At 35.6% G+C, this 129,567-nt stretch overlaps 11 protein-coding genes and 1 pseudogene across 23 annotated transcripts; 7 read left to right on the forward strand and 5 right to left on the reverse strand.

The window, feature by feature from the left end:
* Nucleotides 1–1,991: 1,991 nt before the first annotated feature.
* Nucleotides 1,992–10,171, forward strand: LOC109081115 (syntaxin-16-like). Of its 3 annotated transcripts, none has more exons than XM_042726498.1 (9): nucleotides 1,992–2,452; nucleotides 4,810–4,821; nucleotides 5,033–5,140; nucleotides 5,819–5,959; nucleotides 6,117–6,279; nucleotides 6,390–6,478; nucleotides 7,277–7,420; nucleotides 7,807–7,887; nucleotides 8,072–10,171. In XM_042726498.1, the coding sequence occupies exons 1-9, from the start codon at nucleotides 2,321–2,323 to the stop codon at nucleotides 8,174–8,176; spliced, it is 975 nt and encodes a 324-aa protein (XP_042582432.1). In that variant the 5' UTR covers nucleotides 1,992–2,320; the 3' UTR covers nucleotides 8,177–10,171. The 3 variants fall into 3 exon arrangements, with proteins under 3 accessions (XP_042582432.1, XP_042582434.1, XP_042582433.1); XM_042726499.1 differs by having other exon boundaries at nucleotides 1,993–2,401; XM_042726500.1 differs by lacking the exon at nucleotides 4,810–4,821 and having other exon boundaries at nucleotides 1,992–2,401.
* Nucleotides 10,172–10,983: 812 nt separating this feature from the next.
* Nucleotides 10,984–21,057, forward strand: LOC109058527 (probable aminopeptidase NPEPL1). The gene is made up of 12 exons (XM_042726503.1): nucleotides 10,984–11,173; nucleotides 13,707–13,892; nucleotides 15,000–15,170; nucleotides 15,281–15,370; nucleotides 16,372–16,453; nucleotides 16,730–16,872; nucleotides 17,123–17,200; nucleotides 18,221–18,321; nucleotides 18,416–18,539; nucleotides 19,348–19,524; nucleotides 20,170–20,280; nucleotides 20,364–21,057. Exons 1-12 carry the CDS (start codon nucleotides 11,024–11,026, stop codon nucleotides 20,526–20,528), a joined length of 1,578 nt encoding a protein of 525 aa, XP_042582437.1. The 5' UTR covers nucleotides 10,984–11,023; the 3' UTR covers nucleotides 20,529–21,057.
* LOC109058537 lies at nucleotides 21,041–24,741 on the reverse strand. 7 transcript variants are annotated; one of them, XM_042726508.1, is made up of 6 exons: nucleotides 24,438–24,566; nucleotides 23,737–24,117; nucleotides 23,527–23,560; nucleotides 23,380–23,454; nucleotides 23,003–23,198; nucleotides 21,041–22,336 (listed from the first exon to the last, which is right to left on the reverse strand). In XM_042726508.1, exons 3-6 carry the CDS (start codon nucleotides 23,556–23,558, stop codon nucleotides 21,590–21,592), a joined length of 1,050 nt encoding a protein of 349 aa, XP_042582442.1. In that variant the 5' UTR covers nucleotides 23,559–23,560; nucleotides 23,737–24,117; nucleotides 24,438–24,566; the 3' UTR covers nucleotides 21,041–21,589. The 7 variants fall into 7 exon arrangements, with proteins under 7 accessions (XP_042582442.1, XP_042582443.1, XP_042582444.1 ...); XM_042726509.1 differs by having other exon boundaries at nucleotides 23,527–23,591; XM_042726510.1 differs by having other exon boundaries at nucleotides 23,527–23,605.
* Nucleotides 24,742–25,533: 792 nt separating this feature from the next.
* LOC109058538 (cathepsin Z-like) lies at nucleotides 25,534–29,333 on the forward strand. Its single transcript, XM_019075739.2, has 6 exons — nucleotides 25,534–25,886; nucleotides 26,971–27,134; nucleotides 28,028–28,207; nucleotides 28,293–28,443; nucleotides 28,520–28,685; nucleotides 28,768–29,333. The coding sequence occupies exons 1-6, from the start codon at nucleotides 25,768–25,770 to the stop codon at nucleotides 28,891–28,893; spliced, it is 906 nt and encodes a 301-aa protein (XP_018931284.1). The 5' UTR covers nucleotides 25,534–25,767; the 3' UTR covers nucleotides 28,894–29,333.
* A 391-nt stretch (nucleotides 29,334–29,724) lies between these two features.
* LOC109058528 (negative elongation factor D) lies at nucleotides 29,725–35,992 on the reverse strand. 2 transcript variants are annotated; one of them, XM_042726501.1, is made up of 15 exons: nucleotides 35,824–35,992; nucleotides 35,272–35,384; nucleotides 35,029–35,138; nucleotides 34,192–34,301; nucleotides 33,340–33,447; nucleotides 33,086–33,238; nucleotides 32,872–33,002; nucleotides 32,616–32,781; nucleotides 31,462–31,596; nucleotides 31,209–31,348; nucleotides 30,868–30,982; nucleotides 30,665–30,760; nucleotides 30,433–30,573; nucleotides 30,176–30,305; nucleotides 29,725–29,997 (listed from the first exon to the last, which is right to left on the reverse strand). In XM_042726501.1, exons 1-15 carry the CDS (start codon nucleotides 35,878–35,880, stop codon nucleotides 29,963–29,965), a joined length of 1,740 nt encoding a protein of 579 aa, XP_042582435.1. In that variant the 5' UTR covers nucleotides 35,881–35,992; the 3' UTR covers nucleotides 29,725–29,962. The 2 variants fall into 2 exon arrangements, with proteins under 2 accessions (XP_042582435.1, XP_042582436.1); XM_042726502.1 differs by having other exon boundaries at nucleotides 35,729–35,876.
* Nucleotides 34,502–85,277, forward strand: LOC122134086 (tubulin beta chain-like). Of its 2 annotated transcripts, none has more exons than XM_042726504.1 (4): nucleotides 34,502–34,638; nucleotides 81,988–82,096; nucleotides 82,648–82,758; nucleotides 83,735–85,277. In XM_042726504.1, the coding sequence occupies exons 2-4, from the start codon at nucleotides 82,048–82,050 to the stop codon at nucleotides 84,865–84,867; spliced, it is 1,293 nt and encodes a 430-aa protein (XP_042582438.1). In that variant the 5' UTR covers nucleotides 34,502–34,638; nucleotides 81,988–82,047; the 3' UTR covers nucleotides 84,868–85,277. The 2 variants fall into 2 exon arrangements, with proteins under 2 accessions (XP_042582438.1, XP_018952750.2); XM_019097205.2 differs by lacking the exon at nucleotides 34,502–34,638 and adding an exon at nucleotides 81,080–81,262.
* Nucleotides 37,955–78,865, reverse strand: LOC109082323 (annotated as a pseudogene).
* A 1,126-nt stretch (nucleotides 85,278–86,403) lies between the features above and the next one.
* LOC109082415 (ATP synthase subunit epsilon-like protein, mitochondrial) lies at nucleotides 86,404–87,159 on the reverse strand. Its single transcript, XM_019097301.1, has 3 exons — nucleotides 87,003–87,159; nucleotides 86,662–86,786; nucleotides 86,404–86,534 (listed from the first exon to the last, which is right to left on the reverse strand). Exons 1-2 carry the CDS (start codon nucleotides 87,032–87,034, stop codon nucleotides 86,663–86,665), a joined length of 156 nt encoding a protein of 51 aa, XP_018952846.1. The 5' UTR covers nucleotides 87,035–87,159; the 3' UTR covers nucleotides 86,404–86,534; nucleotide 86,662.
* Nucleotides 87,160–87,310: 151 nt separating this feature from the next.
* LOC109082306 (charged multivesicular body protein 4b) lies at nucleotides 87,311–94,387 on the forward strand. Its single transcript, XM_042725171.1, has 5 exons — nucleotides 87,311–88,195; nucleotides 90,646–90,823; nucleotides 90,986–91,100; nucleotides 91,798–91,898; nucleotides 92,686–94,387. Exons 1-5 carry the CDS (start codon nucleotides 87,877–87,879, stop codon nucleotides 92,780–92,782), a joined length of 810 nt encoding a protein of 269 aa, XP_042581105.1. The 5' UTR covers nucleotides 87,311–87,876; the 3' UTR covers nucleotides 92,783–94,387.
* Nucleotides 94,388–95,881: 1,494 nt separating this feature from the next.
* On the forward strand, nucleotides 95,882–109,582 carry LOC109082446 (adenosylhomocysteinase B-like). The gene is given in 10 exon segments (XM_042726511.1): nucleotides 95,882–96,040; nucleotides 97,771–97,961; nucleotides 99,195–99,270; nucleotides 101,299–101,451; nucleotides 103,684–103,796; nucleotides 103,976–104,183; nucleotides 105,334–105,421; nucleotides 107,494–107,621; nucleotides 108,747–108,931; nucleotides 109,154–109,582. Coding segments are annotated over 10 exon segments (1,302 nt in total). The 5' UTR covers nucleotides 95,882–96,012; the 3' UTR covers nucleotides 109,286–109,582.
* Nucleotides 109,583–111,874: 2,292 nt separating this feature from the next.
* LOC109082435 (agouti-signaling protein) lies at nucleotides 111,875–114,932 on the reverse strand. Of its 2 annotated transcripts, none has more exons than XM_042726514.1 (4): nucleotides 114,747–114,932; nucleotides 113,871–114,044; nucleotides 113,584–113,636; nucleotides 111,875–112,836 (listed from the first exon to the last, which is right to left on the reverse strand). In XM_042726514.1, exons 2-4 carry the CDS (start codon nucleotides 114,028–114,030, stop codon nucleotides 112,672–112,674), a joined length of 378 nt encoding a protein of 125 aa, XP_042582448.1. In that variant the 5' UTR covers nucleotides 114,031–114,044; nucleotides 114,747–114,932; the 3' UTR covers nucleotides 111,875–112,671. The 2 variants fall into 2 exon arrangements, with proteins under 2 accessions (XP_042582448.1, XP_042582447.1); XM_042726513.1 differs by having other exon boundaries at nucleotides 114,636–114,932.
* On the forward strand, nucleotides 112,973–129,143 carry LOC109091667 (eukaryotic translation initiation factor 2 subunit 2-like). Of its 2 annotated transcripts, XM_042726512.1 has the most exons (10): nucleotides 112,973–113,040; nucleotides 114,679–114,754; nucleotides 123,750–123,924; nucleotides 125,503–125,609; nucleotides 125,847–125,976; nucleotides 126,054–126,154; nucleotides 126,790–126,938; nucleotides 127,174–127,230; nucleotides 128,141–128,226; nucleotides 128,650–129,143. In XM_042726512.1, the coding sequence occupies exons 3-10, from the start codon at nucleotides 123,750–123,752 to the stop codon at nucleotides 128,823–128,825; spliced, it is 981 nt and encodes a 326-aa protein (XP_042582446.1). In that variant the 5' UTR covers nucleotides 112,973–113,040; nucleotides 114,679–114,754; the 3' UTR covers nucleotides 128,826–129,143. The 2 variants fall into 2 exon arrangements, with proteins under 2 accessions (XP_042582446.1, XP_018960995.2); XM_019105450.2 differs by lacking the exons at nucleotides 112,973–113,040; nucleotides 114,679–114,754 and adding an exon at nucleotides 122,882–123,040.
* Nucleotides 129,144–129,567: the final 424 nt, after the last annotated feature.

Consider the following 129,567-nt stretch of genomic DNA (forward strand, 5'->3'; position numbering starts at 1 on the left):
GATAGATAGATAGATAGATAGATAGATAGGAGCTGGAGACTAGCCATGTTTACAGTTTTCACAGATGGGTTCAGACAGTGTCAGGTTGAGTGAGATAAATGACTCAGTTCCTCTGCTGCTCCACACGGGAAAGCAGCAGCAATGTAGAAATGCTCAAAGTATGTCACTTCCCACCCAGCCGCTGGAGAAAGCTATTTTATCATAGTTATCCCTTCAAGATCCAAACGTTTTCTACATCTGGAGTAAAACGTTTTCTGAAAGCGTTCACACAGACGTTTTCCCTGTTAACGTCCACCCTTGTGCGCGTGATCTTTCAGGTAGGAAACACTGCCGCCGCGTGGTGAAACTTCAAATGATACTATTTCTTATGTAAATTGTGGAAATGCCAAATGGTCCTTCTGAGTCGCCGTAACAGTACAGAAGAGAGAACTTATGCTAATTAAAAATGAGTGTGCTAATAGTTTAAAATTACATTCTTCAGCTTTTTTTTTTCTTTTCAGACAGACCCAACACTATGACCCAAGTCTGAATACAACAGCAAACAACCCCAAATCCTCACACAACGCCACACTTAAAATTGATTTGAAACAAAATGATTTCTATGCTCCAGTTTGAAGGATAAAGTTGTTTACAATTTACGAATATAGCCTATATTTATTTATTTTTGGTTTTTGGCTAATAAATAGGTAGGTTTTATGTTTACAAATCTACCCTCTTCCTACTTTTCATTCACATTCATTATTGATGAAAAACAACATACAAACAAAAACCATAGTACAAAGATTAATAATTTAAGATATCTCATTATGTTCGTTATTATAGTTTAAAAATACTGAAATAAAATATACCAATAAATGACAACACTTTAGTTAAATTCAACTTTTTATCAAATAAGATACTCGATTTTTTTATTTTTAATATACTTAAAAGTTTAAATAATCAAAGTTTCGCAAAAAAAAAAAAAAAATTTGCTTTTCTATATTATTTACTAAATACCATCAAGGTTTGAATAAAAAAAAAATATGTAGGTCTAGGCTAAAAATCATCTGTGATTTTGCATTTTTTTATTATTTATCAAGAACAAAATACAAACTAGACAATGATAATACATAAAATGTATATTTTTAAATATAATGAGTCATTTTATTATTATATTTTTCGATACAGTATAAAAATAAGAGAAATATAAAATAAATTTTCGTATTATTAATATATAGGACCCAGTAAACAAATCCAAATCAGTTATCAAATTGTTAAAGTATTACAAAATGTATTTCATGATATGCAATTTAATAAGTAAAACGATCATGTTCAAAATAAAAGTCGAAATAAATAATAACGTCACTGATTTTTGCAAATGCATTTGCCCAAAGCGGAAGTTTCATTTTTTTTTTTTTTTTTTTTTTGAACACAGAACAAATAACATAGGCTACAGATCACAGCATAAGACAGTCAGTGTAATATAAACTTTGTGACATTAATTAGTAACAGGGGATCTAAAAATAATATCATAATATTTTAAACATGGTAATTTTGTTTTTTATCAATTCCAATGAAGATATAAAACAATCAAATTCAACTAAAAATACTTTAAATATTGGGGATGAGTTTAAACATTTTTGTTTATGTATATAAAATTTTGCCAGCAATATGAATAAATTAACAATGTATTCAAGACCTTTTTTAACATTATTTTCATAGTACACAATAATATCCTTTAAAGAAAAACAGTATTTGTCCTTTACAAGAGAAAAAATTAAACCTGCCAATTCTTTCCAAAACTTTTGGGTAATTTTACAATCAAAAAACAAATGTGTTAACACATCAGTGGTTAACACCTCTTTCTCCTTTTTACAAAAAGAACATAAATCATCAATATCAGAGTATCTTGAAATTATTGATTTAACAGGGTAGATGGTATGCAAAATTTTAAAATGTATTTCTTTAGTTTTGTTATTGATACAATATTTAAAGGGGATTAACCAACCAGTCTTCCAAAGCGGAAGTTTCATTGTGAAGTCACGTCTACGTATTCCACGTCACGGTAACGGAAGTGGAGATGGTGATCCATTATCTGAAGCCGAGCTGAGAACTTGGGTTATCGGTCTTGTAATGTCGCAGTACTTTACAGGATACAGACTCAGGACAGTCTCGGTCTAAAAGAGAGCCGAAACCTCTCGGAAGAGGAGGCGCTGAGTTGCTCGCTAGTTTAGCAGCCAGCTGCCTTGGCGACGAGCTGAGTAACGTTAACTAATCTCAAGACAGCCATCGAGGCAGCTCGCAGTTATTTCATTTTACTGTCGCCTTGTATTGCGTAGCCATGGCAACTCGGCGACTGACCGATGCCTTCTTATTAATGCGGAACAATGCAATCCAAAACCGGCAGATTTTGGCTGAGCAAGTGAGTACATACGACCCCCGTCGTACTCTGAATACACGTAGCAATGCTGCGGTGAGTCTAACGTCCGTTGTCTGAATTGCTTGTTTTCGCGTGTGTGTGATTCTGAGCTAGCTAGACTACAGCCCTAGCTAGTGGTGTTTGTTGATGTCAGTCGGCCCAGTCGGTTGTCCAACAGACCTCTAACGTTACTGTTTTGTTTGCCGTGTGAGGAGTTGGCAGGTCTGTGCAAACCGGCTAGCTGTCCATCAAACACTTCTCATTCAGTCGCATTTTGATTTCTCTCAACACACGAGAATGGCAACGAAATTAGTTAGGTTGATGTTCGTGCCAGTTTTGCGAACGTTTAGATCATTAATTTATCAGTGCGGGACGTTTTGATGCCAGGGACCCTAAAATATGATGGGCCCCTTCCTGAAATATGAAGGCAGCTGTATATTTTCGTTTATGGAGATCCAATTGTACTGTGTGTGGAACAAAATCAAGGAGGCCTATTATATTATAAAAGAAGTTCATGTTAATGTGGCCAAAATATGTGATGAAAATATAAGGTATAATAATATTAGCTATGAAAATGATAGCTGTTAGATGTATGAACTTAGAGAAACATTTACACATTTTTGTAATTGTGTTTTATTTCTATAATGAATGTACAAAGATGATAAATCAAGTAGTGATTAATCCAGGATTAATAACTTTAGAATAATAAATTTAGGTCTTTAGAAAACAAAATGAAACCGTAATGTCAAAATCAGTAAACACTACTGTTCAAGAGTTTGGGGTTGTTTTTATTATTATTATTATTATTATTATTTAAGTGTCTTATGTTCACCAAGGCTGCATTTATTTCATACAAACAGGAATATTGTGAAATACTATTTCTATTTAAAATAACTGCTTTATTACTTCAGTGTCATATGATCCTCCAGAAACTATAAATTTTTTTGGTTTTTAATTTTTTTTAAAACATTTTCATTTGCTGCTCAAGAAACATTTCTTAATATTACCTGAATGTTTTGTGGAAACACTGATTTTGCAGGATTCTTTGATGAATGCAGCGTTCAAAAGAACAACATTTATTTGAAATGGAAATATTTTGTAAGCCTTTACTGTCGCATTTGATCAATTAAATGTATCCTTGCTTGATAAAATTAATCATTTATTATTCAGAAATTGGTCTTACCCCAGACCTCGAAAAGTAGTGTAGGTTAGCTTTTTTCCTGAAATTTGATCATACAAAAATAATTTAAATTAAATATTTAGAATTTTAGGATGTTTTTTTAATTGGTTAACCAGGTTTATGGAAGTTGCAAAATATGCAGTTTTAAAATCATAATTTATGCCTATATGTATCACTTTTCATTAAATGCCTCTAAGCTGTTGTAATACCTTATTTTTATTAATTTACAAACATAATAACTGTAGTGTAGTGTTTTATCGCTACATTTCTAAAATATTTGTGTGAGACTCTTTGATTCTCTACATACTTTTGCTCTAGTTATGTTTTTACATTTTAAAATGAGACTCCAGACAAAGGCAGTATGTTTTGTCTCCCGATCTTCCATAGATCTTTCCTACAGATAAGCTATGCATCACATTTTTCTTTCTCTTTGATGCTGGTGGGCTGCCTGCTATCCAGCATGCTTTTAAATATTCCAGTATCTTTATAGGCTCCTGATTGGCTCCTGACAGACAGGTTTTGTATGTCTGTCAATGCAGTATTTGACACTGTTACTAGCACGGACGTCATTCTGATCCTATATCAATCATATATCATGCCTGCTTGTGTTTTGTGTGGTGTAGTGTCTCCATTCTTTACCATCTGCTTGCATGTTTCTTTTTTTCCCTGTCTGTACTTGTGGTCTAGCTAAGCACTTCTTGCAAAATCCTGACAGAATCTTCTGCTGTGCATTGCTCAGGTCTAAAGTAATCATGCCAGTGTGCTGCTGTGGGTTAAAAATAGAATTTATCTTCCAGCTTAATCTTTTATTGCATTTTATAAATTCAGTAATTTGTTTTTCCAAACCTAGTATCTTATTTAGTGCATTTATGAATCAGTAGCACAGTTATGCAGTAGGATTAAGATGTTGGAGTTATTGGGCTGGAATGGACAAATCTTAGGTACCTTGCATCATGATGCCAAAAAACATATGCACATATATTTTTTGTATCTATGTATTTCTGTCTTCTACATTAGCCTATATTAGAATTAATCTTCAGTTAAGAACACTTTGCATTTATTGGTTTTTGTTCCTGATTTGTCCAGTTCTGTCCAAGTCCTGCTGTCAGTCTTTTTGATGCTGATCTCTGCTTTTTGTCTTGGACTCCTCTCACTCCTCTTCTTCCTCCCCTTCTCTTCTATCTCTCCTCTACTTGGATGGGACATCGCTGGGCTCTTCCTATCACATTAGGAGTTTGATGAGGTAATCTTGATGTTTTAGCATTCCTTTGCTATGCTCCGCCCATGTTTTTTTACACTGATTGCTCAGTTTTCATTAAATATTTTGTCCAATAATTCTTTCAGCTACTAATAATAATCTCTCATACAGCTACATTTACTGTATTTGAATTAATTACACAGATTTTATCAACAAAAATGTGATGTTTGCCCTCGTTTCTTTCTCTGTCTGTTAGTTGGCTGATGACCGTATGGCCCTGGTGTCAGGCATCAGTTTGGATCCAGAGGCTGCTATCGGTGTCACAAAGAGACTCCCGCCTAAATGGGTGGAGGGAGTGGATGAGGTAATTATTAGATGTTTGTTTTAAGTGATCAATGACATTTAAAGGCATGTTCCAGTTTCAAAACAGGTTAAGCTCTACTGGCAGCATCTGTGGCATGCTATGAATTACCAGAGTATTCATTAGACCCACCCCTTAGTTTGTTAAAAATAAAAATAAAAGTGTACAGTAAAACAATTTACAATATATACAATATAATTTACAATATTTAAAAGAAATAATTCAAAAGTGACATTTAATGAACTGGGCAAGACATTTATTATATTATCAAAGAATCCTGAAAAAATGTGTAGTAAAATGTTTCTTGAGAACAAATCAGCATATTAGTATAATTTCTGAAGCAGCGGTTCCCAATCCCAGTCATGGCCCCCTTATCAGTCATTTAAAATGGTCATTTATTTTTTTCACAATATTTTCATTTTTACTGTAAATGCAGACTTACTGAACATAAAAGACTTTTTCCCAAAACACTAAAAATTCTTACCAACTTTTAAATGTTATTGTATATTAATTCTTGCTTGCATAAAAAGTGGTCTTAAACAATTTAATGTTTAATGTTAATCAACAGTATTTATTTTAAACCTAGATATAGATATTTGACATTGGCATACATAGTCTTCGCTCAAATAAGACTTCTATCCATAGTCAACAGAGTGAACAGTGAAGTCCTTGTTCCCGCAGATTCAGTATGAAATCACACGTATTCGTCAGAAGATGAAGGAACTGGCCAGTCTGCACGACAAACACATGAACCGGCCCACGCTGGATGACAGCAGTGAAGAGGAGCACGCCATCGAGATCACTACACAGGAAATTACACAGGTATAATAACACACGCAGAAATCCTGTTTTATTACAGCGCCATCTGTTATAACTAAAGAGGTTGAAGTGGACAGACAGAAAAACTACAGCAATTAATCAAAGCACACATCATAAACGATTTTCAGCAGTTGTACTGAGTCTGCATATGTGTGTGTAGATGTTTCACAGGTGCCAGCGGGCCGTGACGGGGCTCCAGACTCAGAGCCGTCATTGTACAGAGCAAGAAAACAGGCTGTTGACCAATGTGGTCTCCTCACTGGCTCAGAGCCTTCAAGAACTGTCTCTCAACTTCAGACACACACAGTCAAGCTACCTGAAACGTAAGTGTATGCAAACACAAAAATAATGTTAATCAATATAAGAACATTAGCTTTTACATCATGCTGTGTATTTTTGATTAATCTTTGATACATCTTACTTGCGTTTATAGGTATGAAAAACCGTGAAGAAAGATCCAAGCACTTTTTTGACTCTGGTCCTCTTGTGGAGGAAGATGAAGATATTGCACTATATGACAGAGTGAGACTGTTTTACAAATACTCATGTTTTTAGTATATACGCTACATACATGTGTCCATACTGGTGACTATATTGGTGTCAACCAGTCGCTGTTGCTTTAAATTACTGACATTTTTGGAAGCACATTTATAATTAATTTGTCATATTTTGATGCTTAATGTCCCTTGAAGCATGTAAATTCTAAATTCCAGACCTTAAGAGTGAACGCTCTATACATTAATTTAAATATGGGCCATAATAGAAAATTAATAATCTTTTTTTTTTTTTTTTTTTTTTTTTTAGCAAACATTTAGATATTGGTGTGCAGTGGTCGACCGATATATCGGCCGATATTTGGCATTTTTAAGTTAGTGGCATTGACCGATAAATTTTGGCTTGGCTTTTATTTTGACAGAGAATAAACTATGCTGTGTTATATCCAGTTTGCTGCTGTCATATTCATATTCAAATTAGCTTTACCTGGTCTTTATGTAAGAAAATATAATTTCCAGTGCTAACATACTTACTGGGTCCACTGTTGGTTAATGTTTACTTACTTTTTATAAATGTTGTTAACTATTTTTTATTTGTGAAAAATACTATAATAGGATTACAGAATCAAGAAGTTGCTAAAGTGTCATTTTACAGATTTTTTTCTTAAAATCAAGGTTTCAAATTTTTTTTGTGTGTTGATTAATTTTTTGATTATTTCAAACTTAGTAAATATAAAAAGTAATCTACATTTCATTGCAACTTTTGTTATGTAATAGCATTTTATTTTCAGTACATGGTTGACATCTGTCTGTATCACTCTTTCAGGGGTTTACAGCTGACCAACTAGTGCTGGTTCAGGAAAACACAGTGCTGGTAGAAGAGCGAGAGAGAGAAATTCGACAAATTGTTCAGTCCATCTCTGACCTTAATGAGATATTTAGAGATCTTGCCGGAATGGTTGTTGAACAGGTCAGTGTGCTTCTTAATGGAATGAATATATATATATATATATATATATTATATATATATATATATATATATATATATATATATATATATATATATATATATATATATATATATATATATATATATTTAACAGAGCAGGTCCTGTCATAAAACTTGTATCATTTTAGATTCTTTACATGTAATTGTATATTTTAATTTATTTATATATTTAAACCGATTTAATATAAATTATATAGGAATTAATAAAAATGAATAATAAAAATAAGGATTATAAATAATTTAGGTTCCTACACAAAATGAATATTATGGTTTGAGCCAGTTGCGTAAATATGCAAATTATGTTTTTAAAATATGCATTGTTAATGTCATTGTAAATTGAAATGCAGGGCACAGTCCTCGACAGAATTGACTTCAATGTGGAGCAAGCTTGTGTCAAAACAGAGGAGGGGCTGGAGCAGTTGCAGAAGGTGAGGCTCTTATCAAGCCTGATGATGTGTTAAGCAACATGTCAAGGGTTGTAATTGATTACACTTAATTTTTCAGTCATTTGTTGTGTAATATTAATATACACACAATATCCACGATACCTTAAAAATAATATCACATAATAGAGGTGGAACGCACACTCAACTTTTCTCTTTCCTTTCTTAGGCTGAACAGTACCAGAAGAAAAACCGCAAGATGCTGGTCATTTTAATTCTCTTTGTCATAGTTGTTGTTCTAATACTTGTTCTGTTCGGGACAAAGTTTAGGTGAATCATTCCATGGCCTCTAGGAGGGATCTACCTGTATGTATGAGAGAAACTGTTGTGTGCGTGACTGGGTATGCATGCTAACTTTCAACACCATTGTTTGGGTGTGGAAAATTTGGCGAAATTTGGAAAGCGCTTACGTTTTAAAATACTACACAACAAAGTAAAGCAAATAAGGACGCCCCCTTCTGGTCACCAAGTGCAGTGTCTGGAGATGTTCATGTTTAATTCTGTAGTGAGAGGCAGTTTTAGTACTCGGGTTTCTTTCAGAGGGCCATTTGTCTTCATTTTTCCCGCATAAGCACAGTAATTAGGAGCGTGGATGCAATATGGCAGCATGCTCATCTCAACTGCCCTCGTCATCTCATTTGAAGAGTAAACAAGAGGATAATGGGAAAAGATGAGTTATCCTCGGAAGATAATCATATCAGCTTGGGGGAATTCAAAAAAGAAAAGAATTCCAAAAAAGAATTTCAAAAGAATTTCCAGGTCCTATTTCATCCCAAAATTTTGCTTAAGTTATCCTAAAAGCCTTGTTAATGTTTTTCTTCTTATTTTGTTGGACATTTCCCTCTCAACTCTCATTATTGTAATGCAGAATTAAATTATTTTAAATCAGAAAGTACAGTTGCAGTATTACAGTATTTTATTTTACTGTATAACAGTGGTACAAATCTAATGGGAATCACCATTGATAATAATGGAAGGTAAATTAGAATACATTAAAATAACTGAGACTTTAGGGGCTTAATGGTTGTAAAAATAATTTCATGATGCATATTCTTTTGAATATTGGGTTCAATGTCACCTGAACGTGTTTTTAAAGATTCGCCCACTTTCTTGGGTTCAATCAACATCAGTTGTCATCATCTTCAGTGAAACCTGTCATAAGCTGCTTTTGAATCAGACTTTGCTTGCCGGTTAGGATGTGTTTGTTAGATGAGAACCCAAGATGACATCATAAACTGTTTTCCTGTAATTTAATCTGAAATTTTTCCACTGTGTGTGTGTGTGTGTGTGTGTGTGTGTGTGTGTGTGTGTGAGAGAGAGAGAGAGAGAAGCACTGACATTCCAGTCAGCCGTGGAGGAAATTGCTGACTGAGGAATGAGCAACGTGTACTCAAAGCATTTACCATGTTCAGTTTTTAATTTTCTTTAATGTTGTAAAATGTATATCATTGGGATTATGACATTAGTTCCTCTGCCCACGTCAGCGGAGGTGTTTTATGCACCATCATGTGTTTGTCTATGTTTTAATGGCAGTGTTGTTGTCATTACATCAGTATCATTTCAGTGATTTATTCAGTGAAAAGCAGGAGTGATTCATCAAGATTTTTTGCTTCACTCTGTTCCTTGCCTTAAAGAGTGAACATTTGTGCGCTGAACTTGGATGTTTTTAAAGCTTTCCTTGTCCATGTTTCATTGGCTTGTGTTGTCACTACCAACCATATCATTCAGTCTGACCTTTGAACTTAAACTGAACTTTGACCTTCCGTCTCAGACTGAAGTTCAGTTGGGTCTGCTGACTGTTAAACTACTGTTCCCTGTACAAGATGAAATTATTTATTTAAGATGCAAATATGTGTACAGCATTTATGGAGTTCTATTGTTGTCTATTGGCAGTCCAGAGTCTTTTTTTTTTCTTTGTATATTGTAATGATTTACTTTTTTCTGTCCTTTCAAAAATCAATTCCTGTTGGCTTTTGTGAAGGGTTATTGCACCACTACTGTATGATGGGGTTAAATCATGAAGTTGACCATGTTATTTTATAAATACAGAGACCGTTTGTTCTTATGTAATTTTAGAAGGTTTGAAAAAAATATATAACTGCACATTCAAGGCTTAAATCCATTTAATGTGATTTACTCCATGGTTTTGGCGTGAAACCCCGTGTGAATATAATATTTTTCTGCCATTATGGTACTATTGTATGCTATCTGAACCTTCTGTAAACGCTGAATAGGTTTTTAATGAAATTAAAACAAAAATATATATAAAGATGAATGGTGTGTATTATTTTATAAAGGCTTTGATATATATATATATATATATATATATATATATATATATATATATATATATTTCAGTTATTAAAAAAGTACAGTAGTACTGTATCAGGACTTTTCAGTCAACTGAAACAATAACTCAAAAATAAATCTCACTATTTTCAGCTTAACCCTATAAGCTGGCTGTATAACATTTTATATATGAATTTCTAAAGCCTCTAAATTACCTGCATGATCAAAACTTTGCTGTAAATCCTGTTGTACACTATCTCCAACATGCCTGTGTAATCAGTCAACTCTCACTGATTTACATTACAAGCTATTGTAATTTCATCTTACATTTTGGACATGTAAATAACATCAGCTGCACACAGTTGCATACTGTATTTTTGCTTGTTTTTTTTTTGTTTGTTTGTTTGTTTTTTTTTTGCTTTTGCAAAAACACAAACATATTTCGTCTAAACGTTCAATAAACATGTGATTTTTTCAGACTTTCATACGTAATGCGTTACAGGGTTAAACTGTATTTGGTCATAATTCAAAAGATGTTAATGCCACATGCTATGTGATAACACCATAGACTGTATAAAACATGATGTGATACTTTGTTACTGAATTATTACCATATTCAAACGCCACCGGTACTCCAATATACTTCAAGTAATGTTATTACAGTAAGACGTTCTGCCGTTTTATAAGCACTCCCTTGTTCGATAACCTGAAATAAATATCTAGATTTAAATAGATTAATAGCGCGGTCAGCTCATGGGCTCGCGAGACGGGCAGGAGAAGCGTAAGGTCAAAGTGCATCTTCCCTCTGAAGAGACTCTCATTCTGGCGGAAGATGGCGAACGTTCTGCTGGAGTTCAAGGCTTCTGCCGCGGACTCAGAGCCGCAGAACCGCCCGGTCCTCATCGTCGGCCAACTCGCTAACCTGCAGCAGATCAACTGGACCCAGGTGAAAGGAAAACTGCAGCCGGTGGTCACCAAAGAGGTGCGTAATGTTAAATAAAAAGTAAATGAGATTGGAAACACATTGGCGTTAGCTTACCAGCTAAAGTTAGAGAGAAATCTGCCTGGTGTTGTGTAACAGACCGCTAATCTGCATTTACTGATGGAAACGTCAAGATAACTAAATCAGTTTAACTAGACAAGTTATTATTATTCTAGACGAACCGTTACAAATTTAAATAAAATGCCACTTTTTCTTTCCTCTAACAAACAATGCAATGGTATTCTTTTAAGTATCATAGTAATATCATGGTATTTTGGACATAAATTACCTGTTTTATTTTTTAACATGTGCTGTGGTGATATTCACTAACATATATTTTGGAGAACTGTATAAATCTGTTAACGTTACTGCCATACAGCCACAGCCTTTATTTTTATTTCTTAGTTTTTCTTAAGTCAGCCACATCATGTTATCAAGTAAACATTTCCTAATAGACTTGGTATAAGATTTAAGATTTGTATTTGTCACATACATGGTTATTTGGAGAGCATATGACCAGCAGGGAAATGTAAGTCAGGTCCGCTCCATGGACAGTGCAATTATTAAAGAATACAAACACAAGAAAATTATATATAAATATGGTATGGAAAAAGTAAGATTAAAAATAATAATATAAAATGCTTATAAAATAAAATGTGCAGGACAGTAGGCTATACTGTAGACTTAATAAATATTAAGATGAACAGGAATGTACAAGAGAAGAATGTGCAAACAGGTTGTACAGGGTATTTACATAGCAGCAATAGAGGTGTGTGCTAGTGACAGTGTCAGTATATTAAGTATCTTACTGATAATTAAGTGAAGTCATGTAGAAGTTAAGAGACTGAGTTTGAGTTTAGGAGACTGATGGCCTGGGGGAAGAAGCTCCTCCTAAGTCTCTCAGTTTTTGCCATCAGGCTACAGAAGCGCTTACCAGATGGCAGCAAAGTGAAAAGACATTTACTAGGGTGGTTAGAGTCCTTGATGATTTTAACAGCTCAGATATTGCAGAGCATAACCTAAAATTCTCTCAGATAAGCGAAAAAATACCCTCTAGACTCGCTCAGCTAAGCGCACAACTCTCTGCTGGGCTTTGCAGTCTTGACTGGAGCTGTTCCCATATCACACTAATACCACCATATACACTTTCTATGGCCCCTGAATAGAAAGTTTTCAGGATTGCTGGTGAGACCCTTCTCAGCGGTCGCAGATGGTACAGTCTTTGCCTGGCTTTATTAACCTGTGTTTGAATGTCTGAAGTCCAAGTCAGGTCCTCGGAGATGTTTACACCAAGGTACTTGAAGCTGCTCACCCTCTCCACAGGGGTCCCGCTGATCATAAGAGGGGTATAGGGCCAATGCTGTCTCTTCCTGAAGTCAACAATCAGCTCTTTAGTTCTGCTCACATTCAGAGAGAGACAATTGTCCTGGCACCATGATGTGAGTTTCTTTGCCTCGTCCAGGTATGCGGTCTCATTATTGTTGGAAATGAGGCCCAGAACCACAGTATCATCAGCAAATTGGATAATAGATGTGGAGCTGTGGGAAGACACGCAGTCATGTGTATTGAGAGCGTAGAGCAGGGGACTCAGGACACAGCCCTGTGGGGCTCCTACGTTCAGGGTGATGGAGCTGGAGATGAACTGGCCAACTTTCACCGGTCTGCCGGTGAGGAAGTCTTGAATCCAAGACTTCCAAGCTAGCTTGATGGGGACTATAGTATTGAAAGCTGAGCTATAGTTGATGAATAGCAGCCTTACATAGTTCCCATTGCTGCTGTCAATGTGCGTGAGAGAAGAGAGATGGCAACTTCAGTAGATCTGTTGGGGCGAAAGGCAAACTGAAGAGGGTTCAAAGTATCAGGGATGGAGGAGCAAATGTTGTTTTTTATAAGTTCCTCAAAGACCTTCATGACTGTTGACATGAGGGCAACCGGACGATAGTCATTCAGACAAGAGGGTTTATTGTTCTTAGGCACAGGGATGATGAAAGATTTTTTAAAGGAGATAGGAACCACCGAGGTAGCAAGAGACTCATTAAAGATGGATGTAAACAAACCAGCGAGCTGATCAGCACAGGACCTCAGAACACGGCCAGAAATCCCATCAGGACCTGCTGCTTTCCTGACGTTCACTCGCTTTAGAGCCCTCCAAACCTCGTCCCCTGACACGGTGATCACATGATTATCGCTGCTCTGACTGCTGCTTCCTGACGCGCTGATCAGCAGACTCGCTCTGCCTCGGTTGCATTCAAAGCGGCCGTAGAAAGAGTTTAACTCGTCAGCCAGCGACGGGTCTGCTCTCACAGCTGCAGAGGATTTGTTTCCTAAGGTTCTAAGTCCTTGCCACATGCGTCGGGAGTCATGCTGTGGATTGTTTAGTTTGCCTGCTGTTACTGCATTTATGATCAGCATGTTATTTAACCTAATAATGTATATTAGGTTTCAGGTACACTGGTAAACAATAGAGCATGGTACTATCATTTTTCGCTGCATATTTTCGTTTATGTGTGCTGTGTCTGTTTTTGCTTTTTAGATATGGCAGGCGGCTTTGGCCTCTCTGAATCCCAACCCTACGGATAGTTGCCCGCTGTATTTGAGTTTTGCAGCCGTGGCGGCCCTTCCTTCACGAGTCAGTCGTCACAACAGCCCATCATCTGCACACTTCCTCACCCGCCTCGTCCGAACCTGCCTGCCCACCGGCAACAACCGATGCATTGTGGTCAGTCTCATTTCACACTATTAATATTAATATGCTTAAAACTCTTATTTTATTCAAATGGACCTGGACAATATTTCAGCAGTTTCAGACTGCATTGGTCTTGAAAGCATGTGTCGTTAGTCTTCATTTCTTTTTTCTGTTGCTCATAATTTCCATGTGACACATACAATCTCTGGATCTCCTTCACTCTATGTTAACACTTTCATTTAAAATCCTGGTTTAAAATCAGTTTCTAATTTTTTTTTTTAAAACAGTATCCGCCATGATTTATTTATTTATTTTTTGGTAAAAGACAGATTTGTAACTGTAATTCATATGTAATTATGTATTTAAATGATTTCTGAAGGAACAGGATGGGCTGCTGAAAATTCAGCATTGCCATCAAATGAATAAATTACTTGTTAAAAGATTTTCGAATAGAAAACGGTTATTTAAAATTTTAATAATATTTCACAATATTACTGTTTTTCTGCATTTTTTTTTTATAAAATAAATGTAGCCTTGCTGAAAGACTTATTTTAAAAACATTTTATTTATCCAAATTTATATGCAAATTATGTATAATTTAAGAAAAACATTTTTGTGTGTGTGTGTGTGTGTGTGTGTGTGTGTGAATGTGTGTGTGTGTTTGTGAGTGTGTGTTTATGTGTGTGTGTGTGTGTGTGTGTGTGTGTGTGTGTGTAATTTCATGAGTTACAGATCTGTCTTCTAAGTTTGATACCACAAAAGTTGTTCAAAGTTGAGCTTCATCAAATAGAATAGAATAGAAAATATCTGCACATTTATCTCATTTTAACATTTAAAGTGTTGTGGCTGTATTTTAATGTTCACCATTTCATTCCATTGTAATCAGACGATTAGAGAAATTAATTTCATGGCTCAGTTAAAAAAAAAAAAAAAAGAGGTAAAAACCATGTTTATAGTAATGCTATTTACAATGGAATGAAATGGTGAACATTAAAATACAGCCACAACACTTTAAATGTTAAAATGAGATAAATGTGCAGATATTTTCTATTCTATTCTATTTCTATTTATTTGATGAAGCTCAACTTTGAACATTTCTTCAGATTTGACATTAGCTAAATTAGTGGGTTTGTTTTTCAGATGGTGTGTGAGCGCTCTGATGTGTTTGCATCAGCGTGTGCCATTGCCCGAGCTTTCCCGCTCTTCACCCGCCGTTCAGCATCTTCTCGCAGGACAGAGAAGAAGCACGTCACTGTGGAGTTTGTGACTGTGGGTCAGGACAACGGCCCGCTGGAGGTCTCCACACTAGAGGTTAAGCATTGAAGTGTTTCCTGTGCCTCAGATTAAGTTGGTTACTAGATAATTTATGATTATCCATCATTATATTACATCCATTTGAATGTGCAAGTGGTTTTTTCCAGTGTCTTGCCAGTGCGGCGGATGGAGTTCGTCTGGCTGCTCGAATTGTGGACACTCCATGCAGTGAAATGAATACTGATGACTTCCTGGAGGCAAGCTTTTCTACTCGCAGTTTCTGTGAAACCGTATTATTATATATTATTATAGTATTTATCAATATTTTGACTTCAGTTTTCATTTCATTTCATTTCAAGTTTTAGTCGTTTTTTTTTCTTCTATGTGCTTTTGTCACTTTTATTATATTTTTTGAACACAGTTAAGCTTAATAGAAATGTTTTTCAGTTTTAGTACTCAAATTTTTTTTTAATTTTAGTTTGCACTGCAGGTTTTAAGATTCAGATTGAGATGCCTTTATTTGTCATACACACATCCCCCACTCAGTAATTCAGTGCAAAAACTATAAAATAAATGGCTAATAAGAATACTAATAAAGCTAAAGTAGAATAAAAAAGGGCTGTGTCTTGAGTGCAAATTTTAATTTCTTTTTTAGAAAAGAACACAGTAATGACACGATGGAGCTGGGCAGTGCGATGTAATTGAAAGAATGTTAATATGAGCCTGAAAGGAGATAGATAAATTGAAAATAAGTCAGAGAAATAAGAAAACTAAGAAAGAGAAGCACCAGAAATGCCCGCATCTGAGAGGCGGGAAATAAGTCTTAAAAGTCTTAAATCAAAGCAGAAAATCTTACATTCATAAAGTTATGGCAATAAATTTTGCATGAATCTCAAAAAATGAATATCTTTCTCAGTGCTTTTCAGTACAAATACCTAAACATCCTTAAATCAAGATGCATTTACTTGAGATGCGGGTTGTATAATAGTCCCCATAGTCTTGAAAAATTGAACAAATTTTAGTTTTTATGCTTAAAACAAGAAGAAAAAATCTGTCAGTGGAGAATGAAAAAGTGTTTTCTTTTTTTCTTTTTATTTAAGTCTATGTTTTTCATCTAGTATTTATATTTTATTTATTTTGTTTCAGAGTTATTTCAGTTAACAAAAACTTAATTTTAGTGAATTCTAACAACACTGCTGTGAGAAACGCATGCTGCAATTGCTTTTCTGCTCATAATACATTATGCAACCTTCTGCAGGAAATCAAGGCAGTGGGGAATGAATTAAGCATCACTCCAACTATAATTCGAGGAGAAGAACTGAAACAAAAGGGCTTTGGAGGTAATCCTAAGTTTCTTTAAAACGTCAGCAGTTTGCAACATTCTCTGATCCATGATGAAAAAGATGGGCTTGCATTTTCATCACAAGATGAGTGAATGTATGTGTTATTTCAGAACTGCTTGGTGGTGCTTCTTTCAGATCAAGTTTTTCTGGCATGTAAAGAAAAATCGTGCATGCTATTTTAAGCTTGAGATGAATGTGTTTTTCTTTGCATGACCCCAGATGACCGTTATCTCTGTGCATATGTTCATGTGTGCAAAATCACTCTCTCTTTAGGTATCTATGGAGTTGGTAAAGCTGCCCAGCATCCTCCTGCACTGGCTGTGCTCAGCCACACTCCCTCAGGAGCCACACAGACCATTGCCTGGGTGGGCAAAGGCATTGTGTATGACACCGGCGGTCTCAGCATCAAGGGCAAAGTAAATACTGCACTTTACTGTCTGCCTAGTGTATTAAAATATGGGCAGAATTCTCAGTAATAGTGTGGTTTTTTTCTTCAAGGTTAAGTTTGTATGTTTTTTTCTGGTATTAATATTAAATTAAATATTTTGCAATGTTGTTTGCTGCTGCTAGAGGCACAGAAATGACACCCTTTACATTGAAACACCACATTTGACTCCTTTTAGGCTTATTTGTTATTTGTACAATTTATTTTTCTCCCCTTTATAGACCACAATGCCAGGAATGAAGAGAGACTGTGGAGGAGCCGCAGCCATTTTAGGAGCTTTTAAAGCTGCTGTTAAACAGGTACTGGTTATTTTGATAGCTCACAGATCGCTGGCTGCTAAACTTATCTTCATTAAAGGTCCTAACCCTGGTCTCTGGTGATCTGATCACAAGTGGGCAGCCAAGACGGCTTGCACTTTACACCTGGTATTATTAATACATGTCTGGAGTCACCATTTAATATTTTGTTTATGGGAGGGTGTCTCATTTCACGTGTAAGTGTCGCTGATGTAAGTATACCAAATGTGTTCAGTGAAGACTTGTAAACACTAGTACTCAAAAGTTTGGGGTTGGTAAGATTTTGTTTTTCAATGAAATATGTTTCAGTGCTAACCAAGGCTGCATTTATTTGATTAAAAAATAGTTCAAAACATTTAAACAGTTTACAATTTAAAATGTCTTTTCTATTCTTTTTTTTTTAAATATAACTTACCTTTGATCAAAGCTGAATTTTCAGCATCACTACTCCAGCGTTCAGTGTCACATGATCCTTCAGAAATCATATGCTAATTTGCTTGTTATCAGTGTTGAAACAGTTGTGCTGCTTAATATTTCTCTGGAAAGCATTGTATATATTTTTTTTCCAGATTGTTTGATGAATAGAAAGTTCAAAACAACAGCATTTATTTGAAATAGATATCTTTTGTAACATTATAAATTCACTTTTGCTCAATTAATTGCATCTTTGCTGAATAATAGTCCCTAAAAAAAATCATACAGACCCCCAAACGTTTAAGTATAACGTGTAGTTTGTTTTTTGCATTTTTCTAGGTTATTGTTTTGGTGCAGTGATTACATGTTGCATGAATGATGCATTAGTGTTTACATTACATATATGACATAGCCGTATTTATCCATGACCTCATGAATGTGGTGTAAGCAAACCTGTTTACATCTGCATTTGTGATCACATTGCACAAAACGGATGTTAATATCAATTGTAACCTTAATTTATTTTTATTCTGCTAGCTAACAGCTTAGTTTATTTTTATTTTAATGCATGTTGGAAGTTCAGACATTGACTTCTGTTGCATGTCTCAGGGCTTTAAGGACAATCTTCATGCAGTTTTCTGCCTAGCTGAGAACTCAGTGGGACCTACAGCCACTCGACCAGATGATATACACACTCTCTACTCTGGAAAGTAAGTTTGGGCGTCCCAGTGAAAACATCTTCCATGTGTCCTAACCAGCGATGCAGTTTGCCTATAACTGAGGTGTGCTTCTGTTGTTTTTCAGAACAGTGGAGATAAACAACACGGATGCTGAAGGGAGGCTGGTGCTCTCTGATGGTGTTGTATATGCAAACAAAGATCTCTCTGCAGACATCATACTGGACATGGCCACGCTGACCGGTGCTCAGGTGCGTTGGTGTTGACACATTAGTGTGTGAGGATCTTCTGAATGCACTTGCTTGCATCTCTTATTAGTAAAACGGTGATAATTCTAGATTCCGTTTCAGTGTAATCATTCCATCTTCTTTGTGTACAAGTCATTACAGGTATTGACTGAGAACAAGATCTTGTATACTGATATGTTTGAGGCAGGATTTCTGGGCCAGATTTCTTTTCAAGCTAAGTGTAAAAAGAGAAATCCGTGTCACATGATATCAGGAGCAATTGGAGGAATTCCAGAACCCAAACCAGTTCCCTGTGTATCAGCAAACATGTATTGCTGTTTTTAACTGCTTAATGGCTGTTGCACTTTGAATTTTGGCAAAGTTATATTTCTATCCTGAGTGGCCACTGAATCCCTTCGTTTTTTTTTAGTCATGCATTTTAGTCAGTAGTGCTACCAAAATTCACTTTGATCAGACAGCAACGTAAAAAAAAACCCTATTCATCAAAGAATCCTAACAAAAGAATTATTACAGGTTTTCACAAACCTTTTAAGCAGCACAGTTGTTTTCATCAATAATAATAAGGAATGTTTATTGAGCAGTAAATCTGCATATTAGAATGGTTTCTGAAGGATCATGTGACACTGAAGACTGGAGTAATGATGCTGAAAATTCAGCTTTGTCATCACAAGGATAAATTATGTTTTCAAATAGAAAACAGTTGTTTTAAATCTTAATAATATAATTGTTTTTAAATCCAGTTCCCAGTCAATAAAAGTATGTCCCATACTTCTCAAACCTCCTATCTCTTGTGTTTTGTTTCCCGCTGCAGGGAATCTCCACGGGGAAGTATCACGCTGCTGTGATGACCAACAGTGAGCAGTGGGAAGCTGCTTGTGTGAGAGCGGGCCGCAGCAGCGGAGACCTGGCACATCCTCTGGTCTACTGCCCCGAGCTTCACTTTAGTGAATTCACCTCCGCTGTGGCTGACATGAAGAACTCTGTGGCGGTGAGGAAACGGGGAAGAGATGGGTGTGAAGTGAAAGGGGATAAAGAGAGTGTTTGTTTTTTTTCACACAAATGTTCACTATAGTGTTGCAAGTTACTGGAATTGTGCAGCATAATTGTTAACCGTTAGGACATGAGGGACTTTTTAGCTTTTTTTTTTTTTGCTTAAATTTTATACATTTTTTAACTTTTAATTTTTTTGTACTTTTATTCTCTTTTCTTTAAACCTTTTTTATCTTATTCATTTTTTTACTGTTTTTTACTTATTTATATTTTACTTGTTTAACTTTTTATACAGTTTTGTTGACTTTGTTTACATTTTTATTTTACTTGTTTTATATTTATTGCTTTATTTCACTTTTTTCTTTTATTTTACCATTTTATTTTATTTGGTATTACTAAGTTTTATTTTATCCTTTCTTTTACTTTTACATTTTTTTTGTTTGTTTTATTTTACTTTTTATACATTTTTTACTTTTTCTTTATTTAATATTTGATTTGATTTATTTTACTTTATCATAACTTTTATTTATTTTATTTTATTGCTGTCTGAATTGGAATTTTCTATTCTTCACAACCTAAGACAAATTTCAATTCATTTGAATAGTAATCTGATGCATTTGGTGCATATTTTGTGTGTCTGCAGGACCGTGAGAATGCGCAGAGCTCCTGTGCTGGCCTCTTCATTGGCTCTCATCTGGGTTTTGATTGGCCAGGTATTTGGGTACATGTGGACATCGCTTCACCAGTCCATGCTGTGAGTATAGACGGAGCATGAACTGAAATAATGCATATTTCTCCAAGAACAGTTAATAATTGATCAGTGTGGATTGTGGACAGGGGGAGCGAGCCACTGGTTTCGGTGTGGCCATGCTCTTGTCTCTGTTCGGCCAGGCATCTGAGGACCCCTTGCTCAACTCTGTGTCCCCTTTGGGTGCCGCCACAGCCAAAACTGCCCCTGAAGACCAGATGGAGAGGGACTGCAAGAGGAGAAGACTTGTCTAAGATGATTTCAAACTGTTCTTAATCTTCAAAACAATTAAATATCGGTCACGCCTTGTACATGTTCTTTCACAAAAGTTGTATCAATTAGACACACACACACACACACACCTTGCTCTACACCATCCTGTACTGACCACCTCAGGTAACCTCCCTCAGTAAAGCTTATACACATAGTTATGAATTTAATTAAAAGTGCAATGTTGTCTCAGTGTTTCGTAATGTACATGTGAATATCTTTCACACTTTGCCACAAGGAATGTCGCAGAAACAGCAAGGGGCTTGAAGTATCTGTCAGCAAATACTGTATTGAGGTCTTCAACATCTTTCCTTTTGCAGTCAGAAAGTGTTTAAAATGCAATCATTTGATTTTCATTCCGAACGTAAATGATGACACGATCACAATGTCAGTGATGTTTTTGACTAAATGTGTGCTGACGATATTCACATTTGATGACAATTTTGTAAGTGTGGCAAATGAAGAAAATGGAATGTGAATGACAAAAAAACGAGTAAATGGTCCAAAAAGAAACAACATTTGTTCACATTTATTTTCTCTGCAGTTACTCAGAAAATCTACAGATTGTGACATCACCAACATTTTAATGCAAAGGGAAATAACATCACAATCAATATCTCACCACCAATTAACTTAGACTTTAAAACTAACATTTTAAATAAACTAGTTCTATGGCATGTAATAATAAAAGTAGCTTACCTTTTGTGTAATCATTAAATAGAAATTATTTGGAAATAATATTTAATCCATTCATTTTCCCCAATAAACATTCATCTAAGGTTTCATCTAAAGACAAAATATAAAATTAACATTAAATGATATATATAGATATAATATATATGTATGTATGTGTATGTATAATGACAATTATAGATAGGTGTGTGTGTGTGTACATATGTATTGACTTCTTTAAAGAAAAAAGGTATTTAAATGTTAAAAGTATTTACACATCCTGGGAGTCTTTGTTAGACTGTCTTTATTCTGATTTTGTCTAAAGTTTATGAATCATACAGTACTGGGAAGTAACGATTTTCTATTATCAGAGTCAGTCAGTAAATGTTCTTTTTCTGGCTTGTGAATTGAATAGTGAATAAAACTTGGATTCTTTCACAGGTTCCACTTTAATAGGAGGCTCATCTTCAGACTTGATATCAGTCTTCTGAGGAACATCTTCCATCTTTACAATGACGTTCTCGCGAATTGTAATCTGCATGGCTGGCAGAGCAATCAAGCTCTTAATAATGTCCTTTGGGGATGCAGTGGGATTGACCGTGAGCGCTGACCTTATGACCTCGTCTTCAATCTTTGCCTTCACAACATTTCCTGTTTCTGGTTTAAGATCCAGGTGACCACTAAAGTTCATTATGATGGCAGTGCTTTTATAATGTGTGTTGCATGAGATACAATATAGAGTTGGGCTTGACAGTGTCACATTCTTCAGTTTGTGTTTCCGAGGACAAATTAAGAGATTTTTAATGTTTGCACCAATGATGTCACATCTTATAGTTTCTGTCGGCACTTGAACAGCAGCTGCTGTACCTAGAGATGGGATGCTGACGATCTGTGTGTCTTTGGTAGTTGATAGGGATGTCTTGCCGCTGATTTCTCTCACAGAGACGTCTGTGATGTTGTACCATTCACCGACAGTAATGCTGTGCTCACACCAGACCGTTAGACTCATGCAGCCTGTGGTATCTGCTACAGTATATTCAGTTCTGGGAAGATTCTGTCTGTCCCATATAACACTGTTTCCCCTGCGCACCTCCTGGATAATCTTTGCATTGATGTTGACCTGTGCAATATACAGAGAACAAACAGACACATATCTCACAGACTTAACACTTGGCTCTTTTATAAAAAAAAAAAACAAACAAACAAACAAAAAAACATTAAAATGACAACTAAAATTACTTGAATACACATCTCCATTTTGTTTTTTAATTTCTTAATTAAATTTCATTTATTATTTTATGTATGTATGTGTTTTTATTATTTATTGAATTTTATTTGAGTGGGAGAGTTAAAAATATCCGGATATTGTAATACAGAGTATAAAAAAAATAAAATAAAATAATGGCAAATACAGAAAAAGGTATTTACCTTTAGTAGTTTTACAATCTTTTATAATTGTGTCTTTAAATAATCAGTATAGCAGTTTTGAATTTATTATTAATAAATGGAAAACATGTCTGCCAACTCAAAAGTAATATAAAATGCAGGAAGCTATTATTTATTAAGTTATTGTTTATTTGTTAGTGATAAAAATAGGAAATTATATCCTATGGATAGTTTTATTTTATTTTATACTAACTTAGTGAAATATGCATTGATTTTAATTCTTTAAATACAGGCAGTATAACAACATAATGTGAGATGTAGGTTTCATCGTCAAGGAATTTGTTTAATTTGTAAAACTGCACAATAGCATTTTGTGATAGTTATATTTTAAACGACCTACCCTCTTTGGTTTTGTATGCAGTTTAAGGAGTTCCGACAACTGCACAGCTTGTGGTCCAGCAGAAAAGCAGTTGTTAAATGCTTCTCCGAGGTTGCGAACGCAGGACATTTTAGAGCTGTGAGTGTAGAAGATGTCCATTCTTCTGCTGGACTCAATAGACGACTGTAAAACCACATCCTCAAGTGTAACTAAACTCCTGCACGAAGGATTTGATAGTTTAGACACACATTTACAATAAATCTGATAACAGAGATTAACAGGATAGGTGTTTGAATAATTCTACTGTATTACGTAGTATAAAATTTAGCTTAATAAACCATTTTAGAAACTTCAGAAGAATAAGATGCCTTTATATTTGTGAGAGAAGGAAGACTTACCGGGTCTTTTCAGCATTGTGGAAGTGCATGTGATCTTCTGGTCTGAAGACCACAACTTTGCTATTTCCACCTTCATGTTGAAGAACGGCATCAAAATATGTGTCTTTTATGGGGCTCACATTGCAAAGAAACCCCTTGACCTGTTTCCTTAATTTTTTGGCTGGACTTTGTTCTGCCATGTCTGATCACATGGATAGCAGCTGTTAACTTCCCTTTTCAAGTTAAACTGGAGCAGTTGACACATGAATACACAGCAAACAATATCTCAGCTGACCAGACATCATCATATAATGATCATCAAGCAAAACTCCTGGAAAATAAATCTCTTTTCTACTGTTTTTTCCCCCTAGTCCTTACCATTATAAACTGCTGCCTTTGAATGGTGTTTATTTAAGAGGTACAGTCAAGCTCTTTATCACTGTCCCTGGATCCACAAACACGCCTGCAAACACACTGATAACAACTGACTCCAAAAAACTCTGCATTTAGAAAAATATTTTTCAAATTTAGCTAATGAAAACATGAACATCTAAACAATACATTATCATGCACACTGAGCTACTTTTATCACTTACAGACAACTATTGTGATGTTGAAACAGTTATGGCAATGGACAGCAATACTATGTTTTTGTTTGTTTGTTTTTTAAATACCATGACAGTAATAATTACCATACTGATTTGGTATACCTATTGTATTGTTTGTTTGTGCTGTACTGCATTATGCAACCCATGAAACCTCTTATTCATATTACTCTTTTAAAAATGTAAAACAGATAAAATAAATTAAGTAGTGGTTCTTTTTTCTTCTGGGTTTGTAAGTTTGTAAGCAAAAATATGTTTTAATGTCATGCTGAGAAATAAATAGATAATATTTTGAAGTTATTTCCTGTACTGTTCTGTATGCTAATATATTTCCTGTTATTCTCTTGTAAACCTTATTTATAGTTAGTTCATGTAATAGATATTAGCTAAGCTGAGCTTTGGTATGTTCTAATGATATTTTATTTGTTATTATTATTATTCTGGTTCGAATAACACTATGTTTACCCATGAAACCTCTTATTCAGGTGAGAGCAAACCACTTCTCAGATCAATGCATTTGTTTACTGAAACAGCGTTGCTTCAGCTGGTGAAACAGATGTCAAGTACTTCTGATCAAGTTATATATAAAAGTATGTAAAAGAATAACAGAGAATATGCTTACCTGTACTCACTTATCCTACGCAGTAAAAATTAAGACTGGACTTCGCCCAGCACATGAAACGCAAACATGTATTACGTAACGTTGTGATCTGTAAATATTGTTGGAAGCACAAGTATATACAGCCCTAATAATGATTCTTTATTGGACTTTTTATTTCAATATTTTTGGACCAGTGTTGTTACTGTTAACTAAAACTAAAACTTGTTTTTCGTAAATTGAAATAAAGCTGAAATTAAATAAAATATTAATATAAATATTACATTAAAATAAAAAAATTATGAAATTAGAAATGTTGCCATGGCAACTATCTAAAATAAAGTATGTTGAAGCTGAAGTATTAAAATTACTAAAACTAAAATAAAAATAAAGCTTACAAAAACTAATAAAAATGTTACAAATCAAAATATTAATAAATACTATAACCATAAATAAATAAAATAACATTATTTTAGGGCAAAAACATAATCTAGATTTTAGACCCATATATATATATATATATATATATATATTCATATATATATATATATATATATATATATATATATATATATATATATATATATATATATATATATATATTATATATATATCTATTTTGCCTATATATATCCATTGAGACCAATATCCTTTTTGCACACACACACACACACATTTTCACACACACACACAGTGGGGCACACACACACTCACACACACACACGTAGTGGGGCTAATTTTCACACTGCCACACTCTAGTGTATATTTTATATATTTAAGTTTTGGCTACAAAAAAAATCATAAATAAAGATTCATTTTAACACTGACCTTTTGTGACAAAACATCCTTTGCTGTCACACTCTATAGTGTAAGCTGTCACAATGGGAAATTACTGTTTATTCCGTTTACTGTTTACTGACACTGAAGTAGGTTATGAAAACGAGAAGTTATGCACTTGGGCTTTCCTTAGATACGTTTGTGACAACTTCCGTGTGTGACAACTAGCCCCGGTCTCGCTTAGTACTGGCAATTATTGGGTATTTTGTGGCCAGAAAGCGTCTGACAAACACAGCATAGTTTTAAATGTTAGAAGTTGCCCAATAAGAGAGTTAGTTTCGATGTTTTCTCCACGCCTCCATGCAGACACGAAGAATAAGACCGCAGTGTAGACTGGTGTGATGATCATATGACCGCCTGAGATTCAACATGGCTCGCGTGCTGCTCTTTTATCTGTTCACTCTGTCCGGTGTTTTCGCCGGACGGTATTTTAATGAGAATGAGCCCTGCTACAGACCCCAGCCGAGGAGAAACCTACAAGGAGTCAAGTATGTCAAACTATCATTTTTTCTAAACTTCATGAAACTCAAATTATAGATAAACATGTGTATGTTCAAGTTACCTGAGTAGTGCATGGAATGTGTCTCTAGGGCCGTGTCTCAAATCTCAATGTCTCAGACAGCAGTTTTGAGTATCAGACGTTTGTTCCAAAGTCACGCGAGTAATAAACACTGTTGAGGCTAAAAAAAATGTCTAGGTAGCTACATTTGGGTTTTAATAGGTTACCATTTAACTTTCTTCTTACTCTTTGAAAAACGTAAAAGAGATAAAATAAATTTAGTAGTGGTCTTTTTTCTTCTGGGTTTGTAAGTTTGTAAGCAAAAATATGTGTTAATGTCATGCTGAGAAATATACAGAAAATATTTTGAAGTTATTTCCTGTACTGTTCTGTATGCTAATATATTTCCTGTTATTCTCTTGTAAACCTTTATTTATAGTTAGTTCATGTAATCGATATTAGCTAAGCTGAGCTTTGGTATGTTCTAATGATATTTTATTTGTTATTAATATTATTCTGGCTCGAATAACACTATGTTTACTATTTTTGGTGTATAAAATATGTGAATTTTCTGCTTTGAACTGATTTGCCAAAATGCGCAGTATTGAGCACAGTATACTGTAGCCCACAATGCAATGCACTCAAATTGACTTTCAATTTCCAGTGTAATGCATGAATCAATTTTCCCATTAATTGGTCATCTCATTTTAATTGTTTGGCTCCATTGTCGCCCAGTGTATTGCAGGCGACTCACGTCATGGCAATTCGGCACATGAAATTATTAAGAGAAAAACACAGCAGAGTGGTGAAAAGGTAGCCGTCATGAGACCGTTTGACACCTGCTTTATTTATGATTATAAATGTCATGCCCTCAAGGTTCATTTCCCATTTTTGGTTGTTAACTGAAGAACAGATGGGCTGTGCATGGGTTATTTGCTGGAGTTTCCTTCATGGCCTCTTGCTGCTTGCTGTGAATGCCTTTTCAGTGTTATTGTGGTTGGTGAAGAGAGAGCTGGATTTGTAGCTTAATGGTATATATAGATGGTTGAACAACTTTTTCTCGTGTTCTTCAGGACTGGACCACGTCCTTATGAATATATGAATTTAAAAGAGCTCCCCAAAGCATGGGACTGGAGAAACATCGACGGCGTCAACTACGTCAGCACCACACGCAACCAACACATACCACAATACTGTGGCTCCTGCTGGGCGCATGGAAGTACTAGTGCTATGGCAGGTGAAGGAAAATATTGTTAAAAATGTAGAGCAGTTCAACCAGTTTCTTTTCTTTTTTCCTTTTTTTTTTTTTTTTGGTGTGTACGTGTGAATCACAAAAGGAAATATTAAGCAAAATGTCCTGGCTGGTTTTTCCCATAAGTTTCTGGTAAATATCTCCATGTTCTGTGGGGAAAAGTAATCAAAAGATTCACATGAGGATGAGTAATTGAAGACACATTTTTGTGAAGCTTGCGTTTTCAAGAGGAACCACAGAACATCACCAGCCCAGTTATAGCCTCTTATGACCTACAGGGTTGTTTAATTATTAAAATTGCAATGATGTGCATGTGTATGCCATTTTACACTTCCGTACCACCTGACTATCATCTGATGTGCAGTTAAGGTGTTTTCCTGATCTCTACATGTTTATACATGTTTGAGATCAGCCACCTTAACACATCAATGAACGTGCCACTTCCTCTTTACCAACATTTTCCACAAATAGTGTGAAAAAATGTCTATGTTAGATGATCTATAACAGTTTTATTACATATTAATCTACAGTGCCATAAATAGTAGGTAGTTTTAAATGCATCTCATTGTTGATAGTATCATTTAACAGTGTCATAATTGAGAAACTCATAATTTTTCATTTGACCACTTGATCTAAAGGTGAAGCACCACGTTTTTGCTAATGCTTAATAAAAAAAAAAAAAAAAGTATTTTGATGTCAATTGCAATAAAGTAAAAATAAAACCACTCTTATTTTTTTTTTGACTGCATGACCTTTTTATTCAATATTTTCTAATAGTGAAGCATATCTTTTTTACTGTCCCTTTGTTGTAAAAGAAAAAAAAGTGCTAAAGTTCCTCTTTTCTTGTCAGCCTATGTAACTTATTTTTTTACTTGTAGATCGTATAAACATCAAGCGGAAAGCAGCATGGCCATCTGCCTATCTCTCTGTCCAAAACGTGATTGACTGTGGTGACGCAGGCTCCTGCCATGGCGGAGATCATTCTGGTGTGTGGGAATATGCAAACAGTAAAGGCATTCCTGATGAAACCTGCAACAACTATCAAGCCAAAGATCAGGGTAAGAAAGTTGTTTGGTTGGGCTCCTGATAGTTTGCTTTCCTGGAGATTTGTTTGGCATTAGTTTGTATATCTGTTTTTTTCAGACTGTAACACCTTTAATCAGTGTGGAACCTGCACAACCTTTGGCGTGTGTAATGTAGTAAAGAACTTCACTCTCTGGAAAGTCGGAGACTATGGCTCAGTCAGCGGGCTGGACAAGATGAAAGCTGAGATCTATTCTGGAGGACCCATCAGGTATACAACATGTAGTGGTATGCAAATGGTTGTGAATAACCAGTATTTGTTGATTTTTGACACTTTGCCTTTGTAGTTGTGGGATCATGGCAACAGAAAAGCTGGATGCGTACACAGGTGGTGTGTACACTGAATACGTACAGGATCCCTATATAAACCACATTGTATCTGTAGCCGGTTGGGGTGTTGATGAGAATGGAGTGGAGTATTGGGTCGTCCGTAATTCTTGGGGAGAGCCATGGGTAAGCAGAACCTGACAGTTGGGCTAGAGTGACCCTATGAACAAATGATGTTGAATGTATTTTCTGCTCTTTTGTTATACAGGGAGAGAAAGGCTGGCTCAGAATAGTCACCAGCGCATACAAGGGCGGCAGTGGGAGCCAGTACAACCTCGCCATCGAAGAGGACTGCATGTATGGAGACCCCATCCTACCCAAAAACTACCTGTAGATGGCTGTGATGTTCTTCACAGAGAAAAGAGCCTTAGATTTGCCAAACATGATTTTTTTGATGCTGCCCAAGATCAGTTGCAGAGGTTTTGTTTGAATCGTTTTTAATCTCAGGAATGTTTTAGAGAAATTTGTACAGATTTGTTTCTGTAATTCTGCATTTGTAGGCCTCCTTTTTATTGGTTTTCTACAAACCCTAGCAAAAAGGGAAACATTTTTTATCCACATTTTTAGGATGTTTTAAATGGACCGAACTCAGGCCAAACGGTCATCTAATGACCTTGTGTGCTGAAAAGGTTTTAGGGTTTGCCATATGTATTAAAAGCAAAATTACATAGTTTGCTATTTTTGAATTTGCTTTTCATGCATCTGTCAAACTTTTTCAATGGGAAGCCTTGAAGTTTTCAATCACACTCTTTAATAAAAGTCTTATCAAGTTCTGCTTCTTGTCATTTTATTGTGGCCATTTTTGGTAAAATGCTTTAATTTAGTTTAAACTTAAGTGGAACTGTCTAAACTGTGTCTTTGTGATCAGTTGTATTCAGTTCTAGCAGCCAAGCAATAATTTTAACAAATGCTTTGAATCTTTGATATAAAGACTACATCAAGTGAGAAACTCAAGTTGCAATGTGGTCACTTTTTTAGTTAAGTTAGTTTGAAAAGATTTCGAAGAATCATATACAGCATTAAGCTGCCTCTTAATGCAACATATTCATTTGCATTAAATGAAACTGGCATCTACTTTTATTGAAGACTAAAACCTCCAAAGAAACATGTCAACAATATACCTGACCAAATATACTGTGACCTTAGAAAGGATGAGACTATAGGCTTAGTACAACCTTGTTTAATAAAAATGATTACAATATACAAAAAGGAAAACCAACGTCATACATGTAGATAATTTCAAAGCAAAATGACTCTGAAATGACCTCAAAAACACACTTTCAAAATGTCAGTATTTTCTGTGGAAGGTCAACACGACAGTATTTACACTGAAATTGGCTGTCAGTCCATGAAGAGTGCTCCGTTCTTATGATCCTTCTGAAACGTCCTACTAATTTCGATGGTTAGTTCATCATAATGAAGTTGGATTTGCAGTGAGCTATAATATAAAATTGGAGATTAATAACCAAGTGTTACATAATTCTGAGTTGCATTTGTATGCCCCACAAGTCATGGTTCCTCTAGATAAAATTATACCCCTTTTAGCGATACTATGAGAAAAAACATCATCCATGATCCATATAGTCAAGCATATTTTCATTTAAAAAACAACTCACCAATGAACTCAGCTACAGGGTCGTGTTCTCCCTCAGTGCGGATTGTTCCCGCTATGCTGTCGTTTTCTAGGATGGGCAAAAACAGCTGAACAAAGTCTGAGGTGTATGGAGGCGTTATCACATCTAGAACCTGTCCGAAATTAAACAGGGACGAGAAAACCAACCTCAGACTCAATAATGATACTGATGCCAGTCATCTATGAAGAAACTGTGCCACTCAAATCAATCAAAGCTCAAAACCAAGACCGAAGCCTCACCTCTGTAACAAAGTATCTGATGAGTGAAATATCTGTGTTGAGCTTCTCAAGACATTTGCGGATGTAGCCGACCACTGGAAGAACATAACCTCGACTCAATAGGTGAACCATACGATCCAGTAATGTCTTCTTGAGCTCCAGCTGAAAAAAACAGAATAGTCAGAATTTAACTTGAGCAATGGAGGAGCAAATAAAAATGCACTGATTCTGCCATTTTTGCAGTCTTACAAACCTGCTCCATGACATCAAGCTGCGAGTGCTCGGTCTCGAACAGTTTGATGAGCAACTGTAAGACCTGCGGATGGAGAAGCTGATGGCATGTGCTGATCTGAGAAATAAAGACAAATGTTAATGCTTATCGATGGTGAATCAGAATCTTCATAATTATGGTTTGGGAAGTGACCAGTTCATACTCTGTTAGTATATTTCATTTACCTCATCCAGTAGTGCTAGATGGACAGGAGTGTGGTCTGTCTGTAGCTGGAAGTAACGAGGCTCAGACACTGTCCAGTCGACCCACTTCAGCACTCCCATCGCTACCACTGGAAACCTGCCATGCAAATCCAGAAATACCAAATGTATAATCTTACAACACATCACCATTCAAAAAGTCAGTAAGGTTTTTAAAAACAAATGAATACTTGTATTCAGCAAGGATGCATTAAATTGATCAAAAGCCATTTATAATTAAAAGATTTAAAATAAATGTTATTCTTTTGAACTTTCTACTCAATATAAAGATTCCTTAAAAAATATAGACATCTGTTTGTTTATACCTTATGCACTGGTATAACGTGCTGAGCTCTGCTACTAGCTCAGTAGCTCCCTTGTTCTCATTGCAGCAGAGATTATGAACCGTCTCAATGGCCTTTGAGGTCGACTTCAGCTCATCTTTATTTATATTCACACGCTTGTTCTGGAAATAAGTCATATTTTATGTAATTCTCTACAAGATTTCTTGTCAGAATAATGAACTGAGAAATATGCTTTTTTTTTTTTTATACATAATGTGTTAAGTGTGTATTTAACCTTTTTCCATGTTTCCACAACACTAGCAGCATACGCTAAAATGTGGATGTATTTGTGCTTGTGGTCCTGGTTGATTTTAGCTCCGGGTTTAAATAGTGACTGCATGAACAGATCCAAAAAGGCAGGAACTCGGATCTACATGGAGAAAGAAGCAGTTTAGGTAACATCAGTTTAGTAGATACAGTTTTCTGTAGGTATTTGTTAAAGGAATATTTCACCCAAAAATTAAACTTTAAACACTCTCAGGTCATCCAAGATGTAGATGGGTTTGATTCTTCATCAGAACAGATTTGGTGAAATGTAACATTACATCACTTGCTCATCAATGGATCCTCTGCGGTGAATGGGTGCCGTCAGAATGAGAGTCCAAACAGTTCTTAAAAACCATCACAATAATCCACACAACTACATCATTTAACATCTGAAGCAAAAAGCTGCTTCTGCAATATTGCGTTCTCCAGTGAAAAAGTAATCTTTTCTGAATCAGGAGTGAAATATGCCCAGCAAAAACAGTCCAAACCAGTTCTAAACAAACATGTCAGTGGATTTTGATGTGAGAGGACAACAGAGACAGCTTTTTTCACTGCAGGAAACATAATAAATAATGGACAGTTCAAAGTTAAAATGCCTTAATGATAGACTTTTTTCTTACAAACATCTTACATATATTCATTGATGGTCTGGAGACGTGTGGACTACTTGTGGATTATTGTGATGTTTTTATCAACTGTTTGGACTCTCATTCTGACGGGACCCATTCACTGCAGAGGATCAATTGATGAGCAAGTGATGTGATGCTACATTTCTCCAAATCTGTTCCAATGAAGAAATAAACTCTGTATATTGGACAGCCTGAAGGTGATTTTTGTGTGAACTATTTCTTTAAGCTAAAAACAAAACTTTAGAAATATAGTAGATTTATGTGCATTTTCATAACTTAAACATAAATACACAATGGGTTTGGAGTATTAAGCATTTCTTCTATTCATTTCACTTTTGAATTAGCTTGTTTCCTGATCTAGCTCTCTAAAAAAAAACTGCAGTTGTATACTTCAAATATTATTATTTTTTGACAAATTGCTTATGCTTTTTTGTTATAAGTAGCTTTGGATTAAATTGTTGGCTAAATGCATAAACGTAAAGTAGATTCTGACCAGTTCTACAGGAGGTGGATCCATGCTACTGAACATCTTGAACAGGACTGTGATATCTGCTGGGTTCAGAGCCCCTTTGGACAGCATGGCACCAAGAGCCTGGCATGCACGCGGATACGCAGCAGCTGTGCCCAGCGCTAATGTGATCTGACTGGCATCATGTCCCCTAAACACAGCAAACAAATCAATAACATAGTTATTATTAATTATCAGATCAATAAGGCAGATGAAACAACTCCATGTTACACAAAAGCACCTCTCATGGGCATATTTCTGTACTTCCTGTCCAATTCGCCGCATTGCTGAGCCGCCCTGCTCCTCTTGAGCGAGGATGGACATCATGGCTTGAGCGAACAAGTATGTGTGCTCTCCGTGACAAACCATCTTCTGCTCAAAACACACACAAGAATGAGATCGGATTATAAAAACACAATCATAAACAAATATAGCGACTTCAAAAAGATGCTCACAGCAAATTCAGGCAGATTTTTCTCCAGGTTCTGTTCCCCTCCATCCAGCAGTGTGGCGAGAGAGGTTCGCAGGACTCTGGAGAAAACCTCCAACTGTTGACAGGCTGTGGACACGCTTGTGATCTCTCCTTGATATCCTGCATCTGAAATCAACTAAAGACAACATATACGATCAAGAAACATGTTTTACCACTACATAAACTCATTTCAGCAATATGAACAGCTTTGACTCACTTCAGCCCAATTTTTGTTACCTTGACAGTGAAGTTGAGCATCAGGCAGTCTGGATGAGCCTCAGCTAGTTTGTAGAACAGATCTCTCCATGTTGTGTGTGCTATCATCTGCTCCAGCCATGCTGGTGTCTGAACAGAGATGAACATTAAGCTCATTAGCCTGATAAACAAAGTCAGACTGTAAGCAGCAAAACAATTCTTCTGTATTGTGGAGGTTATTATGAAGATTCCAAGTGTAATGGATTGTCGAAAAACAGAAAACGTAAAGCGGGGTTTTACACTCAGACATGTCAAGACCTAAAACATGCATTTACACAATAGATAAGGTGACTTTTAACTTCATGTTCATTGTGAAAATCAATACTTCTGACTATTGTTTCTGGAAATAACTAATAAGTACAGTCTCTACAATATTTATGCAACAAATTAAGTCTTTATAAATACCATACAAATAAATAATTCTTAAAAAGATGAAAAGGGAAAAAAAAAACTTGTAACTTTTTGCAGCTATTTAGCAAATCTTAAAAGGGAAAACAAAAAAATGCTAATCCCTAAAATGAAGGAAAGATTTAGTATTACAACGAATTATGAAAAAGGAAAAAGTGTACTTAACTTCATAGAAACTTTATCATTTATTGAAAAAAAAATATATATACATATATTAGTGCTGTCAAACGATTAATCGTGATTAATCACATCCAAAGTAAAAGTTTTTGTTTACATAATATATATTATGTATATATAAATACACACACATGCATGTATATATTTCTTAAAAATATATTATGTTTATATATAAAATATATTTATTTATAATATAAATATTGAAATGTAAATATATATATATATTTTTATATAATAAAAAAAACTTACCTCTCCCTCAACAGTGAAAATAGAATCTGCTTTCTGAGGGTCAAAGTGTTTGATTAAGAGACTCTTTAAATGATTCTCCACACGCTCCTGCACCTGCGCGGGCTCCACACCTGCAAAAGAGAAACACACGAAATTCAGTTTTTTTTTTTAATCACAGGTGTGACTCTCAAACTGTCCCGTTCATCTTTTTTATATACTGTTTTACATACACTTGTAGGTTTTTTTTTCACGCGCCGTAAATATCTCACCTGTAACCATGGTGACACGCGTCCAATGGGAGCGTGAGTTCGTCCGTTAATTAATCCACAACAGCTTTTATTTCTGTAACGTTATGTCGTGTTGAGTATTTGACTCGTGTGAAGACTACAAAACTGACCAGAGCAGGTCCGTTTACAAAAATGACTGGATTTAAAACCTTCAGATGACAAAGCTGATATCGATGTCTCTGTAAGTTACCGAAACCACACACACACACACACGAAACACCGGAGAGACGAGCGACTCTTTCACACTGTAACGTTACGACTTGACAGACAACTAACGTTAGTTCAACTCGCTCTGGTTTAACTAACGTTACTAATTTATACAAGTTGTCCAGTAAGTTACGTTCCTATTAACGAAAATTTTCTGCTAGTCCTTAAAATTGACGGCCATCGAATGCGGCTGTCACTCTCGTTAATAACCGAAATGTGTTTGAACGTAACCGTTATTACAAACTCAAATAACGTTAGTAGACGGACAACCGTATTCTGCTAATGTGATATAGGGAGTCGTGAAGTGTGCAGAAATTCAAATATAACGCCATTTATTCAGGATATTTGTGTAACGTTCACTGACCCATCTGAATGAGCCACTCCGCCAGAAGATTGACCGTCTGTGCTACAGCAGAGTAGTTCTCTGACAGCAGCTGGATGACATGCTCAGGTGACCCACCTGCCTGGAAATACCTGCGGAGACACGGACACGAATTCACCTGCACTCACCGATGAGATGTCTGCCTAAGTTCAAAGTTGCTCTGAATCATCTTCCCCTTTTTATCTATACAAATCAAATCACCCTCTCTCCATTCGGTCGACTTACGTTTTCAGGGTGTTAAACACGGTGGGCTCCATGATATAGTCTCTGCTGGAGAATTTCTGCAGACACTCCTCTTGAACTTTCCCATCAGCCTCAGCATCCGCGTATCCATCCTCCTGGAGCGACAGAAAGAGGGGAAACAAGCAATATGTAGTGGCGAATAACGAGAGTCCAGTAGTTCTTCGATCAAGATATTATTTGTGCATACAATCTAACATATTAACTCTCGATATTAAATTATAATAATTAATAACACGGAAAATTACGTATATGGACATATATGACAGCACTAGCGAAGTTATTATTATAATTATTTTTAAAGATGGCACGATGGTTTTTGTATATGTACCATGTTTCATCACGGTGCAATCATGGATTTTGCACATGTTCCACGTTATTATATTAACTACCCTGGAGAGTTTCATATAAATACGAGTATGGTACCACGATAGTAACTTACTTTTTGTAAGGGTGAATGAAAAGCAAAGCAACTCCTGAGTTCAAAATTGTAGATAGTAAATCAGAATATAATTGCATGGTTTTGGTGTCCGTTACCGTGTTGCCGTCTTGTCCCTCCCATTCTCCAACATTGCCGTAGTATTCTTCGTCCATTGAGAGAAATAAACGGATTTCTTTAATACAGAAAAGCGACTGTTTACTAAACACATACGAGAACACCGAACGGCGCGTGTATAATACGTCACCTGATAACGGAATAGAGCGCTCCCGTCTGGACTGGAGACTACAGAAATCCTTGAAAAGGACTTTGATTGCACACTGAGATAATGTGTAGTTGACTGTGACTGGAATGACCGTAAATATAAATAGTAACGATCTTGTTTTATTCTTTAATACAGTGTCAAACAATATGTAATGTAATCAGTCAAATCCGCTGTTGAAAGCGTAGACCAGGGTTTGTCACATGATATCTGATACTTTTTTCAGCGCTGTTCGATCTGTACCAAATACACTTTGTTTGTAACATAGACTGTAAAAAAAGAGTCTGTACCAATCAAGAACCAATTTCATTACTTATTAAAAACAAAAACAAAAATAAAAATATATAGAGTGAGAAAGATTGCTGGAGCAGATTTCAACTGGGTTAAACTGATTATACTTACCTATTAAAATAGATTCTGGTTACCGGGCAGTCAAGTCAAGCGCCCTCTGGAGGAAAACAGGTTGTGTCCCATAAGAAAAAGTTGTTTGCTAGAAAAATGTGCCGCCCAATGAGAGTGCTGTATACTCCTAATCTGTCAGAAGAGCCATTTTGAGCAGCGCTGTTTGAAATCATCTGGTCAAACAAACCAATGGCAACTTTATCCAAAAGTCAGGTTTAGATCCAGATGTTGTACACACTGTATATTTGATATTGAAAAAAACTGGATAGATCATCTATATACCATTTTTAAAAGTACTAAAAACTTTCTATGAAATGGTCGTAGCTCAGCCTAAGGTATTAATTAAATTAGATTTGAAAGGTTTATATAATATTTATTATTAAATGTTTTTGACATTTTAAAGAAAAAGGTAGAGTATTAGGAAATAATCTATTAACTGCCAGCAGATGGCGCTGAATGTGAGTGTACTGAGAAATACATCCAGTCCAGTAGGTGTCCCTGCAGTTCATGGGAAGTTGAGAGTGACCAACACTGAATAAAAGCTTCCAGCAAAAAGGAATTTGCTTTTAAATGACAAAACTTATTAATAATATATACACAATACATAAATGTCCAGTGACTTAGAGCTAATATACCCTGAGAAACAAAAACAAACTTCTGTCATGATACCTTCTAGAAATGTATTGAACTCAAGATATGTGTAGGTCATTATGAAGTTCTAATGATAATAAATTATTGTTATTGTGGCTAAGACTTGTAGAAACAATAGACCTTGTTGTTAGATATCCCCATTTGAATGAAACTAATTTAGGATTTAAATACTGTGAAATGTAATTCTATATTTACAAGACGAGATGAAAATCTAAGTAACATGGGTTGTATTTGCAAGTACACTCAATACTGTGTTTGGCTTGGTGTTGAGACTCCCTGGAACATCAGCAGATTTCCTTAGGAAGTGGGAAACTAAAATATATTCAGCCTCTTACGTTATATTATATAAGCTAATGGTTTAAATCGTAACTCCAAATTAATTGTGTACTGCATAACATTTTTCTGATGTCTGTTTCCTGAACTGCTGTTGCTGACAGCAGCTAATACATTAAAAAATAGCTTCTTTTGTTTTGTTTTTTTAAGATCATAAACATGGTGTAATGACTTCTGATATCAAGAATATAGCAGAATATATACAATAAGCAGAATCTGTAAACTGAGTGTGTGATGATGCAAACCATCAAGGTGATAGATTCAAAACAAGTTCATTAAGTTTGTTTTAAACACTACAATTAATATTTTTCCAGTATAGTGGCCATTTTCAAAGTGAACCTCTTTTATGGGACCCTACTATGGGAAACATACACTAATGTAGGCTTCTTATTTCAGTTTAAAGGTGATAATGTAAGATGTTGCAAATGTGCTTGAAAAATGCATCAAAGTTTGTCATGATTATCCATGTGCCTGCCTGCGAAACATATGAGCAACCAGATGATTTCCAAAATCATATTAGGATGTGCAATGCATAGTGCCATTGAAACTGTCAGTTTAAGCAGCAAATAATAACATTTCGCTTCTTTGGAAACATGTAGCAAATGGTATATTAGACCTTTAAGAACCACCATCACTGTAAGAGCAACTACATTATCCTTTATAGTTTGATTTGGGCCATAAAACAGAGTTAGCCTTGTGAAAAGAGTGTGTGCATGTGTGTGTCACTCAGACAGTGTTACACTCTTCTTTTACTGCTGTAATTTGAATCTTTGTACAAAATGTACAGTAAGTGTGAGAGACATGGAAAAAAAGCAACATATACACTGAAAACACTTCTTATAGAGACAGTCAGGCAAGGGGGCGTTTGGTACTCGAATCTCACTCACTTATTGCTGCAGCGAGTCTGAACTAGAAAATAAAATAAAAAAAGTAAACATAATAAAATGTCATAGCTTAACATCTCCCCCCACCCCATCCCATAACAAATAATAATAATAATAATAATAATTTTATATCTATATATACCTGTACCACATTTTGCAGAAAACACAACCGGATCAGACCGGTTAAACGTTAGAGTTTTTGATTCAAATTTTGGCATTTTGGGGAAAAAAAAAAAAAGGTATAAAATGACAAATAAATAAAACAAAAATAAATACTTTGTTTGTATAACAAAGTGGACCATTAAAGCACCAAAAGCTGGCCCCTGCTTTCATGTGATTGAGTAGCAGGACAGGAAGTGTGGTACAGAGAGGGTAACGATTGGTCATTGTCCGGTGATGGGTGGCCTCTTTTTGTTAGTATGTCAGTTTGTAGAGCAGCCATTTCTTTTTTTCTTTTTCTTTTTTTTATATAAAGAAATAAACATGAATACCATGGGAGGGGGGATATGAACCCAAAATCTGACTGTGCAGCTATGAAAACAATTTGTACACTTAATACATCGACAGATTTGCTGTCTTTTTAACTCATTTTTAGCAAAGGAATTTGGTTTTTTACGAAGAGACAAGCAATATTTTTGCATTTGGATAATTTTCTCCTTCAACAGAGTTAAAGCTAAAAAAAAAAAAAAAAAAAAAAAAAAAAAGCCCCACGCCCTGCCTCCAAAAATGTTGACTGTTGTCACGGATCAAAAAAGGCAATTAAAACCTGTAAAAAGCAAACACATATATATATAAATAATATATTTACACATATAAATATATATATTTATATATACTGTATATAATGTTTCTTGCTTTGTACTACACAGCATCAGGCGTTTCATCTTGATCCTAAAACAAACCAGAGGCAGGTTAAATGAATAAAAATAAAAACGGGGGGAGGGGGACGTGACAGACAGCAGCTCCCCCCAAACTCCACTGATAAGAAGTGTCAGTAAAAGTTGCGCTCTGTCGCCGATCTGGTGTCACGCGTTCTTCGTTCTCAAGTTGTACGGGAGGCCGGTTCGTGATCGGCACAAGGAGGGGTGGGGAGGGGCAACTTCCACCCAGAGTCTGATGAGCAAACAGGCAATCAGGGAGGGGGTCGGGGGGTCAGAGTTCAAGGGAATCGACAGAGGCAGGGCAGAGCCAAACAGCGCAATGAAACATATCTTACTTACATCTTAGCTCATTTTACACGTACAGTCGTGATCAAGGCACAGGGAGCTTCTACAAGTTACTTTTTTCTTCAATAAAGTTGTACAAAATAATACATTTTACAGTCTGTACAAGAATAATGATCCAGCAGAGAAATCAAAAGACAGACCAAAAGCCAGGCTAAAGGGGAGGAGAGGAAGTCGGAGGGGAGGAAGGGGGTGGGGTTGAGCGACTAGGCCATCCATTAGACGTCCTTCTCATGTCTCGCGTCATTACACGGTCTTACCCTCGGTCTGATGAAGTCCCCACATGTCAGTGTACAAGATTTTTGCAGCAGGGAGGAGACAGACAGAGAGAAAGATAAGGGGAGGAGAAAGAACGAGAGAGAGAGAGAGAGAGAGAGAGAGGAATGACACTCGGAAAACAGGAGGTTTAAAATGGTGCATATTTGCACACGCCAACACAAACTGGGGAAACTAACAAACAGAAAGAGATTGTATTATTATAGGAATATCTCTCATATATATATATATATATATATATATATATATATATATATATATATATATATATATATATATATATAGGATTTTTTGCACTGCATTTAGTTCACTGTTCTGCATGAATCTAGCATTGCATGCGCTCGCCTCTCCTGCGATGTATCTCGATAAGGGAGTCATGTGATGGGTCTTGTGTTCAAGTCATTCTCTGCTCCACACGCAAAGTAACCCAGGGCAGTAAATGCTCCAAACCCTCCATTTTTGTTTGGGGGGAAAAAAGAAGACATTTTGCTCTACTTTCTGTTTTGTTTTGTTTTAACATACGGTCCGTCGTTTGCTCTCCTCCGGTGGGGTCTGTCCACCTTTGGGGGTGGGATGTGGTTTTGGGAAAAGGGAAATGGGGAAAAGGTGAGGGGGACGTGCCAGACTCGCACAGGCACTAAACGTTCAACAGGACCAAAACAGTGTAGGATAAGAATAGCGTGTGTATGTCTTGTGCGTGCGCATCAATACAAGTATGGTGTTTAGGCATATGACTGGAAAAAGACAAGTTTGACGTGTAACATACATAGGACTGTGGGTCAGGAGTTTAGCTGGACGCATTATGTGTCTGTATGTGTACGAAATGGCTTCCTTGTCCTGAGCAGTTCTGGACAGTTTTCTTTCTTCCCTCTTTTCTCCCCCCTCCCTCTCACATGTTTTGTTTTCCTCTCTCTCTTTTTATTAACATCGGTAGTCCTTGGCTGTGTTAACAAGTCTTTTTGCCAGATATCACAGCCACGCTTTCATCAGTAACACAGTGCGTCCCCTTGCCCCAGCCCCTAGTCACTCAGGATGGAGAAAGGCCCTGTGTGTGTCTGTATGTATGTATGTGTGTGTGTGTGTGTGTGTGTGTATATATGCATGTGTGTAAGTGTAAGAGGTGGGGACTCATCAGTTTGAAGGTTTGTGGTTTGATACTGGGGCGTGATGTAGGGCAGGGGGGCCTAAAGAAAGTTCAGGTGGTGAGTTTGCGTCCCGTCATCCCTGCTGCGATCACAAGAGTTCGTACTGTCGTAGGTGCATGCGCTGGATGATGTCTCTGCAGTCGTTAAACACTCGGCTGATGTTTTCCGTGTCCACGGCGCAGGTGAAGTGGGGGTAGCAGTAGTGCCGGCCATCTCCACTCGCTGTACTGATCCTCTAAATAGACAAAACAACAACAAAAAATTGAACTCATGGTAATTTTATTAGGACTGGCAACATGACATGGTTTAAATTGCAATGCAAGTCATTCTCTCACAAAAACATATACTTAAATATCCCTTTATATATGAGCATATATATTTGTATATATAAAGTAATGTTTAGGATTAGTAAGATTAGTAATGTGTTTTTAGATATTAAAAAAAAGATTTTACAAAAAAAAAACAACAACAAATGCCATAGTTTAGGACATAAGGTGATGGGTTGCTATGATGATTTTGATGCCACAGAAGAACCAGACTCACCAAGAACTCATCTCGGATGAAATATTTTGCTCTCGTAACTCGTGGATCTTCCCCTTGCTCTGGTGTTGCTGACAGAAAGAAAGAATCTTGTTAATAACACTGATGGTGTGATATCCAAAGTTTCTACTGTGCTTAAGATTAATATATGAATATGCATTCAATTCAACTATACGGACTGAAAATCATTTTTCTTCACTGACCATCATCTGGTGTAGTGTAGCGTGCAAACTCGGGGAAGTAATCCTCAATTTTTGATTTTCCTGCCAAAACCTTCTCAGCCAGCAAGTCCTGCTTGTTTAGGAACAGAATGACAGAAATAGTTCGAAGCCACCTGGAAAGCAAGGAGAGAAAAAGATTAAGAGTTTTTTACATTTTCTGACGAAAATGTGAGTGGTGCGGAAGTATACACTCATTCAGCCCTCTTTTTACATGTGTAATCATGTTTTAGGTGTCTCAAGGGTACCTGTTATTCCAGATGTTCTTGAACAGGTTAAGTGCCTCCTGGAGTCTGTTGGTCTGATTGTCCTCTCTGAGCACCATGTTATAACTGCTGCTGGCTACCACGAAAATGATGGCTGTCACATCTGTAACAAGAGAGAAAATATGTTTGACTGTACACTTTGAACAAGCAATGCAAACCAACCATCATAAAACTCTTCCTTAATTACAAAAAATTTATAATGATTAATAAACCAATATATTGGCCAGACTAATAACCTTTGTGTCAGTGAATAGCCAAAATGACAGTCCTTTCATTATTATTGATTATATTATTTAAGTAATAAAAACAGCATTTACCATTAAAACACTGGATCCATTTCCTGCGTTCATCTCTCTGTCCGCCAACATCAAACATACTGCAGAAAAAAAAAAAAAAAAAAAAAAAAAAAAAAAAGAGGAAACATCAGTTAGCCAGCCACAGATAGACATGGACCTGTTCACATCAAGGACTCATTACTACTATTAATTTTACTGCAGTTATGAAAATGCATGCAAACTTCTCTTGTAGCACTGTGAATCTGTGAAAAGTTTCATGAAGGCCTCCTAGTCAAACTCACTGAAAATTAACTTTGTCCACTTGGAATCTTGTCTCAAAGATCCCGGAAGTCAGAACTCAGAACCCTACAAATTACCAAGACAAGAGATAACAAATTAAAAATTAAAATAAAAAACAAAATACAATCATACAAAACAAACAAAATAAGAGAATGATGCCTCTTAAGAAGAGGATATAAGCCAAAGATATACGCTACAGTATCAATGTCTGAATCTCATCATATGGATATTTACACACCTGATCAGTGGGAGTATAGTCGCTCTGTTTCACAGTATCAATCCTGTCCAGGAAACTAAAATAAAAGAAAGAAAAATAACATTAACAACTGCCCAGTATATCTCAACACTTTCTTTTAATTAATAGGGCAAGACTGATTTAAGAGATATGAATAAACACTGAGTAATGCGATGACAGACAGCTGGATTTATTCCAAACAAGTCAAGACGAGGATTTAAAGAATGTCGTTATGCACAGCCCAAAGTTTAGTCATTGCCAGGCCATCACCTTACATCTGGAAAGCATCACTAAAAAGGCATTACCACATGACTACTTTATTTATAAACCGTATTGCGCTATACAGTGATCTAAATTATTTGCACTGTGAGATGATGTCATATGGTCAATCCCTAATAATCATTTGAAAAATTCTGTTGAAAAACCCATGTTTAAAAAATTCAAATAAAATATTCCTGCATTTATACAGCCCCAGTGAGCATTGGCAAAACTTTCACATGCACACTTTTCAAATCACCGCATGACACAGGTCAGCCATGGAGGAAACAAAAAAAAAAGGCAGCTGACACAATCTGCAGCTGCGGAATCAACCAGCAGGTGGCGCATGTTTGTGCTGGAGATCAAAGCAGGCAGGGTTCTGAGTCATAGTGATCAGAGAGCTCTCAGTCAGACGCTGCTCTAGTCAATGGATCGGCTCTAGTGGGAGGAAACAGAGAGGGGAAGAGAGGGCAAAACGGAGGGAGGGGGGTCAAAAAAACGCTGTCTTAGTCAAGCTGCTATCCGGCGAAAAACGGCTGCAAGATGGTGGGACGGGTAGAACTCGCCCCCTGGTCCATGATGCTGAGATCTTAAAGAAACTCATCAGAATCAAATGTTTGCAGAAAGAGTGGCCGGTAACAGTCGATGTACCCAACAATGTTTCTCATTCAGAATCGGCTCCATTTTTAATAGATCATCATAGAAATATGATTTTTAATAATGTCCATGCTTTCATTATAAATCAGAGGACAATCTAATACAATCTAATATAATATTCTTTCTATAATACAATACTTTCAACTAGTTAACCCTCAACTTGCATTTTATTTTAAAGTTTGTTTTAAATGGGTCATATGAGGTTACTAAAAAGAACATTATTTTGTGTATTTGGTGTAATGCAATGTGTTTATGCGGTTTAAGGTCCAAAAACACATTATTTTCCACATAATGTACGTCACTGTTTTTCCTCTATGCCCCGCCTTTCTGAAACGCGGCGATTTTTACAAAGCTCATGGGTCTGAAAAGCGAGGTGTGCTCTGATTGGCCAGCTATCCACTGCGTTGTGATAGGCCGAATACCTCAAGCATGTGACAAAAATGTTACGCCCCTTACCATACTGTGATGCAGTCTCCCCACACGACGAGACAAAACCAGTTAAAACCCATTATAAATGAGGCATTTGCTGCATCCAGTGGGGACATAATTATTGATTATAATGATTTATACCGTCTTTTTATGCATTGCGTTGCATATCGCGATGCGTTAACATAAAACCATGTCTGCATTTGTGATTGAAGAAATGACAAATCACAAGCGCTACTCTTCACTGCTCAAAACTTGCGTTTGAATCATCAGTGGCAAATTCTTTAAATATGAAAATGTACTTACAGACTTTGAACCACAACAAACAGACTGTCCTTGCAAAGTTATTGCCCCACTTTATAGAAACAGATACCGGCATTGTAGGCTACTCTCACAGGAAACAGTTCTCTTCCTCCATAAAATACGCAGCACACATCTGAATATTTGGGTTGAACTGTTCCAGAACATTATTGTAAATACAACTTAACCACTGATTTCTAGTTGTGTTCTCTTTTGGAAGGCCAAACAATGTAGTTTCGCTTTCACAACGAAACACACAGCATCTCCACAATATGGCAGCAGCAACAATAATACAGCGAGAATCAAAGTCATGCCTTCTTTCTTTACATTTGGGCAGTGTTATGCAAATCTTCCCACATCGTGATGTGGCTGTTTTAGGGGGGTGTGGTTGACCCTTAACATTTATAAAGAATATCTCTTTGGGTTTGAGACTTTAGTCTTTGCGACTTTACAGATCTTCTTTATGCACCAAGAGCTTGTAACACTTCAAAGAGAAAGGAAAAAATGAAATTGCATCATATGACCCCTTTAATAGTAAAATTTTTTAATATACATTAATAATATTAATAAATATGCATATATATTAATTAGGAATGCACAATATTTATTGGACAGATAAAATATTGTGCTATATGGGTGAAAAAGACATCATTTTTATTGCTCAGATAAATAAATGAAATCCAATAACTAAATCCGATAAAGTACTCTTGCTGGTAAATTAATCAATCAGTCTGATTTATCCGAGATTCATCTGCATTCTAAGTGAAAGTGACTGCAGCTTTAAAATTGCGTCACACTCATTACATCACCCATGTACATGTCTTTTTCTCAGTGGCAGCGGAGGACAGTACCATTGCTATTTACAAAGCATGTTCAGCAAGGATTTCGAAAGGAAAAAATGCGTCAAGTTTTAATACAACAAATCTTATATCCCACTTGAAAGGTCGTCATCGCGGCAAAGCTGTACTAAAAGAATATGAACCAGCCGCGGCAGCAGCTACTAGCGCAAAGCCTAAGTCAAATAAATCCCAGTTCCCAGACCTTGCCTCACTTGCACGGAAATACCTGTCAGCCCCTTGCCCCAGCATAGACAGTAAACGTTTATTTCCTGCTGCTACAAATGTTATGGATGAAGAAAAAAAAAAAAAAAAACATAATTGGGTGTGAGAAGTCAGAGATGCTTCTGTTTATCAAGAATCTCCCACTAATGCTCTCACATAACAAATAGAAAAGACAAATAGGCATTAAACAGAGACAAGTGAAAAGATATATACTTAGAGGAGGGTAAGACATGTTAAGAAATCATTTTAAATGTATTATTTATTTATGTTAAACTATATAATTTCAGAGAAATTTCTATGCCCCATGTACTTTTGAGGATACTCTTTTGTTTTTCCTTTTTTCAAGGTTGACAAATGTCAATGCATTTTATTTATTATGTATTTGAAAAACATGACTTAGTCAATATACCTTCCTCATCCTCATGCACTAAAGGTTAAATAGATGCATTTCTTTGATATGCATGAAATACTTGAATATAAATTTGCTTTTAATAAGCTGTTAATTGCAGGTAAACCATAGTTCTGTCAAGCTCTTTCTGTTACGAGTATTGTGGTGCCTTATACAAAAAATAAACACATTTAAAGTCAGGACTGATGTTTGCCATTATAGTTAGGCCAGAGCTACTAAAATATCAGTTTAATCCTTTTTTAATTTTTTTATTTTTTATTCTCCTGGGTGCAAAAACTGTAGATTATATGAAAGTTATAATATAAAATATGAACTTATTGGTTATCGGTATCAGCCATGAGAAGGACTTGATTATTGGTTATCGGTTCATTTTTCATATCGTGCTTCCCTAATATTAATATTTATCATCTGAAGACATCAAAATGTTTCTCATTCAGAACTGGCTCCATGTTTACAAATATCATTGGCATATGATTTATAATAATGTCAGTGCTGACATTATAAATCAGAAGACCATATAATACACTATAATATTCATACAACACTCTCAACAACTCCCACAATTTTTATTTTATTGTTTTAGTTTTACATTTTTGCTTTTTAATTCTAAAATATTAATATTCATAAATATAAATACATATATATAAATACATATAATACATATATATATATATATATAATATATATATATATATATATATATATATATATATATATATATACATACATATATATATATATATATACATACATATATATATATATATATACATATACATATATATACATATACATATAATATATATATATATATATTACACATATACATATACATATATAGATATATATATATAATATATATATATATATATACATATATATATACATACACTATATATTATATACATATTAACTACTCTACACTACATACATCGAAACGCTTCTCATTCAGAACTGACACCATAATACAATATTCTCAACTAGTTGATCCTCAACTTCATAGTTATAGTTATTAATGATCACATATGTGCATTGTATTCATTAGTCTTTTAGTTAGTTTTTATATTCTCAACTAGTTGACCCTCAATGTTTATTTTTTGTTTGTTTTTTTAAATGGGGTAAACATACCTATTACGGTCATGTACCCATTAAGCACACTTCCATTTTTGAGCTCAGATTATAAAAAGAAAAAATAATGTGTATCATACTAGATGTCTTAACCAGTTGATGTGCTTGTTACTACATACCTCCTGTAATTTTAAGTCAATCAGACCATGACACACTGAGATATGGGTCTCTATGTGTTCACACTGTCTGGCGGACATTCTGAAAGCTGTCTGAAAACATTCACCAAAAAAGAAGCCCCTTAAATGTTAATTTTTTAGATTTTTAAGCCTTTATTTTGGGTAAGTTTCACTACTTTCTGTAAAATCAAGAGATTAATGTTAAGACTTTTGCATATTATAACCTGGAGCTTTGATGTGGGAACTAATTACAGTTAGATCCAAAGATAGTTTTAGCATCATAGCTCAGACACTACAGAACATAGACTAGCTGTATTAAATTGTGTGCTACACTGATATATTACTAATGACACTTCACTATGAACATATAACTGATCAAATTGAATGCCCTGTTGCTTGATTTTAGTGTTCTGTTTTTGTTTTTTTGTGATGGACTTTATACCTTCAAATAAAACATTTTTCAATTATTCTTTAAAAAGGTTGTTTAAAATAAACAAGAAATTTTAATAAAACATGATGTGAGCTTAATGGGAACAGGGGTGTGCTTAAAGGGTACAAAAATTACCGATTAAGCACAGTCAGACCTTTTGCATTTAATGATGTACATCTTAATTGAAATGATTTTGTCATTTAAAATAAAATTAAATATTTTTGTGTGAAACCGATATCTTGTGCACTAAAGATGTCTCAATGTAGATTTTGGTGAGCTTAGTTGGTACGTTTACCCCTAAATTAAATATAAATCACATATAAAAAATATACATCACACATTAAAACCAATCACAAATACATAAATCCTACTTAATAAAAATAATTTGTTCTGAATAACATTTTAACAATATTAATTGTATCATTTTATCTTTCTAATATATACACATATACATATATATACACATATACATTAGAGCCCGACCGATATATCGGCCGGCCGATATTATCGGCCGATATGAGCTAATTGCATTTAAATCGGCATCGGCGTTTATAACGGCCGATGAAACATGAGAAACAGAGTCTCATGCTTCACTCATGTTATGAGTGTTGCATAGTTTGCCCACCAGAGGGAGCTCTGCAGCTCCCCAGTTGACAACAGCGCCAGAAATCCACTACAGAAGAAAGCTATCAGCCGAGCCACTGAGATGTACTCTTTTGACGGTGAGTCTGTTGTTCGTCATGTGACATGATTGTAGATTATTAGTTCATACACTGTATATAAAAACAGTGTGGTAGTTCTAGCTAACGGTCCTATCATTATCACTTCTAAATATTCTGTAACATCACTTACAGCCGCTAATGCATTGCTATATTAGATTAGCCACAAAGCTAATACCATGTTTATCAGTGGAAGAGCGCGAACGTTAATAAGAGGTCAAACTATAACGTTAGGGTTTAACTTATTCTAAATATATCTGCAGTGTTTCCCACATAATGACCGCGTAACTGTGGCAGGGGGGGCACGTGTAGTCAATGACTAGAAGTTATGTACAGCGTGCCTCGAAAAACAACAACTGTTACGTTATTTCTAACGCAAACATAGCTTCCTTTTTAGCAGGGCCCTTAAATGCTTGCTGTTAACTTGTTTGAAGGTGGTTCTCTCTCAAAAATTGACAGCGGTGTGTTCATGACACTAACGTTAACCATTCAACTTCGAATTGATTCCGTAATCTTCCGGTAACAGTAGGCTAACTTTACGTTCGCCAGCGCATGACGATGTTTTGATTCAGACTGCACAAAGAGAAGAGGAGAAGATATACGGGTCCGTTGTGAATGTGTCTGTGAGAGCAACATAGTGTAGTTACAGTAACTACGGTAGGTGCGTCAGAAATGATTAAACTAGAGGGGACATGTAAATAAATGTGAGCTGAACAAGCGCTTTTTTTCTTCTTTTTTTACAGATTGTTTCAAAGCAGCTTCACAGACATAACAGGAAAATGTTGTAATAATATAGTTAAATATAAGTAGGTAATAGGTAATACCTATTGCTTGACAAATAAAAAAAATATATATATTTCTCTATATTTCTCATTTTTGCCTATGTAGGAGATCCCTGTTTATTATTATTATAATTCTAATGATGACATGAGTAATGATACATGGTGATATTATTAATACACATGCTTAATCTTTCTCTGTCTCTCTTTCTGCCCTACAGATGGCTGAAAAAGGTGAACGCAGTAGCAGCAAAGTGTGGGACTACTTCTGCAAAGATTCCTCTAATGCAGTGTTCTTTTGATCATTAAAAAATATATACTTTTGATGTGCAATTGTTTAGTCATTGAGACTTTAATCTAAGACTTTTTTTAACATAATCCCTTCTGGAAAATGGTTTATACAGCCCACATACATAGAACAGGCAGATATTTTACTATTGAATGGTTGTGTAAGTGTAGTTTATAGGAAATGGGTCTAATATCCAGTTTATTTTCAAAATCAAAATATCGGCTTATAAATCGGCTCTTTTCGAGTTAATATCGGCAACACAAACACACACAAAAAAACAAAAACACACACACTCTAATATAAATTAATATATATACACACACACACACACACACACACACACACACAGGTGCATCTCAATAAATTAGAATGTCGTGGAAAAGTTAATTTCAGTAATTCAACTAAAATTGCGAAACTGGTGTATTAATTAAAATCAACACACAGACTGAAGTAGTTTAAGTCTTTGGTTCTTTTAAATGTGATTTGGCTCACATTTAACAAAAACCCACTAAATCAGCGTAGCGCCATTTTGACAAATCTGACTAGTATGCCAGCGGCTTACACTCTTCTTTTATCAGCTGCGCCACAAGGATGCATTTATTACATGTATTTACGCTTTGGTTTGAAAGCAAACAGCGCATCGGCGCCGCGCAGCTGACACAGAAGAGCGTACGCCGCCTGCGTACTAGTCAGATTTGCCAAAATGGCGCTACGCTGATTTGGAGAGACAGAGAGGAGAGGAATTGTTGAATAAAGTCGTTATTTTTGTTTTCTTCGTGTACAGAAAGTATTCTCGTCGCTTCATAACATTACGGTTGAATCACTGATGGCAGATGGACTATTCTGACGATGCTTTTCATACTTTCCTGGACCTTGACACTTTTATTTACTTGTCAGTCTATGGGACAGTCTCGAGCCTCCCTGTTTTCATCCAAAATAACTTAAACTGTGTTCTGAAGACGAACAAAGCTTTTACGGCTTTAGAACAACATGGGGGTAAGTGAATAATGACAAAATTTTCATTTTGGGATGGAGTAACCCTTTAAATGTAAGCCAAAATCATCACAATTAAAAGAACCAAAGACTTAAACTACTTCAGCAAGATTCAACTGAATTTAGATGAGATTCATTCAGAACGAATCTGCTGCATGGTTTGGAGGTTAGATGACTTTACCTCGACATTCTAATTTATTGAGATGCACCTGTATATATATATATATATATATATATATATATATATATATTATAATATATATATATATATATATATGTATATATATATATATATATATATGTATGTATATGTATATATATGTATATATATATGTATATGTATATGTAGTATGATGTATATATATATATATATATATATATATATGTATATGTATATATATATATATATATATATATATATATATATATATATGTATATATATATATAATATATATATATATATATATAAAAACACACTGAAAACTACTAAAATACATATTAATATTTAACATTACAATATGATATAAAATGCGTACAATTAATATTGTTTAATTAAATGTTATTCACAACAAATTACTTTTATGAACAAGTTTATTTAAAAAGACCAATGAATCTCCAAAAGTACTAAAAGAATCATTAAGGAGTTATAATTAGAACCATTAAAATTCTTCAGAAATGCCAGCAAAAGAGTGACGCCTAAATCAAAGCATGAGGAAATCAGAGAGAAAGTGAGAGAAATCCGCAAGCCGGACACGCATGTGCATCCCCCCTGTCCAAGTGCAAAAGGAATGTGACACAGAGGGTTGAAATGTGACAGCAAGGCTGTAGGTCCCACACACAGAGGCATGGACTGCACTAGTGTGTGTATGTGCATGCATGTAACACACCCAGCAGGCCGCACAAATGAAAGTGTGGCACATCACGTGGAAGAGGGGGCATAAACAGAAATAAAACGAAGCAAACAAAGAAAGACAGACAGGATAAAATGCAGACAGACAGACAGATGGGGGAGGCTCGCACAGACAGTTGTGTTGTGACCACAGCCGTTGTCTAACACCATATCTCAATTATTGCCTTTCTTCCTATTAATAGAACGAATCCAACAATAGCCCAGCCCGCTGGTCAGACATAATACAACTCATGCCCCTCTGGGTACAATAGTTGAGAACGCATACAGCCTCCACTGTCGTAATGCCAAGCAGAAGAGACAGCTATAGCTGCGACCGAGTATTTTTAGGCCTGCATTCCAAATCCAGCCTCAACTCAAGTGGAATTCTAGAAATCAAATGGCCACACGGCAGGAAGTTCGTGAAATTCTAGTTGCATGTCGACGTCTGCCAACAGTTGCGGAGGTTCTAGATTGGAACAGTGTGTAGCAGACTTTGAAAATGCACTTGAAAGTATGTGTGATAGATGTCAGAAGTCTTAAAAACACAACAAGATGGGTATTAGCGCGTATGCATATGCAATTTATTTTGAGTTGTTCTAAGCATGCAGTGCAGATATGATTAGGCAGCAACTTCAATAAAAAAAATAAAAAAAATTATGTAAAAACACTTGAAGCAGTAAATGGATGGTCTGGTCACACACACACAACGTATCACATGAGTCATATGACTTGGCCCACACAGAATTTCTGTTCAGCTCCCTTTATTTATTATATAAAAAAAAAGTATGCAGCTCACTCACGCTTAAAGCAAATCACTGCAGTAAAAATGCAAGTAAAGCAAGTAAAAGAGCAGGAACGTTATGAAAAAAAAAAAAAAGTATAATAAAATTAAATTTTTTATATATCATCTGTCCCATCACCTAACTTATTATAAAATATACAATACAAATTATAGCCCTGAAATGTTGCCCATTAAGAAATAGTATAAAAAGCACAACATAAAAATCTTAAAGGTTTTGGATGGATCTAAATTGCTTTATTATTACCTACAATACTGCACCTTCCTAAACACCACCCAAAGCAACTGTATTCATACTTTGACGCCTAACAATATAGTAAGTGCATAGTAAAAAACAGAATCACCAAAAATGAATCCTTAATCAAAACCAATTACTACTTTATCGTTAAAATATTTAAATGATTAAGATGTATAAATATAGCAGCAAATTATGGTTGGATGTAACTGCTTAATTACAATTAATAGCCTACATCAAATATTACTTCTTACTAAACTGCAGTGTTTATACTTTCTTTATTTAAATGGAACAGTTCACTGGAAATGCAGTTTCTGAATTACATATCCACTGATGTTGTTCGTCAAAATCAAGAAATTAGTTTTATGAACATTCCAAACTTGCCAAAACAAATTCATATTGTCTCTGTTGCTCTCTTAAAAAAAAAAAAAAAAAAAAAAAAAAAAAAAAAATTTGTAGTAGTCATAAAAATGAAGTAAACCAAGTTACAAAAAGTGACTGCCTACCACTGTGGAGATATTTGTTTGATCCTCAGCACCTTTTCAGTTTCAAATGTGCTCTTGACCGAACAGAAGTCTAAGAGTTTGAGCCAAACAGCTGTTCCGAGGAAGATGACGATGGCACCATCTAGTCATTTATCCGGAGAAAATCTCCAAAATATGATATTTTTGGTGTGTTGCTGTGTTGAGTTTTAATAAAGTATTAACAACTTTTACAGTTGCTAAAAGATGGCAAACAGTATCCCAAACAAACAAAAGCTTGACTGATAATTAGCACTTCATTTTTAGACTCAATTATGAAATATGTATTAATCTTTTTAGCAAATACATATAAGGTTGAAGTGATTTGCTAGTCAACAAATGCAATTTAAACAAATGTATTTATACTATGTTTTATATAAAAAAAACAAATTATAAGTACGCAGCTGACTGTCCAAAAAAGAAAACCATTATAATGTTTTGCCACCTAAGCAAATAAATAATATTTCTAATTAAAAATATTTACATTCACAACAGGCCACAGCATGGAACATTTAAAACTGAATAGAAATAAATTCAAATACTAAAAAAATAATAGCTTAGATTTAACAGTTTTTTTTTAAACATAAAAATCTAAAAATATAATTATTTCTCTTTATATAGAAACAAGAAAGGCAAGAAAAAACATGCAAAGAGAATAAACAATTCACAGAAAGAAGAGTGAGGTGTTTTGCCGATGGTGTATTAGCATGGAAAAGCTGATAATATCCTCATCGCTTACTAATCTGGTTAATGTTACAGCTCATCTAGTTAACAGTAGAGTATTAAGAGTGTGGATTAGGAAGCTTCCAGGCCAATACGGCAAACACGGTTTAGGCTCCGAGTGAACCGCTCGTGTGTGTGTGCGTGGCATGATACGGTATAGAGGATATCTAACGGCAAGCCTTTCAGAATAAAGTGGCGTTCAACAACAAAAGTTTCTTGTAAAAAAAAAAAAAATGCATTGCATTGGTTGCACCAGTTTAAAAAAAAAAGAAAGAAAATGTGACTTCCAAAGAATCGGTCAGATTTAAAGTTCAGCATTTTATGAAATGCAACTTACGTAAAAAGCTAGCTATATTTATCACTCCGAATATGTTAAATCGTGAATTTATCGATAGCCTCCACCGGATGTTCCCTCTCTTAGATGCGAACGCACACACACTTCTGTAACTTTGCAACGCAAAAGTAAGGAAGCAGCAGAAACCGGGAGAGAGGGAGCGGTGGAAGAAAAAGAAAAGAGAGAAGGCTGTGTCTGACATTACAGCGGCGCTCCAAAAATAGCTCCCTGGCGCCCTGGCCTCCAGCTCGGTTGTCATAGCGACAGAACCACAGGCGCTATAAATAGACTATCAGCTCCAAATCTTGTGTGACTGGAGAGGGGCCAGAGAGAGGGAGAGACAGACAGAAAGAGAAAGAGTGAAGAGAAATAGAAAGACAGAGGGAGTGGAGAGAGAGAGAGAGAGAGAGAGGGAGAGAGAGAGAGAGAGAGGGAGAGGGAGAGAGGGAGGGAGGGAGGGAGGGAGGGAGGAGAAGGGCCAGTCAGAAAAAGAGGGGAAAGCTAAAAGAGAGAACGAGAGAAAAAACAGGTCTGGTTTCGCAAAAGAGGGATGGGGAAAGAAAAGAGGGAGAGAGAGAGAGAGACGCTCAGAAAGACAGAAAGAAACATGGCGGATGGTTTAGGAATTTTCTCTCTCCATGCGCTGGCCTTATGTTTAAGCACTGCGGGACAAGGAAGAATGCTACGTTTATCTGCTTTACAAAAAACAGAACGTTTGTAGAAAATTATTTTTGTGTTTCTTTGAAACAGACAACATTATTGAAACAATTTACCTTCAATCTCATACAATTTATCTTCAAGGAATACAACATTTATTGGTTTAGGAAAAATAGAAATGCAAATAATAGAAACACTACACACACACACACAAATGGATAATTAAAACTTTTTATATATCTGTCCCATCAACTAACTATAGCCTTGAGATGTTGCCCATTGAGAATTGGTATAAAACGGTTTTGGATCTAACTGCTTTATTATTACCTACAATATTGCACCTTCCTAAACACCACCCAAAGCAACTGTATTCATACTTTGACTACTAACAATATAGTTAGTGGATAATAAAAATATAATCACCAAAATTCATCATTAAAACTTATTCCTTTAGTGTAAAAATATTGCAGTTAAATTTAAGATGGTATCAATAAATATTGTAGCAAAGAGAATGGTTGGATATAGCTGCTTAATTATGATTAATACTGTACATAAAATATTGCTTTTTACTAAATTGCAGTATTTATACTTTCTTATAGATTTATACTTTCTTATATACAGAAATCTTATAGAAAGTGGTAAATCTTTTGCTCTCCCAAGGGTTTTTCACACTGCACTTAACCCAGAGTTATTTTTGTTCTTAACATCATTTTTAAGCCTGGGTAAAAGAATGTTTCTTTCACACATGTAATCTAGCAGTGGAGTTAGCGCTGTTTTTTCCTCTGGGTTATGAAACCCTGCTCTGAAGCAGGGTTAGCACCTCTTTTGGGGTGTTAACCCCTGCACTGGGGTGCCAACCTTGTACAGTGTGAAACGGAGCAGTGTTAGCACGTTACTGCTGAATGCTTAGCAACAGACAACCAATCAGAAATTGAACAGCGTGGCTCATGTCATGTCAATAAGAGGAAGTGTGCGTTGTGTAAACAGTACAGCATTTGAGGGAAAAATTAGAATTGACCCTTCGCAGGGAGCGTGATTGAAAGGCAGTCTGACCAATCATAACACTGGATCGGTGGACTTAACTTGAAAAACTGTGTGTACTGACATCTTTCCGTGGTTGAAATAAAATACCTTCTGATGTCCTTTCACGTTTATTTGGCACTTTAAGTAAATATGAAAAGACGATCGGTTCATGTGCTGTTTGAACTGAGGCGCTACAGTGATCTGTCACAACATATTAATGAGCCACAAAATGGTATTTATTGCTTAAATATCTTTAATAAAGAAACAATTTGAAAGCTGACACTTTGATTCATACCAGAAGTAACCTGCTCTCTCTTGTCTGTCGTCGTTTTGTCAGTTTCCTCTTTGCTAGGCAATATATTTTTCACTGCGTGTGTGTGAGAATATGTGTGGCCTGAGAGCAGCATGGCTTGTCGGACATAGCAACAGTAACTAAGGGGGAAGGGTCAATTGGAGTGAGGAAGAGACTGTTATCCTTACAGTTAGTTGTTTGTTGTTAGGTGCCACAATGCAATTGTGATTCCGCATCAAAAGCATCTAATTGACTTTCATAATGTGGTCTTTAAAAGTGTTTACTTTAACAGCTCTAGCCCAAGCTGTGATATAAACGAAACACTATTGGCTATTTAAAAAAGGGGGCAGGGCTGCTTTATATGTCCTGCCCTGTCTTCCTGTTTCAGTTGAAATGATGTCAAGACATTGAATAACGCTGCGTTTCAAAGCACTTCCGTGGACCTTTAAAATAAGACGTCTGTTGGACCATTTAAGAAATTGTATTCGCACTCATGCTCCTAAATACATTTTACATTTACCACATCTATTTTTAAGCTGCTGTCACATTACACTTTTCGTTCCATTGACTGCCATTCATACGCATGCGAATGCGTCGGACTGGAAACGCAAACCCGTGCGAAACATTTTCGCATTTCGTTGCATTCCAAAGTTCAAACTTGGTGAACTCTGGCCTGTGAATTCGCAGCTTGTGACACCGTGTGACCAACGGCAGATAGATACGTCACACCATGACCTCCTATCTGAATTAAAATAATATACATTTAAAACTGCAGCGCTGCAGTAAAGTGGAGTAGATTGTATGTTTTTACATTTTAGGTGTATTATTATCGTTTATGTGTTGAATTTAAGTTTTTAAAAAAAGACAAATTTCCAAACAAATTTTGCATGCTCAAAGTGTAGTGTGACCGTGGCTTTAGTCGAAATGCTTGCACTGTCGAGCCCTGTTGTTCGTGTCATTTGAAAGTGCTGTATCTAGTCACTGTCAGTAAATGTGCGTTAGCAATGAAACCTGCCAAGGAGGACCTACATGGCAACATTTTTTAGACAGGATAACTGATGCGAGAAAAGCCATGTAAATGGGTTGCCTACTGCGTTTGTCCAAACAGTGACACTGACACCGCAAATATGAAAATAAGGACTTAAACCCGGGGTTTAGGAATGTGCAGTGTGAAACGGCAACTTATGAATACCCAGTATTAACTTTTAACCCTGGGTGAAGTATAAGAAGTGTGAAACGTTAAGCAAGATATCCCAGGACTCTGTTTACCCGGGGTTTCGAATGACCCAGGGTTAACAATTTCAAGTGTTTAAAGTGGTTCTGAAAAAAGACAGTCATAAAAAAAACCTCTCTTTACATTTACAGAATGCACAACAGGAATGAAAAAAGTCTCTGGATTACAAAAAAACCAAGCACATACAAGGTTTCTCTTTACAAAATTACAGACCGCTCCAAAAAATATTTATTTGGTACTACACATGATTTAACTGAAAATAAAGAATAAGTAAAAAAAAAAAAAAAAAAAGAATACAGTACTTCTCTGATTTATAAAAACACGATAAGCTTGTAGAAAATATTCTCAATTTTTTTGGATTTTATACAAATGATTTTTCTTTAACAGCATAACCCTAATGATTTTTTGAGATATGCCACAAAATAACGCTTCTCTGGTTTACAAATTTACAAAGCCCTGTGGTTTCTTTTTCTTTTTTCTTTTACTTTTTCTGAAAACCCTAAACCCTTCTTTCCTGATGCGAACGAAATGCAAACAAGCAAGAACGTTCCTCTGGTTTACAAAAATATAGAAAGCTCAAAGAAATTACTGTCCAAATTAAACACATGCTTTCTGTAATAACAGCACCCTAAAGAAAAATCTTTTTGTTTTCTCTATTCAAACACCTCTTGCACACCTGAATGGTTGCAGGCAGGTGCGCTGGATACAGGAAATAATGTAAAAGAAAAAAATCCTGCATACTGCTGTAGCATACAGGTGGCAACATTTCGGTCATGAGACCTTTGTCAGGAATTAAAGAAAATGATTTGCATTTACAAAATAGAAACATTTCTGTTTTATGGAAATATACGGAATTGGAAATGTTATGGAAATATAGGAAGCACATTAAAACACTGAATTTACGCAAATAGAATGCAAAAGAGGAGGAATACAAACATTTCAGTCTTGAGGCATTTGTCAGGAATTAAAAAAAAAAATCATGCACTTAATTTGCATTTACAAAATGTTAAAAGACAGAAATGCATCATTTATCGATTTCATGGAAATATAATTGGAAAGTTTATGGAAATATAAAAAAAAAAAAATGTAAATAACATTAAAGAAACATTTCTTCTTTTCTAAATACACTTATTGAATTTATGCAAACAAAATGCAAAAAAGGAGAAATACAACATTTCTTTAGTATATGAGAACATCATAACAGAAAATATTGCTTTTTACGCACGTTTGCCCTGAAAACACTTTAACCCCAAGTAAACGTTTCTTATTCTCTAGCTTACAAAAATAAAGAAAGCTTGTACAAACATGGTTAACTTGCTTCAGTAATACACACACATGCTTCTTCTAAAAACAGCATAACCCTAATGAAACTATTCTCATTGCTTTTGTTTTTTTCTATCTCAGCCATTTTCTGTCACTGCAGTGACGCTACTAGCAGATGCAGTAAGAGGGAAAAAAAAGTTAAAATTGCGGGATGAACAAAAACAAACTGCAATACTCCAGTATTCTTTTCACATTATTGAGCCCACGTTACTGCTGTGGCTCGACCGTACAAAGAAACAGAGGTGAATGAAAACACGAACTCATGCACGCACACGTTCAATATGGACACCTGGCCATGTGACAGGAAGAGCCTTGAAAACGCTCAGACAAAAATGAGCTCATAACAGGACGAGTGCTTGACGAAGCTGGTTTCTTGCTGAATGCGTGTACATGCGTGAGCGCGCTCGAAACAGCACTGTCATTCTCCTCTGTCCCTCTTTGCAGTCTGGGAGGTTGGGAGTTGCCCTCCAAACAGTCGCAAGTAGCCACCGTTATCACTTCAAGCTAATTTTTCTCCTTCAAAAGAAGAGATGCATTATTCGCGATACTTGCAGATTGCCTCTCAAACCGTCTCCTTCTGCTGCAAGTGAGTGAACCAGCGAGATAAAAATAGCTCTCTCTATTTCTCCGCTCTACGTTTACATAAGTGTGCAGCGGGGAGCGATGGGAGGGGGGGCACTTCCGGTCTAAACGGCTCAGGCCAGCGTCTGATCCACAACAACCACCAGTGGCTGTGGGAGAGGACAGGACACACACACACATACGCATATGCGCCACAATGCAGGAAACCTTTCAATGTATACCCAACATTCATACCTCCGTGTCCTCTGAAAGCACCTATCTGTCTAGCACTCATCAGTGTCTCTTTTTCACGTTCTGTCATTTCTGCACTCATCGCATTTCTATTTCCCTCCCTCTTGAATGCATATATCAGTCCGATACATGCATCGTGCTACGAAAGTCACACAAACAAGTCAAGCGAGTCGAGTGCATTCGACCTGACTAACAATTCCAAGAATATTCCAAAGCTTATGTTCAAATAATAATAATTCTACACAAATAAAAAGCGCTTCAAACCCAGCATTTAAAAGAAATCAAATACTCACTACTGTGCGCAGTCGATCAGTTGATATTCGTTGGATCTTTCGAAGCAAGATCTCACCCCTTCATCCTGCCACAAGGTCTTTGTGTGTTCATAAAATTCCTGTTGGAAAGACAAGTGGAAGGCAAACCCATAAACTAGCTGTCGGAATCCAGGCAAATCTTGTACACCTCCGTCATTTGGCTGCATATCATTTTTAAACATGTTTGTGTTAGTTTTGCACAGACTCTTTACTGCATGCTAACCTGTATAAAAATAAAAAAACACCACCACTGATTGGTCCATTACAGATTCTGGACAACCAATCTGGATTTGGGATTTTTGCATTCAATGATACCAGATTTAAATTCCGTACCAATACAATGATTTTCATTCCTTAAAGGGTTACTCCATCCCAAAATGGAAATTTTGGCATTAATCACTTACCCCCATGTTGTTCCAAACCTTTATTAAAAGCTTTGTTCGTCTTCGGAACACAATTTAAGATATTTTGAATGAAAACAGGGAGGCTTGAGCCTGTCCCATAGACTATAAATAAATAAATAACCATGTCAATGTTATCAAGCCACGAGAATACTTTTTTACACGAAGAAAACAAAGGTTACGAATTTATTCAACAATTCCTTTCCTCTGTGTCTCTCTGAATCAGCGTAGCGCCATTTTGGCAATTCTGAGCAGTTACGCAGATGGCGTAAAAATTTAATTGTATAGAATTACTGGCAACAAAAAAAACTGTTTTTCAAACAAGCAATGTCGTGTGATTGTGTGCATGCGAATACATCGCAAGAAGGTGTATAACTCTTAAAAAAAAAAAATATCGATTTCCAACCCCAAGGAGGAATTCTGTGTCCGATTTAGGATTTCACTGACTCTTGATGAACCATGAAAAAAGGAAAAAAAGATATAAAGCCAAGTTATGTTGTAGATATTAACATTATACGCATTGACTCAGCTCTTCCGCTGTCTCCTTTTGGATGACCTACATTAACACCAAAAAACGTGCGCAGTTCATGTATAACAAAAGCCACATTTATGGAGTTCAAGACAGAACTAAACTATTCTGACCGCCCACTGCAATCCAGACATGGTGGTGAAGCATGAATGAGCGCTCAAAATGAAAAACTTCCAATCTGAGCCAATACAACATGAAGCGGGACACACCTTGTAAAGCGGTTTATATGTGGTGGCATGAACCTGTACAGCAAACGGGTCGGTGCACACCGCACGGGACAAAGGAGGACCGGCACCATGGTCCCGACAGGGAACGGGGCTTCATCTCACTTGATCTTTGTTTATGTGTTTGGAAATGGTAGCGTTCACTCTGGCACAGCTCCTTTAAAACGGAGTGCTACTTCGCTTTTAAATGTGTAGGACAAGAGCCACACACTTGAGAATCATGCCACCCACCAGCTCTCACTGCTCTTACCTTAAATATTTATTTTGTGGGTATCTGAATTTTTGTATCATAACAGTATATTGTGATATAGGACACTGTCTTGTATATGATATTATGTAAGTAAATAATTTATTGTTAAAAATAAATTCATTCTTTACGCGAACCATGAAATGATTTACAAAAAATAAGGCTTATACATTTAGACCTTAGTTATATTTTACACAAAACATTGATATTTCAAAGTTGATCATCAATTACAAGCAACCCAACATCGAGCTAAAAAAAAGATTAAAACGTACTATTTTAAATATAAGCAATATAAATATTTTAAACAAACTAAATTACAGAATGTAAAATGTACAGCTGAAGTTGCTGTAAAATAATGATTGGAATTTAAGGAATGTTCACTGTACAGAATCTTTACCACATGCGTCAGTGACAAACGTATGTGCAATACATAAAACAATAGTTTTCAGTGGATAAACATGATTATCAGGGTTTGGAACTATAGAAAAAATTAAGTTTTTTTTTTTCTACAACATGCTTAAGGTAGGGCTGGGCAATATAATGAATATTTAAGAGATTTCATAATTATATAAATAAAAATGACTAATATGAATAGTATGGAAAACAATGGCTTGCTTTTACTTTTGTCTTACATGCACACTGAGGGAAAAAAAAATCAGAACAAATTATACATTTTTATGTTATATTTATATAAATCAATCAATTATATTGAAATGTATGATGAAAAAGTAAAAAAAAAAAAGAGCCCTGGCGTACACCATTTCAGGTGAAGGGTTATGTTTAAACATGTTTAACATGTGTTTATTTTTTTTATTCAACTTGTCTACGTCTGTCTTTCTCTACATTTAAAAATTGTCATGCTAATACGCTTCACCAGTTTCCTCCTAGCTCGATAGCTTCACAGATATAGAAGGGTTTTTTTTTTTTTTTTGAATGGAAATATTACAACTCAGCCATGTAACAGAGCTGAAATAGCAGTCGTCAATAAACTTCAATGGGTCTTTATATCCTAAAGTGGCATGACTGAGTTATAAATGTCAATAATTGCTTTTGATTTTTATTTTTGTCTCTCGCTTGCAACACAATCAACCAGTCAGACTGGTTCCCAGCGGGCCCTTGGGCCACCGAGAGAGAGAGAGAGAGAGAGAGAGAGAGAGAGAGAGGGAGGGTGGGGCAGTATCTTCTTTGTAGTAATGCTAAAACTACAACCACTTCCTGCACTCAATTCTGAAGTTTACAGTTAACAGTTACAGTTAACGATCAACTCCGAATCACACAGCCATCCTGGAAATCCTGCAGCTTACAGAAAAACCAGCATCCCACGTTACAGTCATTGTACGTCTATCCAATTTTCAGCTGTCTTAAATCCCAACTCATTGTATCCATAATCTAATAATTCTAGAAATGTTTATGTAATGATACAGGTTTCTATTTAAAACCTTGTCTAAACCAGCAGGTGAGCTGTTCGTGTTCCCTATTTTTAAGTCCATAGGGCCACCAAGTTTGAATCACCTGTAATTAAATCTTAAACGGCCCATTGGCTCAGGTCAGGGTGGCTCTCCACTCCTCTTTCCCTAGACACTGAGCACCTGTCTAGGTGATGAGGGAGCAGGGAGGTCCTGGGTGACGAGGTGTGTGGCTCAGGTAAGGCTCTCTTAAGGGAGAGTTTAGAGGTTATTACAAGTAATCAGTCGTAATGAACGCCTCACCATTATACCTGAGAGTCACACGTTCACACACCCACATTTCCCTGAGGTGGGGCGCTTTTTCAATTCACCTATGTGTTGTCCCCAAGCAAAGAATAGCTGATAATTATAATTGCATAAACCACACAAGGCCCTACGACTGAGGAGAACCATCAAAACACACACGGGCCTGACACAAACATCCATGACCAGGGTTCGTACACATTTTTACCAATAAATTTCCATGACTTTTAAGACAATATTCATGACCTAATGTTCCATTATTTTACAATAAGAATAAAAATCTGTTCAAATTATCATAGCATATGTTAACTAAAATGAATGACTATTAATGCTAATTAATTGCTTTCTTGTTTTAGTAATAAGTACGTCATTTTGTGTGTATTTTTGCCGCTTAAACGCAACAAGCTGCGCTAATTAAACCACTGCATTTCAGCTCGAGCCCAATGGGCCCCGACTTATTTATGGCTTCGGGTCATAGCTCATGCATTGGGCTTGTTTTAGGCTTCCTTATTTTTATATTTTAGACAGGGCTCCAAACAAAAAAAATCAAGTAAGGAGCCATTGGCTCCTACAAGAAAAAACTATTATTTAAATTATTTTTTTAGGTGCTACAGAATAAATGCATTTTATTTTTTATTATTTAAAAAAAAAAAAAAAAAAAATGTACATTTTAACATTTCAGTCATACAAAAAAAAACTATTTCTTGTTTGAATATCGTTATGAATTTTGAATAATTTTAAAGCTGATACTTTATTAAAAAGTAACAAAGCTTTTTGCAATTATTGGACGGCAAGTGCACTTCAAATAATGAAGTCCACACATTAACAGACACAGCATAGACCTAAGATCTTAAAAAACCATATAATTAATGATTATAAATGATAATTGTTAACAATATTGCCAATATCCACACAGCTGACAGCTTTACCTGTTGTAGTTTAAGTTGTGCACAAAATAGACGCTGCTTTTCCTCACTTTAATTTGCATGTCTCCGTCATTTCGATCTCTCTCGCGCTGCACAACTGAGCTGCGTTTACAGGTGTGTGTCAGCGCTGCTGCATGGGAGAGACAATCAGGACTGAGGACTGTTTGAAACTCTTTTTTCCACTAAAACTTTGATGCGCATCGTCTCAGTTTAAAACGTGAACATAGCAAATGATGCGATCGAAAACAATCAGGAGAAAAGGCATAACATGCTATTTTTAAGTTATAAAATGTAAATACATAGGCCTAGTCACCAGAGGCGACCTCAGCAAAAACTTCACTCGCAATTTAATATTTTTGGTCGCAAATGCGACCGTTTTAGTCGCAGTTTGGAGCCCTGTTAGATATCCATCAATTATTATGGTGATGAAAAGGATTTGGTGGAAACAACATGAGACGGTGCTACCATGACTGTCAAGAGCGTCTTGGACGGTGTTTAGTGTCCCGCCAGCAGCAGAGAGTGCCGGAAGTGTTTCACGTAAAAGCACATCCAATAAAGCTTGCTGCAAAACCCCAGCAAATTGTAACCATGATGATTGGGTAACGGCCAGGGGAAACAGAAAATATTCGGTGAGTTTTGGTTAATTTTTATGAAGCGCTTCTGCTCAAAACCAAGACAGCAGAAAGCACATCATGTTTGTTTTCTAAAAAAAAAAAAAAAAAAACACTCACACTCACACAATGTATGCTGATATTGTGAGTGCAAACAAATAAAAGTAGACCCTTTACAGTCCCGAATGATGGATTACTCTTACCTTTACAAGCACAAATGATGGTTGTTTCCACAAAAAAAAAATGCAAATGATCGCGCTGGCGACTTCATGTCCTGCAAAGCACGCTTTAGCTTTCACTCTCCGCACAACATTTATCTAGGTTAACCGTTTAAACTAACGTATGATATGCTTTAAGTACTTTTTATATAGACTTTATTTTAGTCAAGTGGTGATGACTTGAGAAGGCTAAATTGATCAAAGATAGGCTATTATTTAACTCGCTGTCCGCTGCTGGCCGCTTGATCGTTACTTTAAAAAACAAAAACAATTTAACAAGCAAAAAAATTATCCAAACATATTTCTAAATTAACTTAATAAAGAAATAAAAATAACCACTTTGCCATTAAAAACTAAACTGAACTATTTTAATGGCTGCAACAGCAGCTGCGTAATTGGGGAAGAGAGAAAAAGGAAAAAAAACATGGGCTCCAGTCGGACTCGGGCCGGTAATTCTGATACTCTGTCGGACAGGGGCCAGACTAGGAGATATGTTTGAGGTCCGTGCAGGGTTCTACTGAGCTTGTTTGGTACCAAACTCAATTTGGTACTCGTAAGGTGGCTTTATATACGCACAAGCGCGCTTTTGATGTGACTGCGCACCGCCTCTGGAGTGTCCGAGTACAGAATGGCTAAAAAGACGTGCAAATAAATAATACATTTTTGTGACGATGCAACAATGACCCGATTAGGCAAGTGACAATTCAATCAAATGTACCGTAACGCGAGCGAAAGTCTTGTATCACAGCGTGCAGCGGCTCTTGTAGTGCAGATGAGATGCACCGATGTGAAGCGCAATCCTGCACCAAAATTCAGGACCTGATTAAACCATGACTTTTCCAAAACTTTCTGGGTTTATTTATTTTTCCAAAACTTTTCCAGGTTTTTCATTACCGTACGAACCCTGCAGGACACTCAGCCCAAAAATTAGGTGCACAATTTTTTTTTTGATGTACATACTACGCTCACACACTTAATTGCCATTTTTACCTTTAAACATGATCGGCCTTTTTAAAATGTCATGTTTTTCATAACTAAATAAGTCTTGTGCATGTCCAGCTAAAAATATTGAGATTGTGCACACTCTCTCATGGAAACAAAAACAGGGGTGATGGGTTGACACAATAACTTTATACTCACCGGTGTGAATTCAAAGTCCTTCTGATTGGCTAAATTGAGGATGTAATCAATTCGAAACTTATTTGCGGGACAGGCTAATTGGACTGGAGGTACCAACACGGACATTGCTGTCACAATAGTCTGTAAAGGAAAAAAGACAATCAGAGTTTCAGTGCGTTTATGTTTTTACACTTTTGATTACTAGCTCAACTCAAGAAGCTTTAACACTTACCTCTATAGCTTCTTTTATATTATTCTTGATGTCTTGAATTTTCTGTTTTTTCTCTCTGTAAAACATTGATGCTAGGTTACTTCAGATCACTTAATGCTACTTAGAGGCGGACGGTAAACCAATCACAGTATGAATCAATTTACAGTATATCATGGTAATACATTACAACAAGTTATTTTTGCTGAAAATTTAACAGATTTTGGATTTTATACATTTTGGTTTTATATTATTTTATAAGGTTATTTATAATAATTAAATAACTGTGTTTCCATAATCCTGTGAGGTAAATACCCTTCAAATTAAAAGTGTATCATCACAATTAACTACTTTGTCATTCTATTTTCTTTTTTCTATAAAGGATGCAAAATGATTAAGTTTCATATTACGTAAGACTGGAGTTAAAAACAAAATATTATAAAACTAACAGTTCGAACTCTAAATTCTGATTGGATGAGCTGTATTTGTTTTAGATTGTTGTAAAATAGCAAAATACAAACATGTGACCCTACATTAACTGAATACTGTATTAAATGCATGTATAGACAACCCTCTACATTGCGAGTAAATCACTCACATATGCAACTAAATCTTCACTCTGGGCAACTAAATGATGTCTAATATTAGCCAATGGCTAATAAATTCTCAGATTTTATTTGCCAGTGTGTGAGTTTGAGGCTAAGTATAAGTTTAGCACATATATTTTCACTCGCCAAACACTATGACTGAGCGCTTCAGTTTCACTCTCCATCAAGCGATCAGTGCTGTTTTTCAGTTCATCTGAAGGGATGTGCAACGCACCTGTATTTGATGTACCGTAAACTCTAGCGTGAAAGCGCACAACTCGCTGTCGCTTTGTTTCACACACACGTAGAGAAAGATTGAGAGAGAGAGAGAATTGTCGTGCTGCATGTAAACGATATTCTTTAATGTATTTTCCTGTCAAAATAATAGCGTTCCCTTGGAATTCTTCAGCTTTGCAGAACTGCCAGGTTTTCCAGTAGTGGGCGGAGCTAATTCGCAAACGGCAATCTCATTGGCTGGCGCTCACCTATTATCGTCCCTGTTTTGATTTCAGCAAATTAGTTCGAGCGAACGCACAAAACCTGATTAATATTCATGAATCCAGCAGATCATTAATCCTTAGTAATCCTTAGTGCGTTTTATAGATCTTATTAGTAGAATTTGTATCATTATCTTATCAGTATTTTTGTAATTTTTTGCCCAACTTTTTTTTACAGAAACACTGAATGACCAAAAAAGCTCCACCATATATCACTCTGGTGAGTAAACTAAAAAAATTACTAGCCAATGGCGATTCAATTGCCAAGGTGTCGATAGGGTTGATAGAACATTTTCGATAAAGTAGTCCTGGCCACTGCGCAAATATACTACCTACCACAGCATAAATGTTTAACATTACAGAACATAAACCACCGTAGCATTACTAATCATTTTTTTATTGACTTCTCCTGCTAACTAATCATCAAAATAGAACTTGTTTTCCAGATGCTGCAATCACAGTGTTTCTATTGACTAATTCATGCAACAATTATTTGCCTTTGTCTTATTTCCGCATTGAAATTTTAACCCATGTCGAAATACTGATGGTCTATATTTCTGTAACCTCTGCAGTATTTTTGGACACCCTTTCTACACTGATTGATGACTAGATTAGAGTATAAAAATTATGGCAACTTAATCACAAAACTGGTTTCAAACCAGCTGCTAACCATTTCATGATTGTAAATAGGCCTACTACTTACTGAAAATCAGCTTTTTATTATAATGGGACTTTCAGTAAGCAATATAATGCTACATTAATAAAATGTCCTGTCACAATATAAAATAAAGCACTGCATTTTACTTACAATGAATACATATACTCTAAAGTTAAATATAACATGTCCTACTAAATCAAGAGAACAACACAATGACATAAAGCTTGCCATTACCACATGGATTACCATATCAACATCCTCCCAAACTCAACTTTCACTGAAAAACATTACAGCAAAACGACGCTGCCAACAAAATAGCATGATGAACGAAAACAGGGTTCGTTTATACGCTATATCATACTTGACAGTAGGCTATGCTTATGGACGGAATAAAAATCTAGTTTGCATTTGACTTAAGTGGGATCAAAAAAATACATAGATGTGAAAGCAATACTTACTCAGCATTGAAGCCATTGACATGTAAAATGCGCATCTGTTTGACTATGGTGCTTTTCCCCGATTCTCCAGCCCCTGAGAGACGAGCAAAAGAAAGATATAAATCACAAGGGATGTGGGAAGAGGAGGGGGGGTCAGATATCACATGATTCAACAGGAATAATTAATTAAATTTCACAGTAGCATTTATTTTTAATGGCAAACTAAACATGCACCTCAAACTGAAATTTTACGCTAAAAATAACGGTCTACAAATTAATATATTATTGTTGCAAACTTGCAACAGCTGCAAAAAAAGTAATAATGTCACAACACCTAACACACAGAATATGTTATATGGAATATCATAATTTTGTCCTTTAGTACACAAATAAAATGTCGCCAGTTGAAGTTTTTTTAAATTTGGAATACTCTACAGTTGCTTCCATATTTCATACCTCACGAGATTTCAATAAGATGCTTCTTTCTTTGATTCTGATTTTTCATTAAATTATAAACAATATCACTCCAATCAATCCTCTTGTAAGTAAACCAACTAAAAAGGAACTAGTTAGCTATGCATCAAATAAAATAGTGAAATGCAAAATAAAACATAAGGAACTATCCAGAAACACCACCTAACTTCCCTCAGAGCCATAGCTGTCAAACATTATCAAAACTGAATGATTCTACAATTGATGGTCAACAATGCAGTTTTCTGAATTTCCAAGTGCTAACTATGAGAAGAGATTTAACTTTTTCCCTGCAGATGTGAAGCACAAACTACAGAAGCACCAAAACACCTCAGATTTAGGCGCTCAGTTCAGATGTATGATGGGAACCTCTTTATCACAACACGTATTTTGTTACAAGGCTCCAATTGTGTCAAATAGGCCTGTTTGCATACAGGAATTCCACTTTTGTGCTCCAGTTACACTGGTACACATCCCTAAATCATATATCATTATAACACACTTGAATCATGGGTATCTAGAAATATCCCTTAAACACCAGACATTATGATTTAAAGTGCTTCGCTATGTTGAATACATGGGATTTTGATTTAGAATAGGGTTCTTTTAGGCCATGTGTATACCTGAAAAAATAGGCTGTTAGAGAACTGGGTTTTATCAGAATCAGCGAGACCAGTCTCTTAAACAGAGACTAAATCAAATCAAACTGAAGTTAAAACAACTTCATGTCGTGCTATGAAAGATCCATGAAATTAAAACGCTTGCTGATTTTATGAGGTTCAAGGTAGTAAGGTGGTAGACCAATGTTTGTTTTTTTCTTTTTTTCTAAAGGGCCAATAACTCCAATGCCGATATCTAAAGAGCAGGGTGACCGGCTTAATGCTGATATAAACATACTACAGTTTTATTTAAGCAAATAAGACATCTACAGAATTGCTGAATTTAAATAAACTTAATTATTTTTTACTTTAATTACTCAATTCAGCAAAAAAAAAAAAAAATTAAAAAAAAAAATTAAAAAACATAAAAGACCATCATTCTTGGAACTGACAATAGACAATATGACCATTTCTGTTCATCGGCTTGGTTAATACATCAGTCTATTGCTCAACTAAACTATGAATATTTAAAGCATGGAAAATATGTGAACTGATCTATTCAAAATATGTATGTGTCATCTCTCTTATTATCATAATTTGGGGGATGCCCAGAATGCTAAACCATAAAAAAAGCACAATGCAAGCAACCCTTAGCAGAACTAGACCTAAAAATGATGCACTAAACTCTCAAACATCTTAATTCAAAAATGTTTACTTAAACACTTGTTTCCATCTATAAATACAGTAATAAGCATGCTGCTAATTTAGCAGGATGCAGAAACCATCCTCAACTCATGAACTAAGGAAACAGCATATGTAAGTGTATTTTTATGAGTGTGGGATCTCCATGAGATAGTTGTAAATGAATTATAAAATCATGGGAGGCCAAATATTTCCATAATGCAAAACCTATTCAACATAAATCAGATGGGAATGAATGGAGTGATTGAGCGGTGCTGGATGAAGCACCACAGACTCTGAGGTGTCCACTACTACGGCCCAGGAATCCCAATCGAAACGCGTGTACCCCCATCATGTACTCGGACAAATGAATCAAAATCACACAAAACGCTGCGAACTGTGACAGGCTCCGATGACGTCACACGCATCAGGAAAGTGTTCGCAGCAGTGACAGAAGCTGAGCTTTCAGACCAACCTACCTAACAGTAGTAGTCGATGAGTTGCTCTGTAGATCTGTTTGTCTTTCTGGAGCTGTTTCTCTATCTTTTTGTTAGCTTCTCGCTGGGCCTTCTCCTCATTTCGCTGGTCCTCAGTCTTACTGTTGCCCAAACAACCCATTTTCCCAAAAACCCAAGAAAAGTTTTGGGGTGGGTGTATCTACCGTATGAATAAATGATCCAAATTCCTTGATTGGCCTCCGATCAGAACACTTTGATGGAAAACCGGGACATTTATACTTGTATGCACATCGCTTCCCTGGATTTCTCTGATAAGGGCAGGAGGGGAGCACGGGGAAATGTGAAAGCTATGGGTGACTGGTATTGGCGAGAATGGGTGGTGGTGGTGAAAACACTAGGCCGGCCTACAGATGGCCGAGTCCTGTCGAGCGCTTTGCTGCTATAAAAGATTTGATTTCGGTGTATGGCTGTGCATCCAGCGAAGCCTTCGACGTTACATGAATGATTTCGGCTTTCCCACGACGGCGATTTAGCAAATTTCCCGTCGCGAATCCATGGTCGGTTTCCCGAAATAACGAGCGACTCCTATTAAAATCATGAATAGCTCCACAAAACGTGATTCTGTCGGTTTCTTGCTGTCGAATACACCGGCCGATGCAACGAGACGGGCAGAACGAGATAGAAAGGGTGGCTAAAAATTAAAAAAATAAATATTTCCACCAAAATGACGGCATGTGGATCATTCCGCCCTGCGCCGTGGCCGACATGAACCTTTTAACTCCGTTACGAAACGACGCTGTCTGAGAGAAAAATACAGCGGTGCTGCTGAAAAATTCCCCTCAGATTGACGCTATTTTCCCTCCTGTTCTTCTTAAGATGACTGATCGCTTTTTTCGGCTTGTCCAAATCAAACGAGGCCCTTCGCCGTCTTCTCCGTCACTGTAATTTGAATTTCTCCTCACATCCGTAGGCTTTGCTTTGACGCGAGCGGCGATCCTTACGGTTCTTTCAACCGCAGATGCAAATGCGAGCGATTCCGTCGATGTTTTAACGTACCGGTTATCGCAGTCCGAGTCCGCTGTCAGGCTACGCTTTGTATCCTTCTTGAATCCTTCTTAGATCATGTGCATTTGGATACGTGAAGATAAATCCGACACCACAACGACAGCGATGGAGTCCCTACGGACGGAGCGCGTTGAATCCCCAATTGTGGCGAATGGATCCTTTTCGAGGGTGTATTTTTAGCGATTATTTCCTTTTCTCAGTGAATTGTACATTGAGATAGACAGCGTTGAAAAGATGGGTGGGGCAAACAGCTCTCATTGAACCCTGCTAATCACATGACAGCCCAAAAACGTCAGCAAGCGGCGATTCTGCGGAGCGAGGCGCCCTCTTTGAAGACATGATTCATACGTGATAAAGTTCGTGATTCCCACCCGATCCATCTTTCACTACTGACCAGTGTCGCTGCTTATGTGTAGGACAGTGCCATACAATCTTATGTTTAACACATAATTCTCTGAACCACAGCTTCGACCTGAAAATATGTAAACACGCTCGTTTTAAATAGGACTGTGGACCGAGAACCGCTTCCGTGAACACATACCACAGCCGAGTAATAATTACACAATTTTAATCAGTTCATGGTTTTTGAGTGTACGTTTTGCATCCGAGGCACATGGAACACAGTAGACTACTGAAATACTCTGACCACTATGATTCGAATACCGAGAAATGGCTCTTTTGAGTCGATTCTTTGCAATGAATCACCAACATAAAGCGCGACTAGTGCAATCTGATTCCCGACCGACTGACTCGCATGAGTCGGTTCTTTATAGTGAATTAAAACATTTATGAATCACACAGAGCGCTTACTGTCACTGAACGTGTACTAAAACGTACGCATAAAAAGTTTTAGACATATGTTTTTTATAAATGTTCGTTTGGTATTTTTAATAGAATCTGTTAGTCTGATCTTTTATTGTACTGCAGTCTGAAAAGTCCTCAAAAAGTACTGTCAAGCACATCTTTTGTAAGAACTGTATTTGTTATATCTGTATGTGAAATGTTATGTAAATATGATATTCTCATGTGCCACCAGTTCTGTCTGAGGACAGTGAATGCAATACGAGTTACAATTTTTCTTTATGAGTATTTAAAAATAACTAACATTTATTAGTAGATATTTGAAAATTACTAAAGAATGTTTGAAATTAAGTGTTTGTTGTCTGTTGATATTATCCTGATGGCCTCAGTAAACTGATAACTTTATGTAACAATTATTGTATTAATAAACTGACACATTTGTGAGAGAGCACTTAATTATTATTTACTGCAGCGTACACAAACATAATTGCAAATAAAAGAAAAAGTTACTTCTTAATATATTAAAAGTGCAAATATTTTGAAGGTATATTTTATGGCCACTGATTTAAGACATGATTTTTCCAATATGGCAACAATATACAATGGTAGCAAACCAGAAGTAAAACATACGCTGCAAAGCCATGTCACAGAATGATTCACCAGCCAAAGGTCTATAGTTCATTTGAATGCTAAATATTGTAGAAACTTAATTTTCTGTAAAGTTGCTTTGTAATGATTTGTATCGTAAAAAGCGCTATACAAATAAACTTGAATTCAACCTAATGTTCATTTGAATGGTTAAAACTAAAGTGCTTCTTATTACAGTAATTATAAGCTTCCTACAACTGTATTTATTTTCTATTTTGTAAACTGGTTAGCTTGAAAAAGTACTATACATTCTAATCTTCCTGCTGAGAATCTCCACAGACATGCAATATAAATCAGAAAATAAATCAGAAACACTAAATAATCTAACATCATCTTATTTATATTCTATTTTGGCTATTAATGACTACATTTGTTAGACTAAACAAGATGTCAATGACTTCTTAGAGGTTTGTTACAGTCAATCTAAATTAAAGTAGAACTAAACAAAATAGGTTTTCTACTAAATTATTTTAATAAAAATTGTCTTAGCATTTACTCAAAATATTAGTTGTTCATTGTAAACATACAATATATCACACATTACATTCATCAGACATGCTAGAAAAAAATGTATACTGACATACATCAGGAAATAAACTATACTTGTACTTTATAATCAGTTTTTTTTTTTTGCATAGCATTGGTTGCAATTAGTACATGCATCGGTCGGTGTGAATTATAGTCTAGAAGTACAGAGTTGTTTTTATTATTCTTTTTACTTCTGCTAAAAAAAATGGCACTGATATTATTTAATTCAAGCTATAGTAACAATCTAAAGCCAAACATAAATGAAGTCTATATTTGGTGCCTTGATGTGTTAACTTGAGTCTCTGATTTTTCTCGTACATTTATCTGTATTGCTCCAAACAAAGGCTTAAAATAGTGACATGCTGAGAGTCAGAGAGTAAACCAAAGAGTCCAGACACATAGTTCTAGTATAAGAGATCATTCAAAAGTCAATGTGATGTCAACACATGAGAGATAAACTACTGTAAGACAGTGACCGAAAAGGAAAATGATGTTTCATTGAGCTATTTTTTGACACCCTGTGGTCTATTTTTGATCCCATAATCTTTGTGTGGCATTCGGGGGCAGAGCCTAAACAGACTGATTTGGAAACAAGAAGTATGCTTATACAGTGAGGGTTTGTTAAAAGTTTAAGCCTGAACGAATCCACACAAAGTTAACAAGTCACTATGCTCAAAGTTCTTCAGTGGTCACATCTGTATACAATTAAATTCCATTCTGAGACAAAACCAGTTATCACCTTTAAATGTAAAGATGCATGGATAATGTCTAGCAGTTGAGATGACTCTTATGTCTGAGTACACTACGCTATGATCTGTCACCAGAAGGTGGCACCATTTCTCTAATATTTGATCTCCAGCAGACTTGTTTTTTGTGAAACTAATTGTGTCCCGAACTCTATATAAAACAGTTAAATAAGGATGATCAGAATGCTCTTTCACATATTCTGTGCTGAAGACGTTACACATCGCGCAAAACACTAAATATCTATTACATATGACACATTCTCTCAATAATAATAATAATAATTCAGTCTCACGGTTGTTGTTAACCCTTCTATTTGAGAAATTAATATCCAATATATTATTAATATTATTAATATTATATTATCCTAGACCACAAAAATTTCCTACCATAAATATTTCAAAACTTACATTTTGATTAGTAATATGCATTGCTAAGGACTTAATTTGAACAACTTTAAATCTCAATATTTTAATTTTTTTGCACCCTCAGATTCCAGATTTTCAAATAGTCATATCACGGCCAACTATTGTCCTATCCTAATAAACCATACATCAATGGAAAGTTTATTTATTCAGATTGAATATGTTGTATAAATCTAAATTTAAAAAAAATTGACCCTTATAACTAGTTTTGTGGTCCAGGGTCACATATTGAATGCGGCAGCACAACTTTTCAGGATCCAACATGCAGCTTTGTTAATGTATAATAAACATTCAGTTTTTATTTCAAAAACTTTTGTTTAAAATGAAGTTTATATTTGTCGGATTTAAGCCCATAAAAAGTATTAAATGGTACAAGAAAGTCTTAATTTTGATTTGAGGACAGAAAGAATTGCGAAATAGCTTAACAAAGGCTATGATTTCTTTGATTAAAACTGAGCGCTGCATGTTTCAAAGTCATGTGCTGTGCTGCTTTGTGAACTGCGATTACCGGGGAGCAGGGCTGTCGCTAGTAGGGTGAAAGGTGATGACGATTATAGGGGACTACAGCTGAGGGGGGCCCTCGGCCGTTTCAGCCACACAGAGAGCCATGTCTCACAGACAGCGTGCAAACACCGAACCAAGCTTTCTTTCACGTCCTCCTACACCTGAACGAACAAATAAATCTCACCAGTTTAAACATACAAACAGCAAAAGATGCAAAATGCTTAATTCAGCGCCCGTGCAGAGTTTTGGCTCTCCTTGCTCTTGAACCGACAGATACATACAAAATTTGGAAAAAAAGAGGTTTTAACAAGGATTAATCTATATTTAATTTATACAGTAAAGAATGTGCAATGATTTTTTACATTTTATTATTTCGTTTCTGTAACTGGACACCTACAAACTTGAAAAAAAATTAATAATAATAATTAAGCATAGTTATTGCTATAGTTATTGTTATTGCCTGCTATTTACACAATTTCAAACAGGGCCCATGGGTACAACCTGCACTGGGCCCGCAAATCCCAGCTACAGTCCTGCCAGGATTTGTGTGCATGCTAAAATGTTTATCAATTTATAAAACTTTTTTTTGTGTGTGTGAAAACCTGTATCTGAACTGTAAATCGTGTTTTTACAGTCATTTTACAGTTCAATATGTTAACATAGACAATGCTCTACCCCACTCATATGGTATTAATTTTAATGTGCAGGTCTTAAATAAGGGTCTTAGGGTTCTCTGTTTTGAGTTTGAATGATGATTAATCACAAATTGAAATGGGACAGAAATATGTGAGATGTGTATACAAAAAAGAGATGAGTTTTGTAGTTGGCTGAATAAGTAGAAATAAAAATGTTTAGCTTATTTAATACAATTTTTTTTATCCCTTTGAGGAAAGTGTGAGTAATGTTTGTAGGGTATTTCCTATAAGTCTCTGTGATATTCTTGTCCTTGCTGTAGATGAGTTTTAATGTTCTATGGGATTTTTTTTTTCACTCAACAATAAAAGGTATAACTCTGTTACACAATGAGGTTTAATACAGTCCAACCTTTAACTCAGGACCCATTTGTGTTATGTCACATTACACAAGACAGTCCCTTTCAAGGAAAGATGTAATTTGGGGAATTAGTCACCTTCTCTTCGTCTAATGTTATATTAAGTACTGCATGCCTTCCTCAAATTTTAACCTGAACAAAAATACGATTGTTCTTGGTGACAATTAACTTGCTTAAAATTTCGGCATGCATTATAGACCAATTGGCTTAATTTAGTTGTGTGTAACCAGAGGTTAACAGCCCCTGATTCTATAAAACCGGGATGCAGTATGTGTTGAATGTCTTTTGTCATGCCCTGCATGAAGTTGCATGATCAACAGTGGACTCCTTATGAGTCCATTCATCTGATTTCATGCAATATTTCATCCTTCATGAGAGGATGTGATTCTGTTTAAGTGAGCAATAACAGCATGCAATCACTTAAAATAAGACATTACACTTGTGGGCTTGCAGCTGTGAGCAGTGAGATCCAGCCTCAACAACAGAGGCAGCAGTCAAAAGCAGCCACATCAAAAGAGACCAAGTTAAGCTACAAACATTTTCAATGAGGTTGATTCTGCCTTAAAATGACAAATTGTTATTAAAAGCCCAAAAGCAGAAAGAAGGACACACTTCATAACCAGACTTCCTTTTTAGACTAGCGCGCACAAACACTACCGGCCAAGCCCCATAAAACACACAACACACAGAGATCATTTTCCTACATTCTAAGGTTGCAACAATCAGCTTTGTATGTGTGTGTCATCTGTTTTTGAACCGAGCACCCGCATGACTAGAGTATTTTGGTCACAGAGCTTAACAGTTTCTTCGTTTGTGTCGTCAGGCTGCCCTCCTTTTCTTGTGTAACTTGTTAATAAAAAGAAGAACAGCTCTCATAAAGGTAGCGGCATATGAGGCCTTGTGTAATGCTACTTTATCAAACCACGACTGCTCTAACGCTGTTTGCGCCTCCAAGGAAGGCCAAAGGGGAAGTCATCGAGTTTGAAAGAAAAAAAATAAGGCACTTAGAAATTTCTTGGGATTCGTCACACCTTTAAATCTACACGTATTCCAGACCGATGGGCTTAGACACATTACATCTCATCTTCGTTTACAGAAAATATTCAGCAACACTTTTTTTTTTATCCAAAGAGGAAGTCGAGCCACACGACTAGTGCAGAAGTAGGCGGAAGGAGAAAAAATAAAATAATGTATGCCACAAGAATAGCACTGCAGTTTTAGAAAATAAAATGGTCTTCGGAAAACAGTTTCACTTCACTTTTGTACAATTTTAGACCGGAATCAGCAGAATGTCTAGATTTATGTTCTGCAAAAAGTGTCTAAGTTAAAATTTCATTCTTTGCTGGACAAAAAAAACAAACAAAACAAAACAAGTATGGCCAGTTTTCCTGCTACAGATTAGATCTTGACCAGATGCTTTCATTGTTATGACAATCCATGACGATCACAGAAACCAGGTTTAATCTGAGTTAAAAAGCTCAGGCCACATGAAACTCAAAATTACTTGAAATGCTCTTTTTGCACTGTAGACACTTTAGAGGGCAAATTCAGAATAGTGGTCAATCAATAAGTTTTTCAGTGACCGACCGTAAACCAGGATAACCATAGTTTCCACCAAAATATCACTAAATAACCTTTCACAGTACTTTCCATAGACAAAGCACAAAATAGGGCCTGAAACTTAAAAAGAAAAGTGCAATCACTTCATTTTCTTTCTCAACAAGTGGTCAGTGAAAGGAGCTGCTTGGTTTTTATTTTATATGGGTTTCTAGAGTCTACAGTTTAACATTTATGTGGCTTTTTGGTTACCGGTAAACATTAAATTAACAAATTGTATGCATTTTAATTAAATAAATAAGCCTATGAATGAGAACATTGGTAAGACCCTTTTTTTTAACTTACTAAATAAGACCTGATTCTATTCTCTGGTAATCAACAGCAGGCCACAGATGCTGAAGCTTGCATTTAACCCAAAATAGTCTTTAGTCATGATGACCTGCAAAATATGTCATTTGTATTAGGCGTAAATGAAAAACAGAGTAAAAAGTATCATTTTATAATCAATGTAAATGTAATTAAGTATTCCATTTCAGTTGTACTTGACTAAGGATGAATACTTAAGTATGCTAATAAATTTTTATATCTAAAGTTTATATGCATTCAACAGATGCTACATTGTACGATTTTAATTGTTAGTGGAGAAGATCTAGACCTCTTAAGTGGTTCAGGCCAGACATATTTAATGTATTTAAAACTTTTATGCAAATTACGCTTATTATAGACTCGTTAAAACCACGCCATCATCACATCTAACACAGTATTTAGGTGGAAACGACGGTTACCATGGTAACGTGTTTTAAAGGGCCAGTCGCAAATTTCCGTCAGACGCGTCGGCTGCTGGACTCGTGGCTGCTCTTATTTACCTTGACAGCAGATAAAGTAGTCGCACCATGCTCTTACCTAATAACAGCAGCCTGTGCGTTTGCTTGTACTCTCTCTTCTCCGCCTTCAGGCTCTTGTCAATGTTTCGACTCCGTTTGTTCTCCGCTTTGACCCGCGCCCTCTCCTCCACTTGCCGCCGCTCTCTGAGCTGCGGGTCACAACTGTCCGAGTGGCCGGACTCGACATCGATCCCGGGACTCGCACCGGTCCGTCCGCTGGTGTATGAGATCGCCGACTGTGATAACCTAGATCTGAAGCTGTGACACATCCCCATGGCCAGAGCTGGGATCGATCCTTAACATTCGAATGGAAAAGTCTTGCAGGATAAGAACACCATGATGATGATGATGATGATGATGGTTATCCAGGTCAGGTGGAGAAAAGGCTCGCTATTCCTTACAGCCTTATCGCTCCGGCTCTCCAAAGGTGTCCGTTAGCCTCATCGGGTTTTCCCTCAGTTTCAGACATTCACGAGTGGACAGGAGTGAACTTTGACCTGACACGCATAGCGTACTTTTCACTGTTTGTTATTCTTGCTCTACTATTTCGGGACGCCGCTCCAAGTCCCTCCTCGTCCGCCGGAGCTCTCGCCGCTCCGCTCGCTCTCTCTGGGGCTGACCTGAGATCAGCTCTGCTCCGTAACGTTTGCACAGCGTTAAATTTTCACGAGCGGCAGTGGGAGGTCACTCACTCCGTGACGTTGTTCAAATATTTGTGGCTTCACACATTATCTTAAGGGAGATGAAAAACAGTTTAATTTAATTAATCTTGTCATAATTTTAATGACATTCCATAAATACAGAGACAAATATTGACGTTAATAAATAAATGTACTTGAAGAAAACACACTTATTGAGTGAAATTAAGTGTTTATTTCGATTATCGCCCGTGGCGGTAATTTTATCTCGGTTGTTATTCATAGTGTTGTATAATGTTGTTGTTCATTGAATAAAAAAAGGTCACCCAGTGACGTCACACGGAAAAAATAGCACAATTTTAGTTTTGTAAACCAAGTATTCCTTTCATCTATTTATAGTTTTATTATATGAAGATTTTTTTTTATTATTGTAGACATATTATTTTTTTCACTTTTTTTTTTTCTTTTTTCATTTTGTACCTAAAGCGAACACAACTATTTTAGAATTGAGTCTGCTGCCATTCCATCTTTTGGGGTACAGGGTGCATAGAATATAACAGTTGCAATAATAATATCCTGTAGGTGGCGTTATTATACATCAACATGCAAGTTCAAGACAGACTTGACAGCTGCAATTACTTGTAGATATATTGCAGTGTACCAGTAGCATCATCTTCATTCAAACTCAGTGCACATATGTTTGTTTTACTCTTTAAATCCTTATTATCAAAGATAGGTCAGGATTTGAACCTGCATCTCCTTGCATTAGAACTTGCGTAAGAAAAAAAAAGCTACAAAGCTTTTATTTATTTATTAATTGTCATATATCACATATAGGATACAAATGGGTATGACAGGGTAGAAAGTTAACATTTTTTGAACATTTTCTAGGGTATGACATGATATGAATTAAAAGGGTTGTAAAGATGTCATGCAAGCTGTTAAATAAATTAAAAGTGAAGATGACTCTCTTGCCCTTTATCTTCTTTTGCTTTCCCCCTCTTGTCGCTATTTCTGTTTAATTTCCCCTAATAAAATGACCTGAAATCATGAAAGCCCTCATTGTAACTGCAGATCAGACACAGTGTGTACAAAAAGCACAGCACTTTGCTAAATATACGAACTCTCTCCTGTTTCTTGGAAGGTTGAATAACTTGCACAATAGCATGCCTTCTGTTCTTAATCTGTCCTACAGCATGCCTCATGCATTGACATTTTCAACAAGAGTGCCGCCACTTCACACATTCCCTCAACTGAATTACTCAGTACTTGTGCTTTATCTTAACTTATATTATTCATGGTTGATAGTCAAGAACAACCTTAATAAATGAAGATGACTGATTGAGTCCATTTTTAAACGTAGTAGTAAATTAAAGTTATTTTGAAAACTATGTTGGAGCACAACAGTGGCATCTGTTGGTAAAATACGAATCTGCATACACCCAGCTAACAGAACTTTCTGGGAAGGTTCTCTAAAAAATTACAAACAAATATTCTTAATAGAATGTTCATTGAAAGTTATCTGTTCTTTAATAACATTCTCAAAAATGTAGCATGGAAACATTATTACATTATTACATCGTTCATGGAACGTTTTTTCCTGAAACATGTTTAATGTTACTACTTGTTCAGAGAACATTCAAAAAAAAAAAAACAACAATAATTTCAAAAAATAATAATTTCAAAAAATTCCCTTCAAAATTTTAAAACAATGAAAAAAAAAAACTGAGGCATTCAGAAATGGGTTTTTACTTAATGAGAAATGGGTTTTTACTTAATGGGAAAGTTGGGTATGCTGCCTGGCCTCCAAACTGAAATTCCAGACCAGGAAGATGTAAAAGTTTATACTGTACAGAACTGCCAGCTTCAACATAGGCTATAAACAAACTCTCCTTGCAGGAAACACTTAGACAATGAGTATGTGGTCTGTCTGTCTTTCTGACGCTCTGTGTCACTGCATTGCAGCAGATAGGGCCCGAAAGAGTCTTATCATGCACGCCAGAGAGACGGCCACGGATCCAAGTTCATGATGATAATACTTTTTTTATTTTAAATATTCAAATATTTAAACTACCCTTAAATTCTTAACAAACATCATCAATTCTGTCATTCACGGTTTGCTAAACTTTTACCCTGCAACACAATTGTTGTTATTGACTGAAAGGCATGCAGTCTGTTGTACTCTGTCACACTGACTAGTACTTTATGTGACATATGGGTGACTCCCTGTTGATGATGTCATCAGTGGTATTACACACACAGTGGGCTCCTCAGACTCACGGTCAAGGCTATTCCTACTCTTTCAGCATCCCAAAATCTATCATTATGCGTGAGATTGTTCATCTACAGATTGGACAGTGTGGGAATCAGATCGGCTCAAAGGTACGATGGCTCAAAATATGGGTTTTTATGTGTATTTTTATGATTAGCAGCTGCATTATTATCTTAACCTCAACTTGATTCCAGCTAGAGAGTCTGATGTAGGCTTAACAGACAAATGAGCATGCATTTCTGTATTATGAGTATTTATCAGTAGTTGAATTCTCAGTTGTTCATGTCATGCAATTCTTTTATTATTATAGTCATTTTATTAGTCTACTGTCATTTTGAACAGCATTCTGTAATTAGGTAAATATTGCAGTAATGTGCTTTTTCAGTTAAAAGCAATAGCAAAAACTTCTTTACTACTATATTTGAAGAATGAAATGCATTTTTAAAGTGAATAAATATATAAAGTTATGATACGTGCAGTCAAGGGTGTTCACCCTAAAGTGGTCTAATGTAAGATAAGAGACACAGAGCCTCTTGTGACGGGGTGGGCCTTCTTTATCATGGAAATGAGCTCAGCGGCCTGTGAATTTCTGAGTGATAGATGCAGTAGAATTGTGGTCAAAACTGAATGGCATCCGGAAAAACAGTTGCAAGTCACTTAAACTCAACAGATAAGTCAGTTATTGAGTGCTTCCTTTGACTCTGTGTGTAGAGCATGACCATTTTTGTCATTTGAAATGACAAACATTTCATTCAGTGCTGAAGATATCAGTTAAAGCAGGTCACAGTGCAGTTCATTGGAGAAAATATGGTGACTAATTTCCATGTGTCTGCAGTTCTGGGAGGTGATCAGTGATGAACATGGTATTAACAGAGCAGGAGCGTATGAGGGCGACATGGACCTTCAGCTGGAGAGGGTCAATGTTTACTTCAATGAAGCACATGGTATGCAGACCTACACATTACTTTCATGTTTCATGCTTGTATACAGTGGCTATTAAAATATTTGTAGGGATTCCCAAACTTTTTTGTCAGCCAAACCCCATTTTTAATAAGAAAAATAATATATTTCTGTTGTAAAATTAAATTGTAATTTATTTATTTATTTATTTGATCATTATAATAATGAAATTCAGATGAGACTATACATGTATTTAATTAAATTGCAGCCTTAGATTTCCTAAATGAATTATCATGTTGCCCTATCTGTTTATTTTATTTTTTATTAGCTTTTCATCAACTCACAAACCCGAATGACATTCATACATTTTAGCACATGAATAAACATCTACATTATATAATATGTTATATGTATAAGATTGTAGTCTATATTGGGTTGAATTTTGGGTATATTGGGTAAAAGTTATATATATATATATATATATATATATATATATATATACAGTACTTTATCTGGTAAATGTGTCTTGGACTTGAGGAACAGAGTAACTTCCTGTAAAAAAAAAGTCTCATTGACATGTTTCAATGCCTGTCAGGTGGCAAGTATGTTCCAAGAGCATTGTTAGTGGACCTGGAGCCGGGCACTATGGACAGCGTGAGGGGCAGTCACATAGGACAACTCTTCAGACCGGATAACTTTATACACGGTGAGCCAGCAATCATCTACATTAAAGACATTTTTTTTAGATACCACATGAGTTGACTTCTATAAACTATAAATAGGGTCGGTTTCATCACTTCTGAAATATACACTCTTAAAAATAAATCCAAATGGGGGATTTCACAGTGTTGTCACAGAAGAGCCATTTCAGGCTCCACAAAGAACTTACCAGTAAACAATTCAACAATTTTTTCTTAGTGTGAACGATATTTAAAAAATCAAGAAAGAAAGAAAAACATTTTTTCTACTGTAAATAACCTGTTGTGGAATGGTAGGGTTCTATGGATGTTAAAGGTTCTTTATAAAGCCATGCAATGCCAATAAAGAACCTGTATTTTTAAGTATGTGTCATGATATATGTAATATGCAGTGTAGATCATATAGATCAAAGATATTATTTTGTTTTATTAGCCTAATTCTACAATAAGCAGCTCAAACAGTAGCACATTACACTATCAGTGGCCATGAATTTGGTTCCCAGAGTGCATCAAATATTAAAATACATACCTTGCATGCAGTGTGAGTTGTTTTAGACAAAGGTGTCAGCCATGTGTGCATGTAATACATTCATAAATACTTAATCATAACAACCAAACCATAAAAACAAACAAACAACCATGTATGTGTGTAAGTTAGTATCCACACCAGTGCACAATAATGTGCGCTGTAGTTTTGATGTCAGTTGCTTTAAATGCAGGTGCTCTTAAAAGTCTAATGGATTCTTGTTGGCTGCCAATGATTTTATCATTCATCAGTTGGAAATGATGCAACAATATCATTCCTCTGTTTCATTATTGTTATTATCATGGTATGGACTTCACTATTATAATGACTATTAAAACTTATCCTCCCTGGCTATGAACGAACCCGAACTCAAACTCTGAAATCTGATTGGCTGATACAATGCCACTCATATGCCATAACATCATTCCTGATGCTGTTTTCTCTTTATAAATGTAAAGGCAGTTCCGGAGCTGGCAATAACTGGGCCAAAGGTCACTATACTGAGGGTGCAGAACTTGTGGAGCAGGTTGTGGATCGCGTTCGTAACGAAGCCGAGAGCTGCGACTGCATGCAGGGCTTCCAGTTCGTCCACTCTCTGGGCGGTGGCACTGGTTCGGGAATGGGCACGCTGATTATCAATAAGATCCGAGAAGAGTATCCTGACCGCATCATGAATAGTTTCAGCATAATGCCCTCGCCGAAGGTCTCTGATACAGTAGTTGAGCCGTATAACGCGACCCTATCAATCCATCAACTGATTGAGAATACAGACGAGACGTTTTGTATTGATAACGAAGCGCTGTACGATATCTGCTTTCGCACTCTTAAGCTCACAACGCCAACTTATGGAGATCTCAACCACTTGGTATCCCTCACCATGAGCGGGGTCACGACCTCCCTTCGCTTTCCAGGTCAACTGAACGCTGACCTTCGGAAGCTGGCTGTCAATATGGTGCCCTTCCCACGCCTCCATTTCTTCATGCCAGGTTTCGCTCCTCTCACTGCACGCGGTAGCCAACAGTACCGGGCCGTAACAGTGCCCGAGCTCACCCAGCAGATGTTCGACGCTCGAAATATGATGACCGCGTGCGACCCACGTCGAGGACGCTATCTGACAGTGGCGGGAATTTTCCGTGGTCGCATGTCCACTAAAGAGGTCGACGAGCAAATGCTAGCCATTCAGCAGAAGAACGGCAATTACTTCGTAGACTGGATCCCTCACAACGTCAAAGTGGCTGTTTGCGACATCCCACCACGAGGCCTCAAAATGTCCTCCACCTTCATTGGAAACAACACCGCCATCCAGGAGATATTCAAGCGCATTGGAGAGCAGTTCATGCTCATGTTTCGACGCAAGGCCTTCCTGCATTGGTACACGGGGGAGGGCATGGATGAGCTGGAGTTCACCGAGGCCGAGAACAACCTGAATGATTTGGTTTCCGAGTACCAGCAATATCAGGATGCCACCGCCGATATGGAATACGATGCAGAAGATGAAGTGACAGAAGAGGAGGGTCTGGCATCAACAGCACACAGCACTCGAGTGGAGATTGAGACTGAGGTGCTCACTGAAATTTCTGTCAGCGAATGAAGCATGGGCTTTAGTGAATATGGCAAGAGTGGATCTGATTGTGTGAAGAGTGAGAACATTCAGTGGCACCAAAAAGTATTTAGACACTTAAGATACAGTTAAAACTGATAAATGAGTTATACTGCATTAGAAATATGTTTGGCTTGAAACTGTTTTTATACATATTTTATGTCATTTATTGACAATGTGCCTTAAGAGTTTAGATACTATTTGGAGCCACTGTTCATAGCAAACTGTGAAATATTTCTGACCTCCAGGAGAAAATATTGAGTTACATAAATACATATCTCTACAATAGAATATAAGATATATTCAAAATTCAAATATAATTTTCTAATCTTTCCCATTATATATATATATATATTTTCAAAAATGTTTGGGGTTGATGTTTTTAAAAAAGTCTCACCGAGGCTGCATTTATTTAATTAAAATACAGTAAAACAGTAATATTGTGAATATTATTTATAATATATATTATGAAATGTATTTTATTGCTGTGATGGAAAGCTGAACTTTCAGAAATAAAACTTTCTTATTATCAATGCTGAAAACAGCTTTCAGGATTTGATGAATAGAAAGTTCAAATGTATAAATGTTTGATCAGTTTAATGTATCTTTATCAAGTAAAAGTATTCATTCCTTTAAAGAAACAATCTCACTGACCCCAGACATTTGAACGGTAGTGTATAGTTTATTGTAAAGCTTAATTTAAATAAAGATATCAAAATATTAATCTATATTGATGTGTAACATCACTGGAGCAAAACAATTTCTGTATGTTCTGTAATAATGAATATCTATAGATGTCTTGAAAAAAATACAGGGGAAAACAGATGGTCGAAACCTTTTTCTTTTGTGTGGTGTACTAGTGCTATATAGAGGCTTAAATTCTTTTGTCATTATTTGTTGTCAATATTTAAAAAATGCTAAATTTTTGAATTTTGCTTATCCTTTAAAATACAAAATTATTTTACCAATATAAACTGCAACTGTTTCGTAATAAATGTGATGTATCTGCATTGTACCTGAGCATTTATAGTGCTAAAAACTTTCATGTGTTTACCATTTATGTAATGCAACCATCAGTTTTCTTGCAAATTGTATTAAAAATAAAAAAAACTGGATATCAGCAACTAAACTACTCAATTTGTGAATCTAAAGGGTTTTACATAATGGAAACACTGTACGTATTTAAATAAAATAGATTAATCTCTGAAAATCTTGCCTTTTTGTTCATGTAAAATAATAGTTAACATCTCTACGAAGTTAAACCTGATGTACACCTCCTTCCTTGCAGAACCTGAGAAATATTAGTTACACACAAAGGCCAACTTTTGCACACATCTTACGCTGAGATCAGACTAAATGCAATTTATTTTTAAACATCTACTGGACTGCAAACAGTTTCAGTGTCTCTTCTGCTGATGCAGTAACCAGTACTACTTAGAAGTAAAATTGATCTGATACATTAACATGACAATACACACAGTTTGCTCAGCACTCTTTAGAATGAAAACACACCAAGTGAAGACTGTCTTAGTTTGAGGCTCTTCATAATTTATTATCAAAAGAACACAGCTATTTTCATTTAATCATCATAACTGCAGGTCTTATTGTAAATCCGACGGAGAATGTATGTGGAGAAGTGAAGGATGTAATGACAGATCCTACAAAAAAGCAGAGAAGACAATACATTAAAAACATTGGTTTTAAAAAAAGGTCTTATGGGTCAGTTAATGCATCGTTTTCCCAAGTGCAGTAGAGTTTAGATAAAGAGCTGAAATTTTAACTCACGTTACACAGTCTTCATTTTAGTGACCTTCACACTGGATTCTGCGTTTTTAATCGCCTCGGTTTTCAGCTGTGGCTTCAGCGCTGCCCGCACGACCCTGGCGCAGATAGCCGAGTACCTGATGTAACTGAAATAACAAGACAAATATTAAATCACTCAATAACTCAGAATTGCTCGTGTGAATATGTCCACGGTGATTCAAATGAAACATGACGCTGGTATTACTACAGTAAAATTCATTCAGAGCAAGGCCAAACCAACTCCACAGCACAGATTACAGAGCATACAGCAATTAAAACAGACATTTCACAGTTTTTGACGTTGTTAACTGTCATTCATTTACCTCAGTCCTGCTTGTCTCCAGTAAGCAACCATTTTTCCGCGTAAATGTGTGTCTTACGTCCGTCAAATGCTGCGATTCGCGCTGATCAAGGACGAGAGCAAGGCCTGTGCGTCCGCCGGAACATACGTCATAAACCAGCGTGCAGTCTCATTGGCTGGAAAACATGCCACTCATCTTCATCACTATCACCAATCACCGCAGTTTAATGATGCAAAATATACATTAACCATGAACTAGTTGAGTAAAATTTCAAAATAAAGAGGTTGAATTTCTGTGTATGAATATTTGAATTATAGGTAAGTTACACAAATTCAGATTTATTCAAGTTTTTGCCATTTAAACAGTGTATTGGATATAAAACATGAATCCATTAATCTCTCTCTCTCTTAATCGCAATATATATTTTGATGAATCCCCTTATGCTGCTTGGATTAATTGTGTTGAACAATAAGGTTTATAAAGGTTAACAAATTAAGTACATTTGTGTTTTGTTGCTTTTAATCAACGCTGAGGATTATACATGAAGAAGGTTCTTTTATTTTGTAGCAATGCCCGGATTGACGGATGGTTTGTTGCAGCTTGTTTGCATGAGATTTCATATCACCCGATGCTTATTGTTCATATATACTTACGACCTATAAAAATAATAATAATAATATTTTTTTTACAATAGCAATTTTTGCGTTTACATCTATAAAAACCCTACATTCTAGTTTAAAATCAAGTATAACATTTCATAAAATTGTAAAAATTACTTGTATGTATATGGGACCCCCTAGTAATATTAATAGTTGTATAATATAATAATATTTTCTTTTCTATTTGTAATCATTACGCCATGACGTGAAACATGTTCCTGTGACGCGATGATGTCATGCGGCCTGGGATAGAGAGAAGGAAGCAGAAAAAACAACAACAAGCCTGTCGGGTCAGTGACAGACAGAAGCCGTCTAGACCAGTAGTCAAAGATCAGTCTAATATCACTCCCTGCTGTCGTCCCGAGGGCAAGATGTCTTTGTTTGGGAAGTTGTTTGGTAGCAGTGGAAAAGGGGGCAAGTCTCCAAGCCCCCAAGAGGCTATCCAGCGACTGCGAGAAACTGAAGAAATGTTGAGCAAGAAACAAGAATTCCTGGAGAAGAAGATCGATCAGGAGCTTGTGACGGCCAAGAGAAACGGCACGAAGAACAAGAGAGGTGAGTTACCTGGCGAGGATCAGCTGGTTAACTCAGGTTAGGCTGGCACTGTGGTTGTTACTGCTTCGTTAGTTTATGTTGGTCTGTTATACAAAGGAATTCAATAAAAACGTAATTAACAGACTAATTAACAGCGCTGGACTTTTACTAAAACATATGGAAGCTGCCGTACAAAACTGGGAAATGGAATGATCTAGGGATGGATTTTAGGACGATAATTTTGCTTTATAAGTTTAAGAATTCTTTCAGGATGCTTGGGATAGACAGATAAAATGTTGCAGCGCTCCATCAGTTGGCCTTTGACCTCTCCTAGTATCCATGGTGATGACAAACAAAATAATATACAAAACTATCCACTGATTGCAAATATATCCCATCAATTAAAGATATTGAACTTTTTTTTTGGATAGCCCTTTCTTTCTTTCATTTTGGAGAGAAGATGTGTTAAAAGCCTTAAATTTAGAACCTGAAGATATTTTACTTTATTTGCAAAGTAAACATTTTCTGAACAAGAAAATTACTCTAATAATCTTTTAGTAGTTTTAGCAAAATTGTACATTACAAGTCAAGAATAATTTTAAAAGTCTCATATATTACCTTCTGTAACAGTGATAAGATGTACTTTAAAACCCTTTTAACACAAAAATACAAAGGCAGCTGTCCAAATGTTAACTTTATTGTTTTTAAGTTTTTTCTAAAATTACTATTGTTGTTGTTTTTCCTCTTTATTTGACATTTTCTGAACTGTTAAATAATGCTCTCTGCTTAAATACATTCTGTATTTGACTGTTATTACTGAACTAGATACATAAAAAAGGACGGCAAACTGCCCATCTGCTCAAAACCTGAAAAAACAACCTTGTTTTAAACTCCTACTTTGTCATGGTTTCCATGGTGTCACATTCAGGTTATGCAAATATGATGATGTAAATGCAGTTACAATATGTATATTTATAAGTCTGTATTTTTTCCATCCCAGCGATGCTACGAGAGATGTCCAAATCCAGAGATAGCTCCATAAATAATTTCAGGGCAACATAAGGACCACTTTTAAGAGCCGTCTAGGTTGTTAGGCCTGTAATACAACTCCACATTTAAAGTCCCCAGAACAGAGGTAATCAATAATTGATCTGATTGTCCTGTGAGGGCCGCTGGAACACGACGGATGGCGACGCCGATGGTTTGACTGCTAGCGGTGTGGGACTGATGTTTTGTCATAGTTTACAATTCCAATGTCTTCATGGAAAAAGTGATTAATTTGCATGACCTTTGTGTCAGGTGTCATCTTTGGAATGCCCCTTTTGAACGTGCACATGACGTAAGAGTCTGTTAAGGGGTTTTATTGTATTGCAAACCTGATAAATTAAGGTCACTTTCTATACATTGCACAAACACAGCTGCTGTTTTATCTTTTACAAATAAATTGACAACTCAAATCATTGTTTTGACAGTGAATAAAATTATAATCTGTAGAAAGCAAAAATGGAACGTTGTGGGACTTTTATTGGGCTGTTTTTTTTTTTAAATAGGTCTAGTTTTAATAAATTTTAATTCTTAGTTTTAGTTATTTAACTAAAGTACTTAAACTAAATGGAAATGGCAACTAGTTGAAATAAAATAAGTTACACTTTTTAAAATATTTTATTTTAGTTCAGTTATTATTTATATTATTTCAAGTAATGAAAATGTTTTGAATGGGTTTTAGTTTTAGTTAACGATAATAACCCTGCTTATAAACACGTAAAAAAAAAAGATGTTACAATACAAACATACTGTAATGGTCCTAAAATAGGTTCACTGACTTGGTTCTGAATATAATCTCTTCCCCTTTTTTTCTAGACCGGCTTTGCAGGATTCAAACTTTACAAGAAAAGCATGTCTGTACTGATGTGCTTGTCATTAACTGATTATTAGAATGCCACATTCTCCCTACAAAGCAACACTTTTTTCTCTTTTTTTTGCAGCTCACTTGCCTGATTAAGTTTGGTGAGTGTGCCTCATTTAGGAGTCCCTAACTCTGCACCATTGCTTCCCTGAGAAATATTAACAGTAGTAGACTTTACTTTCCATGGTAAAACCCCCATTAAATCTGTTGTGGATCAGAGACCTCACAATTTTAATTTAGCATTGAGAATCTTCCGCTGTGGGCTTTCCATCTTATCTTTACTGTACATTTATTTTTCATGCAAACACTTTCTTACCAAAGCGACTTGACAGTATAGTACACAAACCACATTACTGGGTAACAGGAGGACTTATAATGCATGACGCTTACTGAGCTAAATCATAATTGAAATCAAAGGGGCTTCAATTTAAATCAATTGACCCATAATTACATAGTGTTCTGTTTAACTCTTTTAAATAAAACCACACTTAATGCTATGCGATACTTTCCAGAATTCTCTTATTTTGCACTTTAATCGCTTTACCTTTCTTTCTGTTTGAAACAGCTGCATTGCAGGCACTGAAGCGTAAGAAGCGCTACGAGAAGCAGTTAGCTCAGATTGATGGCACTCTTTCTACCATCGAGTTCCAGCGGGAGGCACTAGAGAACGCTCACACCAACACCGAGGTCATCAAGAATATGGGCTTTGCTGCTAAGGCCATGAAAGCTGCTCATGACAACATGTGAGGAGCTTCTCTTCTATTAGCAGTGTTTTCTTCCTTATTTTTGTATCAGCCTCACTACGGCAAGGCTTTGGGTTTATGAGATCTTAAACAAGATTAATTTACCGGTGTAAGCTATTAGGGTTCTGTATGGCACTTATGGCACTAAATTTGTACTTTCAGGGACATCGACAAAGTGGACGACCTCATGCAGGACATCACAGAACAGCAGGAGCTGGCGCAAGAAATTTCAGACGCAATCTCAAAGCCTGTCGGGTTTGGGGAGGAATTTGATGAGGTAAGATTTTGTATCGTTATCAATGTTGAAAACAAAAAAATGTGTGCTAGGGCTGCACAATCGAATTTGCGCGATTACAATTACGGATGCCCCACATTTTGTAATTGTTCAAAGCAGCAATTAATCGATCAAAGTCCACTTATGTTTTTCTGTGTGCTTAAGATGCTTTTTTTTTTCCACGGACATGTATAAAGGGTTTTTTTCCTGTTTTAATTTTAGTTTTGGTATAACACTATAATACTAATCATATTTTGTCTTTTTTTATAATTTAAAGAAGAAAACCAATTTTATAGTGCATTTGAGGCTTATACTATAGAAAAGCACTAAAAGAGCACTTAAGTGTTTTCATTGTTTTTTTCTTATAAAAATATGGCATGCAGTTGCATCAAACAACGCATTCAATGTAAATTTTGATAATTGTAATTAATAATCCCAATTACAGTCATAAGGGAATATCGACAATTATGTTTTTGTCATAATCGTGCAGCCCTAAGTTGTGCTTTTAAAAAAATTAATTCATAATTACTTTAAAAAAGATTTTATAAACATTTAATTGAAATATAAATATTTTGTCTTTGCTGTCTCTTTTGATCAATTTAATGCAGATTTGCTGAATAAAAGTATTATTTTTTTCTTTCTTTCAAATGCATTAGATGCATGTTAATACTAGTCATAAAGAGATGCTATGTTGTTTCAGGATGAGCTGTTAGCTGAACTAGAGGAGCTGGAGCAGGAAGAGTTGGATAAGAACCTCCTGGAGATCGGAGACAATGTACCACTGCCAAACACACACACCAGGTACTAACACACACACACACACACACACACACACACACACACACACACACACACACACACTCACACACACACATGGTGTTTGGAAACATAAGTCTCCTGATAGCTTGTTTTGTTTCAGACCGTTTTGGTTTTTCAGTTTTAGTTCTAGTTCTAGTTTTTGGACATTTGGTGTAGAAAAAAAATTTCACTTAGAAATTGGTAGTAAATGTCATGCATTGTATATAAATTACATTTTTAATAAAGAAGTAAATAACATTTTTATTTTAGCCTTTATGTATAATGCATTATAATTTAAGGTATTCATAACATAGGTTGTAATGCAGTATGTATTTTTATAAATAACTGTAACCAAAGTTAAAATGCATTATAATATATAATTGTTTGTCGTGTGTTTTAGTGCATTATACTTTCTAAAGTTGTAACAATGAATATATAAGTATAATAATGTATTATAAATGTGGCTATAATTTTTCATGATCATACAATTTTTGCATTACAAGGCATAATTTGTGCATTAAAAGTACTTAAAGTAAAGTGTTATCATATTTTCTTACTAAACCTTCTATAATAGTTGTTTTATTTACAACTTGGAAAAAAATGTTTTACAGTGTATGTGTGATTTTATTTATTTCATTTGATTTATTTATTTATTTGTTGTTGTTGAAATTGTTCATAAAGAAAGGACTTACTTGAAATTGAAAACATAACCTTTGTATTAGTAACAGGTACTTCGCGTGACGTATTAGGTCATTTCTGGTCATTTTGCTGCTGCAAATCTCTTGTATTAAAAGCAGTTCTTGAATGTCTTTGTAAATGCAGCAAAGAAGAAAGAAGAAGAGGATGAGGATGACATGAAAGACCTGGAGGCGTGGGCTGCCAATTAATGCTCCCCAAAACCCATACACACTACACAAGGCATAAACCTCACTCCGATACCTGTTACTAAAAGACCTGGAAGGACTCTTCAGTATGTTACAGTATGACGTCTTTGTGTCTAAAATAGGTTCATATTTAAACACACACAAGAAAAAAAAAAAAAAGACAAATCTCTGCCAGGCTTCCAGTCAACACACTCATCTAAGCAAGTCTGAGATCTCTGGACGGTCCAGACACTACAAAAGGCTTGTTGTAGATCAGTGTTTGTGTGTTCGGCACTCCATAACCTGTAAAAGTAGTCATATACTCTCAAGCTTCCATCACAAGGAATCCTCCGCTTGATCTGAGAAACCAGTACTCACGGAAACCCTCTGCACACAGGGGAAAGTGTCTGTAACGATGTTTTTGGAGGGAACATGTGGTATATTAAGAGTTCATTCATTCGCAAGTTCTGTTAAAAGCACTGTAAGCCCTGTTTGATTCTGTGCATCGAGCGTTTCCGTGCAGGTGCTTCCCACGTCCAATATCCGCAGCGCCCACAGGACGTCCTAGATCAGCACTTAGGCATGTTCAAGCCTTGCTCTCCATTTCGGGACTGAGGTGGGCATGAAAGTTTGAGTGCTGCTGCAACTGTAAGGCTTTTACTGTACACAGCACCTCTCTTTAATGGCATTATGGTTTACGGTTTCCTGACAGCATGGGATTCCTATTTGGAATAGGTCTCTTCACATGAGAAACATGTACTGTATTTGAGATATTGATTCTGAGATATCTTTTCACTAGAAGTGGTTTCTTGAACCTGAGTGTTGTATTAGGGGGAAAAACGACAAGGTTTGTTGTAGATTTCAGATTGTTGTCTTATATTTGAGGTGTGAATGCATTCAAACAGATTTGTACAGACAGGACATACTGCACAGATTATTGTAATATCATGCTTTATTTTATAGAGTGCACTATTATGATGTTCTGGCACAGTGGTTTTATTCATTTTCCACTCCTGAGAGTCTATAAAACATTTGAGTATTGAATATTGAGAGGTGAGAGAAGCACTAAACTCTAACTGTTTATTTATCAGACTCGGAAAGTTTCCTTCACGTTGTTTATTGTTTGACATTCTTCATTTATGTTGTCCTTCTTTGCGTTTTAACCTTACACCTACATTAAAGTTTTGCCAAATTAACAACTCTCCAGATTGTTATTTGCGCGATAGATATTCCTTCCATTGTTTGCCTAATATTTCTTTCTTTATGCACTTCACAGCATCAGTGCTCACCTTGAAAATGTGTTTTTGTCTATTGAATATTGAATATGAATTTGTAAAAACAGTGTCAAGGTAGGAGAATATACCCACTGGTCCATTACAAGCATACAGTCAGTAATCCTTCAGAGACACCAATGGAATATGTTATGGTGCTTTTCTGTTTCTTTCTTGCAGTGGAAAGAAAATTAAGGCTTTGAAGCAACATGCTGTCTGTAATAATGTACAGGATGCGGAAGACGAAGTTTTAATACATTTGTATGTTTTCATTATCTTGTAGGTGCTGGATTTATCATAGTTATATCATTATGGTTATAATCTCACTTATTATTGTTATTAAAACATTTTGACTGAGTTTCTATTGGTCCTGGAACATGACTTAAAGAATTCAACTAAAATGAGGCTTCAGTACAGTACAGTGAATACATATACACTTCCGTTCAAAAGTTTGGGATCAGTAAGATTTGTTAAAATATATGAATAAAAACTAAATAAATGAATTAAAACTGACAATAAAGAAATGTTGCGAAAGATTTCTATTTCAAATAAATTCAGAACCTTCTGTTCATAAAAGAATCCTGGAAAATGTATCAGTTTCTACAAAAATATTACTGTTTTTAACATTAATATTAGGTAGAAATGTTTCTTGAGCAGCAAGTCTGCATATTAGAATGATTTCTGAAGGATCAGGTGACAGTGAAGACTGGAGCAAGGATGCTGAAAATTCAGCTTTGAATCACAGGAATAAATTACGTTTTAAAATACACTGAAGCAAAATATATTTTTTTTTAAAATAGCTGTTTTAATTTATAATAATATTTCACAATATAACTGTTTTTACTGTATATTGGGTCAAATAAATGCAGCCTTGGTGAGCATAAACTACTTTCAAAAACATTTTAAAACATTTTACGATTCCGAATTTTGAAATATGAAATTTAAAATATTATTTCACAATATTACTACTGTATTTTTGAACAAATATATGTAGTGCTGGAGAGCATGAGACTTTCAAAAGCATTAACAAATCTTACCGACCCCAAACGTAGTAAGTCTTAGTAATAATCTACCTCAACATTTAAATTCAGATCAGTCAGTTGCACAATTCTGACTTCATACCAACTATTGAACATTTAATAATTTTATGATTTACAGAGTGTTTAGTAAATATGTAAACGATATGTAAATCTTCAGCCTTTCAGGTTTAATTTCATCACACAAACCAGACAATTTCAGATATGGGGATAAACATGGGGCATATTTTCAGGACATTGAATGGACTTTATACAGGGGGCCCTAGTGTTATCAAATAACCCAAAATAACCTCTGTTCAGCTGAAACGGTTCACAATGCCTCTAATTTATAGGGATTGTACAAAAAACAATATATATATATATATATATGCCTATATATTTATATATACATATAATATATACATATATATATATATATATATATATATATATATATATATATATATATATATATATATATATATATATATATATTATATATATATATATACATATATATATATAAATTTAATTATTTATTTTTATTTGTTTTAGTAAAATCTCTATTAAAATAAAAATAAAAAATCTAAAATGCATTTTTCTTCCCACCAGCTTAGATCAGTCCTCATGATGTTAAATAATGGTAAAACACAAAAGCCTGTTGAAACTTGTATTAATCAAGATCTCCACATTCCAAATGATATTATACGCCTTAAACCACCGTGGATTCTCATTGGCTATCGTAGGAGCAAATGAACACGATGGTTTATTTAGAGCGACAAGGCGGGGCATACTTCGGCCAATGAGAAACGAGACGCTGCATGATCTCATGAATATTACAACAACCGGTTTGTACACACTTATATTCAAGTTCACATAAAAAGTTACCTCCTTCTTCACTCACTCAGGTCCACAGCCGGGCTCAAGACCAACCCATATCAGGCTTACCTAACGACAACACAGCAAAATGTCAGAGAAACTTCCATTCAAAGTTGGTTAGTATACGTTTATTTGATTATTGACTTCGGATCGTGCTCGATGCTGTTCTGCACAAAATCATACAATCGTGTTTTTGGCGCCAGTGCTAATTAGCTTATTCAACTCTGGTGATTTCCAATAAGCTCTCTTATAGACTCACGATAAAGCGTACGGTTGTCTGCAAAAAGGTCCTGAGTTGTATTTTTGGTCGAGCATGAATTGTTGCAGCTCTTGCTAGTGCTTATGTATCACATGGCAGTAGAGGCGTCATTGTCAGCGCTGCCTTGCACGAGACGCACTATTGCAATCCCACCCCATAAAATCACCAGTTTAGTCTAGTTTGTTATTATAGCCATTTTGTGCTTGCTCAGGAAGTATTTTATATGATTTTATATCTAACACCTGTCAAACAAGCTAGCGTGGTTCCATTCGGAAGACGTGAAGAAGAAAGTTTGGAAGTTGTAGTTTTTTTGCGTGCACTGTAGAATCTCCCTGTTATGAGATTTCCTGCACTGCTGGACTACATTTCCCATAATGCAGTAGTCACACGCGCCGCGACTTTGCGTTGTTCGTAGTCATTCATTTTTGCGAATCGGTTCTTTTGAACAGCATGAACGGCTCAGCTGCTCTACGTAATCACGTGGACCCTGACACTTCAACGAAAACGTTTGATTGGGTTTTTCCACTATCTGTTTTAGTAATTTTGTGATCTCACTTAGAACATAGTCATTTAGGGTGATTTTTAAATGTGATTTGCATATAAATTAAACTATGTTAAACTTAATTTACGGGCTAATTAATTAATTTATCTAACGTTACTGACTACAAAGTATATGCACGGTAAAAAAAAATACTGCGTTTCGTTTGCATGCTTATAATCGTCATAAAAGTCATAAACACATATTTCCGGTTGGTATCAATGAAACCCTCGGTTCACTCCAAAGGGTTTTGTGAATCAGTTCAATCGATTCATTGAAAAGGTCCAGTTCAAAAGAACGGTTCCTTCTGAACAAAGATTAATGTTTCTGCCTCTCAAGCATTCGCAGCGTCTGTTTTTGTTTTTCAGCAAACTTCTCTGATGTTCTCTGTGCAGATAAGGCTCAAGTAATTCAATAGTAAATCCATCTGGACTTTGCTCCCTAGTCTTAAGAGACCAGAGTTCAGTTTTTCAAAATCAGTGAATGAAATGTCAAAGTGCACCAGTACTGCACTCGTGTTTATTAGTAGCCCATTCTGAAGGCATCTTACAAGGTCTCCATGGTCAATGGAAAACCTGGAAGAAACCGGAATAAGAAAATCTTGGAAATTGACTTTGCTAAAACAGCATCTTCATATGAAACTAAACAAATACTAATGTCTAAAATGGTAATAACCCTTGTAGTGAAATATAATCGGTGCAGAATGAGAAAAGGGATATCTTTTGAGTTGCCTATCGGTTGTTAAGTGTGCATATGAAACCAAGCACCATCTCCTCAACCAGTTCAAAACATCTTAGGTATGTGGTTTTGGGTGTCATCTGTTGAATTCCTATTCTAGATGTCCAAATATGGGACTGACACTTTAAAGACCACTTTAACTTGCATGTCATAATGGGATTTGTTGTTACTATTTAACTCTGCTTTCAAATGCATTAGTGAAAGTTTACATAATCTGTCCTAGTTTGACTATTTAATTCAATCATTCTTTCAGTTTCCTGAATTTAGCATTTGTTTTATGCATGATCTGTTGTCATTTTCTCTCTGTCCAGCTGATATCAGCCTGGCTGAGTGGGGACGTAAAGCCATTGACATAGCTGAGAATGAGATGCCGGGTCTGATGAAGATGAGGGAGCTCTACGGCCAGACCAAACCCCTGAAGGGCGCTCGCATCGCAGGCTGCTTGCACATGACTCTACAGACCGTGAGGATGCAAACGCAAAACCATTTAAGAAATAGTTATGTTTAAGAAATATTATTTGCAAACACAAAACTAATAAAAACAATTAAATTGACGTTAGTAATAGTTCTATTTCCCCTATTAAAACTTAAAAATAAAAATAAAAATACTTTTTATTTTTATAATAATAAAAAACTAAAACTCATAAACAATAAAAAAATATGGTTTCTTTTTATTGTTGTAATAAGTTAAAACTTTTATTCAGTAAGGATGCATTCAATTCATCAAAAGTGATAGTAAAATCATTTGTAATGTTGCAAAGTATTTCTGTTTTTAACTTTCTATTCATCAAAGGATCCTGAGAAAAAAAGAAAATATGAAGGAGCACAACTGTTTTCAACATTGATAATCATAAGAAGTGTTTCTTGTTCAACAGATCACAATATTAGATTGATTTCTGAAGGATCATGTGATGCTGAAGACTGGAGTAATGATGCTGAAAATTCAGCTTTTCTATCACAAGAATAAATTACATTTTAAGTAGTGCTGTCAAACGATTAATTGCATCCAAAATAAAAGTTTTTGTTTACATAATGTATGTGTGTGTACTGTGTATATTTATTATGCATATATAAATACACACGCATGCATGTATATTTAAGAAAAAAATATGTGTATATTAAATACATTTATATATAATTTATATGAATATAAATATTTACATGTAAATATTTTCAAAAATATGCCGTATGTGTGTGTCTGTATATATACAGTACATAGTAAATATACACAGAACACACACACACATATTATGTAAATAAAAACATTTATTTTAGATGCGATTAATCATTTGACAGCACTAATTTTAAGATGTATTACAATAGGAAATAATATACTAATATTTTACAATATTTACCATATTTTGGATTTAAAAAATACATCCTTGGTGAGCATTAGAGATTTCTTTAAAAACATTTTTAAAAAATCTTACCGACCCTGTGTATGCCATGGTATTCTTTGAAATGTAAATACCATGGTATATAAATACAATGTTATTATTAGTATTATTACAAAACGATTCATTCATTTTATCATGGTATTGCCACAGTACTTTGTTTGGAAAGGAACAGTACAGTTTCTTCACCTTTTTTTTCCTACTCCTACATGCCTGAACCTGATGTCTGACTGAAATACATTGCTCTTCTTATCCCCTATTGACATATTTTATCCAAGAAGTCATGAAGCTGATGTATGAATGTGCTCTCATTCCTTCTCCTTGATCTGTGTGTGCTCCAGGTCCAGTGGTCCAGCTGTAACATCTTCTCCACCCAGGATCACGCAGCAGCAGCTATTGCTAAATCTGGCATTCCAGGTAACAGGTGCTGGTGTGCTAGACCGACTGCCCACTGTTTGCTCTAAAGCTGCGTAATCAAATCTAGAGAAGGAGAACATCCAGCTTAAAGCATGTGCTCCATGCTGGGTAAACCTAGAATCAGCACAGATGGGTTTATTCTTTAGATTCGACTCAACATTTTTGAAGGACTAACATACAAGAGCACGCAGGCAAAGATAACTCTATCAACGTCATCATTACAGCTTGCCCATGCTGTTTTTAAGCACTAAAATTTTCATTTAAGGGATACAAGCTGAATAATTTTTAGTGTTAAAAAAAGATTTTTAGCCCGGTTTCACATGTAAAATGCCTATTTTGAGTCTCTTCTTAGGCAGCAACTTGATATGCTCCCGAAAGCATAAAAATACACAGGTATTATATTATAATAAAACAGTCTGGTTTTATTAGATTAAATTGTTTAGCAGTACTTTTAAGAATAGAATGAACTCTAAATATATTCTTGGATGGATTTGTTTATCACTGATCACGGTGCATTATGAGATTGCCTTCTCTACAAAGGATAAGCCTAAATGCAGTGCTGCCTAAGAACTTGGCCTTAAGAAGGGGTTTAGTTAGCAGCATAATTATGCTGAAAGTGTTTTGTAATCGGGAGCATGACTATGATGCATTAAAATGCTGCTTACTTGCTCACTAGGTTGTTGAACAGAGTCATATATTAGTTATTAGTTAGATTAGAATATTATAATAATAGTTTATACGTTGGGGTTTTGAGACTAAATTGCAGATGCAGCTTATATATTTGAATTAGTGTTATTGCAAACTTTGTATTGATTTACAAATATTCAAATATTTATGAATGGCACAGTATTATCTGATATCTCAGTGACAGTAGCATGAATAACATGCACAAACATTTGAGGTCAGTAAGGTTTTGTTTTTAAAAAGTCTAATGCTTACCAACGCTGTAAATATTTTAACCAAAAAAATAATAATTTTGAAAAATATTACTGCAATGTAAAATAGCTTTTCTATTTTAAAACATAATTTATTCCTCTGATGGTAAAGCTGAACTTTCAGCATCATTACTCCAGTCTTCGGGTTCACATGATCCTTCAGAAAGCATTATAAAATGCTGATTTGACGCTCAAGGGACATTTCTCATCTGATTCTTATCATATTATTAGTGTTGGAAACAGTTTTAAAAAAAAATTATTAAAAAAAAATCAATATGATTTGAATAGAAAGTTCAAAAGAACAGCATTTATTTGAATAAATAATAAATATTTCACTGTCACTTGTTTAATTTAATGTATCCTTGCAGAATAAAGGTGTAAATATCATTGAAAAACAATCATTGACCCCCAAACCTTTGAAATTGATTGGGTAACTTTGCATTAATCCATACTTTTCTATACTTGGAAGTAATATGCTTTTAAAGCGTTTCATGTGTACCTATTAGTCTCATTTAGTTTCTCTCTTTCTGTTTAGTTTTATTTAATTTCTGTTAGTTCTCATTCCTTGCTCTTTTGTTAATTTTGATTGCTTCCATTGTCCTCATTTGTAAGTCGCTTTGGATAAAAGCATCTGCTAAATGACTAAATGTAATTTAGAGTGATGACAGTAGGTGGTTGTTACTTGCATCCATTCTTATGTAACAGAGTTTCTCAACTAACTGTTACACCAGCTAGAAAATAATGCCACATGTAATCTATCAAACATATTTAGAGCTTGTTGTGGTTTGGAAAAGAGCAGATTTTCAGCAATTGACAACACCTTGCAGGTGTCCACTTTGCACCTTATTCTGGCAAAGAAGCATTTACTTGTAACATTTAGTACTTGCAATGTAAAATTACTGTATGTTATGTTTATTTTTGGTATGTGAGGCAGGTTAATATGAGTTAAGATGTAACTTTGAAAATAAGAAAATAACCACTTAAACTTTGTAAACCCAGTGACCAGTTCATCCTTTTCAGTAATATTTGTAGCAGCTAGTTACACATTTATATCTGTGTCTAATGTGTGTGTGTTGTTTGTGCTGTATTGTAGTGTATGCCTGGAAGGGAGAGACCGATGAAGAGTATGTGTGGTGCATAGAGCAGACCATCTACTTCAAGGACGGTCAGCCTCTCAACATGATCCTGGACGATGGTGGAGACCTGACCAATCTGGTGCACCAGAAATACCCCAAACTGCTTGCAGGTATAATGTTTGTTCTGTCATCTACTCACCCTCTTCCTCAACAGCCAGAGGTCATGAAGAGTCATTCAGACTGCTCGTATAAGTACGGTTTAATTTCATTGCCCCAAATACCATCACTGTATGGATTTCCCTGGCTAGTAATAACAGTACTACTGGTCTGCTGATGCTTATCATTCAGTTTCACTGTACTGTTGTTTAATGGCCACTAGATGGCAGGCCTATCCGCGATCAAGCCGTTCCATTCTTGACTAAGCAAAGAAAGCGTTATAGCATAGTATTAGCAGTCTTACAAAACTGAAAAGCATAGATTATGGTACTTACCCTTGAAGGGAAAAGGGCAAGTATCTGTTGTTGTATTTGACAGAGAGTGGAAATCATGTGGTGTTAGTTTAAAGCTATAAATGTTGTCAAATTTTAATAGGTCAGATTTATGAGGCTGCTCTGTTTGATCTCTGACCTTTGGTAGGGTTAAGAATCTGGTCTGGTAACACAAAGGCCAGGGGTCTCATTTATAAACGTTGCGTATGCACAAAATGGGCATAGAAATTGCGTACGCAATTTTCCACGCACATATTGGGATTTATAAAAAATAAACTTGGCGTAAATATGTACGGACATTCTAGAGTAGTCCATGCGTATGAACTCTTTTTTCCTGGAGTGAGAAAAGTAATGAAGTAAACAACAATTTTAAAATCTGTTTTCATTTCGATATAAACATTTACATTAAATATACCACTCTCATTAATGGAGATAAGCACTGAAATTACATAAAGTCATTATGCAGAATTTAAATAAAAATTATATGAATTTAGACATATTTATAGTGGATGCGCTTGATCACTTTTCCTGTGGCATGCTTTGTTTTAATGACAGCGAGGAGTGCTATAGGTGCACAGTAATTCATCTTTAAACAAAACATAAGGTATCATGTTATGCGAAAATATTTTAGTGAGAACAATGATCAGTGATGCTCACTTCGATATTATGGCAGACACTGCTGGATTCAGTGGTCGAACGGTCCATTGTCCGGTTTGAATAGGTCCAGTGATAATAGCTTACTGTGCAACCCCAGCTCGACAGAGGTGTTGATGTCGTGTGAAGGCATCTCCACAACATTATGAAAAATACCACTGTATTTGAAGGATACAACTTTAAGAAAATGGTAATTTGAAAGTGTAATGATATTTCACAGTAATACTGTTTTTACTGTATATGGGATCAAATAAATGCAACCTTGGTGAGAAATTGATTGATTGATTGATTCCAAACTTTTATTATATATGAAAACTGCATGATGGCAATGTAATGAAGAGGAAAAATAAACCCTACAAGCTTCCTCTTGTTTCTAAGGGCCTGACATGGTGTCTTTCTTCCACTCCTGCCTATGGCGGGCGAATGTAGATAAATTAGTCCAAATGTTTTTTTTTCCGCTAGCATGTGTTTTATTATATGTAAAATGGTTTTTAATTAGTTATTCTTTGGCTTTGGGAGTGTGATTATAACAGTATTAAAAAAGGTATTCAGTCATCATAAATGACTAGAGAAGTCATATAACATTCAGTAAATGTACTGGTCACAGAAAGTGCAGGGGGCCTGAATAGATGCTACACAATATTTGTAGGGTAATTGTTAAAACAATTTATTGATTTTTGTTTCATTTTAATATTTACTAAGTTCATTACTTAAAGTACTGCCCCTGACATGTAAGCTAAACAATAAAAGCTAAACAGTCATTCACATCTTTGCTTTTACTGTGTCCAGTTTTAACATTTTATGGCTCATATTTTTAATGTTTTCCATTGCATATGCACGGGACACGGCACACATCACGCAGAATCAAACTTAATAACTTAATAGCCAGTTTCTCTGTGAAACTGCACAAAAATCAAGACCTGCAGTGACTTTGCTCATCCTATTTTCATTTCGTGTGGCTTAATGCCAGAAATGTTTCCACATGGAGTTATGATAATACTTTTGGCTTCCAAGATATAGTATATTTTCCGTGCAAGATGTCATAAGATGTCTGACAGTCACTAATCTTTCCTTAAGTAGATGCTTGAAATGTCTTGGATTTGATTCGGTCACATCAGTCACACCAGTGAGGGTCAAACTAAGCTACACAAAAATCATATTTATCGGCTTACTAGTAAGTTCAGCATTCCTTCCCGACAGATGCACTGAGCAGGATTTTCTGGGCCTTTAACATTTACAGAATTGTGATTTCTCTCTCAGGAATCAAGGGCGTCTCTGAGGAGACCACCACAGGAGTTCACAACCTCTACAAGATGTTGAAGAAAGGGGAACTGAAAGTTCCTGCCATCAATGTCAATGACTCCGTCACCAAGGTAAACTTTTAATACCATATAATATCATTACATGGTGTTATTCGCTGTCATCATTTGATGGTCTGTTTTGTTCACCCTTGTTGACAAATGTGAGCACTTTATACATGGTTCTAATATTATATGGCTGTTGTAAATAAAAGTATTTATTTGAGAACAACTTCTTCTCCCACTCCCTTCAGAGTAAGTTTGACAATCTGTACGGCTGCCGCGAGTCTTTGATTGACGGCATCAAGCGCGCCACAGATGTGATGATTGCTGGGAAGGTGGCAGTGGTGGCCGGTTACGGTGACGTGGGGAAGGGCTGCGTTCAGGCCCTGCGCGGGTTCGGTGCCAGAGTCATCGTCACCGAGATCGATCCCATCAACGCTCTGCAGGCGGCTATGGAGGGTATGTTTTTTTTGTGTGTTCCTTTCTTCTTGTCAAAGATGAGATGCCCATTTTGGTATCTGCATCAAATTACATTTACAAAAGTGATTTTATATACATATTAAATGCTAGTAAAGTGACTATTTTTTTATGTTTCAGATAGCTTTTGTGAAAATAAAATGTAAAAATATGGGAATAAAATATGAAATGTTCCATCGTTATTCAGTGTAACTGATAGATTAATGTACAAAACAAAACAACATACTTATTCTGACACATACTTATTAAAATAAATAAAAGAATAAAGAGATTGTACTTAACTTTATTATGTTTTAAATTATTAAGATCTTAATCTTAATTATTAAGATTAAGATCTATTGGTTTAAAGAAAAGTAGTAAAGACTGATAATTTTAAGATTTCAAATTACAAATAATTAGTATTTTGGGGGCTGTAATGTGATCCTTAAATCAGTCTTTTAATGTCATCGAATGATTCTGGTCCTAAATATGCCTGACAAAATTTATTGGGATACAAACTATTGTTACACTGATTATTTATTTATTTATTTATTTTTTGCAAGTCATGGTAAAAAATGATATGTCGTCATTTTTTTTTTTTTTTTTTTACTCGAAAAATAAAATCAAACTGGGCACATTTTAATGTATGGAAAATTTAAAGGTGTTTTAAACTCTATTTTCATATTTAACCCTTGTATATAAAATGTATATTTATGTGTTACTTTTTTATTACTACTTTATTCGTAATAATAGTATTAATAGTAATCTCTGTTACACTGTGTATATTATAAAGTTGGCATATCAGCATATTAAAATAATTTCTGAATAAGAGAGAGAGCTGTAGGCATATAGATTTGATAATATATTCACTAGTAATATAAATGTTATATATTTACATATTTACACACACAATATATATTATTTAGTTTAAATGATTATGTATAATATTTACATTATTCAATATATTATTGTTGTTGATATATTTTCTCTAGAAACCTAATTTTCCACACCGGAGACAAAGAGCCCATTATACACCAGCAGTATTTTTTAAGGAGCTGTATTTGGAAAGTTGTTGTAACTACATGCCAGGCAGGTTTCAGAAAAGTAGATTTTTGTGTGTCTGATTGCCTTGTGTTTGGCTTTTGTTACACAGGCTATGAGGTGACCACCATGGAAGAAGCCTGCAAAGAGGGAAACATCTTTGTGACAACCACTGGCTGTGAGGACATTATCCTTGGCAGGTTAGTATTGCATTAATCAGACATGAACCAACTAACAGATGTCAAACTAGAATGTGTGTTGTACTGCATTTTGTGTCCCCTTGAGAACTGAGAATATTCTATTTCCGATTTCAATTCTGGTTTCGTAATAATACTTTTAGTTGTTTTAAGATGGACCAGATGGAAAATATTTCAAGAACGAGTCTTGTAGCAATTTCAGCAGCGTTTTGCCCAATGATGAGATCACATTTGCTTTCAACAGGGAAGTAATAAATCAAATATTTATTTATGGTACAAAAGGTTATTACTCAATCAAATTTACTGCATCTAGCAACATTAATGTCTTTATCTTGCCTTAGTCTCTCAGGGTTAGTTTGTCTCCTGGTATGAAATGCCTGCTTTTCATGATCTGATCAATTCTACATGTAAGAAATCAAGTATATATATATATATATATATATATATAAGAAATTTTCATGCTGTTTTTGTTTATATTAATATATGTGTGCGGTGTATATTTATTATGTGTATATATAAATACACACACATACAGCATATATTTTAAAAAAATATTTACATGTATATATTTATGTTCATATAATTTATATTATAAGTCTATTTAATATACAAACGTAACATTTTTCTGCAATATTTTCTTATTTTGGATGCGATTAATCGTTTGACAGCACTAAAATATATATGCTGTATTTATTTGATACATGATAATAGTTTGCTTGTTTTACCAATTACTTTTGTTCAAATGTTTTTTTTTTTTCCAAAATGTTTTTTTTTAAACCGTCTGTTATCAAGACTACATTTATGTGATCAAAAATTCAGTAAAACGGTAATATTGTGAAATATTAGTACAATTTAAGATAACGGTTTTATTTAAAATGTCATTTATTCTTCTAGTTGCAAAGCTGAAGTTTCAGCATCAAGTGTCACATGACTCTACAGAAATCATTCTTTCTTATTATCAAAAAAAAAAAAAAAAAAGTTTTACCAATTACTTTTTTTTGGAAAAATTTTTTCTTTTTTTTATTCTGTTATCAAGACTCAAAAAAAAAAAAAAAAAAAAAAAACTTTCCTTTTGATCAATGTAATGCACCATTGCTGAATGAAAGTGTTAATTTCTGAAAAAAAAAAAAAAAAAACAAGTAGTGTATTAATATTTACTTAGATTACACCCTCATGGCGTTCACACTCCAGAATTCAAACAGCTTAACTCGTTTGACATCTTGCTAAAAAAAACTGAATTGAATTCTCACACTGTACGCCAACTGCATATGAGCATGTCATCCAGCACAGCGTGAAAGTTAGTCAACAATGAATCCTTTCAACATGGTGAAGTGGGGTTTCTGCTCGTAACAGGCAGGGAGATTCATGTGCGGTGGAAGGACCCCTAGGCCTGCGATCAAACACGCACAGCGTGAGATCTGGCTTGAGCCCGCTACATGTTTCGTGTGCATATGCGCGCAGGGTTAGAGGCGGAGGTGAGCGGGCTGGTGGGTTCTGATGGGGTGTGGGCCTCTGTGATAAATGGTCGGGATGAGGACACGCAGGGGCCAGTGGAGCACAGCTGCTGTTTGGTATTATCTACAGATGTGCGAACTGTCTTAGATTCTCTGGAAGTTTTGATGGGACATGTTTAAAGGCTGGCAATCTGCATATGTCTGTCTGGCACCAGTTAAGCAAATGCAGTCCAGAAATGGTTGAGGTGAAATATTTTGAACTTACATTTTTGCCTCAGCCTTGATTGCTTAGAAACGTAATTGCCCACCTCTCCTCAAAAAGCCGCATGATTTGAGGCATCATTCGATGGCTGAAAAATAAAAGATGCAGGACGAATTACTTGTCAAATGTAATATTGCGGTTGGTGGTTTGTAAGGCAAACATCACAAATGTATTTAATGTTGGTACCACATGGTTGAATGTTGTTCTAGATTATTCTTGTAGTGGTTTGTTTTGGCTTTTACTTACTTGTGAACAGGCCTTTGAAATCTTGAAATGCTTTGACTAGAAATGTTGCTGGTCTTTGTAATTTGCTCTATCAGGTAGTATAAACATCATGTGTTTTATTTTTTCTCTCACAGACACTTTGAGCAGATGAAGGACGACTCCATCGTCTGCAACATTGGCCACTTTGACTGTGAGATTGACATGAAGTGGCTCAACGAACATGCAGCGGAGAAAATCAACATCAAACCTCAGGTATGAGAGTGTTGTTAATGCATGTTCGGTTCGTGTTTTAAACAAGGACTTCTACAAACGTCTTTTCAATATTTTTACAATTATTGTACACTTTAAGTTGTCCTTGTTAGTGCAATTATACATTTAAGTACTGAGTAATATTAATTAACTACATGTTCTTACTACTTACTATATGGATAGGGTTAGGATTAGGGTTTGGTTTAGGGTTACTTGCATGTAATTATGCATAATTTATTGTTAATATAATAGTAAGCAAATGTAACGTGTAACAAGGACACCTTAAAATAAAGTGTTACCAAATTATATATAATGAAATATTTTAATGATTTAGTAATTATTTTAGGAGAAAGATCAGAGTACCTTAAAGTTTTTACTTTTCAATAAATGGTTTTGTTTTTTATTTGTGACCCCCGGACCACAAAAGCAGTCATAAGGGTACATTTTTTGAAAATGAGATTTATACATCATCTGAAAGCTAAATAAATAAACTTTCTATTGATGTACAGTATGGTTTGTTAGGATAGGACAATATTTGGCCGAGATGCAACTTTTGAAAATTTTAAAATCTGGAATCTTAGGGTGCAAAAAAATAAAAATCCAAATACTGAGAAAATAATCTTTAAAGTTGTCCAAATTAAGTTCTTAGCAATGCATATTACTAATCCAAAATTGATTTTTGATGTATTTATGGTAGGAATTTACAAAATATCTTCATGGAACATGATCCTTACTTAATATCCTAATGATTTTTGGCATTAAAAAAATCTATAATTATGACCCATACAATGTTTTTTTTTTTTTTGGCTATTGCTACAAATATACCCCAGCGACTTAAGACTGGTTTTGTAATACACGGTCACATTTATTAATGATAAAGAAATTATATTTAATGATTTGAGCATTTTAGGGAAAAGATTAAAGTACTTTACTGAAAAAAATAATAATTATTTATTGTTAAAAAAAAATGTATTTATTTTATATATATATATATATATATATCTCATCACCAAACAGCCCTGCTTTCTGACCCATGATGGTCAACTCTGATCTGACTTTGACTAACTCTCCACACTTTTTATACAGGTTGACCGTTATACAGCCCTGCTTTCTGACCCATGATGTTGTTTTAGCTGAGGGGCGCCTGGTGACGGCCGTCACATCATTGTTTTAGCTGAGGGGCGCCTGGTGAACCTGGGCTGTGCCATGGGCCATCCGAGCTTTGTGATGAGCAACTCATTCACCAACCAGGTCCTTGCCCAAATTGAGCTGTGGACCAACACCAGCAAATACCCACTGGGTGTTTACTTCCTGCCAAAGAAGGTACAGTAGCTTCATGTAAACTTTTATTGCAGATACAGGTGGTATTATCCGCTAATTTACATATTATCAGTGAATATTTTCTGATGTAAAAGGACTGCAAGCTTACTTAAAAACAAGATGCAGATGTTTTGCATGCAAATCGAAGCAGAGAAGCTTAACAGATGATTATCACAATATATGACCTGTATATATTTTAATCATTATGTGTTTTTGCATGTGTAGCTGGATGAGGAGGTGGCTGCCGCACACTTGGACAAGCTGGGCGTCAAACTGACTAAACTGACAGAGAAGCAAGCCAAATATTTGGGTCTGCCCCGCGACGGTCCTTTCAAAGCGGATCACTACCGCTACTAAGTAGCTTTGACCAATCGCAGCTTCAGCTGTGGATGAGGATGGACTACACGATCATTGGCAGTTGTGCCAGTTACCTTTACGGCTATAACAGTGTTTAATCGTGTCTTTCTCTCTCATCACGAGTGCCTGCGAGCTCTCATCAACGCCTTTTTGCATTGATATCAAGTTGTGAGCACACTGTCACTGTCTCGTTTGCATTCCCTGTTTCATTATACGGTTATGTTAAAAAACAACACAAAAAATTCTTCCATTTGGTCAGTTATTTGATGCCCCTCAATAAAAGAACATGCTGGGACAGTTTGGTTCTTCCATGTCTTACTTTGAAGCGTTTCCAGTCCGTCAGGTAACTAGAATTGAGCGAGGCTTGCCCGTTTTGGCCATGCATACTTTTGTAAACCCATTAGAATAATGACAACTATGGAAAAAAAAAAAAAAAGTGTAATTTCTCTGTTAGCAGGATGTGAGTTTGAGCGGTCTGGTAGCTTGTCCTGTTTTTTTACATCCACTCATGAAGACCTGATGAAATAAATGCGGTGTTCATTTCAGCACGGCATTAAGAGAATGAGTAGCGATTTATCAATATTGCTATTGCGCATACATGAGCTTAAGGATTTGAAGCCCGCGTATTAAGCTTGAGTTGCTTTGTTACAGATGTGAATGATTCATCAAAGGAATATAACTGATGAAAAGGACAAAAAAATGTCTATACTAGCTTCATCTTGGGATCTTACAGAGATTTGGGGGAGGGTTTTTTTCCACTTGAGGGCTAGTAAGCATCCCTAAACCATTTTCATTCATTGAAATAAAGCTACAATAAAATGTTACATGGAAAAACTTAAATGACAATTAGAAATATTGCCTTGAAACTTGCTGAAGTTGAACTAAAATAATTACTTGTACCAAAACTGAACTAGACAAAATTAAATGGAAATAAACATGCACACAAAAACTATTAAAACATTCTAAATGTATATAATTAAAGTTACTAAAATTCCTAATGATATTAATAAATACTATAATTGTTTATAAATTATGCTAAAATAATACTGGTAGTCACATGACAACGTACTAAAGACAATTTTAGCAACGAGACTTGTGGGTTATGCATAGACAAACACTGCTCACATTCACTTCAGTAAATGTAAACTCTATCTGTCATCTAATGGACAATAGGAGTCAACCATTTATTCAGAAAAAAGGGGTTTGGGTTGAATCCGCACTTTTTTTTCCCGTGTCAGGTTTATTCTCTTAAATAATTGTTGAAAAGTAATGTCAGAATTATGTGGTTTCTTAATTTGTTATTTCAGGTCATCTTGGCAACCTGAAGTCATTCTTCTGGTATTTCTTTATTTTTAAAGTTCACCCCAAAATGACAATACTGTCAACATTTACTCATGCTCGTGTTTTTCTAAGACTAAGACTTTCTGTGGAATACAAAAAGAAGTGAAGTTCCCACACAGTGAAAGCCATCAGAGCCTAATGTTGTCTGGACCCCACTGACATTCAAAATACCTCGTTTTCTTCCCGTAGAGAAATACAATGACACTGAACAAGAAAATTATGACAGAACTTGAATTTTAGGGTGAACCGACCATCTCGCACACTCCTGCAAAGACTTTCTGCAGTTCTTGATTGTTGCAATATCTCCATTCTGATGTTGAACAGAATGATGCGAAGCGATTTCAGGAATCTTCACAGCATTTGAGTTATGACATTTCCCATAAATATTCGTAAAATCACAAGCCAAAACATATGAAATTAAAACCATTCCACTTGTTTCCTTGATAAAAACATCATGCTCAGGCATTCACTGACAGACTTGTGACAATGATGACTCCCCGATGAAAAACGAGGCCACGATGTGCGGTCGGCAACACAAAGCGTCTGAGAGGAGCCACGAAAAATAGCAGAACCGCTGTCAGGACCGGGCCTGCATCCATAAAATCAGTATTGGGTCTCTGAGTAACTAATGAATCCAAACTGGTTTATTCCATAGATAAGCAATGCCTTAGTAATTCAAGTTGCCATACAGACACATGGCTTCAATCTAATTTGGCCCTTATTAGTTGGAAACTGTAAAATGGTGTAGTTAGTGTTTGTGGGGTAAAGGAATAGTCTGTAGGCCATTAGATGTACCGGACCCCTAAAACGCCTGCAAAGTGTCCCCTGAGAGACATAACAAGGGCCTATCTTTTTGAGTTTTTCTTTTTCCTCTCCTCCTTTCTGACCCATTGCTTCCTTTCAATGTGAACCAGCTGTGGCGTCTGGAGCCTTTAGTGTCACCCTGTGCGTGTGTTTTATTACCTGTGTTGGACCGATAATTATTTGAGGTGTTTGGAACCTGTGTCCATACGCTTTGATCTTGCTTTGCATGAATATATTGAATTGAATATAGAATTATATATTATAGAATTCCCCCAAATTAAATATTTTTTGTATAGGCTATACAGTATATACAGAATTCCCCCAAATTATATACAGTAGCCTATATTTATAATTTGGGGGAAGTCTGTCCTCAAACTAAAAAAAAAAAAATGAAAATAAAAAGCTAGCAAGAGCATTTTCATAAATCAGAATGGAGTAGACAAATTACACGTATAATTCTTTATTATATTAATTTACAATGTTATTTTTTTATTTTTACAATGAAAAGCGCGAGATCCTGCAACGTATTTTCCCCCAAGTTTTAGGATATTGGTCTTGAGTCATTCATTGCTTGAATCAATAATAATCATAGACATTGCATCTACATTTTTCAGACGAAATATATACATGAATGTACAGAAACTTAATTTTTTTTTTAAATCGACTCTTTCAACAAAAATATTCCCCATTAGTTTAAAATAATTACCATTACAACCGAAGTCTTCACCAAATTATACAGACATAGGTGCGTCAAAACGTTTTTTCTTCCTTTCTGTAAAATACTCTTTATTAAATAAGCTCTCTGAATCTGTCGGTTAATTTAATTATATGTTTATTTTTGCTGTCTTTTATTTATTGTCGAGAGTGTTGGCGGTAAACACCAACAACTATTTGACCGCAACTGTGGTTGTCATGGTGATATCCCCTTTTTGTTTACAGCAGCTCAAACAGGTTGCAGGTCAGAACCGGATGCTTTTTAACATTTATCCATAAAGTGCTTACTCTTTTCATTAACGCGAACATTTTAAAAATACATATACGTTGAATTAAAATGTGATTTAGAGTATTTCGGTAATCACACAGGTGGCTCCATTATTCCCGAGCGTCTGTGACGAGCAGTAGGTAACGTTATATCTGACCAGGAAATCTCCGAGTATATGATGGAGTGCACTGATGTTCGGTTTAAACAAGCCTTTGGGATCGGGACAGTCCCATCCTCGTCCTTTCAGGGCAGGAGGTGTTCAGCATTTCGGGTAACCCATGCGGCAGTAGCAGACGGTCTTGAACAGGCGGCAGTGGCAGAAGGCGCACTGATCGCAGCACACCGCGTTGGGCGTCTTGCAGCTGCTCAGGAGCGGCACGCAGTTCGGCGGCGGCGGAGGTCTCTTCACATGGTTGGTGAATTTCTGAAACACATACCAAACTAAGGTTTAAGTTCCTTATATTTGTTATTGAAAGTAACAACACGAGCCAATAATTAACATGAAGCGAAAACACACAAAACTGACTAAATAAACTTTTGTTTATCAAACGTTAGCTACTTGGTTTCCAAGGAGACAAAAGTGCCAGAGAAGAGCCTGACGCGTGATGTGTGAAGAAAACGGATCCTGGTAAATATCACGTAATTTCCAAGCAATTTTGTCGTGTTTTTAAAGTGGGGAAATGTTGTTTAATTGTGTAAAATGCTAGCTATGAAATTAGCCTGAGCAAAACAAAGGAGTGGTCTCTATATTACCTCCAAAAATATTTAAAATATAATTTCCGCCACAGAATGCTATACTTAATACAATACAGCTATTTAAATTTTAATAAACATATATCTATATTTCCCCTAATAGACGTACAGATCAATAAATCAATACTGAATTTTATCATCCTGAAATTCTAATATTTTAAGACTGATACAAGGCAGTAGACTGAATAAATATGTGAACAGTTTGTACTCTGAATTTGTGTTTTTTCGTATATATATATTTTTTAAATTAGCAGCATATTAGTTTTAAAAATATTTTAAATCACCATAAATTAAATTAAACACCCAAACAGAATTTTCTTTTGTGTGTGTGTGTGATTTTGCAGCTTTTCATTATTATATTTGTGTGGAACAAATGTATTAAAGTGGTAACCATAAATTAATATCTAACTTTACAAACCTTTTTTGGTTTCTTTTCCGTTTTCTTGTTCTTCTTAGGTGTTTTTGAAAGCCCTGATAGCGGAAAACAAATATATTAGAACATACATCATTTAAGTTTAATGTTTCTAAATTAGTATCATAAAGAAATGTTAAATAGAGAATTATAAATTCATACAGATGTGATAATTTTTTTTTTTTTTAAACTTAGAACTTAGCTAGAAGTTTCTGTTGACCATTTTTACAATTCATGATTAATAATGATGATGATGTTTGGAATAGTTTCTCTGTAAGAGAAAGAAGCCTTACCGACTATGAGCACAGAAGGTGCATCTGTTTGGTTATTTGCTTGTAAGCTGATGGTTGTTTGGTTGGAGCTGTATTGTTCCTCCAAAATAATGTGTGTGTGTACCGTAACACAGCAGGCTAAACAGAGCAGCACACAGCACAGCAACAATGACGGATTCATATTAAGACTTCACCCTGCACGAGACAATAGTTTCAAACACAAACATCAAAAACATAAAGCTGCAGATTAGGTAATAATCACATACGTACACAAACAGAATTAGCCATACACAAAACTGGATGTTCAATCTTTAAAGGTTTGTGCTATTTTAAACCCCTAAACCATAAATAAAAAAAATTAAAAAACAAAAACTAATTGACAAAACTAGCCTTTATGAATTATCGTTGAGAGGTCAAATTTATCCAAACTGAAGTTCAAATCGTTGTGTAAATGTGCAGAAATTAGACGTAAAACATGCAGACGTAAGCGTAAAATATTCCTTTATGCCATCATACACAAAATACACATCCGAAAAACATCTATCAGAGCACTTTAATGGTAGTTAAAATTAAAAACCTATAGATTTTGCACAAAACCAGCTGGCAACGGAGTCATTTTTTTTGTAGTAGGCCAAATAGCATGTACCAAGAAAACAAGGACTGTTATATTCCGCTGCAGTAAGTTCTATATTAATACCCACAAACACTTAAAAGTTCACAAGCAGAGCTACAGTTCCTGTTCACGGTATTTCTAGTGGCATTTGATCACAATTCATCATGTCTCACCATGTTTCTGACAATCTCGTGTTTTCTTTATATCCTCTTTCAGGGTGCATTCAAAAGCGAAACTACCCATGGTAATCTTCAGGAGTCGGTGTTGGGAATTTACAAACTGACCTGTCCTGGTGAGTAATGGGGCCCCCTGTTTTCCCTTTGTGTAGCTGGCTTGAGATATTCCCCGCTCCCCTGCTGAGACTGAGAGAGAAATGTCAGACAGACTTTTGTAGTCAGGAAATTCAGAAAGGGGCGAAATTATAAAATTAAGCAGGGGCGGATCCACACGGCCCGACGGGACAGAGGGAGAGAGACTGACGTAAAAAAAAAAAAAGAGAAAGGGTGAAGGATAAGTATACGTGTATGAAGAGAGAGCAAGCGTGTGTGTGTGTGTGTATATATAGTGGCCCGAAAACATATTTGAGCACTTACTTCACACTTTTTTCTGAACAAAAACGAATAAACAGTAGATATCCACCTTTTTCCTCAACGCGGAAGTAAGCTTATGGGTGAGACTTCCGGTTTATTAGCCGCTATAGGTAAATAACGAGGAGAATAACGACGTGCAGTAAATGGTAAAACTGTTTGCACTACAAACCAATGTGTTCATAATTAAGATAATACATTAAAATAAATAAAAAATACACACAAACTACCAATATCAAACAATAAAACAAACCCATAAGTTCAGCTAAAAATAGCTGGACGGAGTGGACGCAGATGAGACCAGAAGCCAGACCCATAGAATTTACAAATGACCGTGCCCATTTTTACGACAAGAAAAAGGTAGATACAGTTCAAATTAAAGCATTTGTCACTGTCTGGCTGTCAAACGTTAATGGAACATATTCATATAAAAATGCGAAGATCTACCTTAAAGGGTTAGTTCACCCAAAAATGAAAATTCTGTCATTAATTACTCACCCTCATGTGGTTTCAAACCCGTAAGACCTTCATTCATCTTCAGAACACAAATTAAGATATTTTTGATTGAATCTGAGAGCTGTCTGACCCTGCATAGACAGCAACGCAACTGAAATGTTCCCAAGTCCAGAAACGTAGCAAGGAGAGCTGTAAAATAACCCATGTGACATCAGTGGTTCATCCGCAATTATACGAATTTTGGAGAATATCCGAGAATATGCTGTTCTCAGCTGAGATCTGTTTCTTGTTGTTGTGATTTGATCTGAACGGAAACAGTGTATCGGCATACGTCCAGTGGATATTCTCCAAAATTTGTATAATTGCAGATGAACCACTGATGTCACATGGATTATTTTACAGCTCTCCTTGCTACGTTTCTGGACTTGGGAACATTTCAGTTGCGCTGATGTCTGTGCAGGGTCATACAGCTCTCAGATTCAATCAAAAATATCTTAATTTGTCTTAAAAAGGTCTTATGGGTTTGAAAATACATGAGGGTGAGTAATTAATGACAGAATTTTCATTTTTGGGTAAACTAACCCTAAAATAAAAATCACCAAAACACCAGTTGCACAGAAAGGCTCAGGAAAGCACAGATGCCACTTGCTTTGATATTTTGTGACATTCAGACATGAAGTGCCCAAATACTTTTTAGGGACATAGGTGTTTGCGAGGGAAAACCCTGAGAGTTCTTTTTATTTTTTGAATTAAAAGGTAGGAATGTGAACAATATTCACCCACACACTAGAGCCTGTTTGTAATTTGTGACTCAAATGTCATCAGATCCAGTGCAGGAACATGACATAATCAATAATTACACACAGAAAACAAGAAGAATTTGCTTTGTTTCCCTCTCAGGGCAGGTATGATCATCCGAACAAATTACCAAAAGCACATGCATTTAGATGTTTATTTGATATGGATTTGTTGCATGCATACTTTTTGATCTGTCTTTTAGTTTTCAGTACAATGTTAGGCTTAAGGCATTTCATTACACCTTCAACAACAATTTCAGTACAATTACACAATATCAAGAGTCTAAATGAAGAGTGGCATTTTTAAAGTGGGGAGGAACATTTTGACCAGCAGATGATGCTATAATTGCTTTTCTGCGTCCTGAAGTTTGTCCTCTGAATTGTTTTCTCTTTAGATGACTTCTCACTTCTGACTTAAACTTCCGACCTTCTGATATTTGAAGCAAATACTCATAACAAAATCATGTACTGGTAAACATTGTTTTCCAAAGATTCTTCCAAAGGAAGGGCCCAGATGTTACAAATAGATTCAATGTGAACTGATGGTGTGCGATAAACACAGAAAAGAGCTGATTCCATGTGCTTTAGGCAGCAATAGAAAAGCCCACCCACAGATACAATACTGCTTTTTTACATCTCAATAAATGGGATGTACATTTTACAAGATTTTCTATAAAATGCACAACCCTGGAAAGGTACCAAACATTTACTAGGGTGGTACTATTTCAAAAGGTAATAATATGTACTTTTAAATTACTAAGTAACAAGAGTTACGTAATCAGATAACTTTTCCAAGTGACTAGTAAAGTAACGCATTGCTTTTTAATTCATAAGAAAATATCTGAGTTACTTTTTCAAATACTTCACACCGATTCCTTTGCTTTCCATTATTGACAGCTCTCCTTTCCTCATGTTGAGAGAAATCAGGCATTTACAACATGCATTTACTGATCTCATACATTTACTGAAACATGCATTTACTGATGTCATTTGGACAAAAATAGATTCCGTATTCTTCAAAATTAATAAAAACAGTGAAATGCAAATTTAGAATATGATGCAAATCTCCAATAATTAAACGTTAAACGTAATGCATTACTTTCTACAAAAATTAACTAAGTAATACAATTAGTTACTTTTTTTTAAGGGGTAACGCAATATTGTAAAACATTACTTTTATAAGAAACTTTCCCCAGACCTGTTAAGGTACTAATATGTAACATTTAAGGTTAAATAAGGTAAAAAGATGTACCTTTTAGATTTAGTACATTAGGGTACCGCCCCAGTGATAGATTTCTGAGAGTGTATGTTTTATTTTGGAACATTGTGTTTTCCTGAACAACGTCACATTACCGACACAAAAAGGTTAAGGATGGTATTTTTTGTTTACTTTAAAGTGACAAAACAGATCTATAAAAATGCTTTAAAGAAACAATCATGTCGGACTTGATTATTTCTTGTTTTTTGGCTGGCTCAATGTGGTGACAGGGGGGGGGGGGGGGGGGGGGGGGGGGGGGGGGGGGGGGATTCAGCGCCAAGGTGACATAACATTCACATATTCAGCGCCAAAGTATGCAAGTATATTAGGTAATTACAGCCATCGTTTGCTCATCTGGATGCTGCCAGAGACTTGGACAACAATTGTGAAATCAAAGCCATGGAAGTGGAAAAGCCAGCCGAGTGAGTGCTGAACATTGCTCTCGAGAGATTTGGGAAACCTTTGAATTGTCCAGGACGAAGAGATGCTATAAAGGCTGTCTTGACAGGGTCTGGATAACTTAAGAAAGCATGTGTTTCTTAGCCACTTATTTTCTGTCATTAACACCAGCTTTGTATTCTGGGCTCCTCCACCTTTAACGCTCCCCCATGAGCATATGGGATGGAGAAAGTATGCCTAAACCAAAGCAGAACCTAATAAGAGAAAAAACATGAAAGTTGAATGTTTTCACCATCTCATACAAATTATCCTGATCATGTTTTGCCTTCTTTAAATTGTAAGACAGATCTTGGAGCATAGTGGACATCGAAGAACCTGTATCTTTGATAGTTACATTTGCTGAACAAGAAAAAAAAAGAAAAAAAAAAATATTTCAATTTTGGTCTTGTTTTAAAATATAAGAGAAAATACTGAATCTTGACTGTATATTTAGTTTATTATTATAGTTATTATATTTACTAAACCGAACAAATTTTGGTACTTGAAATAAACTTGAACTGAAATAAAATTATATATATATTTTAAATGTCATTTTATTTTTTGAGACCAGCAGCCAACATCTTTGAACCGATTGCCAAGGTGATAAACTGGTTGCATAGTCGGTTTGATTTAGGTGCTAAAGAAAAGCTAAGTAAAGTTATATAATATATGGCATTATAAAACTATCGTTCTCTTCCTCCCAAGAACAATAGTTTGGATCACATGGTTACAATTCAAGTCTGTTATAAGTCTGGTTAAACATGCAGTGATTTAACATAAATTTTCAGCACAGGATCTTGCATGTTTTAAATGCTTTGCAGCATTAATGACCCTTTCCTATATTTTGTTCTCTGTAGCACTTAAAATTGATATTAAATTTCAGATTATCACAAATGTAACAAAATCATCACAAATACTATCACAAATATAATTGAACTGAAAATTTAAAAGGGTATAAGAGTTCATTATTTCACCATTATCAGCTCTTATGCAGAATTCATTTTGGACATATGAAATATGTGTTCACAGTAAAAAGACTTAAAAACATACTGTATTGTTGCTTTTCAGAGAGAGTTTTTAAATAAACGTTTTAATATTTCTGTATTCAGAAAATGTGCTTTGGACATGATTTTGAATTCCCATTTAATATAAAACTAGATATAATATTCTAACATAAAATATGTATATTTCAGTTTTATTTACTACTGTGAAATCAAAGTGTATCAAATAATGAATCACAAACACAATTCTATATTTCAGTGAGAATATGTAATACACTTGTGTATATGATACACTTGGGTCCTGGTTTTGAAACATGAAAAAAAAGTATTTGTTTTATTTTTAGATATTGTAAGATAAAACAAGATAAATATTCATTTATGAAAATGGAGTATATGAAACAGAAACGTCCACATCACAGAAAAGACATAGTATATTTTCAACATATAATGGTAGGACTTGACACCAAATAAATTGTGATGAGTGATTCTACATGTGTTTCCATTTTCAGCATATAGTTGAAGCTATTATGTTGTTTGGTAATACCATGAGTAGAGAAACCTTTGATTTCAACATCTTACATTTAGTTTCAAAGCCTTATTGCGATCCAGTTTCAGAAATCACAGAAAAATATGTCTCGGAGATCACTGGAAACTGCCCGGCATGTAAATAAGTGCCCACAGACTCCAAATAGCAGCACTGTTCATTATCTGTCGAATCTGTCTACCTGATATAAAGTTTTGCAGACTTCACTCTAGCCTCTGAAGACTATGACACTGTGTATATTTTCAGCTTCACTGGTGCTAATGTTATACATATAAACTTGAAATGGGCCAATGATGAAAATAAGACGTCTTGGCATAGCTTCAGTGTTTTGATTGGTAATGTGTATATGTTCTTTTTCCAGTCTGAAAACAAAGCTCAGGCTCTGCAAGAACTAAAGTAACAAAGATATTTATTACATTAAAGATGCTTTGGTAATTTGACAACCCTCTAAAGCAATAATGTCAAATTTGTGAAGCGATTAGCTGAATGTATAACCAAGATATACGTTTCAGTGAGGTCCTGGTGTAACTTTGATCATAAGCTTTGAAAATAACTCAAATTAAGACCGAGAGAGTGAGACAAAGAAAGAAAGAGAAGAAATAAGACATTTTTTACCTTCTGCACATTGGATTTTCCTATGGTCTTCCCTCCCATGCTCAAAAAGCATAAACTACTTATTTCCTAGGCAGATTTACACATGAATATATTTTCTGTCACTTCACGGCTTGTGGTAAGAGTGCAACAGCTCTTTTACTGAAAATCGAGCTGCTTGGAGCAAATGTAGTATGAAGAATGCACACATTAGCAGTGTTCCCCTTAGGTAAATTATACATACCCTAAAAACGCTCATGATCCACTGCTGGCCTCCAGTAGCATATATACTGTCTGTGATATATTACATAGTGGAGACTCTTGATACTCTGGAGACACAAACCTGAAAGCCTTAAAACTGAACAACTGAAACCAAATATTAAACAAGGACTTTTGAGTTAAAAACATTTTAATTCAAGAAAATGTTTTGAGCTAGGTTTTGTTTTTTGTTTTTTAACAATACTCTTTACTAAAGCCTATGCAAGGCTTTAAACCACTAGAAATCGCGGTTTACTACACACACACACACACACACACACACACACACACACACACACACACACACACACACACACACACACTTGTTTCTGTGATTTGTGGGGACTTTCCATAGACTTCTATTACTTTTATACTGATGATATTTTCTATCCCCTAACCCTAAACCTAGCCCTTACAGAAAACCTGTTTGCATTGTTACACTTTCAGATAAACATCATTTACTATTTTTAATTTTTTTCCCCCCATGGGGATTGCAGGCTGGTTCCCATAATGTAAAAAAATGTGTTTTACTATCCTTGTGGGGACATTTGGTACACACCCACACACACACACACTTGCAGTAACAGTAAATCTATACATAAAATGAGTGATTCTCATTAAGAACAAAAATATGCAGCTATTTAAAAATCTACTTAAATGCTGTAAATGTAAACCTCTCATTGCACATGATCTCACGGATCAGGAAACGTTTCACTTCAAAACGTGGATTTTGTTGCTATTTATAGACATTTTTTTTGGCAAGAAAATAGGTCAAACTGACCATTTACCCCGGGGCTGTATTTGATCTTTCAAGTGAAAAAGTTAAAAGTTCCCATTTATTTGCACTATGATTCAAAGAAGTAACATTGTAAAATACTGCAAATAACACTGTTATGAAGAAGCAGACCATAAGGAGGAAGCAGGAAAGAGTTTTAGCTGTCTGGAAGCCAGAAATCCCACTGCAATTTTAAACAGATTACAGGAATAAAATGGTTTGCAAGCTATTATGAACAATAAAGAAAAAAGCACCAGGTCTGGTTTGTCTCTGGAGGAAAGGTTTGAGAATATTATAGCGAGCGTGAGGTTAAGTGAAATACTCCAGAGGCATGATGTCTTCAAGCAATGAATTTAGAAAACAATTTGGACATTATTTCCAGAGATTTATTGTATCACATCTTCTTCGTTCTTTGTTTATGCAAACGCCCTCAAGGTTCTGCCAGCTCAATAGGGTTTTGGTTCACGAGCTTCAATAATCTGATCAAATGTGATCGCAGGGTTTGCCAACTCTCACGCATTTAGCGTAAGACACGCGCTTCCAGGCTCTTACTCTGCCTATGTAAATCTCACGCCAAATTGGCTACCCTGCTTGCGATGTGAAACAAAGTATCAGCTTTCAAATTGTGTAGTTTTACTACTAAATTCAAACAAAAAATACAGTTTTGGCGCACGCAAATCGTAAAATGTAGCGCTTCAGTTTAGGCCAGAGCCATTGAAAAACAGAGTTATGACAAGTTTTGATCTTGCCGGCGTCGCCGCGCGGTCACGTGGTTCTTGGAGCTCTCCAAACAAACCAGCGCTTACTTATAATGTGACCATACAACTTAACTACTTTTCAGTTAAATAAGTGTTGTATATTTTAGTTGGAGATGAGGAGATCTTTTGGTACTAATTACTATTTGTGTGATAATTATGGTCCATTAATGACTTAAAATATTTTTTTCTAATATTTTTACTAGTTATATTACAATGAGTGTAGTATTTAAGGATAAAATAGAGAAAAGGGTTTTAAATTCCTAAGCAAAGAGTCAAATTAGAGTCATTTTGTGGTCAGAAAAAAATAATTTCTATTTGTAATGCCAAGGTTTACCCACTAGGTACCTGTATGGCTCGTTACTAACTATATCTAGAATATTGCAGGTCATACCCACTTATTTATTTTTAAGTTCTTCATTTGAATAAATATTTAGACATGATTAAACACTAGATTTTTAAATGAAAAATTTAAAAAGTCAATAACTTACATCCTTTTATAATGATACTCGCATAATTACATACAATCAAAGCGACTATAACACGTAATTACTGTATTTGCATTACTGTAAGAGTAGGTTTGGGTTGTGGTAGGTGTAGACGTTAATAAACCATAACTTTACAGGTAGCATTTTTCGTTGTCGAATTGTGTTACCCACTGTTTTAAAGGGAGAGGTAGCAAAATCTGACAGGGTAGCACAAATCGAACAGAACAGAACCATCCCCCCAAAAAATCTCACTCCAAGCTGAACTTAAAAGCCTGAACATGATATGGAGGGAACAAAAAGTTCTGTAATCCCTATCTTACATGCCTGCTGAGATGCATTTTTGTGGCTCAATTGTATTATTTAAATGCGCTAATATTCTAGTTTGAGAGTCACTGAGTAACAAACGTTGAAACAAAAATGTTCTTAGTCTGCCCTACGTAGTTTTTTCAGGAAGAACTACAACAACCATCATGCAACGCGCCTTCTAACGCGCATGCGTACGGAGCTCCGCCCGGCCGTTGCTGGCAACACGCATATCGAGGAAGGCTGTACGTTAAGAATAGCCTAAAATAACGTTTATTTTTGCTTCCTGCGTTTTCACAACAAGTCGAAACCATGTCAGGAGACGAGGTTAGTAAACAATCGTTGTTAAGGAACATTATTTGTTAATATGGATTTGTTTAGGCAGTCAAAAGAGAAGGACAGCTGGGCCTACCAGAAAAGGCTGCGAGGAAACATGTGCACAGCTCGTCTTTTCTAGATCTTTTTGACATTTGTCAGCTAGTTAGATAGTGAACAACTTAGTTTCTCTAACTGTCCTGCCATTTTATTGACAAAACGTAATTGGTATTTCCATGGAAACTTACACATGATACCATGTTCTTTGAACATTTACCATGGTAATACCACGATTGTTTGGACGTTGCAAAGATATGTTTATTTGGACGAGTACCATGATACTACTTTTTTTTTTTTGTACTGGTACCATGATATGGTCATGTTTTGTGAAACTGCCATGTTGTTGTTTTTGTCTGTTTTTGCAGACGTACGTTACATTGGTAATACAATTATTATGGTATTACTTTGGTTTCTTTGGACATTTTCTACTACTTTACTATGTTTTTTGACACATACCATGGCATTACCATGGTGTTCTTGAATAATCATGTAAATGTACTATGGTATGTGAATATGGTGATTATTTAATAAAGCAGTATCACATACAAAAAGTGGCCCGACGTAGTAAAGTTGTGACTAGTCTCATTACTAGATGATTGCTTGCATGCTTCATTTTGACCTTTTTGATCTCATTATTAAACTCATGCTATGGTCCTTCCAGATGATATTTGATCCCACCATGACCAAGAAGAAGAAGAAAAAGAAGAAGCCTTTTATGCTGGAGGAAGATGGTGGAGAGGGAGATGAAGTCCAACAGCTTGAAACGAAAGAGACAGAGGCTGACGGGTTTGAGGAGAAAGAGTTCGATCTTGATGAAGATGAGGGGAGGAAGAAAGGTAAAACACATCACAGTTGTATTCTGCTTTAATGTTGTCGCTTAGCTGTAGTAATATTGAGTAGAGAACACAAAGCCAGATTCTTCTGGCCTTTTCCACCTGCCTGGCTGGTGAATGCCCAATTCTCCCCATTTTATTCTACCTGGATGTTGCACACAGGTGCTGCTTGAGGAGAGACCCCTTCATATGATTGTAAAGCGCTTTGGGTGTACAGCAGTACACAATAAAGTGCTATATAAATGCCTCATTCATTCATTTATACCAGCCGTTTTGATTTTTATAATTCATATACTATAAAATATTCAAAATAAATCTTGAACAAATGCTTAAAAAGTGGCCAAAACTTAAGTTCTAAATAAAAAAAAACAAATTACCCTTAAAGGGAACTTTTTTGCACACAATGAAGAAGAGATGTTTTTAACAAAATGAAAACAGAACATTTAATCTTTTTTTTTTTGTGTGTCAGGATAACAATGCATAGTAATAAACAGCAATATTTGCATATAAAATGACAATAATTCTTCAAATCTGTTTTTGAAACAATTCATAGTGAATTCTGCAGAAAAAGTTAATTTTAAGAATGTTTTCCAGTGTACAACTGGCTTAATGTAAATGACATGTTTTAAAATAACACGATAAAAACTAAGGCTGTGCAATTAATGAAAATCGTAATGAAATCATGATGTGAGTGTGCACATTTTCTAAACCGCAGAAGGCATGATTTCTTATGGTGTGTGTCCACTGGGGTCGAGCGAGTGGAGCAGTGTGTGTGTTTCCAGTTTATTCCTCTGGGAGTTGAGCTTTGAGAGCAGCTAGAAGTTCAGAGATGCTCAACTTTACGCAAATATCGAAAAGCGCAGAATGTCAGCCAGTCGCTATGATTTCTAGGCAAGTAGTTGTGTCTGTTACGGGTGTTTATGCTCAAGTTTCTGCTGGATTTAGTGCTTAAATCATAATGTTTACATGTTAGGCTCATTAAAGTTGTTGTGTATGTTGAAAATTGCAGTTTGGATGTGTTTTAACTTATGAATTGGCTTTGTTTAAATGTTTGTTAAAATGACACTGTATTGTTATTTTGGGCGTTCGCAAACAAAGTTTCCAACTGTAATTGGATGTTATATTATTATTATTATTATTGTATTGCCCTTTCTGTCACTTCCGTCAGTTTCGGTTACTTGAGACCTTTCTGTCTGGCTTGTTTTTTATTGTTTTGATGTTTACCTATATTGTATTGTTTTGTCTGTTCTAGAGACACATTACAGCTTTTTGATAAAGCTCTGCTCGGTTTCCTTTTGAAATTTGACCCTAAACACCAAAAGGCACTCTTAAATGTACAGCAAGGAAGTATTGTCCCAAAGCTTTGATTAAAATCAATATTGACAGTATGTCAGTATTTTTTTTTCTATATCACACAGCCCTATGTAAAAGTGTCTCGTCCACGTTCAATCAACAATGAAATAATATAAAGAAAAAAAATCAATATATTGGCCAGCATTTCTTTGCACACTAAATGTTTACTGAAATATAGTCCGAAAAGTGTGGCTTGTTTGATTTGATTTGATTTTGGTGATTTTCCAGAAACATCAGATGACCTAGATGACTTAAACTTCTTCAACCAGAAGAAAAAGAAAAAGAAGTCCAAAAAAGAGAAGATTTTTGATGCCGAGCTTGAAGAGGGAATAAAGGTCAGTCGATTGTTTGCACGTGTATAGTTGTTAAACTCTTGCTTTCACAGCCGTAATGGCTTTTTACATTGAAAGATGTTTTGTCCATGAAAGCGTTATCCTTCAGTGGCCTTGGATTCCTTCAAAAAATAAATTGATGTCTGAGCCTACACATCAGATTCTCTTTGCATTTGAAGTTTGATATGTTCAGCAGTTGTCATGCATTGTCTTGTACTAAATAAATTGTACATTTCCAAAGAGCTGAAGATTGAAACGGAGCCATCAGAGACACAAGAGGAGGATGACTTAATGCTGCCCATTAAGAAGAAGAAATCAAGAAAAGTCAAAGATTTTCAAGAGGACACAGACAGTCAAAGCAAAGATGACGGTAAGTGCTGTAGTAGGGTGTTTTTCTGTGAATAACTATAATGTTGGCAGTCTAATTCTGTGCTGTTTGTGTGAAAGGTGTGGAAGATGAAGACAGTAAAAACACAGATGACATCACATTCAGCACACAGACGGGCCCTGCCTGGGCAGACTCGGAGAGGGATTACACATATGATGAGGTTAATGGGCACATTTATTATTCAACTGGCGGTGCAGAACATATGTGCTTGTTTCAGGTGATAACTTGATAAAGGGCCAGAAACTGCTGCCATCTGGTGCATTTGTAAGGCAGAACAGCTTTTCTCTGTTAACTTCTCTTTTCTGAGACCCGTTTGGAATTATTACAGCTGGTGTCAAGATGATATTTATTAGATGTGTGAAGTCAGTTCTCGTCAAGTTCACACAGGTGTAGTTTGTCACGTAAACTGTGGATATGTAACGTTTGACAGTAAGAATATGTCACAATACTTCATTTTAAACAATAGCTTATGTGTGCGTTTCAGGGTGTTTTTTGCAGTTTTTTGCTGTTTTGTTATGTTATGTAAGGACAGCCATACATCAAGTATAGGATACGTGTCCAAGTACATTTTGGATACACTGCATATTTGAAGGAATAGTTCACCCAAAATGCATGTTCCTTTAATAAATTTCTGTAAAAGCTATCTGATATATGGGTTGGCTGCAATATGTTTGATCCCCTTGAAACTAAAGAATGATTGTAGTATCTTAATTTTAGTTTGTACCACTATGTTCCTTAGATAATGGCTGCTTGCATCTGCTCTTGTTATTATTATTAACATCACCTTTTTTTTAGCTTTTGAATAGAGTCTTTAACATCATGCGGGAAAAAAATCCAGACATGGTGGCTGGAGAGAAGAGAAAGTTTGTGATGAAGCCTCCTCAGGTTGTCAGGGTCGGCACAAAGAAGACCTCATTCGTAAACTTCACAGACATCTGCAAACTGTAAGTCTAAACTTGAAATTGTCAAGCTGTTTTATAGAGCCGTAATGAAACTCTTCGTTTTCTGGGGTTGACTTTGATTTGCTCTAAAGAACTGGAAAGTTGCTCACTCCTCATTACACTCGTATTGTGTTGTTGGGCATTACATATCTGCCAACAAATAATTCATTTGTATATTTGCACACGTGAACTTTATTTTCTATGGCACTTTACCTTAATCCTTACTTTCTTTTCCCAGGTTGCATCGACAACCAAAACATCTTTTGGCTTTTTTGCTGGCTGAGTTGGGAACAAGGTGAGTTTATTTGATATTTTTCCGAGAACAGTAAGATATGCTTGTTATCTAACAAACAATTAACACTACATGACAAGTAGCTAGTTTTCAACACCTGAAAGATTTTTTTTTTTGTCGCCTCGTCTACCTCCAGCAATCTTAAAATGTGATACGTTAAACTGATGTTTAATTTATTGTAGTAAATATTAATAAATAATTATTTCACTAATGTTTTGGAATGACCAATGATTGTTTTGAAATTGTATTAATTCAGATTTATAAGTAGAGGTTAAGCGTCTCTTAACTATTTGCTGACGAAGAAATACTTCATTTTTTTAAATGAGGCCCTTTTTGTGCCCGGTTTGTGGAAAGAGCCTATAATGATCTTCTGTCCATATGTCATTTGTAAGTCTACTATTACTTTGTTTTATGGGGAGCACCACCTTATTGGTTGATCATTAACCTTGCAAAATATAGTCTCAGCGTCTGGCAAGCTCTGGGTTTATTTGTCCTGTGTCTCTGTGCGACTGGAACCCTCCACCAGAACACATCATTTGCACGTTTTGCTGGAGGCGTTTCAGGGAGAACCCTGAATCAGTTGAGAAAGGCATTGCTGCTCTAGAGGGAGCCACTGACCCTGTGATGCTTTCAGAAGGCAATTATTAAAGATAAGCAGGCTGATTTCAGGGCTCCACTCAGTCCAGCACCTCATTGTGTTCACCCGCATGTATCTCAGAAGACACATGAAAGGAAACAGATCAATTTCACCTCCTGGATATTTACAGATGATTTTGGTTTTGGAAAGAGATCAGTCTCATACAGGAGCAGAATTCTTCTTTATGTAGCTAGAAACAGGAAGTTTGTGATTTGGAAAGAATATAGAAATTGGTATATATTTAGTTATGCACTAACCACTGTTTTGACTTTTCAGCGGATCTATAGATGGAAACAATCAGCTCGTCATCAAAGGCAGATTCCAGCAGAAACAGATAGAGAATGTCTTAAGAAGATATATAAGTGAGTGTTTATTTGAGTGGTGAATTTTTAAAAAATAATGTTCTTAAACACAGTAAGTTTATTCAAATTGAAATGGCATAAGGGGTTCACTGAATAATAAAATGATTTTTATACTTAAAAAAGGATACATATCTACATGAATCTACATCACCTTTTTAACATGATATATATCTTAAAAATTAAATGCATATCTAAAATAATATGTGTGCATCTTATGTATAAAAAATTGTATAGATTTAATATACATGCCATCAAGCACATATATAAAATATAATTACTATTTATTGCTTATAGCATAATTATAGGGTTATTGCCATAATTTCAGCATGCACCCTGTGTTTTTATTAATATTGCATAGTTAATCATATGCATTACTTTGGGAAAAAACAAACCTGCACTAAGCAGTATGTTTTTGTGTTGCAGAGGAGTACGTGACGTGCCACACGTGTCGGTCTCCTGACACAATCTTGCAGAAGGACACGCGTCTGTATTTCCTGCAGTGTGAGACGTGTCACTCCCGCTGCTCCGTCGCCAGCATCAAGACCGGATTCCAGGCCGTGACGGGCAAGAGAGCGCAGCTGCGTGCCAAAGCCAACTAACGCCTGTTCCTCCACCATCACACACCTTACACACCTGCGCTCCACCGCCAAACTCAACAAATCCACTCACGCAGGTTACTACCCCATCTGTTCGGAGTTCTCGGCTGTCTCAAATGCATCATTTCGTTTCCTTCAGCTCCTCTGCGCTCTGAAATGGCCTATGCACAGGAAAAGAGTGTTGATTTGTTCGGTCTGGCTGTGGTGCAGAGAGAGCACAGAGCCTGGAGGATTTTATGAATGAACAGTTGGCAAAATTTGTTGTTGCTGTATTACCTTGAGAAAAACAATTGAAATAAAATGCATACCAGCTGGGAAACACATGCAGTGTATGTTTCTGGGAAGGCATGTTGCTTTACATTTAGAGAGTTTGAATGTGATTGAGAAATGAGCTTGATAATTGGCTTGAAATGTACTGTATGATTTAATATGATTATGTGAACAAACGCTAGTATTTCCACCTCTTTTGTTTTTCTGTGCTTCAAAAAAAGAAGGATTCTATGTACTGGACCAGTGTTTTTTTTTTTAATTAAGAAAAATGCAATATCCAGTTTGCACTTTTTCATAATTTAAACTTAGTTTGCTCATTCTTTATATTAAAATTCAAAATTCAAATTGAAAGGAATTGTTGCAAATATAGTTTTAATTCTGTCCTCCGTATTATACAGATGTTTAGAAATAAAACTGAAGGCATTTCAATCACTTGGTCATTTTTAAAAAATGGACTTTGGAAGGGAATTGTTGT

Source organism: Cyprinus carpio, chromosome B6 (genome assembly GCF_018340385.1).
Source record: "Cyprinus carpio isolate SPL01 chromosome B6, ASM1834038v1, whole genome shotgun sequence".
NCBI classification, from domain to species: Eukaryota; Metazoa; Chordata; class Actinopteri; order Cypriniformes; family Cyprinidae; genus Cyprinus; species Cyprinus carpio.

What these genes read in the sequence shown, in the direction of transcription:
- LOC109081115 (XM_042726498.1), top strand. Translation starts at nt 2,321, where the DNA reads ATGGCAACTCGGCGACTGACCGATGCCTTCTTATTAATGCGGAACAAT. An exon ending in ACAGTCAAGCTACCTGAAAC is followed by an intron (nt 6,280 to 6,389) that starts GTAAGTGTATGC and finishes TTGCGTTTATAG; the next exon opens with GTATGAAAAACCGTGAAGAA. An exon ending in CCGGAATGGTTGTTGAACAG is followed by an intron (nt 7,421 to 7,806) that starts GTCAGTGTGCTT and finishes ATTGAAATGCAG; the next exon opens with GGCACAGTCCTCGACAGAAT.
- LOC109058527 (XM_042726503.1), top strand. Translation starts at nt 11,024, where the DNA reads ATGGCGAACGTTCTGCTGGAGTTCAAGGCTTCTGCCGCGGACTCAGAG. An exon ending in GCAACAACCGATGCATTGTG is followed by an intron (nt 13,893 to 14,999) that starts GTCAGTCTCATT and finishes TTTGTTTTTCAG; the next exon opens with ATGGTGTGTGAGCGCTCTGA. An exon ending in GAAACAAAAGGGCTTTGGAG is followed by an intron (nt 16,454 to 16,729) that starts GTAATCCTAAGT and finishes CTCTCTCTTTAG; the next exon opens with GTATCTATGGAGTTGGTAAA.
- LOC109058537 (XM_019075735.2), bottom strand. Translation starts at nt 23,558, where the DNA reads ATGGCAGAACAAAGTCCAGCCAAAAAATTAAGGAAACAGGTCAAGGGG. An exon ending in CACAATGCTGAAAAGACCCG is followed by an intron (nt 23,199 to 23,379) that starts GTAAGTCTTCCT and finishes TCCTTCGTGCAG; the next exon opens with GAGTTTAGTTACACTTGAGG. An exon ending in TGCATACAAAACCAAAGAGG is followed by an intron (nt 22,337 to 23,002) that starts GTAGGTCGTTTA and finishes TATATTGCACAG; the next exon opens with GTCAACATCAATGCAAAGAT.
- LOC109058538 (XM_019075739.2), top strand. Translation starts at nt 25,768, where the DNA reads ATGGCTCGCGTGCTGCTCTTTTATCTGTTCACTCTGTCCGGTGTTTTC. An exon ending in AAGTACTAGTGCTATGGCAG is followed by an intron (nt 27,135 to 28,027) that starts GTGAAGGAAAAT and finishes TTTTACTTGTAG; the next exon opens with ATCGTATAAACATCAAGCGG. An exon ending in ATTCTTGGGGAGAGCCATGG is followed by an intron (nt 28,686 to 28,767) that starts GTAAGCAGAACC and finishes TTTGTTATACAG; the next exon opens with GGAGAGAAAGGCTGGCTCAG.
- LOC109058528 (XM_042726501.1), bottom strand. Translation starts at nt 35,880, where the DNA reads ATGGACGAAGAATACTACGGCAATGTTGGAGAATGGGAGGGACAAGAC. An exon ending in ATCCACCTCCTGTAGAACTG is followed by an intron (nt 31,597 to 32,615) that starts GTCAGAATCTAC and finishes TTCTCCATGTAG; the next exon opens with ATCCGAGTTCCTGCCTTTTT. An exon ending in ATCTAGCACTACTGGATGAG is followed by an intron (nt 30,761 to 30,867) that starts GTAAATGAAATA and finishes TTTATTTCTCAG; the next exon opens with ATCAGCACATGCCATCAGCT.
- LOC122134086 (XM_019097205.2), top strand. Translation starts at nt 81,095, where the DNA reads ATGGGTGACTCCCTGTTGATGATGTCATCAGTGGTATTACACACACAG. An exon ending in TTACTTCAATGAAGCACATG is followed by an intron (nt 82,097 to 82,647) that starts GTATGCAGACCT and finishes AATGCCTGTCAG; the next exon opens with GTGGCAAGTATGTTCCAAGA. An exon ending in ACCGGATAACTTTATACACG is followed by an intron (nt 82,759 to 83,734) that starts GTGAGCCAGCAA and finishes ATAAATGTAAAG; the next exon opens with GCAGTTCCGGAGCTGGCAAT.
- LOC109082415 (XM_019097301.1), bottom strand. Translation starts at nt 87,034, where the DNA reads ATGGTTGCTTACTGGAGACAAGCAGGACTGAG. An exon ending in TGGAGACAAGCAGGACTGAG is followed by an intron (nt 86,787 to 87,002) that starts GTAAATGAATGA and finishes TTGTTATTTCAG; the next exon opens with TTACATCAGGTACTCGGCTA.
- LOC109082306 (XM_042725171.1), top strand. Translation starts at nt 87,877, where the DNA reads ATGCGGCCTGGGATAGAGAGAAGGAAGCAGAAAAAACAACAACAAGCC. An exon ending in AAAGCTGCTCATGACAACAT is followed by an intron (nt 90,824 to 90,985) that starts GTGAGGAGCTTC and finishes TTGTACTTTCAG; the next exon opens with GGACATCGACAAAGTGGACG. An exon ending in TTGGGGAGGAATTTGATGAG is followed by an intron (nt 91,101 to 91,797) that starts GTAAGATTTTGT and finishes ATGTTGTTTCAG; the next exon opens with GATGAGCTGTTAGCTGAACT.
- LOC109082435 (XM_042726514.1), bottom strand. Translation starts at nt 114,030, where the DNA reads ATGAATCCGTCATTGTTGCTGTGCTGTGTGCTGCTCTGTTTAGCCTGC. An exon ending in ACCTTCTGTGCTCATAGTCG is followed by an intron (nt 113,637 to 113,870) that starts GTAAGGCTTCTT and finishes TTCCGCTATCAG; the next exon opens with GGCTTTCAAAAACACCTAAG. An exon ending in CGGAAAAGAAACCAAAAAAG is followed by an intron (nt 112,837 to 113,583) that starts GTTTGTAAAGTT and finishes TATGTGTTTCAG; the next exon opens with AAATTCACCAACCATGTGAA.
- LOC109091667 (XM_019105450.2), top strand. An exon ending in TTCACAGACATCTGCAAACT is followed by an intron (nt 126,939 to 127,173) that starts GTAAGTCTAAAC and finishes TTCTTTTCCCAG; the next exon opens with GTTGCATCGACAACCAAAAC. An exon ending in CTGGCTGAGTTGGGAACAAG is followed by an intron (nt 127,231 to 128,140) that starts GTGAGTTTATTT and finishes TTGACTTTTCAG; the next exon opens with CGGATCTATAGATGGAAACA.